Raw genomic sequence first — 128,219 nt, 5'->3', positions numbered from 1 at the left:
TGTGCCAACGTACTCTCTTGAGACGGGGTACCACGTACTATTCTTGCCCACTCTCCTTGTATTTTGAGCCAAAAAGCCGCATGTTTATCCAAGCCTACAGCTTCTAATTCCTTAGTATCTCCTTTGCTCGTGAACAGTCAGGGGACTCCGTATGACCTGTAATTATCAGCTGGAACTGAGAATTTGTCGCATGGAGCCATGCCGAGGTGTTTGGTTGAACTTTATTCTGGTTGTTTCCGTGGAGATGTTTTTTTGGACGTGATTAATGCCTTAATCCGTGAACTGGTCAGTAAAGCAGATTCTCCTCCACGTGTGGGTGGGCCTCACCAAATCAGTCGAAGGCCAGCCTGGAACAAAGACAGACTTCCCCAGGAACAGGAGAGAGTTCTGCCAGCACTCTGCCTTTGGGTTCTGCAGGTCTCCCCAAGTTTCCAGCCTGCAAACCAATCCCCCCCACCCTGCCCCACTGGATTTTTAGATTTGTTAAGCCTTCCAGTCCATGAGCCAATTTCAGACTATCTTTGAAGGTAGAGGAGGAAAACACGGGGATTTCTGTCTATATTTCCTCTCTCATTGGTGGTATTGTCTATTGTACATGTTTCATAGAGCAAACACTGTCATCCCAATGCACGGGTCTGATTTATTCGTAAATACACTTGAGTTCAAGGGCATGCCAGAAGCTTTTTGCTGAACTGAGTGTGTGATCAAAGCACAGAGCACGCTGCTCTGTGAGACCGCTCGGGTTTCTTGGCCCTGCTCTCACCAAACAGGACTTTATTCTTACACGACAGAAATTCAAGTCCATCCCGAAATGCACCCGAATGCTCTCCAGAGTACTTTAAGCTTCCCCAAATGACACAGACACTGTCCATAAGGAAATTCTATTCCAGTTGGGGAAAAAAAGAGGAAATGGGAGAAACCCTGATTGGACAAAAATCTTGAAACTATGTGGACGTTTCTATGTGCCTTTCCTTCTTCTTTTGTTGTCCATGGATTTTCCTTACAGTACAATTTTGGGCACACACTTTTATTGATTTTATGGATTTATAAACCTCTTCCCCTGATCTGAGGAGCCCTAGGGGACACTTTGTAGTGGAAATCTCTTTTTCATAAGGACGTTAAGTGCTTTTGTGATATTCATCGCCTGCCCAGCATAATTACACTGTATTCGGAGTCAGATGAAAACCAATGGATCACGGCCGCCTGGGAGCCCAAGGGAAACATTTCCTCCTCCTTTGCTGAAACATACACAGCCTCTCTTCCCAGAAAGGATGAATCAAGAGGCTCCGGGAACAAAGCGGCACCACCGGAGCGACATCAACATTGACGTCACTGCTCTTGTGCGTCCAGGCGTGTCTTTTGGGTCTCCTGGGAGCCCTGGGACTCATGTGCGGGGGACAAGGGCTGTGTATGTCTGCCGGACGTGGGACACCTGGCCACTTCCCTCTGAGAACACCTTCTGATAATCACTTGACTTTTCCCTGGGACACCGGCCCTGCCGGAATGGCCATCCGAGGTCGAGCGGACCCCCGTTGCTGAGGTATCTCAGGTCCGACACACCCGAGAGAAAATCATCTACAGGCGAGCTTCGCTGGCCGGGGAGCGTTAGCTCTGGGAGCTCGGCTGCAGGCACAGGGCAAGAGGCACTGTCTGTCTGCGATGATCGTTCAACTGGTAAGAGACACACTGTGCGCCGCTGCTGGGAACGCTTCTTCAGAGCTTGCCCACGAAAGGAGAGAAAACTGAACCCAGGGTAGGGAAGGCGAGAGGAGGAGGGCGAGCGAGAGCGAGAACACAGCGCTGCTCCAGCCGAGTGGTTCCTACGCCTCTATCCTGACGCTCTCTTCCAAACTCCCCCGGTCCGTGACTCAGTGAGGTCCTTTAGTAAGGACTTAGTAAGCACCGTGGTCTCCATCCAACAGGGGAAGGGCCCGGAGCCCAGGCAATGATGCCTACGGTCTAAGTTCTCCCTTGCTGGAGAGTGGCGGGGCAGGGGTGATGCGCGTGGCCGTGACCTCGTTCTCCCCGTGACCCTGGCCTACCCACGCGTATCCTCAGTGCGCCTGCCGCGCAGGGAAATGCCGGCCGCCTATTCCAACCGCGTCCCCGGTGCAAGGCGATTTTTTGGTTTGGAATAGAAACGGCGCACGGAAGCTGATGCCCCAGTTACCTACTGGGTCTGACCCGGCGTTCCCAGGGGCGTTGGCTGGAGACAGCGGTTACGAAACTCGCACGGGTCTGTTCTGGGCGGGGCTCGGTGGGAAGGGTCCAGCTCTGCCCCGGGAGGCCTCCGCCGAGATGGCCCGGCCGGGCTGAAGCATTTGTTTCCCAGGCGGCCGCACTAGGCGGGGGAGCGGGAGCTGGGGAGCTTCTCGGCGTGGGCCTCTCTGAGCCGGGAGTCGGCGTTCGCTCCCTCGGCACGACGAGGCCCGTCATTCAGGGAGTCGGACAGCGTCTTCCATAAAGTCCGACGTGCGGAGAGCGGGAGACCCGGCAGTTCCGACGCGGCGCGGAGACCCCGCACACAAACGTTCCCGGCAGCGGCGCTCGCACGACCGGAAAGTGAAATTACCCACGTGTTCACCCTGGGGGAACAGATTAAACGAACAACGGTATCACAACACGCAGTTCCTCGGTCATTAGAAAGGAATGTGGGGACAGTACTTGGGGCCGTGTGGCATCCGCCGAGAGACACCCCGATCCGTCCGTGGGGCCGCGCAGAGCCCAGGAGCAGACGCCGTGATTGCGGCCGACGCTTCAGGGACAGCAGCAGCGGAGTTCCATGAGCGAGACCAGACGCGTCGACAACCGCGGAGCGTCCCCGAACCGGCAGAATGAATCCCGAACGGACCGCACACCCTGACCACATGCCGCCGAGGGAGAGGGGCTCGGCTCGAGGGGCCACATGTTGCGGAATGTCATTTGTACGAAATGTCCGGAACAGGCCAATCTATGACACCGAAGGCAGAGGAGGGGCTGGCGGGGCTGGGGCTGGGGCCGGGGCCGTGACTAAGGGGATGCCCTGCCTTTGGGGAGAATGAGAAGGTTCTGGAAAGAGTTCATGAGTGAGGGTGGCAGAACACGGGGAATGTGCTTGGTGCCGCTGCGTTGTACATTTAAATGGTTCAAGCAGTCAAGTTCACGTGATGTGTACTTAAACACTATACAAAAAAGGAGGGGGTGGGGAAAGCAGTCAAGCAGGTTTGGCCAAGTGTAGACACACCAGCGGGTTATTTCGTGACTTAGGCAAAGGCACAGCACCGGCACCTATGGGCCAGGCAGCCGCGGTGGCCGTTAACGCTTTCTCAGTGGCCCCCAAGTCCCCGGCATAGATGGACACAATCTGCGAAGTACAGTGTACTGTCCCACCTTCCGGATGACACCGAGGGCCCGGAGGTCAGGTTACCCGTCCGGAGCCACACAGAGAAGCGGGAGCAGGAGTGGGATGCACGTCGGGCAGAGCTCAAAAGCATGAGAACGCACAGGTGACTTTCGTGAGGTCTCATGGTCCCATCTCCCAGGGGGCGGGGGGAGAACGGAGGCACAGGACGTTTTGGTGGCTTTCCCAGCTTTCACAGCTGTGCAGCAGCAATGGAACAGAGTCCTCATCTCTCAAAACCTTCTTAAAAAAATATTCATTTTCCATCTTTTTTTTTTTAAAAGATTTTATTTATTTATTTGACAGACATATCGCAAGTAGACAGAGAGGCAGGCAGAGAGAGAGAGGGAAGCAGGCTTCCTGCTGAGCAGAGAGCCCGACGCGGGACTCGATCCCAGGACCCCGAGATCATGACCTGAGCCGAAGGCAGCAGCTTAACCCACTGAGCCACCCAGGCGCCCCATCATTTTCCATCTTTTTTGAGGCATGATGGACGAACCCCAGGACGATTTTATACACGTCTACACCGCGGAAGCTATCACAGGTGCATCAGCAACTCCAGCCGCGGACCCAGTTAGCGTGGTTCTGGTGCCGAGTACCCGAGGTCTTAGAAACTCTCAGACACAATGCAGCTCCATCAGCTGTGGTCCCGTCGCTGGACCTCAGGTCCCCGAATGCACACGCTGTGATCCCCATTCCGCGCCCGCCGGGCCCCGCTAACCACCGCTCTTCTCTCTGCTTCTCCGAGTTTGACTTTTCTGGATTCTACGTATAAGTGAGACCGTGCAGTCCGCCTGGCGTACCTCACTCCGCGTGACGCCCTCCGGTTTGTCCACGGTGTCACACACGGCAGGACGTCCTTCCTTCTGCTGCCTGAATGATATTCCACTTTTTACCTATGCCACAGCTTCTTCATCCATCCGCCGGTCGGGGGACGCTTAGCCCATTTCCATGTCTCCCTGCCGAGAGGGACACCGCAGCGTTCAGACATCTGCTTTCGTCTCGTTTGGACATTTGCCCAGAAGCGGCTGGGAGGTCAGAGCGTCGTTCTTAGTTTCCCGAGGGCCCTCCGGACCGTTTGCCACAGGGACTGTCCTGCCAACGGTGCGTGAGGCTTCTTCTCTCCCACCTTCAATGGCGCTTGTCATCAACTGTGCTTTCCAGGCCAGCCGTTTTAAGAGGCGGGGCATGATAACTTACCGGAGGTTTGATTTGAATTTTCCTGATGACCCAGTGATGGTTCACGTACCCGTATGTCTTCTTTGGAAAAACGTCCACTCGGGTCCTCTGTCCATTTTAAAATCTCTCTCTCTCAGGGACGCCTGGGTGGCTCAGTGGGTTGGACGACGGCCTTCGGCTCAGGTCATGATCCCGGAGGCCTGGGATCGAGTCCCGCATCGGGCTCCCAGCTCCACGGGGAGTCTGCTTCTCCCTCTGACCTTCTCCTCGCTCATGCTCTCTCTCACTGTCTCGCTCTCAAATAAATAAATAAAATATTAAAAAAAATCTCTCTCTCTCTATTCACTATTGAGTTGTACGAACTTCTTATATACACTGAGTATTAACTGATTATCAAGTGTGTGGCAGGTAAACATTTTCTCCCCTTCTTTAGAGCGCCTCTTTGGTGTGCCGTGCAAAAGCTTTTTGGTTGGTTGAGGCTTGTTTTGGATAGTACGGACCATTTAACAATATTCATTCTTTGACCCACAAACGCGGGGTATCTTCCCATTTCTGTGTGTGTCCTCTTCAATTTCTTCCACCGGTGTCCTGTCATTCAGTGTACAGATCTTTCACGTCCTTGGTTAAACCTTCTTAACTACTTTGCCATTTTGATGCTATTGTAAATGGGGCTGTTTTCTTCATTTCTTCTTCAGATTACTTTGTTGGCATAAAGATTCTTGCATGCTGTTTGTAAGAGGACGGGTTTTTGGCGGGGTCTTCGATGTGTAAGGTCATGTTATTTTCAAACAGAGACAATTTAACTTCTTCCTTTCTGATTTGGAGGACTCATACTTCTTTTCCTTCCTAACTTCCCAGGCTAGCACTTCTAGGACTCTGTGGAATGGGCCCCCTGGTCTTTTTGGTCTCAGAGTTCAAGCTTTCAACCTCTCACCACGGGATCTGATGTCAGCTCTGGGCTTGTCAGACATGACCCTCATCGTGTTGAGTTTTTATCAAAAAGGATATTGAATTTTGTCAAAAGGTTTTTCTGCCCCTACTGAGATGATCATATGGTTTTCACTTTATTAACGTAGCATATCACATTATGGGTGGGTGTATTTCCCTCTGGTTCCTGGGTGTGACTGTTTCTGTACCAGTTACAAGTGGCTAGAGCTGGGTCTCGGGGCTGTTTCAGGAGGGCTTCAGCCACTGATGGCTTGTAAATGTTTGCTGCTGATGGGGTGTGATGGGGAACCTCCCATTCTACCACATTGCTGACGGACTTACTGGCCTTAAATCTCCTGGTGGACCGGAATATGTGGCTGTCGGGGGATCCATGCCAGTGGGAGATGAGGCTATGATGGGAGCCGAGTGCTACTTCTTTCCATTTCCCCTAAATTGTCCTATAGGCTCTATTACCTGGAGTCCATTTCATCCCCTAACCTGATCTCTTGCCAGCAGATGCTTTTGTATGAAGCAGAAAAAGGTGTTCTGGAGTAGGACAGGAATTACAGAACGTAAAGAAACACTGTTCAGGGTCGTCACCACAGCCACAGGTGGTAGCCAGTGGCTGGTGGTGCCCAGAGTTCCCCATCTCAGGGAATGGTACTTCCATCATCTGATTTTCCATATTTGCAGGCCCAGGTGGCATCCCAGATGCCCCCCTCCCTTACCGTGTCCCCAGGACTGGGTTTATGGTCAAGTCCTGTTGACGTCATCTCATGAGACCTCTTGGCGCTGTCCACTTCTCCACATCGGTCTCCACTGTGAGCGCCCTAGTGCAGGCCTTCATCATCTCTGGCCAGGACCCCTCCCAGAGCCTCCTCCAAATCCACTTAGCAATCTTCCTCCCCACCCCCAGTTCATTTGTCAACCCTTAGCTAGAGTGACTTTGGAAAATGCGAACTGGACCAGGGCCGCCCTCGTCCCAAACCTTATTAAGGCGTTCCGTTATTTCAGGGTCGAAACAAACCAGACCCGACTCTTGCAGGAAGGGCCCGGCAAGGAGCGTCCCCCGCAGTAGGGAAGCAGCTCCCGCTCCGTGCACGGCTGTCCCCGCCGATGTCCAGCTGCTCCACTCTTCTCAGAACCGCGGTGCATCAGCCAGGGTCGGTCCGGGCAGCAGCGGCCTCTCCCTGACCCTCCTGGGCACCGCGGGGAAGAGTTAAGGCGCCGAGTCATCCACACAGAAGACAGAACCGCGACCGTCTTCCCGGCGCGATCCGGGGGAAACTCGGCGGGAGCCCGCGGGGCGCAGGGGCCGGGCCGGGAGGGAGCGGGGACCGCCGGCCGCCCAGGGCACAGGGCGGCGTCCGGGAATGCGACGGGGTCCGCTGCGCTCCCGGCTCGCGCTCCCACGTCCGCGCCGAGGGCCCTGGGGCCAGCGCCGGACCGGCCGCGCTGGGGGCGAGGCGGAGCGGGATGCAGGCGGCGCGGTGGGTGGCCCGGGCAGCCGCCGGACCGCGTCCCGCACCGCGACCCCGCCTCGTCTTCTTCCGACGGCGCGACCCTGCCGAGCTGCGGCCCTCGCGGGGCGGCGTCGCCTCGGAGCCGCGTGTCCTCCCCCGCCCCGGACTCCCGCCCGGGTCCCCCGCGGACGGAGCGTCTTCGGGGCGCGTTCCCGCACAGCTAACCCGCGGACGACCGGCCCGGCGGCCCCCCGAGGTCACTTCTGAAGGGAAGCGTCCCCGGCAAGGTCGCCCGAGGTCACACGGCCCGTCACCGGCCGGAGTCCGGTCTCACCGCGGCGACGGGGGCCGTGGGCGGGGAAGCCGGAGGAGCAGGACCGCGTGTCCCGCCCGCACGAGGCGGCCGGCAGGTGTCCGCGCGACGGGCCGCGGCAGCTCGGGGACACAGCGGCCCGACCCAGAACACCAGACGGCGGGGCCAGGGCGCGGGGCCAGGGCCTCCGGGGACCGCGCGCCGCTGAGCGCCGTCCGACGGCCACCGCGACCGCAGGGCACGGACGGGCACACACGCCTGCGCGCAGCAGCGCCGGGCCGTGCGGACGGACGCCGGGGACCCCGCGCGCCAGCCATGCACCCCCGACCCGCACCCAGACCCCGACCCCGACCCCGGAAATGCGGCTCTTCCCTCCCAACTACAAGTCCCAGCAGCCGCGCGCGCGGGCGCCGACGGGAGCACGGAGTACGGAGAGACTACAAGTACCGGCAGGCTCGGCGACCGTGCAGGGACTACGATTCCCAGAAAGCCCCGCTCGCAGCTCGCGCAGGGCCCTCCGGGATATGTAGTCGTCGCGGGGAGGTAATTCCGTAGTCATCCAGCCGCGGAAGAATGGTACATTCCTCTCCCGCCGCGCCGACGCGACTTCTCACTGGGTAACGAGAAGACGGAGCTCACGCCAGGGAAGGGACGATCCGGAGAGGCCCCGACCGTGGCGCGGCGGGAGGACGCGTGCGCATGCTCGGCGTTCGCCGGCGCGGGCGAAGGCGCGCGCGGGAGGCCCGCGGCGGCAGGCCCCGCCCCCTCGCCGCGTCCCGGAGCCCGGCGCGCCCTGCTCGGAGAGCCTGCGCAGACGAGGCGGGGCGGGGGGCCGCGGGGAGGGACTCGCGGCGCCTGCGCAGAGCGGCGGCTTCTCTCGCGAGGACGGACGCCATTATCGCATCTCCCCGACAAACACCACGAGAATTCCGCAGCCCACACGGTAATTGCAGCTCCCGCAGCCGGTCGCGTCTCCACCTCCCCCTTCCCGCGGGGCGAGAGCGAGAGCGAGAGCGAGATCTCCCCTCCTCCCTCCTCCCTGCGCCCTCCTCCGGCCGCCGTGCCCGCGCCCGCCGCCCCCGCCCGGACGCCCTGCGCCGCCGGCCAACGGCCCGCCGCCCTCGGCCCGGACGCCCCTCGGCGCCCTCGGCCTCAGTCCCGCCGGCGCGCCCGGCCCCCGCGCCCCCTCCCCGCTCCCCGCCGCTCCCCGCCGGGCCCGCCGCCCCCGCCCGTCCCCCTCCCCGCGGCCCGGCCCTCCCCCCCGCTCCCGCCGGCCCCCGACTCCGCTCCGGGCCGTGGGCCGCGCGCCAGCCTCGCTCCCCGGGGGCCGGGCGGGGGCCGGGCCGGGCGGCTGCGCGCGGCGGCGGGCGCCCCTGTCACCTGTCGGGGCGCGGGGGCAGCGCCCTGCGAGCGAGGCCCGCGCCGGGGGTCCCCGCCGGGCCGCCCTCCGCCGCGCGTGTGCCCGGGGAGCCGGCGGGCAGGAGCGCACCGCGTGGGCCGAGCGCTGCGGGGGAGGCAGGGCCCGGGGCCGGCTGCGGACGAGGTCGGGCGCAGGCTGCGGAAGTGGGGCCTCGGGGCTCGCCGCGGGCGCCGCCCTGGCCCGGTGCAGGCCCGTGTCGCCTGCGCCGTCCGAGCGCTTGCGGGGCTGCCCGCGTGGGGCTCGGCGCTGCCCGGAGACCGGCCGCTCCCGAGGAGCTGCTGGCGCGTGCGGGGCCCGTGCACGTGGGCCGGCTGGGGGCTCGCGGTCCGCCCTGTGCCGCCCCGCCCGGAGCGCACCCCGCGGCCGCCGGAGGTGTCGTGGAGGAGCCCGGGGAGCCCGCCGGTGGGGGGTGCAGTGGTCCTCCCCGAGCGAGGGGCGGGCAGCCCAGCGGACGGCCCCAGCGCTTCAGCCTTCCGCTGTAGGGTCGGGGGGTGCCGGTGCTGGCGGGGAGTGACCGGACAGCCCGCCGGGTTAGCCCTCCTGCCGGCCCCCCGGGCCTGTGCCTGCAGTCGAAGCAAGTGTCCGCTGGGGACGTGGGGTTGTGTCCACGTCACTCGGCTGTGGGATTCTAAACAAGGGTTCAGTGCGTCGGCCTGGACTGCTGGTCACCCCAGTGTTGTCATCCCGGGCACCCCGGGTCACGCAGACTGCCCCGTGTCATAGATGAGGTCACTGGGACCCACACAGGTGAGGATACTCGTCCAGGACACACACGGCCGAGGGCTGGAGCTCCGTCGCTGTGCGGTTTGTTTTCTGAGAAACGCGCAGGCGTGGAGAGCTTCCCCGGAGCAGCCGTGCAGGAAGCCCCAGGGAGAGCCGGGGCAGGGCAGCCGCTCGGCTGCACGGGCCACAAGGACTTAGTCTTTTTGCGTCCAGAGCCCGGACCGGGGCACTGGCACTGTCAGATTGCCGCTGCGGTGACGTTGCTGCTGCAGGATGACTTCCTTCCCGTCCCCGCTCCCCTCTCCGTAACCCACTGTGTTCGGGAATCCCGTTCCAAGACGGCGAGTGCTGCTTGCTTCGCTGCGGGAAGGTCTCTTCTGCCCGGTGCTGGCCTGGGCTGCCTCTCCGTGGTGCTCCGGGACTCTTCCCTGGTTTTACTTCTCAGGGTACTGTCCCCGCTCTCCAGCCTGCGCTCTTCTCGGCTGTCCTCCGCCTAGTCGGCATTGATCGCTCCGTGGCTCAGCCCAGGTTCGCGCGCACCTTCGTTTCCTGTGCGTCCGAGTCCCTTCAGGACTCGTGTTCCAGTCTTGGCTTTGTCCGTCGTTTCCAGTTTCAGTGCTTCAGTCCCTTCCAGGGACCTCGGGACCCGCTTGCTGCGGAGGCGTCCTCAGAGTGCCCTGGGTGTGGGGTCCCACTGCACGTGCTCTGAGGGCTTCCCCCGAAGCCCCGCGACCTTCTCTTGCATCCGCTGAGGAATTTCTTCTGGATTTATTCTTTCTGTCATTCTGATGTTGGACGTCTCGGACTGACCCACGGAATCTCTTGTTTTTACCCTCTTCGGTCACATCATTCTCATTTTGGGGAGAGGGCTTCTTTTATCTCCAGTGCTGTTCTAAGCTTTTCTTTCCACGGTTGAAGACCATCGGGAGCTTATTTGTCTGTTTTGTTGTCCGCGGTAGCTGCTTGTGTCACGAGTGTGCCATCTTCTTGACTTGGAGGATACCGAAAGGATTTTTTCATTTCTTATGTTCCTTGAATTCTTATATCTTGTAGTGTCGTTGTCGCCATCTTCTTAAAAGTGTTGGCTTTGTACTTCGTATGGCAAAGACTCCTTAAATATTGGTAATTACTGTTGTTTAGGGCAAGAGGAAGTGGCAGAGAGTTCCGAGTCTGTGGGGCGGGTTTTGAAAACGTGCGGGTCTCCCCTCCAGTGACCGGGACCTTGTTACTGTGTGGGATTTCAGGGGCCAGGTTGCAGAGCCTCTTCCTCTGGGTCTTAGAGCTGAGCTGAAGAAAGACCCCTCTGATTTGGGGATGGTCTGCCTGGTCTAGGGAGGGTTCTCGTACAGCTCTTCTGAGCCCGCGTCCAGCTTCTGGGAGCAGGCGCAGTCCGCGCTCTGCGGAGTGCCCTGGCCTGGCCTGCCCTGGCCGGTGTCGGCTTCGAGCCCACCTTCAGCTGCACCACTCCTGTGTGCTCCACACTGTGGTTTCCTTGGCCCTCAGGAGCCTCTTCGAGTCGCCCAGAAATTTGCAAAGTATCTTGTGTCTTACTATCTTTCTTGTGGGCTTATTATTATGCAATTACCTTAGTGGAACAAATAGAGGTCAACTTTGTACCATTTGCTCTCGGGAGCAGGAATTCCTGAGCCTATTCTCGTCATTCTGGTTCTTGCCATTTTGCTCTCCTGCCGCCCTGCGGCCTTGGTAATGGATGCCTTCTGCCGTGGAATGGGTGGCCTGACCACTGTCCCCGTGGCCGGCTCTGCGTTGCAGTGTGGGCGGATGTCCCGTGTTCCTGCTGGCGGTTCTGGTTCCGCAGCCTTGGAGCAGGGCCAGCTCAGCCCTGGAAGGCCAGCCGTAGACACAAGTCACAAAGGTAGATTCAGACTCGAGGTCGCCTTGGCACAGCAGCTTCTCGGGCCGTGTCACGTGAGGGTAGCAGTTCAGTGTGCCGGACGTCAGGATCGCTTCTACTTAAGCAGGAATTACACTTGAAGTGAAGTCTTGGTGCATTTTAGTCAATTACCCTTTGAAAATTGTGCGCAGTGAAGGACGTCCCCGCATCTGTCAGGGCTGTCGGGGCCCACACAATGACCTCGCCAGTGCTGGGTGTTGCCATTGCTGGGTGTTTCGAGGAAAAGGCAAACCCTCAGGCACCCACCACACGTGGAATCGGAATCTGCAACTTTGTAAACTTTTCCTTTTGCGGTAATTTTAGATTCACAGAAAAGTTGCAGAAATAGTTAAGAAAACTTTCCTGTTCCCGTCACCCACTTCTGGTAATGCTGAGTTCTTACACATAACCAGATATCCTAAAAATCAGAAGGTTAACATCAGCACAGTACTGTTAGCTAAACTACAGACCTAAGTGAATTTCATAAGTTTTCCATTAATACCCTTTTTCTGTTTCAGGATTTAATCCAGGATACCAGTCCGCACTTAATTGTCCTGTCTCCTGAAGTCTCCTCCAATCTGACACTTACATAGCCCGAGTATCTCTCCCATATATTCCTACATTACAAAGGGAAACATGGTAACTTCACTGTGGAAAAATCACCTCCTTAACATCACCAGTAATAACACCTACGATGTCACGCACCCCCGCTGATAACCCGAGTCACACGTGCGTGTCCATAGTCCAGTCCCGAGAGAGCCCGAATGGAGGGTCATTCACCAAACTGTTAATGGGTGTTCCTTAAAAGTATCTCTGTCTTGAAAGACCCAGAAAGACCCAGAATTTGCATTTAAAAAGATGGCCGGTGTGGTGTATGCACTTGGATGCTGAAGCAGTACTTCCTGTGCGAGACAGTCGCCAAGGAGGTCGGCCAGATAAAGAACCACAGTCTTGTGGACTGGAAAATGGGTGCTTCAGGGACGGGGTCTGGGCGAGCTCGTGATGGCATAGCTGGATAGCCGGCATCTCTCCTTAGCGATCGGGTGCACCGCGCGAGTCCCGACAGCTGAGCTGTTCAGTAAATACGGGACCCACAAGACGAACCTGGAAAGGTGCACTAACTTGACCGGTTCAGCCGTTCAGATCTGGGAAAGGAAACGTTTTTCTTCTCTTTTTTTGGAAGAAGCTCCTGGAGGAAAATACACATGAAGGTTTTCAGTGAGATTGACTCAGATAAAAGCTTTAGAAAGTCCTCCGTATGACAGGTAAATAAGCACCATTGTGTTCTCGGACGTCACGTATATGATGGTCGGAAAAACAAGATCACACGATGGCGTGTTCACTTGAGTACTCTGAACCGCTCCGAAGTGGTCACTGTTCTGGGGTGTGAGGAGGAGGGCCAGGGAACTGGGGAGCAGGCAGCCAGTGGGGTCACGTGAGTGCCGTTTGTTTTTGTAAAAAACGGCACTTGTTTCCTTGTTGGGGTCCAGTGCCCAGAGCTCGTTCAGCCGGTCCCCGAGAATTAGAGCCCGCAGCGACCCCTGCAGCTCAGGGTAGTGATGAAATCCTTCCCCCTTAGGTCACCCAGGTTCGTCTCTTGTGGGCCGCGACACCGGTTAGAAATCAGAGCTTTAGCTAATAGCTCATGCTGTCTTCGCCTTGCTTTCTGGCTCTGGTCGTTCCTTGTCCAGGACTGTGGCAGGACGGTCCCCCCCAACCCCCGCCCAGAGGAAGTTCCTGACTCCTCACCCCCCAGTGCAGTGGTGAGGGAGGCAGCCCCTCGTTCGTCTGTTCAGGGGAAGCGGAGCGCGGATCCGCCCCTGGAGCCTCCCGTGGCTTGAGACGTGTGGCGGTTCTTGATTTAACGTGAGATGGGGGCGTTGGCTCCTCCAGCCACAAGCAGATCGTAGGCCCCAAATTCTGTAACATCACATGAAATGAAATTTTGAATTAATTTTTCTGCACCTTTTTTTTTTCTTTTTTAAAGATTATTTATTTGACAGAGACAGAGATCATAAGCAGGCAAAGAAGCAGGCAGAGACAGAGAGAGGTGGAAGCAGGTTCCCCGCTGAGCAGGGAGCCCAATGTGGGGCTCGATCCCAGGACCCTGGGATCATGACCCGAGCTGAAGGCAGAGGCTTAACCCACTGAGCCACCCAGGTGCCCCTGCCCCTTTTACTTCTGCCCATGGCCAAGAGCTGTCCGATTTGGTTAAATGTTCCTTGACCATCTATCTCTGTGCTGGGCGGCTAGTCAGATTGGCTTGATGACTAAGCGTGACAGTGGAAGGGAGAGGCGGTGGTGGTCGGTAGTGACCTGCGGGGTCGGGTTGCGTACGGCGTGGAAGCGATGGACGAAGGACGTCGGGCAAGCAGAAGGCAGAGCTGAGCGCGCTTTAATTCAGCTGCGTGCAAAGTAGGTAGGTGCAGGGGGTGTTTGTGGGGGAAACGGACGCCGTTGCCTTGCCCAGGGGATTCCGTACAGTGTTTAGGAGAGGAGCATCCGCAGAGCACGGCGAGCGACGGCAGCTTGGACAGGAGGGCCCCGGGGGGACGGCGGCCCGGTGAGCAGCCGGGTGTGCTGTCGGGACCGTGGGCCCGCGGCGAGCCAGTCGGGCTGGGGCCTGAGCACCTGTGGGCAGAACCCTGTACTGACCAACTATTCAGTAATAAAGACTGACTTTCTGTGCTTCAAAACACTGCTTGTGGTCTGTACTGATTTTCCCTCGTTTCACAAGGTAGAGAATCATGAAATAACCGGAAGGGGGTTTGAGGGAAACTGCCCGTGAAAACTTGGTGATGTGCGCTGCCGGCCCTCCCGGGGGTCCGCAGTGCGTCCCTGGGTGTGGCCAGAGTCCTGGGCGTCTTCGCTTCACAGAGCAGGGACAGACCGACTCGGGCTGCTGTCACCTGTGATGCCGCCAGCAGGTGGATGGCCCGGAGGTACCTGTCTGCCGCCGCCCCATGCTGTATGGGGTGAGCTCTCCTTGCAGGAGCCCAGTGCTTGCCAGGCTGCCCTGAAGGTGCCCGCCGTGATGCACTCACCACGGTTTCTCAGACTGAATTGGTCAGAGAAGGCGGAGTGTCGTGTTTCCGGCTTAAAAGTCGTCGCAGCTGTTGGTAGTGACTTGGCCTTCTCCTTTTGCAATTAAAACATTTTATGGATTTTTACGATTTGGGACATTCAACTGATTTTCACACTTTTTTTGCCAAGTGAGGGTTTAATGTGTTATTTTAGATTTGTGTCATTCCAATTGATGTAAAATGCTATCACGCTGTGTTAGGGAGGCGACGGAGACAGAAGGGGCGGCCCGTGTACGATGACCGCAGGCACAGGCTGCCCGTACGGGGTGCCGGGAGGCTGGCTTCTGCAGTCCTCCAGGGGATTGTGCGGGAACTCCGCAAGCGTGCGTTACCTGGTTGGGATTTCCGTGGACCCCCCACGGTAGGAACCCGAAGTCTGTCCATCCAGTGAGCATGGCGGAAGAGGAGCCGGCGGAGACCCGGAGGCACGTCCCGGTCCTGCCACGGCGCAGGCACGTCTTTCGGGAGCCCAGGATGACCCTTCCACAGAAATGGGTTCGAGTTTCTTGATCCCTCGGTCTCGAGGCAGTTTCAAAGTCTGAAGATGCCACAAAGGTCACTCAACGCTTGGGAGCTCGAGGGCAGAAGTGCAGAATCCTTTCCCGTAAAGGGCAGGAGAAGGGAATGTTTTTGGCGTTGGCGTCTCTGTCCCGACTGCCCAGCTCTGCCCTTGGAGGGCGGGAGCCAGGATGCGGGCGTCCGTCCTGTAGTGCGGGGACTCCAGAGGCGCAGGGTTGGGCTCCTGGGCTGCGGTTGGTCCCCACGCCCAGACCCCGAATGCTCGTGTGGGTCGGAGGACTCCGAGATGAGGCTCGGTGACCGGGACATGGCGCGGCCACTGGAGCTGGTGCCAGGGCTGCTCACGGGGCTGTCCTCTGTCCCAGCCGCCATTACCCGCACCATCGCGCTCCTGACCTGCACGGAGACCGGGCTGTCCTGGGGGATGTCCGCGGGGGCCGCCTTGCCAGCGGCAGAAGGCATGTGGGGCGCGTGGGGCAGAAACCTCGAGTCCATTTTCGGGAAATCTGCTCGGAAAGGAAGTGTCCCGTGGCGGCGTCTCCGAAGTGGAAGTGGGCGTGTCGGAGGCCCCTTCGGAGGAGAAAGCTTCCCTCCGTCCCCAGCGCCGTTCTGTGGAGAAAACCCTCTTCTCTCCGTAGGAGTTGGGTGTTTTCAGGCTTCGAATTTGCAGGAACAGTACGAAGAGCTGTGACAGCCCTCTCCGCTCTCCCACGTCTGTCTTACACTTGATTCGCTTCCTCTCCTCTCTGTAACTGTCGATGTGTGTATTTTTTGCCCCTGAACAGCGCAAGATGTGATGCCCCTTTACTCCTAAGTCCTTAAGTAGTTGTTTCCTATAAACAGGGATACTCTTTTGTGTAACCACAACACAATTACTGAAATTGGAAATTGATCCTTCATCTAGCTCTGGTCTCTGAGCAGCGGGGTAACTCGGATTTTACTTCTTGTCCCGACAACGTCCTTGCGGTAAAAGAAAGACAGACTCTTCTACTCTTGGATGAATCTGTTTTTCCCCCAGAATATTTGCCCTGGCCCAAATAATCAGAAATTAGGCCCACACTCGTTATAAATGACACGTTTTAGTAAAATCAAATGTGTGAATTTATTGTTGACAAAAACCACGTTGAATAACCATTTCCTTCTGCGCTTCTGATTAGAAATGGGAAGACGGTCGCGGGGACAATGCTCGCTCTTTCCGGAGTCTCAGACCATCCGTCGCAAGTGTGCGTGCGGTGTGGGGAGAGTGCGCTAGAATTGGGGTCAGAAGTGAATAGGACCTCAGGGAGCGTCATCTGCTAGATTAGTTTTTAAAAGGTATTTTTTTAAACCTTTTTTTAATTTAAAAAAGTTTACTAAGGTTGTCTCAAGTGTGCATAACCCTGTTGGGCTAGGTAAGTTATTTTCCGAGGGTGCCTACTCAGTGCTGGACCTGGACCTGTGTTTGTTGTTGTTTTGTTTATTTTTAATCAGAATCTAAATGTTTTGGGTTTCTGAATTGAAAATTAACACCTTTGAAAGGTTGTTTCACATCTCAGAGATGTGAAAACATCTCTGAGAGCCAAGTAAGTTATGTCCTGTGTTTTTTTGTTTGTTTGTTTGGTTTGGTTTGGTTTTAGATTTTATTTGAGAGAGACTGAGAGAGAGAGCGGGGGTGGGCAGAGGGGGAGGGAGGAGTGGGGGGCTCCTTCCCAGGACCCTGCTATCGTGACCCGAGCCAAAGGCAAACGCTTAAACGACTGAGCCACCCAGGCGCCCCATGTCCTGTGTCTTTAACCAAAGTCAATTTTCTTGGTGAGCAAATAGATTTTCTTAAAATTTAGCAGTACGTTTCATCTGGAGATGATCCTCTCTCCCCAGCAAACCATTTCAGTCCCCTGCGTTGCCTTCCTTGTCTGAATTCGCGCCTGGAGTCCGGTTTGCTGGGCGGAGTGTGTGGCTCTGGGCTCCGGGCTCCCGTTCCGCACTCCGGCCGCGGGTCCTCACACGCTTCTGTGTCAGGCGGGCTCGTCCTCTCAAACGTGTGGCGGCTCTGTCGCTGATAGGACTGTCTAACGTGGCGTGGCATGGGCTGGTTTCGAGGAGGGGGAGTGTTGGGGTCTGAGACCCAGAGCACCTTGTTCTGGCTCTTTGACTCAGAGCAGACCCTTCAGCGTCCCCTCCAGGGTAGGGCAGCCCGAGCCCCACTGGCGGGGCTGGGGGGGGATGCAGATGGGCACATTCGGGAAGCCGGTAGCTCAGCGTTCACCGGGCTTCTCTCCTTCGTGCCCTCTGCAGCCCAGACTCCCGAGTCCCCATCCTAGTTCACACAGGCTTCCCGGTGTTCTGGAGCTAAGAGAAAGGCCAACTAGCTGGATGAGGACATTGGATGACCACGTGGCTGTACAGAATCACACTAGATGCTTTAATGGACGTTTGGGCTGTGTGGACCCTCTTTCAGTCTTAGACCTGATCCAGCTAATTTGGGGTCCCACGTGCAGCTTATTTGTGTTGTTTTCCATGACTCAGTTCTGACTCCATATCGAGAACCATGGCCTTGAGTAAAGCAGTGCCAGGATGCTGTATCTAGTACCGAGACCATCAACTGAGGTCCCCGGGCCCTCCCCACGATAGGGGCATGCCTACCACCAGCGAGCCCGTGTGAGGGCTGTGCCCGGGTCAGCCGGTGTCCCTGACATGACCTTTGCCAGTCTTCCTGGACTTTGTTTTCTGTTCTGGATCATATTAACGAGTTCTCGTTGGTGGTCAGCCCTGCCTCTGAGAGGTTGCACTTGCTTGACACGTGGCGGGGATCAGAAACTTGTAGAATTGTCTCCGCGTCTGCCACCTGTCACCTGTCACTGTCAGTTATTTTAATGACTGCTCAAGTTGGGAGTTAATCTTCTTTTGTTTCTACGTTGCCTGGTTAGGATCCCAAACTGCCTTACCATCTTGGCACCCGTTAGTTGTTTTGTTTGGTTTCTGTGAAATCACGAGGTGGGCAAAGGAGGTTAGTACACTGTGGTGTCCTTATCCTTGGACCGATGACTGTCCTCCTCCCCAGGCTTCACAGTACGCGGCGTGAAGCAGGAGAAGCAGATGGGCGAGGAAAGGATTTCGGTTTCTGGAGGGAGCCAAAAAAGGTGGACGGCTGCGCAGGCGCAGACACCAGGGAGGAAGATGGACACTGTGTCGGCGCAGTTAGCAGGACACGGTCGTGGGGAGCGCGCTCTGCTAGCTCCCCGCCCCCGCCCTGTGTCTTCAGGGCACTCTGGTCGTATTTCCACATCCCAGAATCCTGGGTTTTAGAACTGGCCAGGAACTGGGAGGCATTTTAAATTAGTAATCTCGCTAGGAAGAAGCTTGCCCATACTTGTGAGGGACACGTTTATTTGAAGCGCAAGGACCCACGATGACTTCTGTGTCTCTGCTGGGGGGAGCTGGCCAGCGTGCACTCCACAGGCCACTGTCCCTGCAGCCGTCCTGGACAAGCGTTAGCTCTCAAGACGCTCTTGCTCTCTCCAGGGAAAGGCCCTCTCTCGCATTTCATTGTACCCTGTGAGTGTGCTGTCGCTCTGCGGTGCTGTCACTTGTGTGTGTCACGAAAGGGCGGTGCGCTAGGGCCGTCGGGGGTTGCTGCCGGGCTCTTCTCTGCGCCCCCGGAGAGCAGCTCCAGTGTGACAGTGGGTTTGGAAACCAGACTGTGTGTCTGGGATTCGGAGGGAGAGGGAAGACACGCTGTTTGTGAACGGTTTGGGGAGAGTTCCAGAACGCGCTTGAAGAGTCGGGCGCAGGAGGGATGTGGGGGGGGCAACCCAGTGGACTGGTGGGTTTTATTATTTTTGTTTTTTTCCTAAACGTTTCCTTAGAGCCTTTTACCGGCGATGCTGCAGAGTAGAACGCGTTGTTCTTCTGTACCTGGTTCCCCCACTGTCAGCAGGGCACGTCCCCGCGGTGTGGGGTGCCGGCCACTGGCAGGGAGCCCTCCAGCCGCTGCTTGGCCCCTCGGGACGAGTGGCTGCCGTGGGGTCCAGGGTTCTGTGCCGCCTCTCCTCCCCTAGGTCTAGAGGAGAGCAGCGAGCTCACAGGTGTGGGGCCTCCGTCTCTGCCCGCCGAGGGCCGGTGTTACGGGGCGCTGCTGCCTCGGCGTGTCCGGGCACCCCTCGAGATGCTGCGGTCTGGACGCAGACCTCCGCAGTGAAGGGAGTCCTGCGGGTGCCCGGGTTTCCAGCGTGCCCGGCGCGGGCAGGGGTTTGCACTGCGCTGCCGCTGACGGTGTGCACCGGCCGCCGGAGAGTGCGCGGAGCGAGACCCCGCACGGGCCTGATCTCGGGCTGCGCCGTCGCTCAAGCGAGCTGCTCGTCTCGCTGCCTTCGGTGACTCGCAATCCCTGGTCACGGGTCAGCACAGCAGGTGATCATGAGATACTGTGAGAACCACACCTTTCGCTAGTTGTTGGTCACCTGTAAGCCGCAGAGCTCGCCCTGTTTCGCCCCTCCGTGCTCGAGTGCCCGTGTCCCGAGAGCAGGAGCGTCCTTGCACATAACCGTGCCTGAGAGGGAGCAACAGTGCCACCGAGGACGCTGCCCAGGTCTAAGTGTCCCCCGAAATCATTTATGGCTGATGATCCCGCCCCCTGCTGGGACCTTATGGCATCGGGCGGGGCTCCTTAGGCTTGGATCACTGAGAGCTGACCTGCTAGTTGGTTTTTTTAATCATTACAGAGATTTATTTATTTATTTATTTAAAATTTTTTTATTTATTATAAACATATTTTTATCCCCAGGGGTACAGGTCTGTGAATCGCCAGGTTTACACACTTCACAGCACTCACCATAGCACATACCCTTCCCTGTGTCCATAACCCCCCCCTTCTCCCAACCCCCCCCCCAGCAACCTCAGTTTGTTTTGTGAGATTAAGAGTCACTTACGGTTTGTCTCCCTCCCAATCCCATCTTGTTTCATTAATTCTTCTCCTACCCACTTAACCCCCCATGTTGCATCTCCACTTCCTCATATCAGGGAGATCATATGATAGTTGTCTTTCTCTGCTTGACTTATTTCGCTAAGCATGATACGCTCTAGTTCCATCCATGTTGTCGCAAATGGCAAGATTTCGTTGCTGCTATAAACATTCGGGTGCATGTGCCCCTTTGGATCACTACATTTGTATCTTTAGGGTAAATACCCAGTAGTGCAATTGCTGGGTCATAGGGCAGTTCTATTTTCAACATTTTGAGGAACCTCCATGCTGTTTTTCAGAGTGGTTGCACCAGCTTGCATTCCCATGTTTTTTTTTTTTTTTAAGATTTTATTTATTTATTTGACAAAGAGAGACACAGGGAGAGAGGGAGAGGTAGGCTCCCTGCTGAGCAGGGACCCTGCTGCCGGGCTTGATCCCAGGACCCTGGGATCATGGCCTGAGCCTAAGGCAGACGCCCAACCAACTGAGCCCCCCAGGCACCCCAAGCTTCTGCTGGCTTTATGCCGTGGGCTTTTCAAGGGCCCTGGGAGATCTGAACCTCTGACACCTTCGTTCTTGCCTCTGTCCTCTGCCGACTCCCCCAGATCTCCAGCAGCCTTGGTCAGTGGTCCCTGAGCTAGGCCTGTTCCCCGCTCCGGCCAAGCGGTAGATCCCGCTCGTCCCTCGCACCCGCTGTGCTAGGAAGCACCTTCAGGGCGGGTGACGCTCTCCTCCCTCATGGCAATGGTGGACCGCAGCGCCTAGCGGCTACTTTAGAAGGGCGCAAGAAGGCCACTTAATGTGTGAAAGTTCACAGAGGCTTCTAGAAACTCCCCCCAGAGCTAAGACATCAGGCTGAGGCCTGGAAGCCTGCAGTTGGGTGCACAGTACCGTGCTCCTGCCTCTTGGGGGCAGGTGGTGGTTTCTGTTGTCGGGGGAGATGCCTACCGTGTGAGCGACGACGCACCGCCGACTCGGGGCCTTGCGGTCGGGGCTGTGGCGGTGAGCACCCGCGCTCCTCCCCGCGGGCTTCTCAGGCGCGTTCATGTTTGTCTTTGGCAGTTGGTAAATCAAGTGAAAATTGCTTGTAATTGCTTTGATGGTTTGCATTTCATAGCAGAAGTTACCCGAAATTCACCCAGTTGTGCAGGAGATGGGGTGTAGAGAGCAGCGACTGTCAGTCAGTGGGGTCTGAGGGGCTGGCGGGGTCTTGAGAACTTGCCTGTGGCCTGAGAGGTCGGTTTTCCTAACGATCAGAAGAGGCCACTTGCCTCTTCTGTGTGCCAGTACTTGCACTGATGGTGCAGCCACCGGGCCACACCTGAGGCCAAGGCCCCAGGCTGCAGTTGGGTCCTTATAAAAAAAAGCCATTTTCACCTAAGAATGTCCCTGACACAGCAGTACAAATCTATTTCATTGAGTCTCAACCTGTGAGTACACGTCCCTTTAACACTCAGTGTGACCAGCGGGAAGTTCGTGGAAAGCAGGCGTCTGGCTTTCCGAGTGGCGCGTGGCCTCGAGGACAAGCCCTCCTGCCCGTCCGGTGCTCGCTCAGCGAGCTGTCTCTTTTCAAGGGCCAGCGGGAAAGAATAATCGACAAACTGCAGATGTTTCTTGCTAAGTGAACATTTAGCCGCCAGCGCTCTCGCCGGTGATCAGATTGGGGCTTCCAAGTGGGATTGGAATTTCCGAAAGTGTGTCACTGCCATGGGGACCCCGACAGCTTCTCGGTACTTACAGATGTTTCTGCTACCAGCGTTACTGTAAATGAACGTCATGCTTTGATGAGACCTAATAAACGGCATTTGGAAAACGCTCATCACTCGGTGACCCAGTGTTTTCCGGATGAGCAGTGCACGGCGTTACACACTGGCCTCTGGGAGATCTGTGGCCAGTGCAAGACGGACCGGTGGATTTCAGAGTCAGAAAGTGAAATGGTCAGCGATAAGGTTTCACATTGCTCACCGCAGCGAGACTTTGGGGGAGAAGAAGACACCTGTGGAGTTTTGGTGCGCAGTGACAGGGAACAGCCACGGCCACCTGGAACGGTGCTGAAGCAGTGTCCCTGTCGCGCTTCTGCGGGATGGTGGCTTGTCTTCGTGTGTGTCAGCCGGCACCGTTCTGAGCACAAGACTGAAAGTTGCCACAGATCTGGAAATCCGGTTATTTTCCCTTGAAGCCTGACCTCGAGATTCTGCTGCTGCTCTTGCTTTGGGATCTGTGGTCATTTTTCATAAAAGAGGTTTGGTATGTTAACATGTGATGTGTTTATTTTTTATAATTTGATTTCTCTAATTTTTAAATGAATGAAGAGATGGTCATGCATTTTCTGCTCTAATTTCAGATCTGGTAACTGCTAGGTACACCCCTATGGGCACGAGATCTTTGGGGGTCTCACTGGCTTTAGGGTGGTCTGGGGGGTCCTGAGCTCGGCACATGTGTGACGAGGGCAGCGGGGGCTACGGGACCAGCTTCGGTCCAGCTCTTTCCTCCATCATGGGTCGTGTTTGAGGAGGTGTGTAGTTTTTGGAAAAGATGAAGAAATGTGGCAAATTTAATCAAACATATTAGCCGGCTCTCTGAAGACCTGCTCTCTTGTTTGGCTGTTCTCTGATTTTAAATGTAAGCATGTTTAGGGACTGTCTTAACCAAGGCTAGGTTTTCCTAGGAAGAAGTGGAAACCACAGGAAGACAGATTTCCTGCTTCCCAGTTTTCTGCCCTCCCCCGACCCCCACTGATTTGGGAGGAAAAAATCAAGCAAGCTGAGTTTTTTTCAGATGCCTTAGTTTAAATAATATTGATTTCTTTGCTTACTGCATACTGGCTTTTAATTATGTCATTACTACAGTTGTATCCAAAAGGATTTGACTGAATGGAATGATTTTTTAGTTTCTCGGAGGTTCCCCCACATTCCGAGCATCTGTTCCCGGTAGTAGTGCTCCGAGACTCTTGGACATGTGCCGGGGCACTCCTGACCCGCAGGGTCGTGCCTTTAGTTCGTGTCTTCGTCACGTGTGACGTGAAGTTAGACTAGCACTAGACTTAAGGCCCTTTCGAGGTAGGGCGTGCCCAGGCTTTCTGGCTCTGTCTCGCTGGCTGTCCACACCAGGTCTGTCTGACGGCGGGGAAGTCATTGCAGTAGCGTGGAGTCCAGTCGCTGTCCTCGGGGTGATGCCGAGGTAGCCTCTTCCCGGCCAGGGTCAGTGTCAAGCCTTCGTTCAGGGTTGTTGTAAGAAACAGCTCTGCGAAGAATTTCTGCCCTAAAAAAACTGATGGGAAAGAAAATCCTATATGTGTGACATCCCTAATGAGACAAACCACGTGGTGGTGTTCTTGCAGGGACAGAAAATCCCAGCGTGGGCACAGGGAGGCTTTGTTCGCTTGTTTTTTTCTTGCCGCTCTTTTTGTAACGAGGGCTGACAGTCCAGAGCATTTCCTTTTTTTAAGCCTTTACTGCTAAGGCAAAGTCGTATGCTCAATTACAGTAGCTTTTCTTTATTCCTATTTTAATGGCCTTGTGGTTTTATTTTATGGGTGTTCAAAATATTTACAAATTAGCAAAATTAAAAATAAATGTGCAGTTCTGTATTTCCTCTGATGAGCAGCTGCTGGGGTCTGCCTGACAAGTGAGGAGCCGCTTGTTACATTGTTAACTCCATTCACAGGAGTCCAAGGTCGTAACGGAAACTGACTCGGGACTTAGTTACAGGTCGGTCCTTACTGAAATGGAAACACAGACCCAGTATGTTGCAGACTTTCTGCACGTTCTTAACTCGGAGTGCTGACCGTCCTGGTTCTGCACTGGGGTAGAAGCCCGCAGTGGGTTCTTCCACGAGACATACCGTGCGTGTCGTTCCTGCGTCTCAGCCGGCGCCAGGCCCGGTGCTGGGCAGAGAGAAAAGTGATGGAAGTCCCTGCCGGAGGGAGCTTATCTCCTGGTAGGTGAGACAGGTGCTCTAGGGGTGTATGCAGTGACTGAGGCTGGCAGTGCTTTGTGCTGAAGCAGGACGGGAGCAGGGAGGCAGGCGCGACCGGTGGGTTTCACATGGATGTGATTCAGTGTCTCTGGGAAGATGGCTGGAGTGTCAGGGCGCTGAGCTGACCATGTCCCAGCCGAGTGGGGAGGCCACCTTGGCTGGGTCCAAGGAGCGCAGGGAGAGCCTGAGGGGCACGGGAGGGTGTCGGCCAGTACACAGCTGGCTTCAGAGTGCCAGGAAGCCCATGAGTTGGCAAGAAGCCTTTGGTGGCTTTGAACAGAGGAGTGACACAGCCTGACACGTGTTTTAACATGGTCCAAGTGGCTTTTGAACTCGGTATTGGGCATAATGCAAAGACGGAGCAGGGAGACTGTGGAGGCTAGCCCGCAGATCCAGATGTGAGAGGACGAGGCCCGAGCGTGTCAAGTGAGAGCTTGGCTCACAGATTGGATGTAAGAGGGACAAGAGCCAAGGACCGAAGGTTTTGACATGGCAAGTCTGCGGGGAGCAAGGTGGTGGCAGGGTGGGTGCTGAGTGCGCTTTGGGCATGTGGAGATTGGGACGACCCCGGGAGGTGACCAGGATCCGGCTGCCGCGTGGACCTGCAGTTCACCCGAGAGGTCTGAGTCGTAGCTGGTCGTCCTCGTGACTGAGAAGAGGTCCTGCCCCTAGCCTGGACATTCGGCCAAGTCCGGGAGATGAGGACCCCCACAGAGGGAAGGGAAGGCAAGAGAGGCAGGTGCATGAGGCGGGAGTGAGCCTGCCTGGACCCCACCTAGGCAGTCTGGTGGGTGGAAGGATGTCTGATCGGGCAAGGTCCTAGAGGGAAGCGAGGCGGCAAGTCTGGGCAGTACATTGGGGGGTTTTGCCCTGAAGGGGAGCAGAGCGGCAGAGGTGGAAGGCAGTTGGGGACATACCGTGACTTGCATTGGGAATGACCCCAGAGCCCAGGGGAGCGCCCACAACAGCCACAGGGGCAAGGGGAGTTCTTGGGAAGCACTGGTGGGGGATGGGGAGAACCAGCTGGCCAGCTGTGCCCTGGAGGGAGGGGCTGGCTGCGGAAGGTGGAGGAGAAAGGGTGGGCCCCAGACTTGGGGGCGGGTGCAGGGGTGTCACGGGTGCCGGGCAGCGGCGCTCCCTGAGCACGGCTGTGTGGATTTGTGCACAGGCAGGGCTGAGGCAGTTGTCTGGCGTTCGCTGGGGTTTGACACGGTGCCTTGTCTGAATTCCCGCCGGTCTTAGGGAAGCAGTTTCCCAGGGACGATTACAGGTGCTGCCGGGAGACCCCACACCTGGGAAGGGTACGGGACGAGCGTGGTCTGCGTTCTTCCTCCCTCCCGGGTACCAGGAAGTTCACTGTGGTCACTGCAGACCCTCTTGGGAGCGTTTACACACACACGGACGTGTGAGTGCACATACGTGCCGTTATTAGCCAACAGGACTGGGGTCAAGCACATCTAGTTCTACAGGTTTCCTGATAAACGTCCCTCTCCGCTCGCGTGAGATGCCGGACATCTTCCCATCGCTAAACCCGCCCCACTCACAGCGACGAGGGCGCCGTTTCAGGGCGTGCTGTGCCGTCGCTCGTCCCTCATCCCCCCAAGATCAAGCACTTGGGCCGTTGATGTTGCTTGGTGGGTTCTGGACTTCCGGTACTGGGGAGGGTGCCCCCTTCGCAGGCGTGCTAGGGGCCAGCTCCTCGTCGCTGTCAGAGACGTACTGAGCCTTAATCTCAGCCCAGCTGCTTCATTGTGTTAGGACTGGATTGTCTCCAGGACTTCTGAGAAATGGTCGATCTAATTTGCCAAAATGGCAACCGCATGTTCCGCTCGGCTCCAGTTTTCTTGGGCTGGTTGCCCTAGTTTTTTCTGTTCGGACCTTCACTGTTAGCAGAATTTTAAATGACTCTATCCTGGCAACAGAACCGTCTTGAGTAAACAACCTGGATAGCGTGTGGCGTCCTCATTTGGAAGAGCTCAGAGCTGGGGATTTTATGGCGAGCTTGGAGTATTTTCTCAAGCTGTTTGCAGAATTTGGAAGACCGGGAAGAGGCTTGAACTGGGCGTCTGAAAACTTTTCATTAGCCCTTGGTGAGCGAGCTGTTTAGCCTGGGACCTGTGGCCCCGGGGCTGTCACGAACGGGAGTCCCGGCGCCGCACCTGGGTTAAGCCTGGCAGCGTGCGGCGGCTTCCGGAACTCGCTGTTCTAGAGCAGGTGGCTTGTGAGTTTCCCTTCCGGTGCGGGAAGTCTGAGGCTGCCCGTGCAGGGACATGTGGCAGCTCCTGTCCTGCTCTCTGCGCCAGCCTTCTGGTCCTTTCTGTCCCGTCCTCATGCCTGGAGTCCGGCAGCCGGAGGGCAAGGAGGAGGGCTGTGGCCACATGCCAGCTGCCCTTTCACGAGGCGTCCCGGAAGCTGCCCTGTGCCACGTCCGCGCTTACACCCCGTCGGAGGGACCCGGATCCTGGGCCGAGGTGTGCTGCTGGAGTGGCTGGGGGGGAGGGCAGTCGGCCTGGGCCACGTGTCCCCCTAAACTGTGGCTCTTATACGGAGTGTCCGTGGAACAGCTACTGAGATAGGCCGTCGCCGTTGGTGTTTGTGAGGCTCTGAAACTTGGCAGAATTTTGTCTCTGTGTCTTTTTCCTGGAAAACGGTTCATAGGGGTTTTTTTGTTTTTTTTGTTTTTTTTTTAGATTTTGAAAGCAGTCAGTGACCCGAAAATGTTTTAAACCCACCAGTTCAGAGGTTGGTTGGGTAGTTCTCTCCCTGAGGTCTGCCGCCTTGGTTAACCCGTTCACCGTATCCTTCAACAGTCTTTGCTTGGGTTCTCGATTTGGGCAAAGGAAGACGGAGTTTATGGCCGGACTAGCTCCGACCCTCAGACTGACCACCTGTTAATCTACTTAGAGGTCGTCTTCAGAGGACACCAAGGTGGCACGACACCTGTTTCCAGACCGTCCAGTCTGATTGGCCTCGTGCTTCCACGGGTGTCTGCCTGGACCACTGGGTCTCGGAGGGGTGAGCCCCAGCGCTGGGCGAGCACAGTTCTCCGGCAGGGCCTGGGATGGTGGAGTCCCCCGGCCATTTATGCCTGTGTGTTTAGATGACTGATGTTTCTTCTTCTTCTTCTTTTTCCTAAGTAGGCCTGGTACCCCACGTGGGGCTTGAACTCACGACCCCGAGATCAAGACCTGAGCAGAGATCAAGAGTCGGACACGTAACTGAGCGAGCCATCCAGCTGCCCCTAGTTGACTATTTTTAAAAAGTGCTTTTTCTTTCTGAAAAGATGATAGATGCACAGGATAAAAATGCAAATATTATAAAAGGATGAACAGGGGAAAATAATTTCCTTTCCTTCTTATGTCCCAGAAGTAATCAGTGTATGTCTAGCATATCTCTTGTAGACAAGAACACACGCTATACACTTTGCTCTGTCTACACTCGTGTAATTCAGCATCTTGGGAGCTGGTTCTTAGAGATATCCGGCCTGTGTTTTCACGTGGCTGTTTCGGTGTGTCCCGTTGTGTGGCTGTGGGTGTCCTGCAGGAAATCCTGTCACTGTACGTGTCGGCCGTATTCCTTCCTTTGCTTCCCAAGCAGCACCTTAGTTGTTGTAGGTTTTTGTGGCTGTAGATCTTTGCGCATACATGTGGATCTGGGTGCTGGACGGATTCCCGAAGGGGGTGTGCAGGGTCCGGGCCATGGCCAGCCGAGTTCTGACCGCTCTCGCCTTCTGCTCTTGACGGAGTCCTGCCGGTCTCCGCTGCCACCGACGCCCCACGGAGCCCGCCGCGGCCGCCTGGAGCCCACCGAGTGATGAGGGTTGCCGGTCTGACGGGTGCAAGGCGGTGTCTCATTTGGAATCTGCAAGAATCACGTGCAAGGTTGAAGTCTTCTCATGTTTAAAGGCCTTGTGACTTCTTTTTTTTTTCTGTGAATTCACCCTCATTTTGTATGCTCGCTTTTTATCGGGGTTATTGGTCTTAGGCCTGTCGCTGTGCAAGAAGGAAATTAGCTGTTTGGTGTACGTGTAGCTAATACCGTTTTCAAGTTGGTTTGACTTTTGCCTTTAGAAATCCTTATTAAATATACTACGAATTTAGAAAACTGTAGTTCTGTCCACTCTGTTGTTCTCTCCTTTAATTAATAGGGACTTTCTTTGTTGCCCCCCGACCTGGGGTTCCCTCATATGCCTTTTGGTTTGCTGTGTGTGTTTTGGTGGCGCCCGTGGCGTGTTCCGCGACGTCTCTGTGTGCTGGGCGTCGGGGGCAGTAGGGTTCTGGAGATGGCTTTGCGTGTCCGGCGGCGGGCCTGCCTCTGGGGGGTGGCGTGCTCGTCGTTAAAGCGGGAGAGTCGTGTTTGGTGTTCTTGATGTTGGTGGCTCAAGCGCCACGTTCTTGATTCATCAGGATCGCAAAGTCGCGTCTTCACGGTATCACCTCCCCACTCCCCACTCTTTGTGCCGTGGAACTTCTCTGTGGTCCGTTTCAGGTGGAGCGGCAGGATAAGTGTTTGATTTCTTTTTATCACCATTTTGAAGAAATTAAAGACTTCATTCCCTGGCACCTTCCGAGGGTGACTTTTATTGTTGTTGGTATCGTGATGTCATGAACTTAAAAATACTTTCTTAAGTCCATTGACATAGTCATTCTTGTTGATGGTCGGTCTTTTGTCTTGGCTCGAGGAGGAGCTTATCCACCTGATAGAGCCCTAACGTCCGTCGTACCTTCCTTCCCTCTGGCCTGGCTCGCTGTCCTGTCATCCTTGTTGATGGTCGGTCTTTTGTCTTGGCTCGAGGAGGAGCTTATCCACCTGATAGAGCCCTAACGTCCGTCGTACCTTCCTTCCCTCTGGCCTGGCTCGCTGTCCTGGGCTCATCTGCGCACCCCTTGTCTCGTTCCGGAGTCAGCGGCTCCTCTGGGAGGCCCTGCTCTCCTCGGGTGGGACGTGTCCCTGCAGCATCACAGCGCGGGCTCTAGGGACGCCCGTCGCTACCGGACTGACCGCGGTCTCTCCGCCTTTCTTCGCTGGACACAGTTAGAGTGAGCACACAGACACACGGCACGCTCGAGTTCGCACTTGCCGCCCACTCACAGCCCCAGGTGTCTGCCTGACCTCTGGGTTCCTCGTCCCCGTCCTCAAGGACATGGAGAGTGATGGGGTTGGAAAGTCCCGGAAGTGCTCCTCTGAACACAGAACATTCTCCGAAGGGCGTTCCGACGCTGCCGGTCGACGTGACCGTGGACGATTGGGCCCTTATTCTGCGCACGTTCCTCCAGTTTTCCTCCCGTTGGAAGGCGGGTGTTTGTATCTCAGAGCCCGCGGCCCTCGTGGGGTACCGCGCCGCTCTCCGCCGCTCTCCGCCGCTCTGCGCCGCTCTGGGTTCGCTCGGGAGTGAGCGCGCCCACCGCTCGCCGGTTCCCACCGGTCTCTTCAGCTGCGTTTGCTTTTCCCGTTTGTTTTCCAGCCGTTTTCTTGGGGGCGGCTCCTGGGAACGTCCTCCTCTCGCGCTAGGTGGCGAGAAATGTCTGTCCCCCTCTCGCTCGGAAGTCCTTTTGTCTGCGTGGACAATGCTCGGCCCGTGTTCCTTTCTTTGAGGGTCCCAGACATGCTCACCTGGTTTTCCTGTTGGAGTTGGATCATCTTTTTCCCATTTTACGTCACCTGGTCTGTTTGCCTGGACGTGTAAGGAGTTCCTCTTTCTTTCAGTAATATTTTTATTAGAGTGTGTCTTGGGGTCGGGTGTCCGTTTCCCGCCCCCTCTCTCTGGGTTTGTGGCGTGTCTTTTTGGGAAGTCGTTTTGGACGTGCTCCTTTCCAGAGAGTCGATTTGCCTCCCCCTCTGGGCACTCCATTCCCCCGGTTGGCCGTGGTTTTCCTCTTCGGAGCGCCCCTCCCCGTGCCAGCGGGCCTCGGCCACCGTCCGGGCTCCTCCTTCTGGAACTCTTCGCCATCTCTTTCTCTTTCTTAAAAATTTCCTTCTTTTCTCCTTTTGCGTCTCAGGCGCTGTTTGCCTGTGTTGCCTGCGCCTGGGCGTCCCCTTGCGTTCACGTCCGCGCTCTCCTGACCCCGTCCCTGCCCGTCCGCACCTTCTGATGCCGTCCTGCGCTCCCCGGAAGCGCTGTCCTTGGTGCGCTGCAGGGGCGCCTGGTGCCTCTCTAGGCGCTTGTGTTCGCGTGGGCTGCTGTGGTCTGTGCCGGCGTGGCTTTTTCCTTATTCTCTTAGATCACGTTATCTTTGCATGAGCTTGGACTTTAGTATCTGCTGTTGTTCCTTTTCATGAAGAATTAATTTTCCTGAATATTTAGAAGGGAGGCATGGTTTAGAATAGTTTTTTCTAATTTCGGTGCTCAGGGTCCTATATGCCATTGATGTTAGAAAGTTTTAAAAGATGCAGCAGTTTGTTTTCTGAGCTCTCCTGGCTCTGCTTTTCTCCCCCACATTTTTTTTTTTTTAAAGTACGCTCTGTGCCCTGAGTGGGGCTGGAACTCGCAGCCCCGTGGTGGAGTCCCCTGTTCCGCCAACGGAGCCAGCCAGGCCCCCTCTCTCCCACCTTCAGCCAGACTCCATTTCCCTGTCTCTCTCTCTTCCTGTCCTGACTGGATATTCTATCCCCAGTCATTTCTTTTTAGTGGACGTGGCCTGAGGGGAGCTTTGGGTAGTTAGATAATGAGCTCTGAGCGTTCCTGGGGTCTGGACTGTGCTAGGCCTTCTGGACACTTCCGCAAGCCTGTCGCCATCCTCTGTCCTTGCACGGTGCTTGGTCCTGGTTCCGGCTGCTGCTCTCTGCTTCCTGCTTCCATCTGCTTCTACCACCGTGACCTGTAGCTTCCCCCATGGCGACCTTGTGGCTGTCAGCGCTTTGTCCCTCTGCGCTGGTATTTGGGGGCTCGTCAGGAAAACCCCGTCACACCGTCTCGTTACGGGTGCTGACCTGGGTGTTGGTCTTGCTGGCCTGGCTGCTCACGTGCTTTTGTTGGGGGGACGCGGGGCTTAAAGACCTCTGTCATCACCATCTTTCCACTGCGGGTCCTACCAGTTCGGTGCTGCCGGCGAGGCCTCCCCTGCCCCCCGCCCGGTGTGTCATCGGTCTCCCCGTTGTTGTGGACAGTGGGTGCTTGGGCCTCTCGTTCCATGTCCTGTCAGGGATGTCTGTGGGGAATAAAAATGCCTTTGCGATTTCGAGAACGCGTTTATGTAAAAATGTTGCCCGTACTCTCTAAAGGAAGAGGGAAGACAGGAGCTTGGTTCCTTCTTTGACAAATTCGTCTCTCAGAAGTTCTGTAGAATTAAGATCTGGATGAAGGAGAAGCGGCAGCACGTTTTCTTCGCGGACGTGAGCACATGTGGGATACCTGCAGGTTTGCTCTTACGCCTGCTGGAACCGACTCATTAAAAGGAGATGTCCTTAGACACCTGGGTGAAGCCAGGCGATCTGAGATTTGGACTGGACCCCTCCTGCCCCACAGGAGCAGGGACTCGGGACTGTGAGACGTCCTGGTGACAAGGGCCATGCCGGCGAGTTCGGGGTGTGCTTCCTGTCCCCGGAGAGCATGTACTCTAGTTGGCGGACGGGCAGGAAATAATGTGTATTAAAAACGTGTAGACACAAATAACTGAAGATGAATATGCGAAAACATTATGGCGACATTGACTCCGGAGGTCTGCGGGACATCCCTTCTTAAGTAGTATGGTTCGGTCCGGCTGTCGACAGACCACGTCTGGCATCCTATGACCTCGTTTCTGTTTTGGGAGAGAAGGTCCTTCTTGGCCTAATCAAAATGTTTCAAGAGCAAGAAGAAAGGAACTGACTGTTCTGGAGATGGTTTTTGGCTCAGGGGTGACAGCTCAACCCCTGCTCCTGAGGGCACGTGGGGGACAGGACGCTCCCGGGGCCAGGGTTCTGGGGTGGTTCTGTGGTTTGGGTCTGCCCTGGAAGCCAGAGGGCAGCAGAACAGAGGCGCTTAGTGGGAGGGCGGTCAGGGTAGCAGAAACGGAACGTGGGCACTGCCTCGAGGGTGGCAGGGTCTGCGGAGGCACAGTCCAGCAGGTGGGCGGCGTGTTACTGGAGACCGGCCGTGGGCATGTGGCAGTTCCAGTAATTCTCCAGGTTGTGGTGTGTGTAGCAGGAAGGGCAGAACAGTACTGCGGGGGAGGTAGGAGACCCCGGAGACTCCTGGCTTGGGGACGGCATAGTCCGGCCATCACAGGCAGCTGACTTGGGAGGTGGTGTGAGGAGGAGTGGGCTGGGGAAGGGGGAGGCTGTCAGGTAGGGGCTGATCTAGTGGTGACGGACGGAGGCCCCGAGCCGTGTTTGTGAACTGCTTCTCGCCTCTCAGAGAACACTCCCGTTCGGGGGTCTGAAGCGAGAACCCCGTATCCAGCGGTGCCTAGCACCTGACGTGCTCTGGGATACACACGGTGGGCAGTGGGCCTCACGTCACAGGTCACGCTTGTGATCTCCCTGTCCCTGTCTGTCTCGGTTTCTTAGGTGGCAGAAACCCAGTCCTGCGTGGGTTTGGTTCCTGCCCACTGCCCGGCCACTCTCCACTCCCTCTGGATGATGTCCGAACAGGACCTGGCGGACGTGGTGCAGATCGCCGTGGAAGACCTGAGTCCCGGTCACCCAGGTACGGCGCTGAGGGCCGGTGGGCGGCGCCTCCGTCTCTCCTCTCCAGAAGTCCAGGAGCGCTGGCAGGGCTGGTGTTTCCTTTAAAAACAGAGCAAGAAAGTGACGTGTGTGCGGATGGTGGAAAATGGAGGCTCAGCCCCACATCTGGCCTTCCCCAGGGGTAGCCCCCGGACCCCACAGTTTCTTCCTCCCATCCCTCCCCCGCCTGCAGCCGTCCCCTGACACTTGGGGTTCCACCACGGACCTCCTCGTGACCTCCTCTTAGAACTCGTTAGTGCAGGTGCTTTGTTGGGGTGTACCGGTCGGCCTCAGGCACTGACGGACCGACTGACGGACCTCTTCCCTGTAGACGTCGTTCCCCGTGTTTGCGGTAAAGGGCCTGGCTCCCATCTCTTGGCAAATATTTTTGCTGGGTAAGTTCCCGGAAGCAGAATTTCTGTGTATGTTCAGAATTTCGGTAAGAAACGACAGATTTTCCAGAAATGTTTATTAAGTCATTCTTTCATTGACTGGGAGAACTTTTTGTTCGATACTTTTATTAAGACGGGTAGTTTTTCTTAATGACGCTAAAAGCACGTATCTACTTTGAAATTTTTTAAATACTTGTTTTGAGAAGATTCTTTTTATAAAGAAACCCCAAGTTTCAGGGATTTCACCTATGAAAAAACTTTGTCCGCACATTTATTTTAGAAGATTTCTTTGTAAACTTCTTTTCCTTTCTTCTCTTCTTTATGGTTCGAAGTGAGAAGTGCACATAACAGAATCACTGAGTGTGTTAGTTGCCTGGTTATGGTTTTCGGAATCACAGCATTGAAATGCTGACTTTTTTTTCCCACATAAAAGAGAATTTTCGGAAATCTCCCAAGAGAGTACAGTGATGTCTTTCTTTTATGAGCTATTTGATATTTTAATTGAAAAAAACCTTCACTGGGGGAAAAATTAAAAAAAACCTATTTGGAGCTTAGTTGTGCAGTGGGAGGGAGAGCAGCGTGAATGGTGTTGGGGAGGCAGCCACGAAGTCGAGGCGCTCTTCATGGGCTGCTGTGCTTTGCCTCTGGTTTGTTTGTAAGAACCACTGTCACCTGGTGGCCGGTGAGAGCGGGAGTCTGTCAGGTCACGGACAGGGTCCGCTCGGGGAGTGGAGCCGTGTGAGCGCGGCTTCCCTGCGGCAGCCGGCCGGCGGCGTAGAGCCCGAGCTTGGAGCCGGGCCGTCTCAGCGCCGCGCCTCCGGGGCCATGGAGCGCAAAAGACGAAAAAAGCAAAAAAATAAGAAAGTGGAAACACGATCACTGTCCATAAAAATTTGAAAAATCACTTCATATTTGGGTAGGTGAATGACTGTGTCTTCAGAAAGCACACACTGCGATGTTATGCGAGAAACTTGTTGCAGTTACGTAGATTTTAAACTTTTTTAGAACTCTTAAAAGTCTGTGTAGTTTACTACCCAAGTAAATTCTTTCTTTGTAGATTATGGTTCAAAGAGGGCTTAGAGAAACCGTGTCTGACCTGGGTTTTGTCCAGTCTCCGTTCCCAGAGTAACCGGGATCATAGTTGGCAATTCGGTGAGACCGCCGTGCGCCGGGCTCTCTGAAGCCCGCGTAGACAGACGCCTCCCGATCTCTGGCCCGGAGAACTCGCACGCACCCGGCATGTCCCACGGGGCACACACGCTGGCCTCCAGAGTGGGCTTGAGAGGGAGATGGTTTTTTCTCCTTCATCTCTGTAGTATGAACTCTGTCGAATTTAGAGGTGGTTAAGCAAGTGGAAGAAATAAAAATGTCCCGTGATCCTCACAGTAGAACTGCTCATGGGCGTGGGCGCCTGTCTCCTTCTTTCTGATGCTCTGGTCTGAACCTGCACGTCCTCCCCATGTGGCCCCCCCCCCCCAAGCTCTCTGGCTTGGACACAGACTGCAGCCTCCATCGGGCCTGGCCTTCAGCTGATTGTCACAGCTTTAACATGAGCACTGACTTCTTCTACCTGATTCCAAAAATAACGTGTGCAGAATTATACAGACCAGTGCCGGTCATTTGTGCCAGTGTAGCACAGGACAGCTGCCCCGGCCAGAGCGAGCCGTGCTGGAATGGCCGGCGTGTCCACCTTTGTTGTTGGCCATGGGCCCACGTCCTTTCCTGGGGCTGCTTTGCTGCCCTTTGCTCAAAGCCTCGAGGTGGTCTTGCTGCTGTGGGCCTCTTCTCTCCCGTTACAGGAACGAGCTGTGTGGCCCTGCACAAGTCACTTACCGTCCCTGGACTTGCTTCCTCGGCAGCAGATGAGAAGGATTAGGGTCATGATTGCCAGGATCGCTCTGTCTTCCAGTCCTGGTACAATTCACCAGTTTCCACGGGGAGCAAATAGACTAAGGTTTTGAGAACCTGTACTTTGCTAACCGCAAACACTTGTGATGGCCTGGATTTTCCCTTTTTTTACTTAATTAAATGGGAGTTCATGCCCCCACATTTCCATGGAGGCAGTTGAAGCCGTCCCTGCTGTGCGGGATCCACAGGGTATGGCACACAGCCCTTCGGGCAGCGGGAAGCTTCTTGTTCTTGCTGGCCCTTGGCTGGTTTCTGCAAGGTGAAGCTCAGGATGATTTACTTCTAGGTAAATCCTTGCCTAGAACCCATGAAAGGCTTGTGTTTGAGCCTCGGACTGTTTATCATTACCTTTTGATTTCTTGTATTGACACAAAATTGAGATGTGATTTGGAACCTCGGAGCCTCCTGTCCAAGCGACGTGCTTAGGTGGCGGTGAGGCCCGGCTCCTGGCTTTCCCCCAGCCCTCCCTCAGCACATGAGGACTCACAGGTCCACGTGTGTGGGTGGCTTTGTGCAGAGGGGGCAGGGGAGCTCTCTGGTCCGGGGATGGGCCCTTTGTCCCAGCTGGTAGCAGGTGGGAGCTGGCTGGAGTTCCAGCCTCCGCACGGGGCTGCGGGGACGGCGGCTCCGTTTCCCTGAGTGGAGGTGATTGGGCGGTGGGTGGCCCCGGGGAGAGGAGCGCCGTCGGAACAAGCAGACGAGGGTGCCTGTCGCGGTGAGTCTGTCCTGCTTGACTGGAGTGTGAGGTGCACTCGGAGGGTGGACGGATGCAACCCCAAAGCGTGTGTGCGCTCGTGTGTGCTTACAGGCGTACGCTTACACCCCGTTGTACTGTGTGTTCTGTGCGCACTCCGGTGCGTTCTCACCTACCAGTCGTCATTCTGGACGAGGGTCCCCGGCTGCTTCACCGTGAGAAAGTCGGTTGAAGCTGCGGAGCAGGCGGGCGTCTCTGCGCTGTGTCTGCGGCCATGTGTGGCCACGCAGGAAGGAGGAGGAGAAACACATGGGACGGGCGCGCTGGGGACTGCGGGCGGGGAGAGGGCGGGGAGAAACACTGCGGTGAGACGGAAGGGGCTTCGTGGTGTGACGTGAGGACGGATGACCAACCTGGAGTGCTGTGTGCCGCTGCAAGTCCGTGTGTGTTTTCAGGTTGACCGGGTCTGGGGCCAGAGCTCAGGGATGGAGGGACGTGTGCCTCAGGAGGGGATCTGGTTGTGGCCCTTGTGGGGTTTGATTGTGTGTGGATCTCCAGTGTTGAGTTTGTAGTGACCTTGGGATGGAGGGAGGGCGCTGGCTGTGGGCAGGGCTGCTGGTCCCCCACGCAGGGGCTGGGTGGCCGTGGGTGTGACCGTGTCGTGTCTGCGTAGGAAGGCGCCATATGCACCCAGGGGTTTGATTTCCAGATGAGGTCGCCACTGACAGGCCTTTGACGTGGACGGAAGTCCTTACTGTCCTTGGGTTTCATGAAGCTGGGAGTCAGGTCGGGGAGCCGCACAGAGCCCCGGGAGCGGCGTGTGGCTCTTTGGTCGGTGAGAGCACGGCTGAGGCCGGGCGCCGGCGGTCCCAGCGCTCATCCCTGCACCAGCGGTCCCAGCACTCACCCCTGCCGTGTCTGCCTCGGTTTGCAGTTGTGCTGGAGAACCATGTGGTGGCGGATGACGACGAGCCGGCCCTGAAGCGCCAGCGCCTGGAGATCAACTGCCAGGATCCCTCCATCAAGGTGAGCTCCTCCCTGCGCGTCCTGTCCTGCCGGGGGTGCCCGCACCCCTGCACTGCCCCAGGGGCCCCCCTGCCCGGGAGGGGCTCCCCCCACGGCCTTGCTGGCTGCTCGCTGTGGCTGGAGCTCTGTGGTGGCCCAGGGTGTGCGGCGTCTGCAGGGCCCGCCGGCCTCTCTGCACTTCCCACCGTTGTCGCGATGCCCCGCGTGCTTGCGCCATGCGGTGCCCGCCCCCGGGTCTCCCGGCGGACGTGGAGGCAGCCTTCCCTGCGCCTGCAGCCGCGTGGTGAATACTCGTCTTGGCGAGGGGCTGCTGTGATCACTGTGGGGCCCCACCCAGCGGGCCGGACCGTCACCCACGCCTGTGGATTCTCGAGAAGCCCCGTGTGCTACCTGTGCTCGGCAGCTCTGCTCCCCGCGCCCTGGTCCCCGCAGCCCCGCGCCCTTTCTGCCCCACCCCCATCTCGGGGACCCGAGAGGAGAGCACCAGCGAGTTCCCGGTCCCTGGGCTGCAGGGACCAGCGCGGGTGCTCTGGTGCAGATGCGGGGTACGCGCAGTGTCTCCGCCCCCGGGGGTGGTGGCGGGGAAGCCAGGGGCTCTCCTGGCCCAGCATGCGCTGGCAGCCTGGGGCCTTGCCGGTAGGAGGCAGCCGCAGCGCAGCGGCTGGAGGTGCCAGGCCCGCCACTGGGTGGCAGGCTTGCTGTGCACAAGCCCTTGGCTGTGGCCGCCCCGTGTGCCGCCTCCCCAGCTAGACGGGCTGGCCTGCTGGTGCGCGTGCCGCCTGTCGCCCGGGGCACACCCTGCACACCCCGCACACCGCCGCTGCTCCTGCCAGGGACTGGGCTCACCCGCGGGGGCGGCGCGCGGCCCCTGTTCTGCGCACCTGTTGCCCCTGGAAACAAAGGAGCCCGGGGCAGGGCCCGTTCTGCTGGAGCGGACACTGCTGGGATCCGGGCCCCTAGAGCGGGGTCTGTGCCGCTGTCCCCTGTGGCCCGACCCCCCTTCTGAGCGGGTTCTCCTTTCCTCTTGCAGTCATTCCTGTACTCCATCAACCAGACGATCTGCTTACGGCTGGACAGCATTGAGGCCAAGCTGCAGGCTCTCGAGGCCACGTGCAAGTCGTTAGAAGAGAAGCTGGACCTGGTCACCAACAAGCAGCACAGCCCCATCCAGGTCCCCATGGTGGCGGGCTCCCCTCTCGGCGCGACCCAGACGTGCAACAAAGTGCGATGGTAAGAGCCCAGCAGAGGGCGGGCTGCCTGCTCCCCGGCCCCCCGGTCCCCCAGTCCCCCGGCTCCCTGGTCCCCTGGCTCCCCGGCCCCCCAGCCCCCCAGCCCCCCAGCCCCCCGGCTCCCTGGTCCCCTGGCTCCCTGACTCCCCAGCCCCCCAGCCCCCCGGCCCCCAAGCCCGGCTGTTCATGTTGCCTTGCGCGTGGGTGGACGGCTCCAGTTTCGTCACAGCTGCAAGCCGCACGCGGGACGCCCAGCCCCGTGCCTTGAGGTCCTTCCCCCGGTCTCTGGTCTCTGTCGGACAGAAGCCGCACGGCGCATCCTCTCTCTGGGCCGGGGCCACTGGGTCCTCGCAGATGTGCATTCCTCCCCTTCCTCTCGGCTCTGCCTGGCCCGTGTGCTCCCCGGTTGTGCTTATCCACTCGAGTCCCGGATTTTCCCTTCATATCATATTGTTCCTGTGCCTTTTTCTTCTTTTTAAATATTTGGAATCTAATGTCAGTGATGTGTGTGGTCCTTCAGGCACTGTTTGAGTTGGAATTTGGTAAAGGATTTGCTTAGACGGGAGAGGTGCCTCGCAGTGTTTGGCCTGTTCATGGATGTCCGTCCTCGGCGCCCGTGAGATGCCGGAGCCCCCCCAAGGAGCTGAGGCTCAGTCTGGCCCCTGTGCTTGTCCTGCAGCTGGCTCCAAGGACGTCCAGCGTGTGGCGGTGGCAGAATTAGTCCTTGTAGCTGACGAGTGCTTGAAGCGTGTTTGGGGGGGCCTCGCTGCCAGTGTTTGCTGGGCTCCCCTGTCTGTGTGCCCCGGGGACAGGAGCAGCAGGAGGGCCTTGGTGCACTTTTTCCAGGGAATGTGGGGTTGAGGAGGGGTTCCTGGTGTGGTTTGGGGGTGCCCACGACGAGGGTTAGCGGCCCCTGTCCTGTGTTGTCCAGGACAGCTGTGGATCACCCCTGCCTTGTGGGCTTAATGGGTAGTGTCCTGTGTTGGGAACGCGGTGTGGCCTCACACCCGATCTCTGTCTCTCAGGGGGGATGGTTGTGGTATTCTCTGAGACCGCTGTCCTGCCCGCGTCTGTGTGTCTTCCCCCAGCGGACACTGGCTGAGCGTCTGCTCTGCAGGCAGGGACACTCCGCCCCAGCTTGTTTCGGGATTCCTTCTCTCCGGAGCGGTGTGCGCTGTTGGGAGCACAGGCCTCTGGGTGCCACAGGGTGCCGAGGGCTGAGCTGGGCCAGATCACAGAGTTGTATTAACTCTCCCCATCTTGCAAAGCAGGACAAGATGACAGTGACCTAGGCATGCCTTAGGACCCCCTTGGCACCCCCATAGTTTTAACGATGAAGCTGGCAGGGGGGAGGAGGGTGGCGGTGCCCCCAGACTGGTGCGCCACGTCCCTCCGGGGCTCGGGCGGTCTGATGACGGGGGGGCTGCTTGGCTAAAGAAAGGCATTGCCGGGCTGCAGGAAGCCCCCAGCAGTTCTGACCCTCCTCAGCGTTTTCGTGATTTCAGGCTCGTGGGGAGACCCCATCAGCACTTCCCTGAGCTGGTGCTGTGATGGCTGTGACCCGACCTGCGTGGTTTTCTCCACGTGTGTTGACAAGTGGCAGAGCGAAAGGCAAGTTTTCTGGCTTGGACGCAGATGCTTAACCTCGTCCGTCCACAGCTCTCAGGTTTCCTGGCTTTACAGAGTGGTACAGGTGACGTAGGATGAAATCATTCTAGAATACGCAGGCGCTGGGCTTCAGCACAAGGTGCGTTAACTGTTAGTAAAACCGCTAGATGCAGACACTGACGGAAGAGGAATAGAAGGGACAGTCCTTTCTCTGTTCCCTCCTCGGCGTGGCTTTAAATTCTGCCTTTTTAAAAAAAATTTTATTTATTTGTCAGAGAGAGACACAGGGAGCGAGCGCACGCACAAGCAGAGGGAGGGCAGGCGGACGGAGAAGCAGACTCTCCCCCCACCGAGGGAGGAGCCCTGCGCCCCTGAACAAGTGATTTTTATAGAAGTAGGTCAGTAGTTGAAAACGACTAAGATGAAATTTGGGGAGAAGTAAAGAATAAGAATTTGATCCCAGTACAGCAGTGAAAAAAATACAGTTTAATTTGCAAGGTACAAATATGTAGACACGTAAGTAATTAAAAACTCTTAAGTGTGGGCAGTGAGTGAACGTAGAAGAGGGAGAGTCGCCAGAACAAACCAGAAGTGGGTTAACACCAGGTCACAAAGTCCTTTCGCCAGTTATCTCTTTTGGGCCTCAGGTATTGGAGATAAAAGTTGGATTATTTTGTGTGCAACCCGTATGCTTTTAAGAAGAGCGTAGGATCGCTTGGGCCTGTCTGCGCTTGTTGCGGATGATTCGTGGCGGGGTCTGAGGGTCACCGGGCCCGACGGGTGCCGGCACCGGAAAGGTCTTTTCAGTTAACGAGGATCCCGGGTGGTGCCTGAGGACCCGTCCCTGCAACGCCTCACGCTGGCATTCGGAGAGGCCGCCCGTGGCCCAGAGCCGGCCGCGACCCCCGGAGCAGGGTCCGGTCCCTCTGCACGCGGAGAGTCACTGCCCTGTCGCTTGCTTCTGATGACGGCCGGCCCACGGGAGCGCACTCCGGGCTCGGAGAATCCGTCACCCGTCCGTGTCCCCTGGGCACGCGGAGCGGGCGTGTGGCGTCCGATGGTCAGCGTCTACACCCGAGTGCGATCGTCTGAGCAAATCAAGGAAAGGCAGTGACGGAAGCTGTTTTCCTGTGGGGCCAACGCTTGATCCTTGTAATAAGAATGTCTGTGAGGGTCTTGGGCGCGGTTCCGCCCCGTGGCGGTGCTCTCCTTGGGAACAGGACGGTGGGCTGGGGTCACTGCAGGCATGTGCTTTTCGTCCTTGAAAGTGCACCACAAATTCGGATTTTGCTTAATTGTGATTCTGGGTGTTGCGACTTGAGTCTTCACCTCTGAAGCTGCTTTCCCCGGTGGCGGAAGGGGCAGGCGCCTGGAGCGCTCCGGGATGGGCCGTGCCGGTCCCGGTACCTCGGGCTCTTCCTTCCAGGGGCTGTTGGGGGGACCAGGTGCACAGACAGGGACACTTCCCCAGGTCGGCTCAGAAGTTCCTCCTTGGCCCTTCTTTGAAGCCAGACGCAGAGGCCTTTGAGGAGGGTGCAGGGAGCAGGACGTGGCCGAGTGCGGCGTAACCCCAGGGGACGACCGCCAGGAGGCCGGCAGCACGGCACCTGGGCACAGCGGTGCCAGGATCAGGGGACGGGGGACCTGCTTGTGCAGCAGGGTCTTCCATTTATTTGTTTTTTTAAGATTTTATTTATTTGAGAGAGAGAGAGAGATGGAGAGCACAGAGGGAGAAGCAGACCCCCTGCCGAGTAGGGAGCCCGACGTGGGACTCGGTCCCAGGACCTTGAGATCATGATCTGAGCCGAAGACACCCGTGTCACTGACTGAGCCCCCCAGGCGCCCAGTGTGGCGGGGTCTTATAGGGCTGGAGTGAGTCGGAGGGCAATTCAGATGTGGGTGTTCTGTTTCCATTAATGGGATGTCCTAATTAGAAAAATGCCGTTTCTTACTTTTAAAAGCATATGTTTTTTATTTTTTTAAGGCACAAATGGTTTATTTATATTGAGATATAATTGCCCTACAACAGATTTTTATTTTTTAAGCTTAGATCTTTTTTTTTTTTTTTTTTTAAGGGCTTTAGTGTGTTTCTACAATTATGAAACAGCTGCGGTAACCCAGTGGCCTCGTTATAATACTCAGACATGAAAGTGATTTCTTTTCAAAGTCCTGTCCTTCAGAGAGCTGTGTCACACCAGACACACAGACGCGGGGCGTCGGGTTATTTTCCTGGAAGCTGCTTATTTGCCCACGGAGACCCGAGACACTCGATCAGCAAGTTACCGAAGGCCCCTCTGCTCCTGGTTGCCGAGTCGTTGTTCTGTTTCTCGCAGGCCTCCTGTCGGAAACGCGGTGGGTGTTTGGGAAAGGCTGCTGTGCCCGCCCCGCGGCTCCCGGGCGGAGCGCGGTCCCGTCCGAGCACCTGTGCCGGCCCCGCGGCTCCCGGGGGTGGGGGCGCTGGCCGGCGCGGAGAGCGGCTCCCCTCGGGGCCGTGGGCCTGCTCAGTCAGGCGTGGAGCCCTGCGCGGGCTGCCCCGGCAGCGCGGTTGGAATCGCGGACGGATGGTTTGGTCTCAGCCACGTTGGGCTCGAGTACAAACTTTGAGTTTTTGATGTTTCCACTGACTTGTGGACGTAGGATTTCTCTTCGGGACTGAGGCACACCGCGCCGGACAGCTGCCCCCGCGTAGTGCCCTACTCACGACCCCCGCACGAGGGACGCACGCAGCTCACGCCTGTGCGACCTGGGGAACCGTAGCCCGCTCTCACGACGCGCACATGATCTGACACCGAAGCAGGTGCCGCGTCGGCCAGTGTTTGCGGAGGTCCTGCGCGGTCTCGTGGGTGGGTCGCTCGAAACTCCGCTCGGAGAGAACCGGCGCCGAAACCCCGTTGGTCTTTTCCCTTACGCAGCTCTCTCGTTCCTGGCTTTCTTCTGCTGCTGTGAACGCTCTTGTGTGGTACATTCCAGTTTGCCGTTGTTTACGAGCCGCTGCGACCAGGGTTCTCCTGACCCCGCGGGCTGAGGGTCGCAGGCTGGCGCGCTCTGTGTCTGAGCACGCGGCTCTCTCCTGTTTACGTCCCCCCGGGCACCTGTCCAGGCCGCTCTTTGCTTGCGAGAGGGTCAGGACTGGAGCCTGGCTGCGTCGCGGCTCCCGGGCAGGCCGGCCTATGCGGAGGGCGCGGGGTTCATGGTGGACACGGGCCCGCCCCGCCCCGGACAGGAGGACCTCGGTTGTCGCCCCCCTGCTGCCGCACCCGCCTCGTGTGCGCTGGTTGAGGCGAGCGGTGCTGTACGTCGATGAGCCGCGTTCCTGTGTGCCGGTCCGGGGACAGCCGTGACAGCGGCGGGGGACAGAGGCATTCAGGGCGCGCCTGTCTGTGGAGTTTCAGAAGAATCTGCAAGTGCGTTTCCTTCGAATAGAAAGTGGGATTACTTGAGATTTTTGCTAGCTCTCTTTCATTGACAGATTTTTTCCTTTGGAAGATGTGTATCCTGTCCGATTTACCCAGCTGAACTTTACGAGTGGTTCCTTTGCATTGGGAGGGGATCAGCTGTCCGCGGAAGAGGGTCCACGGGAGGCTTCACCGCAGGGGGAGGGGGCAGAAATGTTCCCAGATATTTTTCGAACGTTCCAGCGGGACTCCTCCTCCCGCAGCCACAGCGCACGGAGCCGTTCCTCCGGCGTGCCCGACGCTGTGCGGGGCTGCTGGCGTCACTCGGGTGGGCCGAGGGAGGCACCGTGAAGGAGCCGGCGCCCTGTGAGGTTGTGGTCTTGCCTCCCCCTTGACGGCAAGGCCCCAGCCTGGCTCGGGTTGGTGCGAACGACAGACGGGAAGCGCCCGGGCAGGAGGGCCGGTGTCTCTCCGGTGCCCAGAGCATGGTCTCGCTGAGCTCGGCTTCTTCCAGGAAGGAGTCGGCAGGGGCCTCTCCTTCGGGCACTTGGACTCATTTAGCCTTGTCTTTGGAAGGTTAGTTTCTCCTAGGATGGTCGTGCCCGCACACCCGCCCACGTAAGGGGAGGTTTCGGCACAGAACGTGGTTGTGGCCTCCCTTCTCCGTCTTGCGGTGGCGTGAGGCCCGGTCCCTGCGTCCCCCAGCCGCGGGTGCCGCTGCCGTGAACACCCACGGGCCTGTGGCCGTTGGGATTAACCCGACTGGCCGGCCGCCGGCTTCTGCTCTTCCAGATGAGCGGGAGTGTGCGGTGAACGCCGGCGGGGCTGCTGGACGGTCGCCTTGCTCACGGGGAGCGACCACCCGCGCGGCTCGTTACAAACCTGACCTTCCGGGCGTGCCCGTGCTGTAAGGGAGCTCCAGGGGTGTTCTGGGGTGACCCCAGCGTACGGAGATTCCCCGCCCCGCCGTTCCCGTGGCGGACGGGCTAGTTGGGGGCCGCTCGTCCCCTCGAGCTCGCTGCAGCTGCAAACCCGGAGTAGCCTGCCGTCCGGTCGGAGCCGGGCCCCGAGCCCCCCCTGCCGTCCTCGCTGAAGGGGTTCTCTCCGTGAGGACGCAGCCTGGCCCTCGTGTGTCTGCGTGTGCAAGTGTCCGTTCGGGATCGGTGATTCGCCCCTGAGGTCTGCCTGAGGTTGGAGCCGGTTCACAGAGCTGCTGTCGCGTTGCTCGGCTGACGCGGGGCTGACATCAGGCTCTTCTAGAGAACCGCTGGAAACTCTGGGTCCCCTGACTTGGCGTGATTTTGGCTTCTCTTTGCCTGAGGTCTGCTTGTGTTTGTCGCTGGGCCGTGTGCATGTCACATGCTGCGCTCCTCTCCGGTGTTGGCCGGCCTGGGTCCCGGCGCCCCTGCCCCTCCTCCCGGTGTCCCCGCCTGCATCGACCATGGCGTGGGTCCGTAAGCCTGTGGCTCAAACAAGCTTCTTTTCTGTTTTCCTTCTGTAGTAAAAAGGGGAAAACACCAACTTGTGAGAAATAGTTTAAATCCCGCATTTTTCAGGAAGATTTTCTTTTTAAGTCTTTTATTTTTGTGGTCTGTTGATTTTTTAGACTTCGGCAGAGCCCCTTGGCATACGTTCAGATGACAGTCCCGTTCTGTGTGAGTGATGAGCAGAGGGGGTGGAAATGTTACCGTCTACATTCTGGTTCCGAGAATTCTAACACACAGCGGTTTCCTGCCACAGAGGAGACGCTGAAGGCCCATTTGTGACTTAGCTTGGAAGATGTTTGCGTGGTCTGGAAGCTGGAGACCTGTTGTTTTCAGTCCATCAAAATAAAACCGTGAAACCCCACACGGAAAGGGTAGCGCGGTGTAGCAGGAAGTGCCATCGGGCCGTTCCTGGGCTGGGCTCACAGGGGCTGAGAGCGTGAGAGGCACTTGGTTTTGAATACGAGCTCTGTCACCCGTAAGTGGGGAGACCGTGGGCACATCCATGCCCTCCGCAAGCAGCAGTCCCTCCTCAGTGCGCGGACGGGGAAGCTGCCCGTGAGGTCCCGCGTACGAGTGTGCGGCGTCCTTCTCTCCAGCCCCCGTGAGGCTGCAAAGACGGATCACACAAGAGTTCTGTGCACCGAGGGTCTAGCGTCAGCCCGGCCTCGTGCCCTGTGCTGGGCCCCGAAGCCCGCAGCGTTCCAGGTCCCCTGCGTGGATGACCGCGCCCTCGGCGGTCCTTTGGGTGTCTCCTCGTGAGGTTTCTGTTCTGGCCCTGATTCGTGGTCTCTTTCGGCACGTGGACCAGCAGCTTGAGACCAGGGAATCTGGAGTCAAGAGCCAGAGGCCTGCGCTCAGTCACCGGGCTTGTGTGGAAGTCATTCCCCTGTGACACGCAGGCTGGAGTTCTGGGCACTCGCCGGGCGGCAGGTGGACAGAGAGAGCCCGTGTGCGGTGCGGGGCTGGGGAGTGCCGCATGACAAGCCCAGTGCGGCACGTGGGAAACAGCGAGCGGGGCACACCTGTGCCTCTGACCCGGGGGACATGTGTGGGATTTTCTTGTTGGTGTTGGGAGCTAGTGGCACCGGCAGAATCCCGGAAGAAGTGGTTGGAAAAAACACAAAACCGCGGGGCTCGCTGGGGCTGGTTTCTAGACCCCCAGGGAATTCTAATGTTGAAACAGTAGTGGCTTATGAACTTGTCTCCTGTCCCGGGAGAAGTCTGGGACAGTGTCACGGGCCGCGTGGGCTTCATACCTGGTCTGCACGGGGAAGGCAGTGCGCTGCCTTTGTTTCGAGAGTGTGTCCTTCCACGTGGGGTCCCCGGGGCGGTGCTGCCCACCGTGAGTGCTCCTGGGGGCGTCGCTGTGGGCCCTGGACTCAGTCACTGTCCACAAGGGGGAGTGGTCCTTGTGCCCCTGGTCACAGGTCACTGTGTATGTTTTACTTCTGAACAATACCATCTGGAGGTAAGCGTGTCCAGCTTGGGTAATTAGCATAGCCTTAGTTAGGCACATTCGCTTGTAATCAGCGGAATCGTAGAATTACAACAGGCGGCACAGTCTGTGTTATTTTCCTTCATTTTATTTTTAAGATTTTATCTATTAGGGTCACGTGGGTGGCACAGTGGGTCAAGGGTCTGGTGTCAGTTCGGGTCCTGGGATGGGGCTCCCTGCGTGGTGGGGCATCTGCTTCTCCCTTTCCCCCGGCTCGTGCTCTCTCCCGCTCTCTCTCAAGTAAGTAAAATCTTTTATTTGATAGAGAGAGAGAGAGAGTGCACAGGCAGGGGGAGCAGCAGAGGGAGAGGGAGAAGCAGGTCCCCACTGAGCAGGGAGCCACATGTGGGGCTCGGTCCCAGGACCCCGAGACCATGACCTGAGCGGAAGGCAGACACTTCGCTGACGGAGTTCCCCAGGTGCCCCAGTATTTTGGTTTTTATTTAATAGAAACTTAAGAACCAAAATGACAACCATATAGGTAAGGATATAGAAGATGATTTAAGGTTGTCAACGAGTGAATTGGGCACATAGTTTTTAGAAAACAAAATGAGGGAGGGAGAGAGAAATCGGCGGTTGGAACGTAGCAGAGAGCCTAGAAATAGGCTGCCAGGAGGTGCGAAGACCCCCCCCGCGGGGGAGGGGCAGCCTTTTAACTCGTGGAGTCAGGACACCGGGACACCTGCAGGCAGAACAGAGGAAGGAGCCTGGGGTCACATCACCCCGGAACAAAAGTTAATTTCCAGTGGAGCACAGATTTCAGCGCAGAGCCCAGACCTGCAGAGGAAGCTGTAGGGGAAACTTCGAGACCCAGGACCTGGCTCGGACCTCTTAGACGTGGTCGTGAAAGCAGCGTCCGTGAGGTCAGGGAGGAGTTGGACGCGGTGAAATGACGCGCTTAGGCTCCTCGAGGAGGGGAGATGCGGGCCCTGCCGTGCGGCCCGGCAGTCCCGTTCCTGGGTACCAGCCTGGAGAAGTGAGCGCGTGTGTCCACAAGCGCCTCGCGCATGTCTGTGGCCGCCTCGTCTGTAACGACCCAAACCAGCCGGTCTCCCGCTGCCCGGGTGGGGTTACAGGGGAGAGGGCAGGCTGCCCACAAGTGACGCCCTGTGCCGCGGGAATGTCCTCAGCCGCCCCGAGGGAACCGACCTCGGGGGGTTCCGCCCGGCCCAGAAAGCCGGTCTCAAAGGCTAGCGTGTGTCTTGCGTCGCCAAGTGTGAGAGGAGCACAGGTGGAGAGCAGGCTAGCGGTCGCTGGGGGCAGGGGTGAGGCTGGGAGGGCACACATGTGTCAAGGGGCAGCGTCGGCCCAGGAGCACGGGCCCAGACACGCGCACGCGTAGCCGGGAAGTCTGAGGAAGGACTGGAGGCTCGTTCCCAGAAGCGTTCCAGGGTGAGTTTCGGTCTTCCCCTACTGTACTGAGCTACGCGCTTTATAGGGTGTCACCACAGGGGCACGGGACTGTGGGTACTTTTACCACCTCCGGTTATTTCAGAGCAGAAGCCGTAGGCGGTACTATCGTGTGTGTGGCTGAGAGGCGTGGCAGAGCCAGAGAGGGACCGGACAGCTGTGCGGGTCTGTGCCGCCGTTGGCCAGCACAGCTGGGGGGGCAGCCACGCTCATTGGACATCTAGAGCAGGTCGGCAGGAGCGGGAGGTCAGGATCACCTGGCAGGGGCCGCTGGGCGTCTCCAAGACCAAAGAAGGCCTCGACCCCTCCCCTGATCTGGCCAGGCCCACCTGGGATCATCTCCCTGTGGTTAATTTGGGGTCATCCAGTGCGGACTTTTCATCACATCGGCAGAACTGCTTCATCGCACATGCAGGTCCGTGTGATGGAGTAACTGGGGAGTGTCCTTCCGCCCGGGCAGGACACGCACATTATGGTGGCGGTTTTCCCGTGTCATCCCTTCAACGGCAGTTTCATTCTTACGAGTGGATATAGATGTTCCTTAATTTTTGAAAGATGAGATTTTCTTCTGTACACCTGAGGCTGATAAGCTGCGTTAGTTGAAAGTGTAAAGTTTCTGGTGTGTTGCAGCACTGACTGATTTGCTTTCTCAGATGTTTGCATTGTCATCTGAATACCATCATTTGCTTAAAACACTCCACGAATGCGCTTTCCCCAGTTGAATTTCACTGTATTCCTTTGCTTTTTTCTTTTTTTTTTTCAAAGATTATTTTTTGACAGAGATCACAAGCAGGCAGAGAGGCAGGGGGAGAGAGAGGGGGAAGCAGGCTCCCGGCTGAGCGAGGGCCCAATGAGGGGAGGCTCAGTCCCAGGACCCTGAGATCATGACCTGAGCCGAAGGCTTTAATCCACTGAGCCCCCCAGGCGCCCCATTCCTTTGCTTATTTGGAAGTTCGTTCCCATCTCCTCCTCTTCCTGGAGTTTGCTGGGTCCATCGGCCGACGTACTTCTATGCAGCAGGGGCAGAGAGAGAGGCAGAAGATGAAGAAAGCGTTTCTTGTAGCTGTGAGGCCGCAGGTGTTAAAAGCTGTTTCGGACGGATCTCCTGACCGTTCGTACCCGGTCGGACAAAACCGCATCCGTGTGTCAGCCTAGAACGAACGCGTAATAGTCCAGGATTCCGACTGCGTCCTGAGATGGATGGGGCTTCCATGTTGACTAATCCTTGAATCCGGGGATGACTTACCGCTTAAAGGGAGACGAGGGTCCGCCCTGGTCCTACTTCCAGGGCTAGTTTTCAGTTTCCAGTGCTGAGAAGCTTCGTTCCGGGAGGGCAGACGCCTCTCAGCTCCTGGGGCCGCGTTTGAGGGCCATGTACGCTGTCATCGGGGATGACGTTTGATCATCTCCGGGCTCAAGAGGGAACTAGGTCGTCTGTCAGTTTTGCCGGAAGCTGAGAGCGGATCGGCTTTCTCACACCCAGCCTGGTGCCTCCCCGGGGCCCCGCGTTCCGCTGGGGGCTGACCCCCCGGACGGACGGCGCGCGTCTGTGTCGCTGCAGGGACAGCTCCTTCCCCTTTAAGGCGGGAAGGGGGCTTTGTGAGAGTGATCGGACACGTCGCCCGTGGTGCGCTCTCGAAGCAAAGCGGGTTTAGTTAGAGTTCGCTCTGCAAGGCGAGGAAGTGGGCGTGCGTTGCTGAGAGCGGCCCCCGTCCAGGAGCCCCGGGACGTCGTGGGCGCCCCTTCGGGCTGCTCGTTCGCCTTGACGCTGGCTGCTTCCGGACATTGCTTCCTTGCCCTCGACAAGAGCTGTGAGGGAGGACAGGTCTGTTTGTCCAACGACGTTGCCAGTCGGTGCCACGAGTACATTTTAATCTGTTCCTCCCAGACGTCGAGAGCTTTCGGTCCTGCCGCCGTGGTGAGCTCCCATTAGCGCACTGGTAGCCCGCAGGCTCGTGGGAGGGGAGGCTGGGGAGGCCTGTGTGGGACCCCGCACAGAGTGGGGCTCCGCCGACTTTGCTGGAGGGAAATAGCAAATGCCCGAGAACCAGGAATCTCCTGTCTCCACGTAGGAGACTCGGAAATCTGGAAAGCCCGCTGTACCCGTGGTACCGAGTCGAGGGTCGCGGCCCGGGTTACTGTGATGCCTGCCCTGTGGCCAGGCTGTAAGGATTGGCTTCCTTTAGGTCCTTGTCCGAGGACAAGTAGAATCGCCGAAAAATAATAATTGTGAATGAAATGCCGTTGATTCAGTTTTTATTTTAGAAAAGCACCTCATGGTCCTGTGGTTTCCACGGGTGAAACGGCGCTGTCTGTGCCCCTGATCTGGGGAGAGGGGGTTTAACAGCCGTGAGGCCGTGACGCATCCACACTTTGGGTTACATGAAACTTCTCATGTGAAAGCATCGTTTCCCCCCGAGTGGTAAAATTTCAGAATAACCTCTTCGCACGTGCTGCTGCTGCGCATTTCCAGTGCGGCCCTGCCCCCTCCCCGCAAAGCACGCCCCGACTTCCCGGGACCACAGCTCCAGTGCCGGACGCTCCATGACCCAGTGGTCCGGGAGTCCGTGAGATGTGCTGTCGGCTGCCGCTTGTTGACACTCACAGGCCGCCTCCCAGAGGGTGTCCGGGCAGGGTCCCGCCTCTCGGAGGGGACTAGGGACTCTGTTCTGTTGTCTAATCCTTTTCCTTTGGAGGGAAGAGCCCAGGCTCTGTGTTGCGGTTCCCACACTCCCCTGGTAGCAGCCGGAGGGGTTTGCCCCTTTCCTGGCAGACCTAACCCTGGGGTGATGCTGGCAAGCGTCGTGCTGAGGAAAGCCTCGGTTTGTCGTGGAGGACGTCTCTGGGACGCCCTGAGTACGGATAGCAAGCTGTGTTTGTGCCGACACAGTCCTTCAGAGACCCTAAGTGCCCGACACCCCGGGAGCTCTCGCTCCTTCTGTGTCGATATTCCTCCTCATCTCCACTGAGAACACCGGCCGCGAGGGACGTAAACTCTCTCCTCAAAAGAAAAAAAGTAAAAAAAAGAAAAAGGGAAACACCTCCGGTTTATTCTTCGCCCGGTGTGGAGCGTCCCTTACCTTGACCCGTGACTTCCGCTCGGGGCCACCTCCCCGCCCTGAGTGCAGGTCAGGGGGAGCCGACTGTATTGAATGACTCTTATGTACGCTGAAAATGAATGTTGTTGTTTTAAGGTCTTCTTTTTCTTTGTGATTCTTTTGTTCCCTAGCGTCGTCCCCCAGACTACAGTAATACTCAACAATGATCGGCAGAACGCCATTGTAGCCAAGATGGACGACCCCTTGAGCGGCAGGGCGCCGGAGTCCCTGGAAAATGTCATTAGCAAGTCAGTAGCCACAACACCAGCCCCATCTTTCACTGCCACTGCCACCGAGATGAGTCCCCTGGAGAACCAGCCAGCGTTCCGAGCCGGGCACAGCCGGCCGCAGTTGTCCGTGGTAGGGGAGGGCCGAGCCGTGCTGCGGGTCCGCGTCCTGACGTGCTGGCTGGAGGAGCGGACGCGTCCAGGGAGAGGCACTTGGGGCTGCCGCGTCCAGTGCTCTCGTGCTTTAGGGGAGCTGGCTGGATGTTTCCACGGCAGCCGCTGGAGCTTGTGTCCCCCTCCCTGACTGCCCCGCACTCACGTCTGTCTGTCTGTCTGTCTCTGTAGCAGCATGTCAGGTCAACAGACAGCCTTTTTTCAAGTTTGCTGAGTGAGGAAGGCATGTCCAGGTGATGTTTCTCTTTGGAGACCCGGTGGAGGTAACCTTGGTCAGAAATAGGAGAGCTTGACGGCAGCGTGGACGGTGAGGTCACTGCGGGCGGCCCTGCCTGGCCGTCTGGGCTCGGCTTTTCCTGGGAACGTGCCTGAGAGGCCTCTTTGGCCTGTGGTTTCCATCAGTGTGTCCACAGAGTTCTGTTTGGCCTTTGCTCTCCATCCTCCCCCAGCTGTGTCCTGCTTCCTTTATTGTCCCAGCCCGGTCTTGGGGGCCCCGCCGGGCCGCGGCCTGCTGTGCCGGGTGGGAAAGGCCATCCAAGGAGACCCGGCCCGTGGAGGCGAGGCAGGGTCAGGCGGGCCTCCAGCGGGGCTTGGCTGGAGGTCAGCTGTCAGACTCGGAGCATTCAAGAGCGAGGTCAGCTTGGGCAGGCTGCGGTGGAGTCAGGTTCCGAAGGTATAGCTCCCTCCCCGCGGCTTAGCCAGGGTCGGAAGCGTGTTTTGTCTCTGTAAACAGGGAAAGTGCGTTTCCTCCCCTTTCTCCCTGCTTGCCAGGCCCGGTGAAAGGATGTTGAGAAGGTCCTGGAGGTCCCAGGGAGCATGTCCTCAGGCAGTAGTACATAGCGATGTTTCGAGCCCTTCTCGGAGCTGGTGGCTTGTGTCTTGTTTTTCGGGCAGTAGCTCATTGCTCCTTGTCAGGATCCCTAAGTGTGGTGAGACGATCCCCCAGGACGTTCTTGGCTGGCTTTTTAGACCCACGTGAGTGGTTTTTGTCGGTGGGAAGAGGCGGGAGTGGTCGCTGCCCTTAGCAAAGCCCAGTTGCTTCCAGAAGGTGTAACAGTGTGGAGTGCATGGTCAGTGGGAGTCTCCAGGCACACCTCCTCCTAATCCGGTCTTTCTTTGACATTGTCTCCAGAGTTACGCACGTGTCTGATTTGCGGGGTCACCTCTGTGATCAGAGAGCTGCAGTCTGGGCCTGGAGTGACAGTGGGTTGTGATTTTCCTTCTTTTGCGATATAAACATGTTTGCACGCTTTTAAATTTCATACGGTTTCTTCCAACCCCAGACTATTTTGTGCTGTGGAGGTGCTGTCCGTCTCGGTGGGGAGAGCCGGTGGGAGGCCCCGTGCGCGCTGCCCCGTGCGCGGTTAGAGGCTGATAAGCGGAGGACAGAAGGACATGGCGGTGCCCGGGCGCTCGTGGCTGCCTGTGCGTCGTGGCGCTCTCACAACATTGGCTGGTGTTTTTGTCTCCCGCTCAGCGCGGTGCCGGGGCGACGGCAGAACACCATTGTGGTGAAGGTGCCGGGTCAAGAGGACAGCCACAACGAGGACGGGGAGAGCGGGTCGGAGGCCAGCGACTCCATTTCCAACTGTGGACAGTCAGGAAGTCAGAACATCGGCAACAACGTCACTCTCATCACCCTGAACTCGGAAGGTGCGCCTGCAAAGCTGCTTTCTTTTGCCTGAACGGCAGTAGGTACCATTTTGTGTTTTGTCTTGTTTTCTGCCTCTTAGGAAAGCGAGACGGGCCTCCGTCCCCGATGGCTCAGCTTCACGGTTTGTCAACGTCGTCAACACGGTTTGGCGGTGCCAAAATGACCCACGCTCGGTCGAGACGTAATTTGCGTTTTGCATCTGGGTCTCTTCCCCGGGCTGCTGGTGCGGGGCAGGGCTCCCCGTCCCCCGATGATCCTGCGGTCAGCAGCCACCCCGCCCCCGCATGGAGCACCCAGACACGGCCGACCTTGTGGTCGCTTTTAGCGCAGGATTCGGACGTTCCCTGAGCTGTCGCCCGCAGTATCGTGTGTGTGACATGACTTTGTCCCCCTGGAGGCTAACGTGGATGTTCTGAGCACGTCTAGGCTGGGCCGGGCTCGAGTGTGAGGCTCGGTGGGTTGGGGCATGACGTGCGTTTTTGACCGCGCATTTCTCAAGCTCTGGTAGGTTTCTCGGGACGTAGCCCCTGCTCAGCGGGGAGGATGTGCAGACGGTCGCTGTTTTCCCGGAGAGAAGAGTGACAGCCGCGTGGATTTCGTGTCTGGAGACCGCTGTCCGTCCTGCTCGCTCCTCTTGTGGGGACATGCGCGCTGTGTGATTTTGGGGCTCTCCTCCCCGGCAGCACGGGAGCCTTCCACGGCGTGCAGACCGTCGGGCTCTGGAGACTCTCTGATGACAGGCTCTTGTGCTTTTGTAGCCGGCAGCTGGTCACTGTCTTTGACCAGGGCTCTGTCGGCGTCTCTGCCAAGAGCCAGACATAGGTGCTTGGGGAGGTCGTGTTCTTCCTCCCGTCCCGCCCGTGCCTGGACGTGAGCCCGTTTCGCCCACACCTGGCTTCCCGTCCCCCTGCATCTCCTGCCGCGGTCCGATGTCTGCCCGCGGCTGGCCTGCTCGGTGCAGCGGACCCTGCTGCCGGGCACGTTTGTCCTGCCTTTTTGGGCCAACTTAGGCTTCCCACACAGCTTTTTACAGCAGGGGCGGGCGGGGGACAGATGTGTTTGGTGCTGTGCTGCTCACTTTGAAAGCCTGGGTTTCATTTCTAGTGTCCTTGGGAGGTTTTCTGGTTTAGGTCCGAGTTGCTGATTTTTACTTTAGGAGCTGTGTAAATTCCTTAGGACAAGGATGTAGATTTTTTGAGCAAAGGTTTTCCTGTTACACTGGTTACCATAGCTGAAACAGTGAAAACAGTATTTTCTCCAAGTTTTGCTCACGTCGGACGTAAACTGCTAGGATGGGGACGGCAGCGCAGGAGCGGGGAGAGAATGAGGGCTGAGGGACAGCCTTTCTGTACATCTGAGATCTGATTCAAGTTCTGTAAGGTCGACCATCGTAACGCATGCCGTTCAGTGGTGTTTTGTATGTTTGCATAGCGTGCAGCCATCATCTAGTCTGATTCTAGAACATTGTGTCACGCTAGAAAGGAGCCCCGCCATAGTCCCTGCCCATTGTCCCTGGGAGCCACCGGCCCACTTTCCGTCTCTGGAATGACCTGTTGTAGGCACTTCCCACGTGGGGTGCGGGTGGGGGCGGGGGCGGTGGAGGCGGTCGGGGGCAGAGAGAGCACCAGCCCTTCACCCCGTCCGTGGTCGGGTCCTGCTCCGCCGTGTGGATGGACCATGGTCATCTGTTGGCGGACACTCTCGGACGCTTCCAGTTTCTGTCCGTGGTGACCATGCCTGCCCAGGGGTTGGCGGGAGCGTTTGTTTTCGTTTCTCTTGGTAGGCACCCGGGAGTGGATCCACCTCGCTGTTTTGCACGTTAGATTTGAGGACGAGAGGGATGCCCCGATCTCCGCTAGTGGTAGTAACCTCCGTGGTGGGGACGGTGTTGGCAGCAGTGCGGCTCTGTCTGTCCACGGGGACTCCGGGTCACTACCCACGCTGGTCTGGCCCGCCACTCGAGGCCCGATGTCCGCTTGGTTTCAGCTGCATCTGCTCGGCACTCGGTAACTCGGGGAGTTTCTCGGGTTATCTTAAAAATAGAATATTTTACCTTTTTAAGTATCTTACTTTGCTGTGGTTAATGTGAAAAATACTTGATTTGGGCAAACTACAGCATGCTGCTAAACGAACACAGAGAAATGTTCAAAGTCTGAGCTTAGTGACATCTCGGAGAAAAAATACAGATCTTCTTTCTATCTGAGTCTGAGTTCTTGATGCGCTGACGCGTTTGCGGGAACCATGACCCGCAGTCCAGGGGATTGTGTCCACGGGACACGTCTGAGGGACGGTACCTGTTGTTAGGGTTGGGGCAAACGAGGGGAGCCTGGGTGGCTCCGGTCCCCGTCTGCGGATGCTGGGATTGAGCCCCGTGCTGGAGTTCCTGTCCCGCGCGGAGCCTGCTTCTCCCTCTGCCCCTGCTCATGTGTGTGTGTGCTCTCTCTCTTTTTCTCAAATAAATAAAATCTTAAAAAACGAACAAAAAATGAATTGAGGCAAACTAGAGGAATTTTTCTGATGTTCGAAGAAGCGATCGTAATTCAGGACCGTTGCTTGACCACGGCATCGGGAGCAAGCTCGCTGGGATGTGTGCCTTCTGTGGCCTCTGCCCTGGGAACGTCTCCCCCGGCAGTCGGATGTCTGGGAGGAGGCCCCGCTGCGCTGCCCTGGCTAGAACCGTGGTCGGTGCCCGAGGGCCTGGAGGCTGCCACGCACGCACATGCTGTGGAGCAGGCCCTCTGTTAGTGCCTGTCAGAGTCACCATCGGCCTGTAGTGGCTTCGCGTGTGAAAACCTTCTCTGAGATGCACAAGCACCATCCCTCCCACGTCCTCCTGAAGACCAGCTCAGCTGGCCCAGCCGGAGAGGGTCGGGTCAGCTAGTTTCTATTAAGCTCCGGTAACATGCAGAGCTCTGCAGGGCCTTGGGCTCGGCGTTGTGTGGCGTCCCCGAGTTCCTGACTAACAGCCCAGAGCTGCACAGGGACACGCCGCTCTTAGAAAATTATTTAATTGTCTGCAGTGTTAAAAACCACAGGTTCCAAAATGGTTATTTGTTAAGAATTCCAAATGGTTTGCATGAACTGAAGTGCTGTGTTATATCCGTGTGGAGCCCATTACTTACTGTGAGGCGCGGCATCTGTGTTTTGTATTTATTGTATTTCATTTTTTAGAGAGCAAGTGAGCTAGCGTGTGGGTGGGGAGGGAGGGCAGAGAGAGGGTGGGGAGGGGAGGGCAGAGGGAGGGGGTCTCAGGTGACCTCCCTGCTGAGCTTGGAGCCCAGCGCGGGGCTCGATCCCGACATCGTGACCTGAGCTGAAATCAAGAATCAGGTGCTTCACGGACTGTACCCCCAGGTGCGTCCTGAAAACATTTCTTGAGAATTTATTTTCATAAACTTCTTTTTTCTGAAGCAGGCGTCATGCGCAGTGCAGAGCCCCGCATGCGGCTTGAACGCATGAGATTGTGACGGGGGCGGAGATGAAGTGCCACAGGCTGAACCTGCCGGCCACCCAGACGCCCCGACGTAAACTTATTTTTTTTTAACATAAATTCTTTATTTTTATTTCCTTTTAAGATTTCTCATTTATTTGAGAGAGAGACGGAGAGTGCGCGTGCGCACACACACAAGCAGAGACACAGAGGGAGAAGCAGGCTTCTGCGGAGCAGGGAGCCTCACGGGGGACTCGACCCCAGGACCCTGGGGTCATGACCTGAGCGAAGGCAGATGCTTTACCGTCGGAGCCCCCCAGGCGCCCCGACATTGAGCACGTTGATGGGCAGTCCTGAGTGGGCTCCTGAGAACCGTGGGACGGCGGACAGGCGGGTGCCTGGCGAAGGTGGCGTTGGCGCGTGAAGCCGGAATGGCGGAAGGACCCGACAGGCCAGGGGAGGGGGCTGCGGGGGATGCCGGTTCCGGAGTTAGGGGTTCTGGCTCCTCCCGTGGGGTTCCAGAAGGGACGGCGCGTGACGCTGACGGGGGTGCACTGTCCGTGTCCCGTGATTCCCGCTCGTTCCTGCCAAGGAGGACGTCCTTGGCCTCTTGCTGTAGTCCTGGCTGAGGTCGTGATGACTCGCGCTCAGTAGGGCAGCCTGGCCTGAGTCGGTGGCCTTGCGCCTCGGTCGCTGGTGCACGTGTGGTTTCTGGGGAATGTGCTTAGAGTTGGGGGAAAGGGCTTGGCTGCAGTACCAAAGACCATTTTTTTTTTTTTTCCCTTTTTCTTATGATCCTGTGTGTGACTCAGCCGTCTTGAACTGCCCATTTAAAAACCCCAAATTATCAATCTGTTTCTAGCGCACAGATGTCCCGTCACTCCCAGAGAAGCCTGGGGGTGTGGGCTGCGGGTACATAGTGCGCTGTGGCTAATCCCAGAGAGGTGTCTGGTTCCTCAGGTGGGTCTGAGGGTCGAGCGTTGTCCGCACTCACTTCAGGTGACACGCGGGACTCAGGGGAGCGGTCAGGAATGTGCCGGCTTGTGAGAGTCCTGTGTGATCCGGGGCTTGGGGGCCACCCCAGCAGGGCCTGTCTTGGAAAGCCGTGTTCGGCTTGTTCCCAGGGCTGTCCTCCATGAGCGTGGCCAGAGCCTCTGGTCCCCGCAGCCCGTGGGTCCCTGTGTCCTCGCCGCCCCCACTCAGCAGGCCATAGAAAAGGCCACACCTTCGTACTGGCCTTAGCCTTTGACTCCAGAAGCTAATGATGTTTGCTCCGGGAATGGTCTGGTTCAGGAGGGCGACGCGGGGAGCTGGATGCTGCAGGGCGCGAGGCCAAGAGGACGGTTGTGAATGCTGGGCTCTCGGAGCTACTGGAGGGGCCTCGCACTCCGTTATGAAAGCCTCCAGGTGATGTCGGAGCGGGGCAGCGTGGTCCAGCAGTGGCCCTGGACATGGGTCGAACGGAAGACACCGCAGATTCCCGCCGATCCCACTCCTTTCCTCAAGTGGCTCCCGTGACTCTGAGCCCACAGCCTCTGAGCAAGAGCGCACAGCACGGCCCTGGGACTTGGGAGCCCGGGGTGTGATCGCGTGGGGGTCTCAGGCACATCGGTGTCTGTGTGTGAGTGGCGGGCGCAGGACGCCGGTGGCCCTGCTCTCTGTCCCGCGGGTGCGCGTGACGGCGTGGCTGGCTGGTGCTGCTCTCCGCTGCTCCGTCATCTTCCCACGGCTGGAACAGACCCTCAGGACAGAGTGTTAGTTGTGCGGAAGTGTTTTCAGGGGAGGAAAATTCGAGTTAGTCCTGAAGGGCTTTTGTTAGGTCTTTCAGAAGTGCTAGTTCATTCCGTCGACAGTTAAAATAATCGGAATAGAAGGTTAGTTTATTTTTCTTACAATCTGGTAGTTTTTCAGTAAGGCCGGTAGATCCTGCTTCAGATGCCCAACGTGAACAGGCTATTTTAGTAAAATAAATACATGCTTTCTGAAGGGTCAAAAGGGGAATTTCTCACATATTTATGTGGGAAGGTGTTTCATCTTGTTTCTCATTTAAAAGACATGATTCATCATCACTGCTGAGAAGCTGGAGTCCGGCCTGTGTTCTAGCCTCCGAGTCGGAAGTGAGTTGGGGCTGAGTCTTCCCCAGGGGAGCAGGCCTGAGCCACTGGGTCAGCCGGCGCGACCCCGGGAAGGACGGGCTCCTGCATGTCCCTGGCGGTCCTGTCCTCTTGCCGCAGGGCTCACAGGGATGCAGCACGTCTCCCACAGGACTGGGACGGCAGTGGTGGTGTCCTGGTCCCTCTCCCACTGGTCCCTGGCTCGCATGACAGTGACCTTTCATCTCGTCGTTGGTCAGGGTCACTGAGGCCGCCGTCCTTGTCCTGGCTTGGCTTCCTGCTCTGGCACGGAGCACACACCCATCATTTGCTGGGCATCTGGTGACATTCGGGACGAATCGGTTTTAAAGAGGTCAGAAAATGCCTTGTAAAATGTTGAGACGTTGGATCGGAATAAAATTTCTGGGTAATTTTCCATGTTACCAGAAAAATGTAAACCATTCTATTTGGGAGTGGTAAGGGGGTGGGAGATGAGGAAAGTTAATCGTTAATGTCCTTTTTGGAGGGGAGCAGCATCTCCTGAAACAGTACTTACCATAGGAGTTTGATCCGGCACCTTTCATCCTCAGAATATTCTGCAGTCAAATGCTCTACCCCTGAGCTATACCCCCAGGCCTTCATCCTCAGAATATTCCGGTAACATTTCCAGAGCCATGTGCTCGGCACGAAGGACGGGCTCTTTTTGTCTGCAGACAGGCGGCGCGGAGCGGGACCCCCGCCGGATGTGGAAGCCAGCTTCCTCTGTTGGCTTGGTGCGGGGCTGGCCCTCGCGCGTCCCGGGCGGTTTCCCTGCTTCTGTTGGAGCGCCGTCGGCGGAGGAGGGGGCGCCAGGCTTGGCTCCTGTAGGGCCTGCTGCAGTCGGCACCCCAGCGGAGACCAGTCGGGGAATACGGACCCATCTTACTGATGTTTATTTTTGATATGAAGGAAATGGATTTTAATGGTTATTTGTCAATTTTTTCCACTTACTTTGCATCATATTTTGCTCTTACATAGGTGACATCACTTTTTCTTTTCTTTCCTGTGAATTACTTTGGAAAATACTTGCATTTACACCTTTGGCTACTGGGGCCACGGAAGTGGACTGTCCTGGTGTCGGTGTGCTGGTGTTTTTCTTTCTTGTTTCTGGAACTGAGGCTCTCCGGTGGGGGACATTTGGAAGAGTGGCCTTTTTCCTTGTACATCATTGTATCAGCTCCAGGGGCCAAGTACGGGGTTTGGACGAGGTGACGTGCTCTCGGCACAGGCCCGTGGCTGTCGGGAGCGTCCGTGCTGAAGAGTGTTTGGTTTATGGACAGCAGAGCCAGCAGGAGACTGCACAGCATGGACAGCGTGGCTTTGGTGAAGGGAGACGCGTCCCCGAGGGGGCCGTGGGGAAGTTTGGGTGGCCAGCTGGTTTGTTGGGCGGCATCGGTGGGCCTAGGCTGTGGCCCATCCCTGGCCAAGTCACGCCCTGGCTGCCGGCACCTCTTCTCAGTGCTGGTTTGAGAAGACATTGACTCTGACTCTCCGTTTGAACTCCTGTCCGCTGTGCCTGCTGCTTTAGAAACACTGTGTCACTGGGGGGCTCGCCAGCACAATCCCATCACTTCTTCCTCCTGAGATAGACTGCCGCAGTCTTCGGCAGTTAAGCCCTTGCGCTGGCCATGGGTCGTGCCGGTGGTGGTCGGGGAGGCAGGTGCCGTGGCGGCCCGCGCCCCTCCTGGCTCAGCGTGCTGCCGCCCTTCCCCATGGGCTCGCAGGATCCTCCTGTTCAAATACTTCGGTCTGGAGAAGGTCTGGAGACTGCGCCTTTGGTCTGACTGCGTATGTTCACAGGGGAAACAGCAGCGCGTGGGAAGGGAATGTGGGAAGGTTTCAGCGCCGTAGGTCCTGCTGCTTCTTGGACTGCCGGGTAGCCCATCAGCGGCTGCGTGTGTCCACTGTCACCCCCGACACACGTTCCCTGCCCTCCGTTGTCAACACAGATGGGGTCCCTCCCCATCCTTCTTTCCTCTCCCCTGCTCGCTCTGTGGCCCGACTGCGGCAGGTAGGGACATCTTCCCGCTCTGCGTGCTGTCCTGAAGCCTGGGTTCCCCGAGGGCTTCGGCCGGAGCATGAGACCCAGTGCTGGGCGCAGAGTTGCCCAGTAAGTATCTGTAGATGAAGCCGTAAATACCCTGGAAGTGGGAACTTCTCTGACATTTCAGATACGACCTGGGGACAGCCCCGCCAGGCCCCCGCCTGCGCAGATCGCGTGTAGGCCGACGTAGCAGGAGCTGGTTGGCGTTCAGAATCACGCGTCTGCTGAGCGTGTGCCCAGAGCCCCGGTGTTCTCAGAAACGAGCCTGCCTCCCGGTGGCTCATTCACAGTTGCGATAATCGGGTTTGTGATTGGTTTTCTGTCCTCAGCTAAAGCCAGGTGCCTGGCCTCAAACCCACTAAGCAGTTCTTCCAGCCACTGGCTGGTCCCCGTGGGCGACGTGCTCACCTAGATGGGGTTGCCGAGCCTCACCGGATGCTCTGGCAGATCTTGTGATGCGGGAGCTTAGCCGGCTCTCTGCAAGGGGGTGGGGCGTGTGAGTCAAGGCTGGGCGGCTACGTGCTCTGCTCCAGCCTTTGGCTGCTCCTGGTGGGACCTCTTCCTGCCCAGGGCAGTGGGGATGCCGGCATCACGACATTTCGGAATCAAGCTCGAGAGAGATCTGAAGCTGGGCCGGCCTGGCCGTGGCGTGACCTAGCAGCTCACTTGATAGAAAGTGGGTGTCCCTCTCACACCCCAGCCACCCAGGAGGAGGCCTCCCCCTGCTTAGCACCCCTGCTCTCCCACGGGGGCTGCTTCACGCAGGTGTGCTCTCCCCCCTGCCCCGGCTTCGGAGTCCGGCTCAGAAGAGATTGCTGGGGAAGCCGCCAGTTTCTTAGCGGAACTGATCCTGGGTTTGGGATCTTAAGTGGAGCTTTCTCCTGCCAAAGGTTGAGGCTCCCTTGAGTTGGTGTTACGCTTGACGAACACGGAGCCCTTTTGCACTCACACTGGGCCACTCTGACGGCTGGCGGCTGTTTACGGTGACGGAATCCATGGTCCTCGGTGGTCAGGCAAAGCCAGACCCCTTGCTGGGGGCCTTGCTCAGGATCCAGGGGATGGCTGTGAGGCTGGTCTCCGTCTCGCAGTGTCCCCCGCTTCTCCCACAGTGAGCTGGCGAGGTGCCCGTGGGCCTGGGGGGGGGCACCCCAGGTAGAGAGGTTTCTCCCGTCCCACTGCCTGCCTCTCTTTCCGCATCAGCGCCGTGTCTGTGTCATGATCATCTCTGTGGCCTTGTCGAAGGCAGAGGGGATCCCTCCCCGACCTGAACGCGGAGCTCTGGGTGTGTGCGTTTGACTCCCCGGCCGCAGACCGGCCCGCACGCAGGGCGCGCTGCCTCCTGTTTGCTCGTATGTGGGTTAGTGGGGCAGGGCTCGGCCCGCGGAAGCCAGTCGGGAAGGCAGAAGAGGGTTTCCGTGTGGCTGGCCCGTCCATCTCTCTGCGATGGGTCGGTGGACACCAAGGTGGCCCTTGTGGGAATGATGTGTGGTTTCCGTTCATCACGTGTCCTCGGTGACCTCAGGGGTCGCCCCCTTGCTCCCGGGGAGCGCTTCTCCAGCGGCCTCCCCGGAGCGTGTCTGTGCCGAGCCCGGTCCCGAGCTGACGGGAACCCGCCTCTTCTCTCTCTCGCAGAGGACTACCCCAACGGCACGTGGCTGGGCGACGAGAACAACCCCGAGATGCGCGTACGCTGCGCCATCATCCCCTCGGACATGCTGCACATCAGCACCAACTGCCGCACGGCCGAGAAGATGGCCCTGACGCTGCTGGACTACCTGTTCCACCGGGAGGTGCAGGCCGTGTCCAACCTGTCGGGCCAGGGCAAGCACGGCAAGAAGCAGCTCGACCCCCTCACCATCTACGGCATCCGCTGTAAGTGCGGCGTCCTCGTTCCCACCTTCGGGAACCTTCGTTCCCACCCCGGAGTGCGGGGTCGGGGGTCCTACGAGGGAGAGTTCTGGGCGAGTCAGGACCGTGCCCTGGGGCCGGGGAGGGTGCTGGGCTTGCCCCTCATCTGAGTCTGTCCGAGTGTGGGTGGAGCGTGTTCAGTAGACTTTGCGGCCGCCCGCTGTGGGAGAGACTTGGGAGACGCAGGCCTCTCAGACCCGCTTCCCTGGTCCCCGGCTGGCTCTGGGGCTCGGGGAGGAGCCGGGCCGGAGCCAACCTCTGCCCCCCGCTGAGCGCGGCCTTTCCTGGGCTTCCCATGGCAAGAGCAGGGTGCCGCCCGCCTCCTGCCCTTCAGGGGCGTCTGTGTCATTGCAGGCCCACCTCCCTGACCGTGGCCGGCAGATCTCCTGACACTGGTCCTGATGTCCCGACAGTTTTTGTGGTTTTCTTCCTCTTCGAAGAGCACCCCACATTCACATCCGTCGTCCCTGTATCCTGTTGGTGACATCTCAGGGGTGCAGGAGGCCTGTGGCCTCGGCAGCACTCCCGTGCCTCTCACCGCCCTGGGCTTGTCCCCTCCACGGAGCCTGCTGGACCCCGGGAGTGAAATGGCGCAGACTGTCCAGCCGAGGCACCCTGTGCACGTGTGCTAGCTGGGCTGGACCCCCGGCAGGGGACCCCCACAGGTGCTGCAGCCCCCTTAGGAGGTCTCTGGTCGCGAGCTGCTGTGGGATGCAGGTGCACCCGTGTCTGCGCCCACAGTGACTGGACCCCCACCCCCACCCCCGTGGGTAGTGCTGGTTTTGATACTGAGCTCCTGGGAGGGAGGGTCTTGGGCAGCTGAGCTCCAGGGGGACTGAAGAAGGACAGGCAGTGTCTTAGCAGGGCTGTGTTGGGAGACTGATGGGGCGTCCAGCCCGGGTCTGCTGCGTGCAGAAGGGGGCACAGATAGAGCCCAGGGTTCTGGAAACAGGCGCACGACTTGACTGAACAGAACTCCGGAGGTCAGCATTAGCGCTGTGTGCTGTGGGGGAGCGCCCACTTTCTCTGTAGCAGAGGATGCCTTTACCGTCATCGGCTTCTGAGTTCTAAGCAGAATGGTTGTGTTTGCGTCGGAGCCAAGTGCCGGGGCCCCGAGCGTGTGTTGGCAGGAGCCTGGGCCGCCTGCATGTTCTCATGGGGGCCCAGGGAGGGCAGGAGGGTTCTGGGGTGGCAGGCTGTCCGGGGGCTGGCTTTCCAGACAGCTGCTTTGCATAAGCACCGAACTTGGCCCCGTCTCTTTCCCACGCAAGGGAAGCCCTGTGGGGCCTCAGGCTGGAGGAGTTCCTGACCTAGAATGCGCACATTGGCTTTCTTGTGTGCAGTTTGCAATGAATGAAGACGTATCTTTTAAAAAGGAAATCCCTGGAATTGAGATGGACTGTCCACAGCGAGTGTTGCCCCAGGAAGTGGGGCCTACCCTCACGGAGCTTCGTCCCTCCAGGAAGGCCCCTGCTGAGAGAGCAGGCCAGGCGTGGTAGCGGCCGGTGTCCTGGAAGGAGCCGTCTGACCGCCGCTCCGGGCTTGCGCCCTGTGTGTGCGGCCCGGCAGGAGGAGCGCAGGCTGCGGGGCGGGGGCCCGCCACGCTCGTGAGGGGGTGCCTGCAGGTTGTGCTCCACAGCTCTGCCAGGGACCGGTTGCCCGTCCGCGACCACAGGGGCTGTCAGGACGCGGTCTTCAGAGGAGGTGGTGTGTGGCATCTTGGCTGGGAAGCAAGGAACGGCCGTCGGTGACCCCGGTGGGAGAGCCCCTATCTGGTGGTCCATGCCTATGCCTACGCAGCTCGGTCCTGGGGTGCAGAAGGGCAAGCAGGAGCGGGTTTGAGCCACGACTTGGGACCCTAGGCCGGTCCCCCTGCCCCCCTCCCAGAGCGGAGAGTGGCCTTGCAGGGCCGCGGGGTAGCACTGGGGGCCTGTGCCACCCGCACAGAGTGGCCCCCGCAGATGTTGTCTCTCCTGCTCTGTCCCGGCCTTACTGGGGGAAAACAGGAGCATTTTCGAGGCGTACGTTAGGCTGTTTCCACGAACTGCCTTTGTCGTGCGGGAGTGAGGGTCTTCTGAGAGGTAGAGGCAGGGCAGAAGCTGCTCCCCGAAGAGCACACGTGCTTCCCAGCGTGTGCGCGTCTCGGGGCTCCTGGGAGCTGCCGGGCTCCCTCAGGTTCGGGCAACCCGACCTTACAGAGTGTGCCCGAAGCATCAGTAGCGCATGCCAGTGACTTCCCCAGCGGGGCCAGCATCTGAGCAATGGCCCCGAGAACGCCAGGGCCGGTGCGCTCCCATCGAGCCGAGCACAGAGCCTTTGCTCTCGGGCTCGCGCTGGCGGGGCCGGCACCTCTGCGCAGGCCGTGAGCTGCCGTGAGCTGCCGTGAGCTGCCGTGAGCCCGCCCCCCGGGGGGCTGCTGGAAAGACCAGGAAAGCGCGTGTTGCTCGGATGGCCCTGTCTCGGAAGGCGTCTGGGAAGCCTGCAGACGTGGAGGAGAGCTCCCCAGGAGGCCACAGAGCACTTGACCGGGACTCGGGTCCTGCTCTCACAGGGGACTGCGGTCGGCCCGTTCTGCCCCGGCAGCCGCCCCGACCGGAGGTTGTGCTCCGTGAGGGCACCCAGAGGCTGGGCGGCTCATGCCTGTGTGTGTCCTGGTGCCGCTGTGGGTACTGGGGTGCAGGAACGTCTTGGGCGCCTGCCACCGGGCGCAGCCCCCTGCAGTGTTAACTGCGGCAGCATTTGGCTCTCCGTCCGCCCCAGAGGCTGGAAGTCTGACCTCATGGTGTCTGAAGGGCCGGGGCGAGTCCTGGCGCCCTCCAGCTTCTGCTGGTGCCTGGGGTTTTGTGCCCACACAGCTCCCATCCCCGCCGGTGTTGACACTCGCCCGTCTCCTCCCTGTGGGGATGGCTCTCCTCTCTCCTTAGAAGGACACTCGTCGTGGTGGATTGAGAACCTCGTGTACTCCTTGTCTGACCCCATCTTAATTAACCCCGTCTGCAGAGACCCGGCTTCCGAGGGAGGTCACGTTCTGAGGTCCTGGGAAGGACATGCATTTTCGGGGACACTTCCTGGGGCCTGGGGCCTGGGTTCTTTGGAACTTGGTAATCAGCCATAGTGCGTCACACAGTTGTCCCCGGGGTGCCCAGCAGGTGGGTTTGGGGACCCTGAGGGGCCACCGTGAACCTGGGGCTGGGAGGCAGGTGTGGTCAGCACGCATGAGAGACTGTTGGGGCCCTTGCTGGGGCGCCTGGACGCAAGGCCATGGGGGGGGCCTCGGGCCCCTCCCATTGTGCTTCTCTGCTGTTGGGGAGCTTCTTACTGCTCGGGGAGCGGGGGCTCCCTCGGCTCTGAGCCCAGGACACCAGACACACACAGTCCGTGGAGACACACTGGCTGCTCCCCTCACTCGGGCTAAAGATTTCTCTTGTTTTTCTGGGTCAGTCCTTATCGAGGCTCCTTTTGGGACATAAATTTCTGGCACTCTGTTTTCTGCTTCTCTTTGTCCTTGAACTCGAGATTCCACGAGCAGTGATAGTGTTTCTCATTCCTCTTTCTGATAAGCCCCGTGCCACCCACCACGGATGGGAGATGGCCAGCTCTGTTCCTTTTTCCCTCAGCCCTTGTGGGGCTCTCTGTTACACAGCTGGGCGTCTGGTCTTACAGTTCCCAGCCCCAGCGTGAGGATGGGCGCTCCGGGAAGTGGGAAGGCGGTCAACGCTGACGGAGCTTTGGATCCTTGGGGGGTAGCCAGAGAGCTTGCCCGGGAAGCTGCGGAGCAGGCTGGGGAGGCGGTGTTTTGGGGGCAGCTGAGCGTTCTCCTCCAAGACGGTGAGGTGACAAGTGGCTCGCCTTGAGGGTGACCCAGACCCCGCAGCTTCCTGGGGACCCCGAGTGCTGGGGCACAGCCCTGGGAGCAGCCTCTGGTTGCCGTGTCTCCTGCCCGGGCGCCGTGGTGGCGGCCTCGTGGACGGAGGTCGGGAGAACCGGCGCATCAGGCGGGCGGTGCCGTGCGAGGCAGAGGGGGCCGGAGCTGGGGTTTCTGGGGCCACTGCTGCTCTGCTTGGGTGGGTGCCTGGAGGCCTGGATTTCAGGATCGTGTCTCACTCCTGACTGATACTTGGACAGGAACTGAAGCCGGGGGCCTGGCATTCTTAGCTCATGAGGTTTTCTTGGAAGCATCAGATAACGCAAGAGAGAAGATGCTTCAACAGTGTGAAAAGGCAGTTAAAGTGAGTTTTCTGACCCTCATTACCGAGGTTTCTGCTCCAGCGCTTGTGAAGTGGGGCTGCTCGGTGCCAGCAGAGAAGACGTGGCGGAGAACGCAGCTGTCTCGGGGGCGTGCAGGGTCTCAGGCCCCCGGCCGCTGCCGTGACAAGCTCAGGAAGGCGGAGCTGAAGCCCGGGTGGCGTGCACCGTGGGGGGCGCCTTCCTCCCGCTGGGCTGTCCCTGCCGCACGTGCAGTGGGGGTGGCAGGTGGCACTGCTGATGGAAGGAGAGGGTCACGTGAGGCCGAGGGAGGACGGACAGACGGACGGCTTGTGACGCAGCGCGTGGAAGCCCGGTCTTGAACGGCTGGTTGGTTTCTACAGAGTTGAGTTTAGATAGTAACGTTCTTGCTCGTTGCTCGTGTGCCTGTGTGTGTTGTAGGTAGTTTCTGTTCCTAACACGTTTTTTAAAATTTCACAGCGTGTCATTAACCCCGAGAGGCCTCGGGAAGGTTTCTCCCTGAGTGTGGGGGTCTGAGGGCAGGAGGACGGGCTAGAGTGTTCTTCCTCATTGTGGCGCATGCCTGGAGGCCGTGATTGCGTTTTCTTCTTTGGTCTTGGAGAGCACCGCCGCCCTCAGCCCCTGGCGGACTGCAGCCGGGAGCTGGGCTTCTGTCACCAGTGCTGGCCACTCGCCCGGACTTTCTCAGTCCGCCCCTGCACGCGAGGCCACATGGGGCACGTGGCGGCCACTCGGTAAATATTGATTACTGGTCTGTGGCTCTTTGAGAGGCGACCCGAACACCAGAAAGCTAAGAAGGGGCCACTCCGTGTGTGTATTTCCTCTTGTGCACGAGGGTCACAAGAGCTGCCAGAGCGACTGGGTCACTTTTCTTTCCATCAGTGCTTCTCATCCGGGTCCCTGCCGATGTAGGTCACGGGACTTTGGGTTGTGTGTTTAGATCTGGTCTTAGCACATGCTCGTAAAGCCAAGAAGTGTCTTTCCAAGGCAGAAGAAACTCGATACTTCGTGGGGTGGGAAAACCAGCTCTCCTGGTGGTTCTCCGGGCGGCCGGCTCACGGGAGGAGGTTGTAGGGGGCGGGCGTCAGTTAAGCTCTCAGTGGATGGCGTAAACACGGCCCTCCCAGCAGTCAAATCGGTGTTGTTCAGCCCCGTTTTTGTTTAGTCTTCAACTTTTGGATTCTGTCCATTTATTTTCCTGTTAACCAGTGAAGTTTCACGAGCCGGCTTGAGAGGAGGTCACCGTGTAGACGAGGGTGTCTTCCTGCTCCCATGCTCGTGACTGTGACTTGGCCCAGGGAAGGGGTGAAGTGTCCAGGGAGGGTCTCTGTCTGCCACCCGTTCCTCGGTGGTCTCCCTCATGCCCGGTTTCCTTGTGGATGATGGCGGGGGTCTCTGGCGCTGGGTGGCGCCAGTAAGATGCTCCACGGTGAGGAGTGGGCCCTCCGGGGTCGTGGGCAGCAGAGTGGAGGAGATGCTCTCCACCAGGGTGTGCAGGGCCCTCGGGCGTGAAGAGTAACGTGCCCTTTGAGTTTTCCTCCGGACCAAGTCCTAGAGGCCAGCGTCAGACCCGGGCAGTGACAGAAGAGTGTCTTTGGATGAATTGTGACCACAGTCTGCTGGCGCGGGAGCGTGTGCCGCGTGCCCAGGGTCTGGGCTCTTGGCACAGCGAACCGTAAATACGTCAGTTCTCGGAGACGCCCGAGAGCCGGCTGGCGGTGCAGGTGGGAGGGACTCGGGGTCCCTCGGGCTGGTTAGGGGCAGGGTCACTGAGGTCGTGTCTGAGCAGAGACTTGCGGGAGTGGGGGAGAGCTGCAGGCACGGAGGCCCAGGAGAAGGCGAGCTGGTTCTTGGGAGTGGGGCTCCGATGGGGTCGCGGGCCCCAGTTCCATTCTCGGCGTTGAGGGGGTAATGTCCCCGTGTTACTCTGCGGGAGCGGACAGAGTCGAGCGTGGGTATCTCGGAGGCTCCGGGTACCCAGCACCCGCTCGTCGCGGCGCGGACCCGTCGGCCGCCTGCAGCGTCAGCGAGTGGGATGCGTCGAGAGCCCCGCGGGGGTGTCCGCAGGGGCTCGGGCCGCTCCCGCGCCGGGTGCTCGGGGGCCGCCCCTCCCGGTGCCGCAGTCCGGCTGTGTTTACAGGTCACCTGTTCTACAAGTTCGGAATCACGGAGTCCGACTGGTACCGGATCAAGCAGAGCATCGACTCCAAGTGTCGGACGGCCTGGCGGCGGAAGCAGCGAGGCCAGAGCCTGGCCGTCAAGAGCTTCTCCCGGAGAACGCCGTCCTCATCTTCGTACAGCGCCTCAGGTATGCTCTGTCCCGTCCCGGGGGCCCGGGGGCGGGTCGTGGTGTCCACGTGGAGCTCTGTGACCAGAGGCCCCATCTGTGTGCGCTGCGGGCGGGTGCCTGTGGGCCGCTGCGGGGGGCCCTCCTGGAAGGTTCTGGACGGAGGCCTGGAGAGCAGGGCCTGGCCGTCGTCCTCATCCTGCTTGCGTTCGAAGCGGCAGGAGGAGCTCCGTCAGGATGGTGGCAGCCGCGGCGGTGAGCCGCTGTGTCGCGTCCTGCAGCCGAGGTCCCGAGTAGAGCCCTGGGGTCCGTATGGGGCAGCAGGTGAGGGGGAGGGGAGCACGCGGGGCTGTGTGTTCGTTACTATTGTTCTCAGTGTTGCGCCTCAGTTCCGCTTGTGCACAAGAAAGCGGACCTTCCAGACTCTTCTTTCAGGCGTCGGCGGAGGACTGGCTTTCCCCTAGGAACGTCTCCCTGGGAACCGGTGTGGTTTCAGTATTGCTTTTCACCCAGCCCGTCTCCGAGCAGCTTAATGGGAACATTGGAAACAAAGTCTCCCCAGAAGCTCTCTTGGCCACGGCTCTTAGAACCTGAGGCGGTGGCTGGGGCAGGCCTCAGGTTCTAAGAGCCATCAGGTTCATGGTCAGGTTCAAGAGCCTCAGGTTCATGGTCAGGGCCGGCTGGAACCTGTCTGAAGCACTGTGGGGACCGGGTCGCCGGACATTCTTGCAGGGTTTTGTCCTGCTGAGGCGACCTCAGGAAGCGGCTTTTCTCCTGGCGTTCTGGGAGTCACTTGCCAGCAGTTCCCAGAGATGGGATGTGGCCTCACACGTTGTGCCCCAAAGCCCTGCCTTTGTGAGCGGCCGCCCTGAAGAACCTCCTAGTGGGGAGTCCAGACCTTTCTGTTGGCGCTGAGCCGGTCTGTCCTGGCGACTCGGAGGCAGCCACTGGGGAACGTGCGGAAGCCGTCTCTCCTTGAGGAAGTCGACTGCCTCTACGGGTCTGGAGAGTTCAGGGAGGTGGGCTTTGTCCTCCTCGCCCTGGGGTCCAGGTGGCGGAACAGAGCTGGACGTGCAGTTGGCCGTCCGTGCGTGTCCCGAATGCCAGAGGAGGAATGGCAGACGGCGCTTTCTCTGTGGACGCGGTGTGCGCCCGTCTCTGGAGGTGCTGGCGAGGCAGTGTGGCCCCGGGAATCACGTTCCGTTCCCTTTCTGGTTCAGTCCGCCCAAACCTGCAAGTCCGTGTTTCTAGCAAGTAGCAGTGATGCCCGCAGGCCAGCCCACACCGGGCTGTGTGAGTGTCGCGTCCCATCGGTGGTGGGGTTGTGGGGCCGGCCAGCCCTCACCCTGCTTCTCACCCCGACTGGAGACCCGGGTGGCTTTACCTCGCACACAGGTTTGAGTTCTGTTGTGCGGTCGGTGATTTTATGACATTTTGTGGTTGTGTATTTGGAATCGTTCCTTCTCTTCCGGTTACTAGTGTTTCTTTTAACTGACGGTAGTTCATTGATCAGGAGTTGAGTTACTTTGGTGGTTTATTTACACGTATTTCGGTATTTCTTCTAAGGGGCTTTGGGTTTGAGTAACTCTCTGGTGCTGTTGGCCCCTCGGGGGTGGTGAGCAGCCGTCCTGTGAGCGCGTGTCCAGTGCCCGCTCTCCGGGGCAGACTCGACACGTGGGGACGTGAGTCGGGGGTCCTAGGACGTGTTGTTTGGAATAGACCATGTCCACTGATGAACAACAGGACACGGCAGTGCTTTTCGTGGCCCGCCCGTGTCCTCAGGAAGGGATCACGCCTGTGCCCAGGTGCCCTGGTCCCACAGGAGAACCTGGCCGCCTCGGCCCAGGCCTCCGTGCCCGGTGTCTGGGTAGCTCTCCAGTCCCAACAAGGGCTGCTTTCTGTGTGGTCCGCTCGCGGCTGTAGGCTTCCTGCTGAGCGCTGCAATCGAGTTTGCAAGGGAAACACAAAACACGTATTTTTCTTTTGTCAAACTTGAAAAAAAAATACATGGCTTTTTTTTGTTTGTTTTAAACGATTTATTTATTTATTTGAGGGAGTGAGCACGCGAGAGCTGGGGTGAGGGGACAGGGAGACGGAGAGAGAAACGCAAGCAGACCCCATGCCGAGTGCAGAGCCTGCCGCAGGGCTGGACCCCTTGACCCTGACATGGGGACCCTGAGATCATAACCTAAGCCAAAGACAGAGTTGGCCGCTGAGCCAGCTGTGCCCCCCAGACACCCCTAAACAGTCCATGGCTTCGTAAATCTCTGTGGGTGTCACCGTTTCTGATTTTGTGCTGCACTCCTGACTAACGTCACATAAAGTGAAGTAGCTGGTGGGCCGCGGGGCTCTGGCGGCCTGTCCTTGCCCTGTTTGCTCCCTCCCAGCCTCCTAAGGCAAGTATGAGACGGTGACAGAAATAATCCAGGAAAATTCCCGGATTCCTGGCTCACTTTGGAATTGCTAGTGACTCCAGCTGCGTCTGCCTTGCTTACTCCTGAATTAGCAGCAGTCAAAAAAAAGAGCTTCCAAATACGTGTTACAAAGGAAATTCTGAGCCCAGGCTCCTCTGTTTAAAGCTGATTTCGTGCTGTCCTGTGAGCACAGACTAAAATTACTAGTGTCCATGGATGTTTACAAAACCAGTTTATTAAAACATTGGCAGTGCGCTCTCCTGGCTGGCCGCAGCCTGTGACCTGTTCACGTGCTCGAGGGAAAGACGGCTGTGCTTCACTGTCGGCGGTGCCGCTCTGTGCCCGCCCTGCAGGCCTCATCGGGGAGTTGAAGGCCTCACGGTGTCTGTGCGGTGCCCAGTAGTTTAGGCTTGCAGAGAATGAGCCCATCTGTGCGTGCAGCTGCCTTTCCTCTGGATGTGGAGAAGAGCCCGGCTGGCAGGGAGGTGGGGGAGGCCCTCCGAGTGGCCTTCCCGGTGCGCGCTCTGACGGCGGGCGCTGCGGTCCGAAACCTGCGCGGGGTCAGCGCTGTCGGCTCGGTCACAGACAAGGGTCCAGCACCGCTTCTTGCCTGGACTTTGATGTCAGCACAGATTGTGAGACGTGGACTGAAACTGTTCTTTATGTAGAATGACTGTGGGGAGCTCTTGATTCGCTGGTAGACTCAGTAATTTGAATCTTAGGCTTGGAAACCGTTGACCTCATACCCGCATGGCCTGTCTTCTGCAGTGTCTTTACAGCCTCGGGGACTCATTCTTCCTTTATTGGAGCCAACAGAGAACTGGCAAGATCAGTGATTTTTTAAAAAATATTTTATTTATTTATTTGACAAGACAGAGATCACAAGTAGGCAGAGAGGCAGGCAGAGAGAGGGGGAAGCAGGCTCCCTGCTGAGCAGAGAGCCCGATGTGGGACTCGATCCCAGGACCCTGGGATCATGACCTGAGCCAAAGGCAGAGGCTTTAACCCACTGAGCCACCCGGGCTCCCCTAGATCGGTGAATTTTTATTAATGCTAGAGCAGAATGATTTGGGAATCTATTCAGTTATATAATTCTTATTAATTAGCAGAGCGAACTTTAAATGTTTTGGTCAAATACCCTCTTTAAGAGGTTAGAAAATGTGTATTCTTCCTTGCGTATTTTTAACTTGACATTTTAAAATGTTGACAGCTAGAAGTTTTCATTATACTTTGAAATCATTGAAAAGGATGTCATTTCTGACATAATGCAAGGGTTAACATTTCGCATGCAGACGTATTCAGTGGATTATATGTTTCATGTCCACGTAATGCCCACCATTAAGCTGTTAAAGAATGAAAAGCTTTCGTTGGGTAAGCAGACATTTTACATCTTTTTTCTCCTTCCATTCACTTCTCACTGAGTCTCGCCCTGCCGTGATGCGTGTTTACATTTTTACTATCCGTCTGCCATAATTCTCTGCAGAAAATTGTACACACAAAATCAGAATGTTTTTCCGAGGCTTTAATGTTCTAAGTGTTTAAGAAAGTTCTGTTAAGATAAGGTCGCAGCTGAAATGAACACACAGCACGCCGACACAATGTATTGATTTGGATTAAACAAAGGGAGTGAGGTTTTACTGGAAATGTATCTTGAAAGAAGTGGTTGGGGATTTACACCCCCCCCCCCCCCGTGAGTTTAATTGTCCGTGAATAAGTAGTATTTACTGCTGGCGTAAAGCAGACTATTACCAACTTTATTCCTTTTCATTTTTGCTGATGAGTCCGGAGCCACTTCATTTAAGAAACAGATGAGAATCGTCTGTCCGAGCAGTCAGTCCTTCAGCCCCTTGTGTCCACAGGTCGGAAGCCCCCGCTCCCCGGCACTTAGAACTGCGGTCTCCAGACGATGCCGCGGGCCCTCCCTTGGGACCTGTTGACCGGACTCGGGAGGAGCAGTTCCCTTTCCTCTCCGTGGGGATGTGGGGCTGGGGAGGGAAGGAAGCCCAGAGGCTTGCACGGGGCTGGGGCCGCCCGTCTCGGGCTGGTGCCTGAGGCCTTCTGTCCTTCTCCGCAGAGACCGTGATGAGCACCCCGCCCCCCACCGGTGAGCTGCCGCAGCCCCCGCCACAGGCCCTGCACTACGCCCTGGCTGGCGCCCAGCAGGTCCAGATCCACCAGATCGGAGAGGACGGACAGGTCCAAGTAGTATGTGCCCTTCTCATCAGTCTGCCTCCGGAAGGGATGCGGGGAGGGGGCTGGGGCTGGGGCAGGGGCACGGCCAGTGGGGAGGGCCATGCCCCATGGCCCCTTCGTCTCCTTTGCATGTGCTACCCCGGAGGCCGCCGTCTGCTCCGAGGGTCTGGGTCTTCAACTGTCCCTATTTTGGCCTGTCCTGCTGTCCGCTGCAGGTGCCCTGTTGATATTTTCTCAGTTCAGAAACACGGCACCCTTTCCCTGAGGGAAGAACAAGTCATCTCCTTCTGGTGTCCGGAGAGAAAGGGAGTGGCCTTTAGTCCTGCGTAGCCCTTCCTCTGCGTGGTGTGACGTGCGCTAAGCTTGTGGAGGCTGTGAGCGCCGCATTCTGCTTTGCATGGCCCGGCCCGGGTAGAAAGGCCTCCTGATCACTGGGCCCTGTGGCCGAGGAGAGTAGGGGTGTCGTGAGGGAGCTGCCCCTGTTCAGCCCCTGGGCTCCTGCGGACGTCCGCGTCCCACCGAGCTACGTTCTCCTGCAAGTCGCAGGGCCCCGGTCTGACCTTGCACTTGGCGTGCTGCCTCGGAAAGGTGGGCTCCCGGAAAGCTGCTAACCAGTGCTTTTCGAGGGGTTTTCTTCACCTTCCAGAGGAGGATGCTGAGTCCTCTGTGTGACTGACTGTCACCAAGGCCATTACTCCTGTCTTAGCGGCAGAGTCTTTGAGGGAGGTCTGGGGCGGATCACTTGGATCCAGTTTGCACAGTTGGAGTAGAACCAGCGCAGCAGCAAGTTCCCAGCGGCGCTGAGTTTTGCCGGCATTTATGCCGGGTGGGGTCCTGCCTGCCCCCACAGCCCTAAGGGCATATTAGCGGGGTTTTTGGTGTTGACTGACCTGTTTAAGTAGTTTTGTTTCTTGACTTAAACACCTTGCCTAACCCACGTTCAGCGTAGACACCCAGTGCGGCTCCTCCCACCGACCCCGTACTGCACTGTGGCCTTCTTACCCCAGACCTTGAGGACACCACCTGCTGCTTCCGGGAGCTTTCTGGTCCCTCCACATTGACAGGATGGCGGAAAAAAAAAAGTTCTTCTCATTTTCTGGGAAATAACTGTTTCCCGTCTTCTCCTAATGCTCTTTCCATTGTTAAATTTGCCTGTTTGGTACCATTTGAAGATGGAACAGATTGTTCCTGGGCCCCATTGCCTCTTTAAGAACATTGCGGTGCTCTGTGTGTGTTACAGACCAGAACTTTCAGGAGGCTGTTTGATAATGCACTCCCCGCCTCGTCCGCATGTTCTCTTACGCTGTTCAGGGTTTAATGGTCTGGAATTGCCAGCAGCCAATCCGGAGCAAGAGCTTCAGAAAGCGTTGCTCGTTTCCTGTGGCTGTGGGTTTCTTCTGATGCTTCTTGGTGTCTTCTCTTGCTGCGGATCCCACAGGGCCATCTCCACATCGCGCAGGTGCCGCAGGGCGAGCAGGTGCAGATCACGCAGGACAGCGAGGTAAGTCCAGGCCCCTGGCGCTGCCCTGGGCCTGCTCCGGGGTCGTGGTCCAGCAGGGGGGACGGCTGGGGGTCCCCAGCTGACACAGCCTCCCGCAGTGACCACCTGACTCCCGTTTCCTCAGGAGGTCGCTGTGGTCGGGGAAGGGGCTGCGGGGAGAGGGACCTAGGACATGTTGTTAGGACGGAGGTGCCTGGCAGCAGGCAGCGTCCAGAGGGAAGTGGCCCAGAGGTGCTTGGGGCAGGGGTGGGGGGGGGGTAAGGACCTGCTGCTGAGCGAGCGCTGGCCAGGTCCTGTGAGGGGGTACCCCGGCAGGAGGGCAGCCCCTCGTGGAGTGGCCACAGCGCTGGGCGGGAAAGGAGGGCCGACGGTGCGTCCGGAGGAGGTTGCAGGCGCCGGGTTCCCTTGAGGGCGGGGGGAGCTCCCTTGTAGGGGCGCAGAGAGGTTCGAGGCCCAGGTAGTGGCCGCCGACGCCTGCCAGGAGAGGGGATCCTTCACTACACCCTGGAACTTACGGTAGCCTCCTGAAGGGAAATCATTATACATTTGTGTTCATACTGTTTCTGCCCAAAAAGTCATTAGAATATTTCTTGGATTTCATGAATTCGCCCCTTTTTCCACATCTTATAAGCGCGTCCCTCCTGTCCATGTAATCCAGCATTTGTTTCCATTAGGAATCGAGTGCACTGAATCAGAAGAAATCGTTGATGCCATCAATAATTACTTTGTCCTAAGTTACAGCCGCGGTTGGTCCCCACACGCAGAACACTTGTTCGTTGAACGAATACTTTGTCAAAGCGAAGCTGCCTGTACAGACAGTTTTAGCAGAGCCTCTTAGTGCTGTAACAGTCATTTGTTCCTAAACAAATGAAAATGCATTTCCACCTGGTCAGACCCCACTGGGCCTGTGATCTGGTCAGTTGTGTTGTGTCCTGTCTGCTCCCGGGTTGGGGCCCTGCCCCTGGGTGCCTCAGGTGTCCCCATCAGGGCCCTGGGTGACGAGTACACGGGACAGCGCTGTGTAACAACTTCTTGTTCTCCTCGGTCTAAAGTTGTTTCAAAATTGAATTTGGGGGAAAACGTGACAGTTCCATTTGGGGTCAGTACTGGGGGGTGGTACAATGGTTTTTTTTCAGCTTGTTTTTATAAGAGAAAATAGTCTGTAAACTCGGTTTTTGTTTTGTTTTGGGTGTTTCATTGTTACAGGGGTTGACGTTTTGTAGAGCTCGTACACATAGTTTTGCTGTTTATCCAGAGACGGAACGGTTGCCCCTGCCTCTGTCTCATTGGGTCTGGAAGTTTTTCTGGTCCTTGATCTCTGCCTTTTTCACCCATTCTGCAGGGCAATCTCCAGATCCACCATGTGGGCCAGGATGGGCAGGTAAGTGCTCACGTGCGCTCCCGTAATGCCAGCTTGCCGTGGGTGTCGCCACATCTGGCATTGCTACGGGGTGGGGTGGGCAGCCGGACGCTGGTGCGGCATCAGCCTCGGGGACAGGCCAGCGCTAGCCCTGCAGCCACGGACGTCTTGGAGCACGTGGACACGTGCACAGGTGGGGCTCTGGGCTACATGTGTGGCTTTGTGGGGTGTGATGTCGTTTTTTGTTTTGTAGCGGAACATCCGTCCCTGTGGCGTTGTCGTCTGTGAGCTTACACGCGTGCCGTCGGCGGCCGCGTCCGTGCACTGGTTATATACTAGAGTGCGGAGGGGTTTTCGTGGAGGCTACTGCAAAATGCCAGTCACCAGCCTTTAAAAGAAATCTCTGACAAAAAGCATAACGGATTAGTCGTTGGACGCTCGGGATGCGTACCGTGTTCACGAGGTGGAGTGCTCCGGCGGGAGGCTCTAGCTTGCTCACATCCAGTGAGATTGTCGGTGACTTGGAGCATTGATATTTCCATGCCCTTTTGGAGAGTTTCCGTTACAGAGATGTTTGTGGTATTTGAAAAATGGTGAAACAGAGTCTGGAGAATCTTCCTGATACCACGGGACCCGGAGCCACGAGAGCTCATTTGCTGTCCCAACAATGATACTTCTGGTTCTCGAGACCAGCTGCGCTGCCGGCTTCGAAACAGCCGTGTGCGGCCCTGTTGCTGTTGGGGGGGCCTGCAGCATCGGGATCCCTGGACTCAGAAACGAGAGCACAATGGCACCCCGTGTGTTGTATTTGGAACCTCCGAATGCCTTGGGAGAAGCACAGTGGACCCTAAGTCACTTGTTTAGATTGGAGTTTCTCTGTTTCCAGTCTCACCTTGAATGTACACATGAGGTGTTTTTTTTTTAATTGTTATTAATATACAGTGTATTGGTTTGCCCCAGGGGTACAGGTCTGTGAATTGTCAGGCTTATACATTTCACAGCACTCACCATAGGCCATACCCTCCCCAATGTCCATAACCCAACCACTCTCCCTCCCCACTCCCTCCAGCAACCCCCAGTTTGCTTCGTAAGATTGAGAGTCTCTTACGGTTTGTCTCCTTCCTGACCCCATCATTCATTTTTTACGTCCCTTCCCCCCATGGCCCCCCACTTTGTCTCTCAACTTCCTCTTATCAGGGAGACCATATGATAATTGTTTTTCTCTGATGGACTTATTTTGCTCAGCATAATATCCTCTAATTCCATCCACGTCGTCGCAAATGGCAAGATTTCATTTCTTTTGATGGCTGCATAGTATTCCATTGTATATACATACCACATCTTCATTATCCAGTCATCTCTTGATGGACATCTAAGTTTTTTCCATAGTTTGGCTATTGTGGACATTGCTACTATAAACATTCGGGTGCACGTTCCCCTTCGGATCACTACGTTTGTATCTTGGGGGTAAATACCCAGCAGTGCAATTGCTGGGTCACAGGGTAGCTCTATTTTCCACTTTTTGAGGAACCTCCATGCTGTTTTCCAGAGTGGCTGCACCAGCTTGCATTCCCACCAACAGTGTAGGAGGGTTCCCCTTTCTCTGCATCCTTGCCACCATCTGTCATTTCCTGACCTGTTGATTTTAGCCATTCTGACCGGTGTGAGGTGGGATCTCATTGTGGTTTTGATTTGTATTTCCCTGGTGCCCAGTGATGTGGAGCACTTTTTCATGTGTCTTTTGGCCATTTGGATGTCTTCTTTGCAGAAACGTCTGTTCATGTCCTCTGCCCATTTCTTGATTGGATTATTTGTTCTTTGGGTGTTGAAATTGTTAAGTTCTTTATAGATTTTGGACACTAGCCCTTTATCTGATAGGTCGTTTGCAAATATCTTCTCCCATTCTGTCTTTTGATTTTGTTAACTGTTTCCTTTGCTGTGCAAAAGCTTTGATCTCGATGAAGTCCCAATAGTTCATTTTTGCCCTTGTTTTCCCCGCCTTTGGTGATGCTCCTAGGAAGAAGTTGCTGTGGCTGAGGTTGAAGAGGTTGCTGCCTGTGTTCTCCTCAAGGATTTTGATGGATTCCTGCCTCACGTTGAGGTTCTTCATCCATTTTGAGTCTATTTTTGTGTGTGGTATAAGGAAATGGTTCAATTTCATTCTTCTGCATGTGGCTGTCCAATTTTCCCAACACCATTTGTGAGACTCTTTTTTTCCATTGGACATTTTTTCTTGCTTTGTTGAAGATTAGTTGACCATAGAGTTGAGGGTCTATTTCTGGGCTCTCTATTCTGTCCCATTGATCTATGTGTCTGTTTTTGTGCCAGTACCATGCTGTCTTGATGATGACAGCTTTGTAATAGAGCTTGAAGTTTGGAATTGTGATGCCACCAACTTTGGCTTTCTTTTTCAACATTCCTCTGACTATTCGGGTCTTTTCTGGTTCCATGTAAATTTTAGGATTATTTGTTCCATTTCTTTGAAAAAAATTGATGGTATATTGATAGGGATTGCTTTAAATGTATAGATTGCTTTAGGTAGCATAGACATTTTCACAATATTTGTTTTTCCAGTCCATGAGCATGGAACGTTTTTCCATTTCTTTTTGTCTTCCTCAATTTCTTTCATGAGTATAGATTTCTGAGTACAGATTCTTGGCCTCTTTGGTTAGGTTTATTCCTAGGTATCTTATGGTTTTTGGTGCAGTTGTAAATGGGATTGACTCCTTAATCTCTCTTTCTCCTGTCTTGTTGTTGGTGTATAGAAACACAACTGATTTCTGTGTATTGATTTTATATCCTGACACTTTACTGAATTCCTGTATGAGTTCTAGCAGTTCTGGAGTAGAGTCATTTGGGCTTTCCACATAAAGTATCATATTATCTGCATAGAGTGAGAGTTTGACGACTTCTTTTCTGATTCGGATGCCTTTAATTTCTTTTTGTTGTCTGATTGCTGAGGCTAGGACTTCTAGTACTATGTTGAATAGCAGTGGTGATAGTGGACAGCCCTGCCATGTTCCTGACTTTAGGGGGAAAACTCTCAGTTTTTCCCCATTGAGAATGATTTTCACTGTGGGTTTTTCATAGATGGCTTTGGTGATATTGAGGTATGTGCCCTCTATCCCTACACTTGAAAGAGTTTTGATCAAGAAAGGATGCTGTACTTTGTCAGATGCTTTTTCAGCATCTGTTGAGAGTATGATATGGTTCTTATTCTTTCTTTTTTTAATGTATTATATCACATTGATTGATTTGTGGATGTTGAATCAACATTGCAGCCCAGGAATAAATTGCTACTGGGTCGTGGTGAATAATACTTTTAATGGACTGTTGGATCCTGTTAGCTAGTATTTTGGTGAGAATTTTCGCATCTGTGTTCATTAAGGATATTGGTCTGTAATTCTCTTTTTTGATGGGGTCTTTGGGATCAAGGTAATGTTGGCCTCATAAAATGAATTTAGAAGTTTTCCTTCCATTTCTATTTTTTGGAACAGTTTCAGGACAATAGGTATTAATTCTTCTTTAAATGTTTGGTAGAATTCCCCTGGGAAGCTGTCTGGCCCTGGGCTTTTGTTTGTTGGGAGATTTTTGATGACTGCTCCAGTCTCCTTACCGGTCATGGGTCTGTTCAGGTTTTTTATTTCTTCCTGGTTCGGTTTTGGTAGTTGATACTCTATGAATGCATCCATTTCTTCCAGATTGTCAAATTTGCTGGTGTATAGTTGCTCATAATATGTTCGTATTTATTTGGTATTGTTTATGATCTCTCTTCTTTCACTCATGATTTTATTAATTTGAGTCCTTTCTCTTTTCATTTTGTTAAGTCTGGCCAGGGGTTTATCAATCTTATTAATTCTTTCAAAGAACCAGCTCCTAGTTTCATTATCTTTTCTCCTGTTTTTTTGGGTTTCTATTTCATTCATTTCTGCTCTGATCTTTATGATTTCTCTTCTCCTGCTGGGTTTAGGGTATCTTTGCTGTTCTTTCTCCAGCTCCTTTAGGTGTAGGGCTAGGTTGTGTACTTGAGACCTTTCTTGTTTCTTGAGAAAGGCTTGTATTGCTCTAGACTTTCCTCCCAGGACCGCCTTTGTTGCATCCCAAAGATTTTGAACAGTTGTGTTTTCATTTTCATTTGTTTCCATGAATTTTTTCAGTTCTTCTTTAATTTCCTGTTTGAACCATTCATTCTTTAGTAGGATGTTCTTTAGCCTCATTGTATTTGGGTTCTTTCCAGCTTTCCTCTTGGGACTGAGTTCTAGTTTCAGAGCATAGTGGTCTGGAAATATGCAGGGAATGATCCTCATCTTTTAGGACTTGGAGACCTGCTTTGAGACACAGGATGTGATCTGTTCTGAAGGATGTTCCATGTGCACTAGAGAAGAATGTGTATTCTGTTGCTTTGGGATGGAATGTTCTGAATATATCTGTGATGTCCATCTGGTCCAGTGTGTCATTTAAGGCCTTTATTTCCTTGTTGGTCTTTTGCTTAGATGATCTGTCCCTTTCAGTAAGGGGGGTGGTGTTAAAGTCCCCTACTATTATTATATTATTGTTGATGTGTTTCTTTGATTTTGTCATTAATTGGTTTATATAATTGGCTGCTCCCATGTTAGGGGCATAGATATTTAAAAATGTTAGATCTTCTTATTGGACAGACCCTTTAAATATGATATAGCGTCCTTTCTCATCTCTTATTATAGTCCGCGGCTTAAAATCTAGTGTATCTCATATAAGTATTGCCACCCCAGCTTTCTTTTGATGTCCGTTAGCATGGTAAATTATTTTCCACCTCCTCACTTTAACTCTGGAGGTATCTTTGGGTCTAAAATGAGTTTCTTGGGGAGAGCGTATTGATGGGTCTTTTTTATTTTATTTATTTATTTATTTATTTATTTATTTATTTATTTTTATCCATTCTGATACCCTCTGTCTTTTGATTGGGGCATTTTGCCCTATTTACATAGGGCAGCTTTTGAAAAATATGAATTTAGTGCCATTATATTGCCTGTAAGGTGACTGTTAGTGTATATTGTCTCTGTTCCTTTCTGGTCTGTTACTTTTAGGCTCTCTCTTTGCTTATAGGACCCTTTCAATATTTCTTGTAGGACTGGCTTGATGTTTGCAAATTCTTTAATTTTTGTTTGTCTTGGAAGCTTTTTATCTCTCTATTTTCAATGATAGCCTATAGCATTCTTAGCAGCATATTTTTCTCATTTAGTGCTCTGAATATATCATGCCAGTCCTTTTAGGCCTGCCAGGTCTCTGTGGATAGGTCTGCTGCCAATCTAATATTTCTGCTGTTGTATGTTATAGACCTCTTGTCCCGAGCTGCTTCCAGGATTTTCTCTTTGTCACTAAGACTTGTAAGTATTACTATTAGATGACGTGTTGTGGACTTTTTTTTATTGATTTTGAGGTGGGTTCTCTTTGCTCCCTGGATTTTCATGCTTGTTCCCTTTGCCATATTGGGTAAATTACCTATTATAGTTTGCTCCAATACGCTTTCTGCCTGTCTCTCTTGTTCTTCTTCTGGGGTCCCAATTATTCTAATATTGTTTTGTCTTATGGTATCACTTATCTCTCGAATTCTCCCCTCGTGGTCCAGGAGTTGTCTCTCTTTTGCTCATCTTTTTTATTCTCCATCATTTCGTCTTCTATATAACTAATTCTCTCTTCTGCCTCATTTACCCTAGCAGTAAGAGCCTCCATTCTTGATTGCACCTCATTAATAGCTTTTTTGATTTCAACTTGGTTAGATTTTAGTTCTTTTGTTTCTCCAGAAAGGGATTCTCTAGTACCTTTTATGCTTTTGGGGGAAGCACAGCCAGCACTTTGAGAATCGTCATTCTGAACTCTAGATCTGACATATTACCGATGTCCATATTGATTAGTTCCCTAGCTGTAGGTACTGCCTCTTGTTCTTTTTTTCGTGGTGACTTTTTCCGCCTTGTCATTTTATCCAGATGAGAATAGATGAATGAGAGAACAAAATACTAAAAAAGTAGCAACGACCCCAGAAAAATACACACTAGCCAAATCAGAAGAGACCTGAAACCAGGGGGAGAAGATTGGGGGGGAAAAGAAAGAAAGAAAGAAAAAGAAGAAGAAGAAAAAATATCTATCTATCTATCTATCTATCTATCTTAGACTGGTGAATAGAACAGAGCCACACACTTGATTTTGAGTGTTTTGGGTGTATTTTGGTCTGTTAGAAGAAACTACCTTCCAAAATTTTAAAGAAAGAAAAACATATATATACACAAAAATAAGGGTAAACACAATGAAGGGATGGTATATAACTGTAAAGATGAATATTAAAAAAGATTCTAAAAAAGGAATTGATAAGAAGTTGGTGGGGAAAAAAAAAGGAAGGAATGTGATCAGGCTGGAGACTAGGACAAAGCCATGTGCTCCATTTAGGGTGTATTTTGATCTGTTAGAGAAATTGTATCCCAAAATTTTAAAGGAAAAAAACCCTATATATAAAAATTAAGGTTAAATGCAATGGAGGGATAAAATAGGACTAATGATGAAAATTAAAAAAGATTTAAAAAAATTTATTATAAGTTAGTTTAAAATGTTAAAATAGGAAAGAGGAAAAATAAAAATAGAAAAAAAATTTTTTTAAAATTTAACTTTGCTTAGTCAGAGGATCCTTAGTCAAAGGATCATGGGAAAAAAGCTGGGACATCTATGGGTCGCTTTCCCCTAGCTTGAAGTTCCGCAGGTGTCGTTAGTGGGTGAACTTGGTCTTGGCCGGACGTTCTTGCTGATCTTCTGGGGGAGGGGCCTGTTGCCGCGATTCTCAAACGTCTTTGTCGGAGGCGGGATTGCGCCGCCCTCGCCAGGGCGGAGTCATCTGCTGCGGCCGCTCTCGGAGCTTTTGGTCCCCGCGCGCTTTCCGTAGAGCCCCGGAGGCCAACGAAGATGGCGGCCGCCCAGTCCCCGCGGCGGAGCCCAGAGCCCGGGCGGCTCCTCAGTGCGCCGCGGAGAAAAGCCGTCAGTCCCTCCCGTCTCTGGGGTCTGCGGCCGCGCTCCGAGCTCTCCGGCCGGTGACCGAGCGTCTCTGTGTCTGCGGCCCCGTCTGGCGTCTCCAGAGCCAGCAGATTCCTGCCGCGCACTCCCGGGCCTAACCCCCAACCCAAGGGGAAGGAGGGCGTCCCCCGGCGCTGCCCTTGCGGGGTCCTGCGGAAGAGCGGTGGCCCGGCGCTGCCTCGGGGCCTGGCGTAAGGTGACCCCGGGCTGAGCGCCCGTCCTGGGCTCCGGCTCTGCGGCCGCGCTGGAACCTGCGAGCTCTGCCGCCCTCCGTCCCTCTGTGGCCCCGCGGGAGCGAGACCGCGCTGTCCCCGCGAGGGCTGCACCCGCGCTGGCCTCTGGAGCGCCGTCCTCCGTGGAGCCGAGCTGTGACAGTTCGGGTTCGGGCCCCTCCCGCCGCGGTCTCGTCTCCGCGCGTCCCGCCTTCCCCGACGGACGGTTCTCTGGCCCTGCAGCTGCCGCTGTCCTCCTCCGTCTCCTGCGGGTGCGTAGCTGTTCGCAGTGGTTCCCAGACTCCCCGCCGAACCCGGGCCTGACGAAGTCTCGTCTCCTGCCCCGCGGCCATGTGCCCCTCCCGGGGTTTCCATCGGAGCCCGGCGCTCCCAGAAGCCAGGGCCGTGCCACCATCGCCAGCAGCCCCGGTCGCGTCCCCCGGCCCTGTCTGAAGAGAAGGTCGCTGGGCCAGGCAGGGGAGGGCGGCGCTCGGCTGGCTTTCGCCGCCTGTTCTCTGGGTGGGCAGAGAGCTGTCCCGTCTAGGACAGGAGAGGACGGTCATTGCCCATCATCCATCTCCGGTTTGGACGACTCGTGTTTGTAGTGTCCTCATCAGAGTATCACACGTGACGTTGGATCCTTCCCGTTTTCGTCTCTGTTCCTGAGCGGAAGGCCACTCGGGAGCTTTGAAAGGTAAAACGACGTGGACTTTATGTGATGGCGGTACCGTGTGTGGCTGGACAGCACATCCGGAGTCGGCCCGGAAGGCCGAGGTCCCGGCCCCTGTGGCCGAGATGGCAGGCCCGGCGTTTAGCCCCTGAGGGGCTCCGGGCGTGTTGGAGGAGCCCCGCTCTCCGCATGGTACACCCGAGGGTCCTGTGCGTGCTTTGCGGGTGCTGTGGGGCTCGCTGTGGCCGCAGGCCTGGGCTTGTCTGTGTGGGCGGCGGCCTTCCCCAGACGCTGGACCGCCAGCACCCGCGCCTCGCCGCTGCCTGAGAGGACAGTGGGCCGCCGCCCTGCCTGCCGTCTCTGCCGTGCCGGTGGGGCTTTACTCATCGTCTGCGCACGGTCGCCTGTCCGAGCGCGTGCTGCCGTCCAGCTCTGCCCGGCGCTCACCGTCCCAGTCGGAGCTCAAGGACAGGCAGGACAGCGCCGAGGGCGGCCGGAGGATTTTTCCCAGCTGTCGCCTTCTGCTTTCCTGACGGCAGCCTGGTTTTCTGACTTAAGCAGACCCTGCGTGTTGCTCTGAAGCGGCCTTTTTCTGGCCGGTCGGTGCAGCTCGTCCTTTCCGTCTCCCTTGTTGGTGTCTCACTTGGCTGACTCTTGGTCCTGTGAAGTTACTCTGCTTGAGACAGCTTCATTTTTAACGATAACCAAAAATTTGCAGAACAGAATGATGTTTTGCCAGACAGAACACGCCGTCCCACGAGGCGTCCGTGGTGGGACCAGGGAGAAGTGCGGCCGTGCTGGAAGCTGGGGCGCCGTGAGGCCTTCCCCTGCCCTCACCCCCGCCCCTTCTCACCCCCGGCGCCCCAGCCTCCCTCCCCTGGCCTCGCACACCCGCAGGAGGACGGTGCCAGGCGCTGCGGCTCTTTCCGTGTCACTCACACGGGGCCCCACGGTCTTAGAGCGGCTCCCCAGTTCCCACGCGGTGGGGCCCGTGCCGGTCCCGGTGTCATTGTGGGTGTGTGGTTTCCTGAAGAGCACCGCATGAGGCTTGTTCTGGTTTTAGGGAGCAGAAGGGGTGCATGGGGAGGCCGATATCCTCCCGAGTTGCAGAAGCCCGTGAGGAAATTCTCGTCCTGCTGGTCCTGTAGAGTGCACAGACTGGCCGGCTGCTGGCTTCGCGTTACGTCTCCCTGCGGCCCGATGACGTGGCCGCCCTCCACATCCTTCCCGCGCAGCTCAGAGTCACGCGGGGGCCGTGGCCACACACAGCCCTTGGCCTCTTCTCCTCCTTGCTTCCTGATCCTGGAGCCACCGCGGCTCTTCCCGCTTCTCTTGGGCTCTGGTCCCGTGCGTCATGGGCTGTTCACGGGGATGACTTTCTGTGTCAGCGCCTGGTGTCTGGGAAAGCTCCGCGCTTCGTGCCGGGGTGGGGAGGGGGTAAGAGCCGCGTGCATGGTCACTGTTTTCGGGAGAGGGAGAGCTGCCGTCTGCCGGTGCGCCCTACACGGATGCAGTTCTGCCTTGCGTCTCCGGAGCCCCCACGAGCTTCTCCTCCCTGGGCCGTGGCCCCTACCCGTGGCGGGTCTGTTGCAGGGGCACGTGAGCCTGGGCCTGGTGCATTAGAGACACAGCAGTGTCCCGTGCTCCCCAGATGTGGGAAGGAACGTTACGGAGCGACAGCCGACATGCACGGTGGGAGAGAGCCGGGGGTTTAGTTGGAACCCTCCTCTCAGGGGAGTCACGGCGCCCGCCTGTGGCCCAGGTACATGTTTCTTGTTCTCTTCCCTCTGTTTCTGGCCACCTGTGTCTTCTCGCAGTGACCACTTCCTCATCCTTCCTGATCTGTGTTTGGGGGAGTCTAGACAGTCAGATTTACTGTGGTGAAGTTCACGTGCAGTCATGAATCCTGGGCTCTGGGCTCTGGGCGAGGACAGCTCCGGGTGAGATGTGTGGGCTGCTGATCTGCGGTCCTGCTCCCGATGGTTCTCGTTCCGAGGCACGTTACTGGGCCCGTTCGTGCCGTGCTGATTTCTTTTGTCGGCAGCCTGAGCATGGGTACCGGGTGATTTCTTCTACGGCCTCGCGCTGCCGTCTTCTCTGTCAGCCACGACTATTTCAGGATCCATTGTTCACTGTCGCGTGAACGGAGAGCACAGAGGCTTGTAAAGAACGTGGGGACTTAAAAGGGTTTGGGTGTGTTTTTGCCCACGTGGTGACTTAAGGAATTGTAGAATCCGTTTGGGCACATGGACTTTGTGTAGTAAATGAGATCAGGGACAGGGAAATCTGGGGTTCTCAGGAGGAGCCTAAAGCTCACCCTGGCTGGTAGTGACGCCCAGAACACGAATTGAGTGTGTAGACGTGTATTGAAGGTGCTGGGCATGGGAAGTGATCGCTTGTGGAAGGGAGTTCAGCTTTCCGAGTTAGCGGTCGGTGTAATAGGATTTTTTCAGCGTGAGAGCTCCTGGGTGCTGGCCGGTGGCGGGCTGGGTGGGAAGAGAGATCTCACGCCGGCTCCTCGTCCAGCCCGAGCCCGACACGGGGCTCCATCTCCCAGCGCCGAGATCATGACCTGAGCTGAAATCAAGACTCAGACGCTCACCGATGGGAACCCTGGGCGCCCCAGTATAATAGCATTTTGAAATTCGGTGTGGATCTTCAGAAGATTCTGAAAAAGTGAAAACAGAAGGTTTTCAAATGTTAAGAGCCATAGGTTGCAAATTGCAGTGAGGTGGGTGAAGTGATTTTGAGACGCATTTTCAGTGAGAAATGAGGAGGTCATGGGAACTTTTACATGGAGTCCTCTGGCCCTTATGCGGGCCGGGGGCCTCCTCAGGGCGGGGGCGGCCTGGCAGCCTCTGCAGAGACTCCCCTCGCCGCAGTCGCTCTGCCTGCCACCTGGGCCTCGGCTCCAAGTCCTCCTCGCTTCTCGAGCCCGTCCTCGCTCACTGCGGCCGCTGGGCCACCCTGCAGGTCTGGTACAGCGCCGGTCGAAGGATGGCTTTGTGCTGGGGGCCTGGACTGCGTCCGGGTGCACAGCGTGAAGACAGGCGTGCGCTCCGGGCTCGAGCACCGTCCCTGCTCAGGGGCACGCGCAGCTGGAACGGGTTCCCCAAAGGGTTTCCACTTAACCTCACTGCACGCTGGTTGCTCTAATACTTTTCACTCTCTTCTCTTTTTCTTCTTTTTAAAAATCTCTTTTGAGTACTGGTTGTGACACAGTAAATCTGTTTCGTGGCTTGTGGTTTGAAAAGGTCTAGAACAGGTGACCACTGATGTCTCTTTTTTTTCTTAGGAGCCTATAGCTCTGTGATGTTGTCCTTAAGTAATTTTTAAAATTTATTATTTGTTTTTTAAAAAAAGATTTTATGTGTTTATTTGACAGAGACGCAGCAAGAGAGAGAACACAGGTATGGGGAGAGGGAGAAGCAGGCTTCCCGCGGAGCAGGGAGCCTGATGTGGGGCTTGATCCCAGGACCCTGGGGTCATGACCTGAGCCACCCAGGCACCCGTTAAAGCAGTAGTTAATTAGGATATATTCCATTTCTCATTAAAATTAGCACCACGAATGAGCCTTTTAAGGAAAGGTCTTCTGAGGGGCGCCTGGGTGGCTCAGTGGGTTAAAGCCTCTGCCTTCAGCTCAGGTCATGATCTCAGGGTCCTGGGATCGAGTCCCGTATCGGGCTCTCTGCTCGGCAGGGGGCCTGCTTCCCTCTCTCTCTCTCTCTCTGCCTACTTGTGATCTCTCTGTCAAATAAATACATAAAATCTTAAAAAAAAAAAAAGAAAGAAAGAAAGAAAAGAAAGGTCCTTTGAGCCTAATCAGTGTAAAGCAACGTGGTTTAGAAATTCAGCTTATAAAAAATGGCTTCACGTGTTTTGTTAAAGAAGGGCCAGGCATGCATGTGTTGGTCATCTTGGGGAGCTGCTAACACACGGTGCTGGAAGGCCAGAGGGGTTGTGTGTATTCTAGAGAACCCCGAGTGGGGCGCACGTGCTTCCGAGGGCTGGCCACTCAACGGGCCTGTGACGTCACACAGGAGCTGGGATGCCCTTGGCCGGGAAGACGCCCAGGCCCGGCTCTTACCAGTTTTGCCTTGTAGAGCGAACATGTCCGTCAAGACAGCCTCTCCGTCATTCCCGCGAGTCTTGCTTCTGTCCCTGCATCTCAGAGGAAACGCCCCCAGGTCAGTGTTCTGTCCACGGAGGAGTCGTGCTTTGTTCAGGCCCCGTGTCCCGATGATGGAGTGCTCGGTCATCGTCATGCTCTGACGTGGTGGGTGTCGGTCACGTCTGGTCTTTACGTGGCTGCAGCTCAGGACTATCCAGCCAGGACTTCAAAGCCGCCGTCTGGATTTGACCCCAGGCACAGTGTCCCCAGGTGCTAGCAGAAGCAAACACTGGACTCATAGGGTGACCCTTAGGACGGCGGGGACAGCTGACAGGCGGCAGCGCGGGCGAGCCCCGATGAGTCACGGCTCCAGCCTTTCTGAAGTCACGTGCAGCGGCAGGGTCGAGTGTGCATTTGTTACAGCGGTTTTCGGTTGGGTGAATTTCGGATAAAAACGTTGCCACGTCCTTGTAGGGAACATGTGGTCGCTCGGGGTTTAGACAGTGGGAGGGACAGTGCGTGCTTTGGTTCTGATTAATTTTACGTGATCGAAGGCTTGCCAGCTCACGATAATTTTTCAGGTTTATCTAATCAGTTGGAAGAACAGCTGCATAATTAGCCTCAGTTTACGAGAGCCGGCGAGGCTGTTGTAGAATTAAACGTGGAAGTACAGGCCTCCCCCCGAGCGGTTCGGTGTGAGTCGTCGGGGGAGGAGGTGTCCAGAGAGGAAGGACGTTTGCTCTGAACGTCGTCTGTCGCATCGGCTTCCATGGAGCAAGCGGCGCCACGGACGTGTGAGGTTTCGGAGTCCGCGTCCTCGCGACACGCGGGGAGACAGCGTGAACGCATGCGGTGTGCCCTGCTGTGCGGCAGGGGCTGCGGGGCTCTCTGGGGAGACGAGCCTGGCCTTGGCACGACTGTGGAAGCCAGACTTCTCTGAGTTCACGCGCTCAAGACGCAGACCTCTAGCCACGGGCCTGCACGTCAGAACCCGACGCCTCCTGTAACTCATTACGTTGCTAGAACAGAAATGTTTTATTTGTTTCCTCTTCCCTTCTCTACAGATCTTGTCTTCTGGGGGTTTAGATCGCATGAGCCCCGGGAACGGTGCCGTAGTAACTAGAGCTGCATCGCCGCTCTGCCCGAGCGCGCCACGGAGGGTCTGCGTGGCCCCGCGGTCCCGTCAGGGCAGCCAGGACGCGGCCCTCGTCTGTGGCTTTGTGCGGTACTTAGGCAAGACCAGCGGGGAAGTGGCGGCTGCAGCTCGTGTCTCGTGCGGCTGGGCTCGTGAGCCGTCCGCTCCCTGACGACTGCTGGGGCACTCGAGTGGCGGGTGGAGCCGGTCCTGGAAGCGCGAGGGGTGGTTCTGGACCCTCGGAGCTGCCGACGCGAACCGGCGCTGGCAGTGCAGGAGGGCCTGGCTCTCGCTCTGCCTGGGTTAGAGCCGGTCGCTAGAGAGTCGGGATTCGGTGTGTGAAAGTACAGATAAGCAGAAATGCACGCGCCTGGTAACAGTGTGTGTGGATCCGCTGTGTTCTGAACTATTTGACAGCGAGTTGCATGCGCCAGAAACCTCAGAGTAGAGCTGTAGGCGCCAGGACGGGGACGCTCGTCGAGCCGTGGGGGGGGGCGGGGACGCTGATAGAGCCGTGGGGGAGAGACGGGGATGCCGGTCTAGCTGTGGGCGCGGGGACCTGGGTGCGGGGACACTTGTCTGTGCAAGGAGTTGGACCATCCCGCTTGCTTTAGTTCCCTCTTGCTGTGCCACATGCCGCCCCAAAACAGGGCTCATACCCACCTGTGGTCATTATGCCTCACGATCTGGTTTTCCTGGGTGCAGCGGGTGGGGCTTCGGTGTGGAAGGGCGTCACTGGGGTCATCTGGAGTCCAAGCAGGCTGCCGTCCGGCCGTAGCTGGGCTGGCCCGTGGCCCGGGGCTCTGAGGCCGTCCTCCCAGGCCCTTCGGTCCTCCCCTGTGCAGGCTCCCCTTGTGGCCCGGGGCCTCACAGCATGGTGGCTGGCTTCCAAGAGGGGACGTAGCCAGCGTTTGAGAACCGAGGCTGTGGGCCCGCCAAGTCTTGTGGTGACCCGGCTGTCTTTGCCGGGAGGGCGCTGGGAGGGGTGAGGTCAAGGGTACCTGCACGGAGGGTCCCGGGGTCTCGTGGCCTCCGCTCTGCTCCCAGCGTGGCCTGACTGTGAGCTCCTGCAGGGCAGGGCCCGGGCTGTGCCCAGGGAGGGGCTCTGCCCACATGGACGGTGGCGTGCAGGGACCGGGGCTGCGGGGCCCCTGGTCGTTCTAGGGCGGGGCACAGGGCCCTGGAGAGCGCCTGAGTGTGTGTCGGGAGACATGGACTGCGTGACTCAGGCAACACGTGCAGGCCCCAGGGGGCTCTCCCGGATGCGGCGGCCGGGCTGGGGGTGGGCTGTCAGCCAGGGTCGTGACCTCAGGCAGGCAGCAGCCCACCCGTAGCCCACCCGTGTGGCCCAGATCCACACTGAGGAACTCCGTGTGCGTCACGGTGAGCTTTGTCGGGGTGGCCTCGCTGACGGAGCACGTCGGGTGCGTCTCCGTAGTCCTCCGCGGGGGCCGCCGCCGAACCGCGCGACGTGCTCAGTCTTTCTGCTCTGCCTGTAGTGAGCTCAGGTTTTCACCGTCTGTGTTTACACGGGTTCCGAAATAGCTTTTCGTTCCGCTCATGTCATTTTCTTGGGAGTTTACAAAAGCAAAGCAAAGACCTAAACATGTATTCATGTGACTGGAAATACTGGTCCAAAGCAGTCTGTGTTTGGAGAGTGGCCGCCGCGGCTGGCTGACCTCTGGTCCCCGTGGCGCACGATGGCCTGGCCCCCTCTGCTTACGGGCTCCTCGGCACCAAGGGCAGGCACCTGCTTCCTCACAGTCAGTACTAACTCGTTAGAGATCAAGACACAGCCAGGAGCGACAGCTTCGGGGCCGCTTGAACCTTGTGCCTCGTGCAGGAAGGTGCCCGTCCTGCGAAAATGCCCTCCAGAGAGCTGATGGCGCCTCGCATCCTCGCTGCCCTGTGAGGAGCAGGCATTGGGCCTGCAGGCCCTCAGGCCCCCGTCCCCGGAGCTGGACCCGATCGTAGCCGTAGCCTCTCCTGTAGCTTTGCTGGGGAGGGGATGAGCTCCGGGAGTGAGTGTGTGTTGGAGTCTGTGCACGTGGGCTTGGTTGGGAAGGGAAAGCCCGGAAGGGGTCTGCGCCTCGGGAAGCCATGCGCGGGCTCCGGTGTTCTAGACCACCGTCTCCACTGCTGTTGCCACCACCGCCGGGATCGAATGGGCTTGTTCACAGTCTTGTGCTGTGTTCGCGCCTGTCCCCTCTGCTTGCTGCCTTCTCTGTCCTTTCTGGGGCCCCTGGAACGGCAGTGCTTCCTCTGCGAGGCTCCTCTGCGTTTCTGCCGGGGGTTCACGGAGACTCTAAGGGACTGAAGGGGTGCTTGTGAGGGCCGTTTCTGGTCACGTGGTATGAGCGGTGGGCCCAGGCGCGCAGGGCTGCTTACTGACACGGCCAGTGCGCAGCGGGGACCCAGATTCAGATTTTGGAGGATCGATCACGCGCTCTGTTCCAGACTCTCTCGCTGGGCAACATCCTGTCTCCGGAAAGAGTCCTGCTGGGGTCCGTGACTTCTCTCCACGTGGGAGATTTGTAGCCTCGCAGGCCGTCTGTAAAGACCTGGGCTTTGCTTGTGCTTCGAGCGTGAATCACGGGATGGTTCAGGGTGGTTTCACCTCGACGTGCGTGGGGATGGAATCCCGTTTCATAGTGGGAGCTGATGCTCTGAGATGTGCGGGAGGGGAGCCCGAATGGCTCTGTCCCGGACGGTACCCGTTCACACCAGCGCCTGGGGGCCGTGTGCGTTTGGGTTAGCCCGTCCCTGTCGTGGCGGGCGCAGCCGGCACACCCGATGCACTTGTACGGAGCAGAGTTCGGTGGCACAGCTCTGAGTCCGGGCTGTGCTCATGGTGAATTTCCGGGGTAGCTTCGCCAACATCCCGCTAACAACAGCTTGGCGGTCTTTAAACTCTTAAACCTCTCTTGAATTCTTTGGCATTTGCGTTCCTCTTCATACTTGAAAGGAAAGTTCAGTAGCTTTCAGAACTTTTCCCGTGAAATGGGGCCCTCTGAACAAGCTGGGGAGAAGATTAGAAGAGGCAGGAAGTATCCAGCGTCTTATGTGCACAACTTCTTTTGGAGTGGGTGAGAAGAAGGGGGTGTGTGTGCAGAAGAAGGTGTGTGTGTGCACGTAGGGGCCCTTCTCTGTGGCAGTGAGAGGGTTGTGTTTCTGGGAGGGTGGCTGTCGGCTTTGGATGGCGGTTCACAGTAGACGATAGCCTTGACCTCGCACACAGCATGCACTGGGTCCCTTCGCTTCTAATAAGAAGGTGCTGTTCACGAAAATACAGCTGTTAAGTGCTAGACAGAGACAGGAAACTTGGAGACCTACAGGTAGTTCAGGGCATCAGTCGCTTACGGAAAAGCCTTCCCTGACGAGAGATGGTAGAAAGTGGAATTTAAGTCATAAAGGCCAGAACAGAATGAGTTTGGTGTTAATGAGTTCCAAAAACATCCTAGAGGAGTCACAAAAATGAGTTTGCATCTCCTGTTGCCGGATGGAGGAGGCCGGGCCGCCTCTCCAGGGCTGGCTTAGTGCGGCGCTGTGGGTGTGTCAGCCTGCCGGGGCGCCTGGCCCGGATGGGTCCGCGGGCCCCTGTGTCCCGCCGCCGGCTCCGGTTACTCTGGAACCGTTTTGGTCTCCAGCGGAGGCTTGTTACACGAAGCCACACGGACTGGCGTCCAGTCGGGGGAACACATAGGGACGTGTTCTGGAGCGTCCCGTCTCTGAGCCCTCCGACAGTGAGTTGGGGCTGTTTCCGCAGGCCGGCCATGTTTCCCTGCGGGGTCACGGCCGGGCTGCTCTGTCCAGGCTGTGGTTCGACGGGAAGGATATTCTGCCGTGTTCTCGAGAGGAGTTGCCTGAGCTGATCGCGTACGTGTCTCTTCTAGAATTTGGGTAGCTGAGATGACGCCGGCTTTGAGGGGCTCCCGTGTGGTTGAGGCTGGAGGAGCCTTGCGGTACCCTGGGTCCTCCCCGTCTGGACACACTCTGTGCTGGTCGCGTGCCCACGGCCCAGCCTGAGCCCCCTGGGGTGGATCTCCCATCCAGGGCCTGTGACTGCAGATGGTCGGCGGGGGTGGAGGGGGCCGGGGGGGTGTCTTCCAATCAAGGGCAGACCTTAAAATCATTGTCAAGTGTGTTTAAAAGGTAAACTAAATCGTTTCAGTACCCTTAGGTCCACAGATTTTATTATTTCTGTTCCTTGCAGAAGGCAGTGTCGGAGCACAGCCTCCGTTCCTGGTGGTGACGTGTTGATGAGCGAGAGAGCAGAGAACCGTTCCGTTCGCTCTTAGTTGTAGGACGCGCGAGCACGAGGCGTTGTGAAACTCTCCTGTTTCCGAGCAGTTCCGCAGCGGAGCTGCACTTTCCCTGACGGCTGTCCTCGTGGGTGACAGCCCGCACACGACAGAAGGGCGCTCCCTTAGAGCGCACAGCTCAGTAAGCTGGAAAACTGACTTCCGAGGAATTCCAGAGTTTCTTTTTGGTGAGATCCAGGTTCAGGTTTTTCTGTGTAAGGGAGGTGTGCCGAGCTCCCCGGGCTTTTCTGTCGCGTCTCCCTGATGCGTCTGTGTGTGTGGTGACCGGGCCTGCTGTGTCGCGGGTGGGGACGTCCCCGTGACGGGCTGGCGGCCGTGCCCGTGGGTCTGGTCGCTTGGCTGGGACGCAGAGCAGCCGAGGAGCCTGTGAAGGTTCTGGACAACGGAGGGTTCGCTTCCGGGAGCTGTCCCAGCAGGTGGCATCAGCGGAGAGGAAGCCGTCCCCTCCACAGTCCCAAGAATGGGATTTCTGAATCTCTCGGTTGTGCAGGGAGGGGGCACTCCCTGGCACTGCGTGAAGGTTTCACTTCTTACTGGTCACAGAGGTGGGGAGTGAAAGAGGGCCAAGTGTTAGGACGTCTCATCCCTACTCTGATCACACGCAGCACTGCCTTACGCAGACTCGGGCCCTCTGATGGGGCCCCCTTGCCTGCAGCTCCAGCCTATTCCCTGCCCTCCCTGTGCACTCTGGGCTTTCACGGTGGGAGGGGAGAGCAGCCAGGTGGCTCAGGGCCTGGAGGCCTCACACACAGGGTTGACCCTCGGGATGCTGAGCAGGGAGGAGGCAGGGCCATCGAGGACCCGCCTGCTGGCCAGCATGGTGGCAAGAGGCGCACTGTGGGCCGAATCCTGATGGATAAGAGCCGGGAGCCCAAGGGACGTCACACGGGGCCCTTGGGCTGTCAAAGGACAGAACTGCTGCAGAAGAACACAGTCTTAAGCCCATTTTCGCATTTTCCACCTGCTTCGGGAGTGAACCGCTGAGTATTCAGTTCATCGTGTGTCCGTGAGGAAGCCGCGTCTGGAGATCCGAGGTCTGCTCTGAGCAGGGCGCCTGGTTAGCAAAGTCGGCTGCTGTTTGGTGGCTAGCCGAGTGACTTAAGATCAGCAGCTGACCTTGGGAACCCAAAGGACAGCATGCAGGTCCCCCGCCCTCGCTGGGAGTCTTTGCTGGTGCGGTTTTCCCACCGGCAGCGGGCGCGGCCGACGGGGCCCACCGCGTCCAGGAGGGAAGCTCTGTAAGGGTCGAGGTTTAGAACTTCGTGCCGGTTCGTCACAGAACCGCGCAAGTGACAGCCGAGGCGAGGGCAAGAGCAGAGGTCTGTTCCTGACCCAGCAGCGGGTCACAGAACGGGGTGGTTTCCGCCGCGTTCTGAGCAGCCGGAAAGGGTCCTGGTTTCCGCTCTCACGGGTGGCGAGGGGGCTGTGAGGAGACAGTGGTGAAGACGCTGCGGCCGCGCCCGCAGATGCAGAGTGCGGGACTGCCCGGGCTCGGGCTGGAGGGGGCGTGTCTGACCCTGCGGGCGCGGCCCGGGCGGCGGGAGCGCGCTGGACGGAGAGCTGCTGCGCACAACACACGGGACGGGTGGAAAGTGACGTAGCGATTACTAAGACGTGTGAACAGTCGCGTATGTTAAAAATTCAGGTCGTGTTTCATGTTGCCCCAAAGCGAAGCAAACCAACAGCTTGTGAGGTGACCCAGACTGATTTTTAATCTCAGCTGCTGCCTTCGCCTCCAGCCTCGGTTCTCACGTCAGGTTGTGTCATCGAGGTCCGTGCAGCACTCGATGCCGTGTGCGTGGAGTCAGGGCCAGGCCCGTGCCCAGCGCGGCCGCTTGGCCCGAGCTCCGGGTTCAGCCTCGTTGCCGGAGAAGCGGCAAGTGCCGCACACGCGGTTTGACGCCGGAGGCCTTGAGCAGAGTAACAACGTGGCCAGCAGGCCGCGAGAACCCCCCGGCTGTCCGTGCACGGGTGCGCTGCCCGTGCACGGGTGCGCTCCCCAAGAGTGGGGCCGGCCGAGGCACGTGTGCACCCCCTGGGCCGTCCGCCCAGATGCAGGCCGCCGGCTGCCAGCCACTGGTGGGCCTGTCGCACGCAGGTGTCCTGATGGGGTTCTGTGAGGGGCGCAGTGAGCGGGAGGTTTGCTCAAGTAGGAGGGGCAGCCTGGCCTCCTCAGAAATAGGCCTTCGTGGCGTAACCAGTGGATGAGTTGTTTCGAGAGAATTATTTCCATCTGCGATGACGCTTCGTTGGCACCCAAGGGAGGAGAGATCGGCCATCAGCGGGGGTTCTGCCGGGAGACGATCGGCCCAAGGGAAACCGAAGGCCTGTGGCTGTGTTCTCCTCACTGCGAAGGCCGAGGTGGCGAGGGCTCTGCCTACACAGTGTCCCTCGGTGTTGGGAGCCCCGTGGCTGGTGTGTGGTTGTCCTTGCTGGTCCCCGACCACTCACTCACACGGGATCAGCTCTGACCCCGAGCTGGGAGGCAGCCGGGCCCGCAGTTGGCACAGCCGTGCTCAAAGCTGCTGCTGTTTGCTTGTCCTTTTACTAGCCTGTGGTGCCCACACACCAGTTAGCCCCCGAGGCCCCCTTCCTCCCTGGCAGCGTGGAGCTGATGGTAACTAACAAGATGCCATCTCTGCCAGATGCCCAGGGCTATGCGCTTTGGCTGAGGCCCCGGGATCCCAGCCTGTCCTGCCGCCCCCCGCAAGCTCCCTGCTCTGATGGTCCTGCTCCTGCGTTGGTGGAATGGCAGGCGATGAGCTCTGGGGACATCGACATTGCATGTGGTCCTGATCTTGTAGCCACTGGCAGCACTCTAGGGCGGACCCACTGTGGCTGAGCGCCACAAGGACCGTCCCCCCCCGAGGCTCTCCCCTGTGAGCTCGCTGGCGGCCCATGTTTGTAGGACAGGAGGGCCGGTGGGGAGGGCTTCCTGTTGCCAGTCGGGCTGTGCTTCGAGACCGGGCCATGGGGATGGTCACCTCTGGAACGGATGCCTGGAGAGGCACATGCCGTTCTGGCCCCGGGGGGAGATGCTGTCCCTCATGAGGCCTTCTCCGGCCTGTGATTAGTCTTGCCCAGCAGAGAACCGCATTTCTGAACCTTCCCAGAGTAGAAGAAAGACGCTGCGGCCCCGCCGTGTGCGGAAGGGGCGGACGCCGTTAGCCAGCAGCTCACACGGATATGTGGCTGTGTGCCCCGCGGGCCCCTGTGTGTTTACAGCCTGGCAAAGTGTCACGGTTACACACAGACTCAGGCGTTGACCTCGGGGTGCGCCCTGTGGCAAGAGGCACCTCTCCTGGTCTTTCCCTCCAGGCCTGGGGGCTGCGTGTCATTCTCACCAGCGCACGGTGCCGTCTGTAGGGGAGACCCTGAAGCCCACAGCCGCTCAGTGTGGCCTCCGCACCCCCCGGCTGGCATCCGTGACTCCTACAGCAGGGCCCTCGTGAGCGCTTTCTACTGGAGTGACCTGAAGGGAGAGGGCCTTGCCCCTTTCTCAAGCTCTTTCTTCGCCCACACGGCGAACAGCATGAGAAGCAGTGAGTTTCCCACGTTGAAGCAGTGAGCAGGGCCGTGGGAGCACAGTCACGGGACGGGGAGCCCAGGCCGTGTGCCCGCCCGTGGCTGGCCCTTCAGCGGCTTCCCGTTGCCCAGTGTGCGGCTGGCCGGCTGGGTGCCCCGGGCCGCCGGTCCCGGGTAGCGGAGACCCACTCCCGCGGAACCCATACAGACCTTTCATGCCCTTCCTGTTCTGTCTCACCCGCTCCCCGCCCGCCCCACGCGGCCCTTCTGGAAGCCAGAGGCCTGGCACCCGTGGGAGAAGCTGAAGGTCTTCAGATCTGACCTTGGCTGGATTATTAACGCCCCCTCAACCTGCCGGAATGTTTTAAAACACATGGTGGAGCTTTGTTCCCAGGAGTGCCGGCGTTTCTGGGGGACGGGGAAGGAATACCCGCCACCCCACACTTCATTCCTGCTTGACTGCATTTTTTAGGTTTTGCATTGCTTTTCCCCAGATTGTGTTTGAGCCACGCTGCGCTCCATGTTGGAGCGGGCTCCGGAGGCCACGGCAGGAACCACGCTCGTCGCTGCGGGCCGCTCCGCGCGTTTGCGGGGGCGGGATCTGGCGGTGGCTCGCGGGCGTTGTCCCCGCGCCGCTGACGAGCGGCCCTGGAGCGGAGGCTTCTGCGTCTGCCCGGATGCCTTCTCTGCTGGTTTGGGACCGGGTTCTCACGGCACTTGGGCTCCGGAAGGCTCTCACAGTGGCACCGAGCGAGCCCAGGAGCGTTCCCGTCGGAGGGTTTTGCGGCTTGAGGACGAGGGTCCGTGTTTGGCGGTTGCTGTGCAGCTGTAGGAGCAGGGTTTGGGGCCGGGGGCCTCCGGCCGGGGGTGATTTGGGGTGTCCCTAGGATGGGCTTCCCTCTCTCAGGTCCTCCTGTTACGGTCACGAGATTGGAGGAGGAGGACTTCATCGAGCGCGTTCCCTCAGCGAGCTGGTTGCAGGCGGGGCCACGGCGAGTGCCCTTCTGTCCCAGGGCGGCGGAGGTCACGGTCTCGCCTCTGTTCCTGGCCGCGCACGTGACTACACCGTGTGGAGCGCGGTCCTCCGGCCGCAGGAGGGGCCGGGCCGGCTGTCGTGTGTGTGGTTCTCAGCTGGGGAGACTCTGGGCTGGAGTCTGGGTTCTGAACCCAAACCCTGCTGAGAAGCCCTTGGCCTGCCCGTGCTTATTTGGGGTTATACCAGTTTTGCGTTATCTCACGAGGGTATTAGATCGTTTCAAAATGGGGGGTGTGTCGGGGAAAACCCGACGCGTGCAGGATCCCCCTGGGTAGGCTTCAGGCGCACACCCTCCGGCCTTCTCCTCGTCTGGCTGGCGCGGCTCCGCTTCCGCGGCGCCAAGCCCTCTGAGCGGGGGTGGGGACCCGGCAGGTGCCTCTCGTGCCGCTTCTGAGTCTGGAGGGGGGAGGGCGGCGCACGCCCAGGTCAGCGCAGGCCGGCGGCTTCGGAGGCCGTGCTGCTGGCTGCTGGCCTGGAGCCCGCCGCGTCCCTGTGTCCCTGTGAGGTCTTCTGCGTTCCAGAGCCTTGGGAAGAGGCTGCAGACCTGCGGTGAGGGGGAGGGAGCTGGAAGCTCCTCACCGACGCCTCTGCGGCCTCTAGAGCAGGGGCAGGCAGACGTGCCGGCCTCCGCCCTCCCAGCAGAGCGGGGACGGGTCCTGTTCTTCCTGCGGGTTGCTCCGGGTGCCACCCTGACACGTGGGCCACAGCCGCTGGGTGCTCGCCTCTCAGCCCGCACGTCTGTGCCTCCCTGTCCACGCTGGTCACTCACAGCGTCCGTGCACTGGCCACTCGTCCTTTCTCGGCCGTGATTGTGGCCCTCCATGGCCTCCCGTCCCAAGCCCTGCCCTGGGGCTGTGGTTCGTTCTCTCGTCCGAGGGTGATGGGGAGATGGAAGCTGCCCCACAGGCTTGACGGTGGGGGGTTTCCTGCTCGCCCCGCGGGGGTGCCTCGCCGCATCAGCTCACGTCGGAGTTTCTCCCACACACAGCGGCGCAGGGTCCTCACCACCGGCTCTTAGCAGGAGCGCAGCGATCGCAGAGAAACCCGTGATCCGCAGCGCGGCTGCCGTCCTGTCTCGCCTCCTAGAGCACCTCCTTCGCCGGTCGTCCCTTCCGTGGGGTGAGCACGGACTGGGTGGGTCCGGCACGGAGACAGCTGGGCCACGCGACCCAGAGTCCGCCTCTGCTGCGTGTTTGGTGTCCTTGTGGTTTCCTGGACGGGGGAGAGGCGGTGTCCCTGCCCACGTCCCCCTGGGCTGTGCTGTGATGGGTAAGGCCTGTGTCCCGACGAGCATCCCGCCTCCCTCGTGAAGAGGCCCCTGCTGGCAGAGCCGTCCGTCCATCCGTCCGGCCCCTCCTGCCTGTGTTCCCTTCCTCCACAGCTGTCGCCTAGCAGAATGCGAATGTCCCCTTTGGAGAGCTTCTCCTGGATTTGGAGGACAGCCCGAAAAGCGTCCCAACTGCTTTGTGTGCAGGCGCTGGGGCCCGGGCGTGCCGCCTCTGCTGTGGGTGCTCGGGGTCCGCCTGCGGCGCGGGAAGTGCCCCTTGCGGGACTGAGGGCAGCCGTGGGCTGAAGCCTGCAGGTCAGGCCAGGCCGGGACAGAGTTGGTGGCGGTGCCTTCCCCGGGGTGAGGCGTGCCTGGGAGGTGCCCTGAGACCCGTGTGTCCGCTGCTGAGCTTTCCCGTCAGCCGGCTGGGCTCCCGAGGCTGCCGCTGCCCTCGGCTTGGCTCCACTTGGGACGAGCTTTCTGTCCACTGTAGGGGAAGCCATCCTTCCCATCGAGAAGCTTGTCTCCCTGCGGGGCCCTCGCTGTCCCCACTGGAGGACCCGGGCCCCGATCTGGTCGCACTCCCAGTCCTCCTGTGGAGGCCGCCGTGGGAGGGTTTTCTCCGCAGGGTCGGGGGTGTGAGGAAGGGCAGGGCCGCTGACCGAGGCCTGGAAGGCCTTTCCTACCAGCCCCGCGCCCATGTTGACTTTCTGACTCGTTCTCGAGTCAGTTGCCAAAAGCAAAAGTGCGGACGCACTGAGGAAGTGTGGTGTTCGGGGTGAGATCTCAGGGAAAGAGTTTTCCGGTTTCTGTTTTCCCGGCAGCCGGGCGGGAGAAGTGCCGGGCTTCGTTGTCACCGCCCGGCTCGTTTAGATTCCGAACTCTGACGTTCTCGTTCTCGACGCCGTCAGCGGTGCGGGCCGCGTCCCCTTCCGGGGGTGCCGACAGGAAGCAGCTCACCCTCGGGAAGCCCTAACAGGCCCGGGTCCCGGGTGGTCGTGGCTCACCGCCAGCAGCAGACGAAGGCAGAGGCTTCTGGGGAAAAGGTTCCGCAATGGTGTGGCTTTCGTTAACAGCAGTTGATGGCGTGACCGTCAGTGCGTTGGGGGCCTTCTGCGGCCCACGGTGGTGACAGAACCGTGACCACGTTACCCAATGCCGTTGTACCCGTGTTCGCAGACGGTGCACGGTTTCTACGCTCAGTGCAGGACCGAGCTACGGCGCGCTAAGTGAGCACAGCCACGGGCACCGCTGGGCTGTTCCAGGCCCCGTCCCTCGCTTCCCCATCCGGAGCTTTCCTCGCTGCCTGGGCCGAGCTGCTCCTGCAGGGCACGTCTGCCCTGGCACCATGAACCTGTGTCCAGTGGGAGTGCCGTGTGCTTGATTCTGCCAGGTTGACGGCAGGCTCTCCTGCTGGGGGAGTGGCCCCTGCCCAGGGCTGCCATCCCACGGGACACGTGGGGGCCGGGGGCTTTCCCGTGAGCAGCGCTGGGGGTTATCGTGTGACCGTGAGAGGTCTGGGGGGTCCGGGGACTAATGCAGGAGCCTTGGGGTGTCGGCAGTTCTTCCAAAGCTCTGTGTCGAGCGCCCAGTGACGCAAGGAGCTGATGATGGAAAAGGAGCCAGGGTTGGGTCAGCCCTCGGGGAGCAAGAAGCCGGCTCCGTGGAGGGATGCAGCCCAGGAAGGCCGGCGTGCTGTGTGCCGATCCTGTGGCCACGGCGGCGGGCATCACACACTCAGGCTCTGAAGTCTGAAGGTCCGCGTCCAGCGTGGGCGTCATAGGGCTAACGCCGCTCCTCCGGCGCACTCCAGGGCAGGGTCTCCTCCCGGCTTCCCCAGCCTCCAGACCTGCCCCAGCTGTGGCTCCTGGCCCGTCTCCCCTCCCCCAAGCCACAGCTGACCAGAGGGCGTTGTGTCTCTGCTTCTCAAGGTGCCGTGGCACGCTGGGCCCCACACCCGAGGTCACTCCCTGTCGTGATAGCCTCACCTCAGTCCCAACTGCAAGGTGCCTGCTGGGGACACACCCACAGGCCTGGGGTGACCTTGTGCCTGTCTGGGGCCTTCGCCTTCCCAGCGCAGCTAGCTGCTGTCAGAACACGAGACCGCGTGAGTGGTTTTTGAAGACACAAAAGAGAAAGTAATTAAGAACTTTCTAGCTTCTATTTTAATAATTGAATTTACCGTTTGTTTTTCTCTACTGATGGGTGGTTGTCAAAGAAATAGAACTTTCGATCCTCAGATGCTCCAAAGCTGTTTCAGAACCACAGGCTGCATTTTTGTGCAGACGGTCGGTGATCCCTACCCGAGCCCGCCTTGCCCGGAGTGGACAGCCCCCGCTCCGAGTCCCCGCACCTCGTCCTCGGCTCTGACCATTGCTGTGGGCGGCAGTGGGCCGGTCAGGGAGCGTGGGCGTTGCTGCTGTGCGCTGCTCCCAGGGACCTAGAGGGCGGCCCATGATCGTGGAATTTGAAAGGGGAGGGACACAGCCCCAGGTATAAACCCGCACGGTTCGTGGCAACTCCTGACGAATACAGAGCCTTGGAGGCCCTCACCCCCACTGTCCGTCTGGCCCGCGGGGCTGCAGGTGCCCCCTCCGTGCCCAGCTGTTGGAGCACCAGGAGGGCTGGGTGCGAAGGGAGCCCGGGTGTCAGGTGCTCAGGAGTCGGGAGGTCATCCAGAGCCTGTCCCCGGGGTCCTCATCTGCCCCCTCCTCTCGGTGTGTCCTATGCCCTGGGGGCTCCCCCTTGCTGCCTTCCCGCTGAGCTGTGACCTGTGGCACCTGGAGCCGCGGGTCCCTGACCTGACTCGTGCCTGTTGCTGCTTTGCTCTGTGACCGCGTGTGTCCGCGCTCAGAGGGCTTCGTCTCCGGGCTCTCGAGCGCTCCGGGGGCGGCCTCCCGCGGACTTCAGATGACGGTGATTTCTGGAAGGTCTTCGGTGCTTCGGTCTCCCCATGGAGACACCCGCCGTCTCCTTGCCAGCCTTCTCAGGCTCCCCTCGGCCGCGTCCCCCGGCTTGACTCTTTAAAACTGGAGCCGGTTGGTCTTTCTCTAATCGGCTGGCAGGCCCAGCGTTCTGCGCGGCTCGTGGCTGTGTGAGGGCCGTCACCTGGGAGCGAAGCAGAGCAGTTCAGTCATGCTGTGTGCGTTTGCCCGGTGGGCCCCGCGGTGTGGACGGGGGCCGTGGGCCACCTCCCTGGGTTCGTGTGGCCGTGGGAGTGGCGGTCGCCCCTGGCCGGGCGCGGCGGTCTGTGCTGACCGTGCTGTCGTGCTGACCGCGTCTGCTGTGTCTCCGCAGGTGCTGCAGGGCGCCCAGCTGATCGCCGTGGCCTCTTCCGACCCCGCTGCTGCAGGCGTGGACGGCTCGCCCCTCCAGGGCAGTGACATCCAGGTCCAGTACGTGCAGCTGGCTCCGGTGACTGAGCACGCCGCTGCGGCCCAGGTGGGTGCGCCTGCTGGAAGCCCACGCCTGTCTGCGGACAGGTCCCGGGGCTCCTGCCGGCGGGAGCGCAGCTCGGGGCTTCTGCTGCCACTGTCCCGTGAGGACGGTGACGGGTCGTTGAAGGGCACATGCTGTGCGTGGAGGCCCTGGTTTCTTGGGATGCCTGACGATGCGGAGCTGAGGAGCCCCGTCCTCACCCGGGTGCCAGTGGGAAGCCAGTTCTGTCACATCCCGTGTCGTGTCTTCTCTGTAAACTCGGAGGCAGGAATTGAGTTGTGTCTGGGGGCTGCGGAGCGAGAGGGTCCGTTGACCTGAGACCCCACTGCCCCTCTGACAGCCGCAGGGCCCAGCCCGGGGGTCAGCACGTCCACAGACAGCGTAGCTCCAGCCGTTGGCCTGGACCCTTTCTCCAGGGGTGGGGTGTGGGTCCTTGCCCCAGCGCGCTCCTCTCTGCTGGGCATGCACGATGGCCTGGGGCAACTGTGGCACGTCCCTGGAGCCCCATTGGCCCTGGGTCGCAACCTCCTGCAGCGCACCGCCCGTGAGGCAGCCTGAGGGCCTTGCTGGGCACAGCTCGTGCGCAGGGCAGTGGGGGGGGGAGCCCCAGCTGCACCCCAACCCCACAGCGCATGTCGTCTGGTTGGCTGGGTGGTGGGGCCCGTCCCTGCTGCCTGTCGTCCGTGCTTTCCCCCGAGCGTGGGAGAACATGTGCTGGCGGTCCGGACTCCTCCTCAGGTGCCCGATGTGGCGGCTGCTGCTTCGGGTCGACGATGCATTTGTGGAGCGGCCCCTCGCCAAGTGCCCAGGCCCAGCGAGCCGTGTGACCTCCCCTCTGGGTCCTTGGGGTCCCCTGCTAGTGCAGGGAGCCAGGTGGAAGCTCCCATTAGGGGACAGGGTGGTTTTGGGGACGTGGGCTGATTGGAGAACAGCGGGGCCTGTGTGTCTGACAGTAACAACGGGGGTCCCGAGAGCGTGGGGGTCCGTGCTGGCACAGTGCGGGCAGTGGGTGGCGGGAGCGACAGGGGTGCTCTTTCCCCGTGTTCTCGGAGCTCCGGGGGTGCTCGAGTCGCCGGCCTTCCTGCTCAGGCCGGGCCGAGGGACGCGCTGACGCTGGGGCTCCCGCTCCGACCGCAGCTGGCCGGCTCCTGCTGCTTCCTCGCATGCCCCGCCGTCCTCCGTCCCCCTGCCTCCGCTACCAAGGAGCCCGTGGGTCGCGATGCCCCAGTTCCTGCTGCTCGGCACGGAAGCCCCAGATCTCCGTGCTCCCTCGGTCTCTGCTCGGGACCGGGCTGGGTGTCGTGTGTGCTCCTAGCCCTCGGGAGGAGAGGGCCTTCTCCTTCGCTTCGCTTGCCGCTGAGGGGGCTGCTGAGGACGGGAGCTCGGTGCAGCCTCCGGGGACCCGGGACCCAACAGCCAGCTGGCTGAGCCCAGTGCTCCCCTGCGGGCTTGACTTCTTCATCTCCTAATTCGTGGCGATGCCCCAGTGGGCAAGCGTGTTTCCTGGAGAAGGTGCCGCTTCTCTCTTCCCCTTAGACTTTAGCCCCTCCCACGTGAGTGGCTGCGGTAGCCTTGGACCTTCTCTGTGGCTTTTGTGTGGTGGTGACCACAGAGGCCCACTCGACCGTGGCCTGAGCCGAGAGGGTTTGAGTAAGACCCGGAGCCAGCGGTGTTGGGGGACGAGTTGGACCTCTCTCTGGTCTAAGCACGAGTCTGTCCTGGAAGCCAGAGCCCCCGCAGGCCTCCTTCTGCCCACACCAGGTGGCTTGCGTCTGGTGCCCCGCAGGGTTCTAGGTGGGCCCTGCACTCGGGCAGTTTCCTTCCCCGCCGCCCAGCAGGCATGGAAGGGTCCCCAGTGTGCTTCAGACCTGGGGTGCGGTGCGGCCGGCCGCCTTCCTGGACCGTGCGTTCGTGGTCCTGCTGCAGATTGCAGGATTGAGGAAGGCCGTGTCCGTTCAGCTCTTGGTCTCCTCGGCTTCCTGTCTGTGTTCTTCGTCTCGATTCCTGCCTGGCGCGTTCTTGGGACCGACTTAGTGAGTCTGTGTAGGAACAGGCCAGGGAGTGAGCTGTGCGCCCACGGGGGTGTTTTCCCTGTCACAGACCCCGTTCGGCTTGGACTTGGTCCGTCAGCAGGTGACACAGGAACGGGGTGGCCCTGAGCGTGGCCCACCATGCGTGGCCCTGGGCTGTGTTCTTCCCATCCATCCTGGGGGGCTCGCCCTCCTGTGGCCCCCCGGCGCCTCCCTTGGACAGGCCTGTGTCTGCAGAGGGAAGGGGTCCCTGCCTGTCAGCACGAAGGCTTTGCTCTTGGTGGATGTTCGTCGAGTCTGCCGGTCAGGACAGGGTCAGGGACGTGATCTTCTTCCTGGAGAAGGTGGCGTGCAGCTGAGGAGAATAACCCAGGAGCCGCCATAGGGCTGGAGGAAGGGTCTGGCTTTCCCTGGGCAGGACACCAGGGAGCTGGCCCATGTGATAGGCCCTGCCCCTGGGACCCCCTGCGCAGGCAGATGCCCGAGTTGAACTCCAGGGCTTCCCGGGGCTGCCGGCTGTCTTTGGTTCCCTCCAATGTTTGGAGCTTTCTGTGTCATCTGGCTGGAGTCCTTTCTCTCCATTTCCTGCCCGAGACACAGGTCTGGCTGCTGCATTTTGAGGATTAAAGAGAAGGGAGGGGGTCCTCATCAGGGCTGGGGTCCCCCCAAGTCTCTCAAGTAGGTGTCCCCTCATCTGTGATCCACCTCCTGTGGGCCCGAGTCTGAAGCTGCCTTTCCAGGTGATGAAGGGGAGTCACTCTGCATCCCGGGGGCGCCTCTGTACCCCTCCTGCAGCCCCCTGCTCCCTCCGCCTGCGGCTGCCACCTGCCTGGATCTGCTTTCCCTCGCCCGGATATGTGCGGGGGCCTCCCGTGTCGTCCCAGCTCCGTCCTCCCTCCTTACCCCTGCCTGGGCTGCTGTCCCGGGCTCGGCGGGCGTTGCGGGCGATGCCCGTGCGCAGGGTGTAACCCACAGGGCCTCTCCCTCTGCTCAGGAAGCCCTGCGTGCGGTGTCCTCTGCCGCCCGAGTCCCAGCAGCACGGCCTCTAGAGTAGTGGGAGCCGCAGCCCCAGCCCCAGCCGCACGCCTCGGGGCTCCTGCCTGCCCGTGTCCCCGGCTCTCGGCCTCTGCCGCCTTCACTGCCTCATGCCTGCCCTCTCTTACCACGGCTGCTTTGGGGCAGCCGGACGCCCCCCTCTGAGGGTCCCATCTTTGTGACCTTGTCTTTGATGGACAGCTTGGGGAGCTGAGGGAAAACCGCCTGCTGATCTCTGGGGGCTCGTTCTGGTCAGTGAGCTGATGTTGCCGCTTGTAGTCCTGGCCGTTTGCCCTTTCTCTCCAGCCTCTGAGGACGCATTGGAATCAACACCTGGAGCTCCTTGGCTAGAACTTCTTTCATTAGGGAAGACAGGATAACTGCCCCTAAAATGGTTTTTGGGGGGACAGTGGGACAGTTTTTGTCAGATTGGTGACCGAAGTTCTAGGGACAGGACGGTTGAAGCACCCGGAAGACGTTCCCCAGTGATGGGCGGGGTGGGACTGGGAAACAGGCCCCAGGGAGCCACAGAGCGCGTGCGGCAGGGTCGGTGGGTGGCGTGGGCAAACAGAAGGCTCTGAAAAGAGGGACGTTGGCTCCTTCCGGCTCTGCGGTGTGTGTTTCTTCCAAGCCCGAAAGCCCCTGGTGCTCTGTGACCGGCGAGGAGCCTGGCCTCGCGTGGTGGGTACTTGCACAGAAAGCCTCCTCTCTCCCCTCTTGCAGGCGGCCGAGACCCTGCAGCCCGGCCTGCAGCCCGAAATGCAGCTCGAGCACGGAGCCATCCAGATCCAGTAGGCGGGACAGGCGCCCCCCACCCCAGGACCTAAGACGGAGCCGCGGCCGTGCTCTGTGCCGGCTCCAGCCTCCCGCCCCGTCCTGCGGCCCCGGCCCCACGGCTTTGCACGGAGGGGACTGCACGTGTTCCGTTCGAGTGCGTCGGAAAGCCTCACCCGCGCGGACGGGGGGGGGTCCCGGTCAACACGGGGTGCCGGTAACAGCCACCGCCCCTGCCGGAAGACCCTTCCTTTTGCGTCCCACTGTTGGTGTCCAGAGAGAGAGTGGGGAGGCACAGCGTGGATTGCGTTAAGTACGTGCGGAAAATCAAGAACTACGATATTTTTCTCTGTTCAAACAGCTTTTTTTAATTTGCTATGGTGTTTATAACAAAAGAGAAAATTGAAAAAAAAAAAGTGGAGTAGCAGAAGCCTTTTGCTGTGTGCTCTGTTCCGTGTAATGAGAATAGGTATTTGCAAAAGACAACTAACGATTTTGATGGAAATATTGCTTACCTACTTTTCTAGGGGGAAATGCTCTCAACACTGTTAATTATGCATTTCTAATGAAATAAAATGTATTTATGACCACAGCGGCTTTGTGTCTTTTCGCGTGAAGAGCTGCTTCGCCCGGAGCCCGGCCTCCTTCCTGGTGGCTGTGGGAGTCCCGCCGTGGGCCCTCAGCTAGACGGGAGTTGTGGGGTCCAAAGGAAGGCTGGGGCTCTTTCTCCCGGTCCCACGGAACAGGCCCTGGGAGTGGCTCCCCGGGTGGCCGAGTGCCGTGCCACGGCGTGCCCCCTCGGACTCAGGCCGGTCACGGTGTTGCAGGAGCCCCGCAGGCAGACCCCGAGTCACACGGGCCTTTCCCAGCACTACAGTGGGCAAGTCACATCCAAAGAAGTACGGCGTCTCCTATAAAATTGTAAACCGAGAGGGGGTTCCGCACCGACGTCCTGGAGGTGGTTGGCGAGACGCGCCCAGCCGTGCCTGGTCTCCCTGTCCGCTCCGTCCGGCACTTGCCTTGTGGGGTCTGGGCCTCCCCACCACAAAACCGCATTCACGGACTCCGACCGTGACCGCTCAGTGCTTTTTCTGGAAAGGGTTCGAAGCTGCCGTCCCAAATCACTGCAGCTCTCCCAGGCTGTGCCGTAGGGGTCAGCGGGCTGCGTGGTTGACACGGGCGGGCACGCTGAGGGGGCGCGGCGGGCGGGGGCAGCAGCTCCCCAGAGTGGGACGGCACCTCTGCGTCCCCTGCCTCCCACTACCGGCAAGGGGTAGGGTCCGTTCTCCCGTAGACGGAAATGTCTGGAATCCCGGAGGGAGAGAAGAAAAGGAAGATCACGTTCGGGGGACGCCAGGAACAGAACAGATCCCAGGCAGAAGGAAAAATAAAATCGCCTGAGCCCCCACGCAGCGTTCAAGGCTAATTCTGAAAGCGGGTGGAGGGAAAGGACAAGCCCCCGTGCGGGGGAGGGACCGGGGCAGAGCACAGCCAACTTCTCCGCGACCTCCGAAGTCGGGAACGTCGGCCTGGGCCATCGAGGCTCCAAGACCAGCACCGGGCAGCTCCTGCTTGAGGAAAACTGGGTGTTGTTGGGGACATTTGGGACACTCACAGTCCGACCCAGCCTTTCCATTCTGGGTGTGAGCTCTACACGCGAGGACACAAAGCACGTGTCCACACATAAACTTGTACACAAGCGGGCACTGTGGCGTTATTTGTATTAGCCCCGAAGTGGAAACAACCAGGTCTGTGCACAGACAAGTGGTAAGCCAGATGGGATCTCGCCATCTACACGTGGAATATGACTCAGCCACGCAAAGGCATGAAGTTCCAACACGGGCATCATGCCGACCCAGAGGGGCTGTGTATCCTACAGTCCCGTTTCTAGGAAGTGCTCGGAACAGGCCCGTCCCCAGAGGAAGCGAGGAGAAGTGGGGAGCGACAGCTCGTGGGGCGGGCTTTTGTGTGAGGAGGCCAGAATGTTCTGGAATTAAATGGTGTCATTGGCCCAGCTCCGTAAACACACTGAAAGTCGCTGAAGTAGACACTTCTTACAAGGGTGAGTTTTCCAGCATGTGACTTGACGTTACTATAAATAAAGGATGACACTTCAACAATATTTCACGGACAAAACGGGGGAGTTACCTGCAGATGATTCCTCCTGCAAAGGAAGGTGCAAGGAATTTCCTTCAAGAACAGGAGTTCGGACCCAGGAAGAGGTTTTAAAGGAAGAAGGATGGGCGAACAAATGAAATAAAACAAGTATGTCTAAGGGCTGGGTTTAAAACTGTCCATGTTGAAATTTTCAAGTATAATATTTTCAAATATGATAATACACTAGGAAGATGCTGGAAAAAATGACTTTGTTCAGACCGGCAGGAAGGAGCTAAATTGTTTCAAAGCCCCTTTTGATTGCCCTGGAGAAGAGAGATTGAGATACTGTCCCATGTCCAGACCTGGGGTTTACTATCCTTGACAAGCGTTTAAGAAATGCAGTATGTGGAAACGGTTAAGGTGGCGGATGTGTGACCAAGGAGCGGGGTCTCGCTGGCGTGCAGAAGGCCACGTCCAGCAGCCACGGAGTGAAGTCTTCCGGAACATTTCCAAGGTCGGCCTCATGCCTGATTGTAACACATCAGAGGACCGAGATCCTGCAGTCCGCGCTCTTTTACCAAGTGGGACAAAGTTAAAAGCTAGTGAGCAAAAATGAGTACGTTTGCAAATGTTGCCCGATTAAGTGGTGTCCTTTGAAAATAACCCATGGGCCAAGTAAAATATCAGAATGGAAAGGTGGCTTTAATTACCAGTTAAATGTGACTGATTACCGTATCAAAACTCGTGGAATACATCGGACGTTGTGCTTGGAAAATACCTGTTTCCTTCGGATGTAGTCCCAGAAGTGGGACTTGTGGGTCTTTTGATGGTTTAATTTTTAATTTTTTGAGGCTCCTCCGTATTGTTTTCCTTGGTGGCTGCACCAGTTTGGAATCCCGCCAGCAGCGCACAACTTTTTTTCCACATCCTCAAACCAAGAGTCAGACGCTTAACCGGCTGAGCCACCCAGGGGGCCTTTGATTGTGGTTTCGATGTAATTTCTGCCGTATGATACCCGGGATAGGAAACAGCGTAAATCCCAAGAGTTCTCATCCCAAGAAGAAATTCTGCCCCTTTTCCCTTCTTCCCTTTCATTTTCTTACATTTACATAAGAAGGTGGGTGTTTGCTGAACCCGCTGTGGTAATTCTTCCACAATATATGTAAACCAAGCCCTCATGCTCTCTGCCTTATACAGGATGTATATTGGTTATTTTTCAGTAAAACTGGAAAAAGGAAGAGTGGGCATCTTTGTTCCTGATTTTAGAGAATAAGCTTTTACCCTTTCACTGTTGAGGTGATACTAGCTATGGGCTTCTCCCACACAGCCTTTAGTAAGCTGAAGTAGGTCCCTTCTGTACCCTATTTGTTGAGACTTTCTATCATGAGAGGACGTTGTGTTTTGCCAGATGCTTTTTTGGCGCCTATAGAGATGATCCTATGGTTTTTATTCTACATTTTATAAACATGGTAGATCGTGCTTATTGATCTGTGTGTGTTGGATCATCTTCACGTCCTTCGTGTCCTCACACTTGATCACGGTGTATGGTTTGCTGGTCTTTCGTCGAGAATTTTCACATCTACAGTCATCTGGGATATCAGCTTGCAGTATTCCTCTCTGGTGGTGTCTTCATCTGGCTTTGATATCAGGGTAATACTGGCCTTGTAAAATGAGTTTGGGAGTGTCCTCTCAAGTTTTTTGGAAGAGCTTGAGAAGGATTGGCATTAATTCTTCTTCAAGTGTTTGGAAGAATTCATCAGTGAAGCCATCTGGCTTGGGCTTCTCTGTGTTGGAGGTTCTGATAACTGTTTAATGTCCTTGTTACTCGTCTGTTTACATTTTAGTTCTTCATGATTTCATGGGGTAGGTTGTATTTTCTAGGAACTTGTTCCTTCTAGGTTGTCTAGTTGGTTGGCACATAAATGCTTGCAGTAACCGCATAGGATCCTTCTGCGTCTCTGTGGTGTCAGTAGTAATGTCTCCTCTTTCATTTCCCATTATATTTGAGTCTCTCCTCAGTCTGGCTAAAGATTTCTCAATTTTGCTTATCTTCCCAAAAAAACAGCACCCCCCACAGTATATATACATTTGTTGTTGCAGTGTATTGGTGAATTAACCCCTTTATCTTTATACACTGACCTTGTTTGTCTCCTTACAGTTTTTAACTTAAGATCTATTTTTTTTTTTTAATGTAAGTGTAGCAGCCCCTGTTGGGTTTTGTTTTCCATTGGCCTGGAATATCTTTCCTGCCCATTCACTTGGAGTCTCTATGTGTCCTTAAAACTGAAAGGGGGTCTTTTTCTAGACAGCTTGTGGTTGAGTCTTGGTTTTGATCCATTCAACTCCTCTGTGCCTTTTGATTGGATAATTTAATCCATTTATATTTAAAGTAATTAGGAGAATTACTAATGCTTTTCTTAATTGTTTCCTTCCTGTTTTGTAGTTCTCTTGTCCCTCCGTTCTTCCCTCTATCCAGTGATGGTTGTCTGAGGTGATGCTCTTTGATGCCATTTCCTTTGTAAGGTTTTGCTTCGCTGTTACCATGAAGCTAACTTAACATCTTTTTAAAGTTGGTAACAACTTCAGCCACTTGAAAAACTACTCTTTACCCTTGCCCCATTTTATGCTTTTGATGTGACAATTTATATCTTTTTACATTGTGTATTTATTGACGAATTATTATTATTATTATTATTTTAAAGTTTTTTCTTTTTCAAGTAAACTACACCCAGCATGAGGCTTGAACTCATCCACCCTGAGAGCAGGAGTCCCGTGCTCTTCAAACTGAGCCAGCTGGGTGGCACCCCCCGACAGTTATTTTTAATGTTTCTCTCCTTTACCTTTTGTGCTAGAGTCAGTGATGAGCACGTCAGCACATGTGGCGGGGTGTTCTGAGTTCGTGCCCTCACCTGCCTCGGTATGTCCTGTACTTCTGTCTGTCTTGTGTTACTCATTAGTGTCTGCCCGTCTCCTCCTGCAGAAGTCCTTTCAACACCTGTCCTAAGGTAGGCTCGTGGTAGTGACCTCCCTCTGCTTGAGTTCGTCCTGGAATGACTTTCTGTCCTTTGTTTCTGGAGGACACCTCTGCTGGCCGTTCCGGTTGGCAGCTTTTCCTTTCAGCGCTCTGCACGTATCCCCCCCTCTAGCCTCTGGCCCACATCGCTTCTGCGGAGAACTTCACCGAGAGCCTATGTGGATTCCCTGTACATGAGTTGTTGGCTCATGGCTGCTTGCAAAGCTTATCTTCCCTGTGGTTTTAGAGTTTTATTATAATGTGTCCTGGAGAAGGTAATTGGGGTTGGGGTCTGGGGGGCCGTTGTGGAGCTTTGTGAACTGGTATTCCTTGAACTCAGGTCCTGGCGCCCGTCTGCCTCTCTTCTCTTGGGAGTCCAGCCATGAGCTCCTGGCTTCTCTGGAAGTTCTCCTGGAGCTCCTGCTGGGGTCTCTTCCTCTTTCCTTGTTCTCTGTGGTGGGTGAGGCTGGGGACGGGTCTCCTGGCGCCGTCACTGCCCTTCTGCCGGACCCGTCCATCCGTGAAGCTCTCTGCCGAGAGAGTCTTACTGTATTCTTCAAGGTCAGGGTTTATGATTTTAGAAAAATGTTCTCTCTCTTTGCGAACTTCTTCATTCTGTTGTTTGTGTATTGTTTCCTGAATTTCATTTAATTGTGTTTGTTCTCTTATTGTCCACTGAATTTCTTTGAGAAGGTCATTCTGCCTTCTCTCCAGACTCTTTATGGCCCTTCCTTTTTTAGGGTCAGTTGTTCTGTCGGTTTTCTTTCGAGATGTCATGTCTCCATGATTTGCCGTGACCCTTATGTCCTTGTGTTGGTGTCTGGACTCTAGTCTGCACGGACGGGCGCTGGCAGGGATGCCTTTCACAGTCTGCCCATCCAGAAACCTGGGTGAGCCGTCTGGCTGTGTGCTGGAGTCCTTGGGCAGGTGGCCTGGTGCCCGGGTCTGCAGGGTTGACTCTGGACCCTGCGTTCCCTGCGGGCCAGCGCTGGAGTCTCTGGGCCACTCAAGGCGCGTACCGGAGCCCCCCGCTCCTGCCCATGGGGATCGTGTCCGTCTCGGTGCAAAACTGTCTTTCCTTGGCTCTCTGCCACCAGGGCGCTGGGATCCCCACCTGCACTCCTCAGCCGTTGGAGGGCATCCTTCTGTGGCATAGGCGTTCAGACTGACTTTCCAGGAGGGGACGAGTGCCAGAGGCCACTGTGCCTCCGTCTTGCTGACGCGGCTCTCACTCGCTCGCATCTTCACGAAGCCTCCTGAGCTTGCAGCGCTCTCGCGAGGAGAGCTCCAGGCACAGACGACTTCACTGCTCAGTGCTCAGGCGCATTCGGGGAAGAGCAGCGCGTTGTAGACCCTCCCCGGAGAAGCCGCGGCAGCGAGGAAGCCTCCTGTCCTGTCTTGTTTCATGAGGCAGCATGACCTTGACGCCCAGACCCGACAAGGGTGTTTCAGAGAAAGCAGGAGGGAGAGAGGGAGAGAAAGAGCGTTACCGAGCGGGCTCCCTTGGAAATCCCGAACAATCCGAAACAAAGCACGAGCTGGGCTTCGTGTGATGGCTGGTGAGAGGACGAGCAGGTCGGGTCGGGCTCAGGAGTGCCGGCGTGTGTGTCCGAAAAGCCAGTACAATTCACAGCCATGAAGAGATCAACTGTGTGGTCTTGGCAAACAGAAAAATCATTTGTACAGTTCAGCACCCTTTCGTGAGTGAGGGAGCTCTTTTAGCAAACTAGGGGCAGAAAGGAACATGCTTAGTCAGCCGAGAGCTCGGACAAGCACCCTGCCTCGCGGGGCGGCATCGGCCGCTCTGTCCCCAAGGTGAGGTGGGGACAGGCCTGTGGCCGTCTCGGCGTGTCTGCTGTCCTCACGCCAGAGCCTGGCCAGAAAAGGAGATGTAAAGATGTACACCTTGAAAATCCAGAAAGGAAACTGTCGTTATTTGCAGAGAAACGGTTACACAGGAAGAAAATCAAGAGAAATCCACAAGAAGCTCTCAGGAGCAGTGAGTAGAGTTTGCAAGGTTGCTGGTCACATGCTCACCGTGCAAGACCTGATTCTAGTTACCAGGAAAAATCAGTAAGGATTAGCACAGCCTTTCAGACACTGGAGTTACGCAGCGATTAACAGACGGTTCCTGGGACAGAGAGCTACGGCGCGCTGTCGACAAGCACCCAAGGAATGGAGCGTCCGGCACATGCGCGGGTCGGAAGCTTCGGAGGGTCCGTCCTTTGCTGGATGGGGGATCCCGTGCGCCGCGGCTGAAATCCGTGCAGGGAGTTTTGGTGGAAATCGACAAGCTTGTTCCGGAGCGTATTCGGAAATGCAGAGGGCCAAGAAGAGCAGAGACCGTGTTGAAGACCTTGAACAACTTTGGAGGACACTGTGGACGCAGGGCCTCGAGGGATGGGACGCCCGCAGGCGGACCCGCTTGTGTGGGGTGTCTCGTCGAGCCGTGGACGGTGCGGCGCAGCGAGGAAGGCGCCGTGGTCTGTGTGGTCCTGGGTCAGTTAGATACGCCCAGGGGGGCAGCTGTGAACCCCGTCCACGACATGTCCCAAACTCAGTGGGGCAGCACGTGCCGGAGACACCACGAAAGTCCCAGGAGGAGTTCTCGCTGTGAGCTCGGCGTTCCAGAGGCTTCTCGGCTGGATACGGAAGGACGAGTGGAAGGAGACGCCCGGCAGTGGAGACTCTGGCTCACGAAGGGGCAGGAGGGCAGAGCGGGGTAGGCGTTCGCCATCCTTTTGGCTGCGGACAGGTCCCCTGGATCAGTGAGGTGGTGAGGCTCCCTAGTTCCCGTAAGGTAAACACCCAGCATCATGTTTAAATGGACCAGACGGGTGGGGGAGGGAAGCTGTTCTGATCATTTCTAGAAACGAGGGATGTAAATGTCATCCTTGCTGCCGAATTATGTAACGAGTAACAAGTACTGGTCCTGGGAGCCCACGGACAGGCACGTACCCAGCGAAGACCTACCGATGGCCCATGAACATCTGGACAAGCGCTTCTCTCACGGGGCAGATCCACGCCGCCACGAGATGCTGCGGCCGGGAAGTCTTACAGCTCGCTCGGTGCGCAGGGTGGGGGCTGCCGTGTGTGCGGGTGGAGTCCGTGCGCGGCCTCACGCCCAAGCCAGCGCAGCCCCCCAGCGGCCCGTGTGGTGCCCTCCCCGGCAGGACGGTGACTTCACAGACTAGGCTGCCTTGTGCCACGGGAACAAAGGAGTGGCCGCCTCCGCAGTGAGGCCAGCAGTCCACGCGTGTGGTGTGGGAAGGAGGAGGACACCGTGCGACCCCACTGATGCTGTTCCGAGACCGGGCAGGACGGCCACCGGTGTTAGCGGCCCCCAGGGGGGCAGAGGCCCTAGTGACGCTGGAGCCTGGCATCACGGGTGCGGCGCTGCATGCTTTTCTCTGTCACCCTCCAATTTAAAAGGTTGTGCTTTTTTTATTTTTAAGATTTCATTCATTTGTTAATGAGCGAGAGAGAGAGACCCCAGGTGGAGGGGAACGGGGGAGGAAGCCGCAGGCTCCTCGCCGAGCAGGGAGGCCAATGCGGGACTCGGTCCCAGGACGCCAGGATCATGACCTAAGTCGAAGGCAGACACTTCACCGACCAAGCCACCCAGGCGTCCCTAAAGGGTTGTCTTTACACAAAAGGCGGAATTTTGCGACCAGTAGACCCACACCGAAAGGAGTTTCAAAGACTGTCCTCTGGGCAAAGGAGAGAGATCCCGGCCAGAGGACCGTGAGTGCGAGGGCCGCGCGCATAGATGGGTGGTCCCGAAACTGGGCTGGGACAGCCGCGTGGTGAGCGTGTCGTGGAGGAGGGGTCACGGCGCGTGGGAGACTCTGCCGTGTGTGGGCTGGGGTCTCGCAAGCTGTGCTTCCTTATCCACGGCAGGCCTGGAAACTGGGTAGAGCGTCCAAATGAGCAGTGGGGTGGGGGGTCGCGACCCGAAGAGCCCCGGTCAGTGCAGAAGAGGGGAGGGGAGGGGGGCGGACAGCGGGGGCGGGCCGACGTGAGCGCGGCAAGTGTGCGGGGCTCCCGGGGGAGAGGCCTCCCTGCCCGCGGTCCAGGCACACGTGCTGTTGGGGCCGCGGGGCCCCTGGGACGGCCGTGATCCAGCACCTGCAGCTGAGCCGCTACCCTGTGTTCAGGAGGGAGGGCCCCGCGGACCCCTCGCTGGGGCGGGGACCCCGAGGGCTGTTTCGATCATGAGTGCAGCCTCGTGTGACCTCAGAATAAGAGAAAATAGCAGCGTCTCAGCAGAGGCAGAAGCAGCCCTTGATAAACGTCATCCCTCTGGAATGTTGGGAAAGGAGAAGACATTCCGGAAACAAGGAACCTCGTGACTTGGTCAGGGGCTTCCACAGACACCAGACAGCTCAGGGCCTGCTGCACACGTCCCCAGGACGGCCTGGGCTCCCGTCACCACCTGGGGACAGGTGGTGGGAAGGGAGAGACACATCGCAATGACGCAACTGTGCTCTAGAACGTTCCAAATAATTTCCGAAGGTAAGATCTAAAATAATTGCCAAGGATAAGTTGTTGGAGCCGTTAAGAGACCTCAGCAGTGTTTGGGGTATCAAAGTCGACGCACGGAACACTGCATTTCTGTAGACCGGCAGCAAGCACTTACCGAAACGCTGGCCAGCCGTGATCTGTCTAGGCTCACGGTGTCTTCCGGGGTCTGAAATACCGGCTTCTGAATCCAATTCAAGACGCACGCGGTGTTCTCAGGGGAGGCCTGTCCCGTGTTGGCGGGGTAGTGTGCCATTGGTCCCCGGCCTGTCCTCCTGTGCCGCTGGCCCCCCCACTTAAATCCTGACCCCGGGGCGCGGGGGGACCTGTGCACCCCACGTCGGGACCGCCTCCCCCAGCCCGGACTGCGAGCCGGCCTTACCTTGGCTCCCCTGGGCACCCTGTCCTGCTGCCTGCATCCGCTTCCTATCACTCACCTTGGCAAAACCCCGAACTTGGAAAACTTGAGTTTTTGCCTGCACCCACAGCTGCGCCTGGTGAGCTGGGCGACAGGCCCCCGCTTGGGTGGTGGCACGTTCCCTGGGAGACCCCGCCCTCCCCGGTGGACGCTTCATTCTGCCTGGTGCTTTCATCCTTCCTTCCGCCGGTGGGCACTGGCCTGCTGCGTCTCCCTGTCTTCACCCCCCTCAGGGTGCTCCCTCACGTCATCTGCAAAGCCGTCAGGAGGGAGGTTCTGCCTGGCCGCCCCCTGACTCTGCCTCCCGCTGTTGCCGTGAAGGAACCACCATGCACCCTCGTAAGCCTGGCCCACCCGGCCCGCTCCCATTCCCCGTGCACCGACAGGCCCTGGGAAGGTGGACGGGGGTGAGCTCTGGGTGCTCATGGGCTGCGGCAGTGTACACAGGAATGCATGGGATCTGTGGGCCTCGGGTGGGCGAGGGGGGCGGCTGCCAGCAAGCTGGGGAGGGCAGCCTGGCCTGGGGCTGCGGCCGATTTCCTGCTCTGGTCCCTGGGATGGAGCCAGGCCTTCCTGCGTCTCACCCCCACAGTGGTCAGACGGACGGTGGGTTTTATCTGAGGTGATTGGAGTCCAGCCGCAAAGCCACTGTGGACGCTCACAGCTTGGCCACCAGTGCCGACTGAGGCCAGTGTTACCCGAGGAGGAGGAGGACCTTCAGAGAAGGCCAAGCTTGCCTGTGCAGTGGGGACAGCCCCGTCCTGGTGTTGTGCCATGGCACCCTGGAAGGGGGAGGGCGACAAGCCCTGCGTAAGGAGTGGCCTCCCCCTTGTCAGTGGCCCTGGAGAACCGGAGCTCAGGGCGCATTGTCCTTCGGTCAGAGTGCGTGGTGCTGTCTGCTCCCTGGTGATGGCCCCCAGGGCACGGCTTCCTGCTTAACGTGGCGCGAGAGGCACAGGCTGGAGGCGGCAGCAGGAGAGGACAGAGGCCAGGTGCATATTTCCTGTCCCCACACCCCATCCCAGCACTGGTCCTGTTGGGGGCCCTGGGTTCTGCTCCCCGTTCCCTGCCCTCACTGGCCCTGGGTTTGGGGACCATCCGCCCCTCCTGGTTGAGGAGACGTGCATTTGACCTTGAATTCAGGTCCCGACCCCGAGGCTCCCTTGTGCTCGTCTCCCACGATCCTTGCGTGGACCTTCGGTGACCCCGCTCTGTCTCTTCTGCCCGGGGCAAATGGCTTTTCCTGAGCTCCAGACCCAGTGGCTGAAGCACGGGGCAGAGGTCCCAGCCAGGTACAGATCGGAGCAGAGCCAGAAACCCACGGGTGTTCGGGGACCGCGTGGGCGTGGGCTTTGCCCCGAGTTGTCGTCTGCGCTGTTGACGAAGCCGCGGAGCAGAGGGCTCTGCCTGCGTGGTCTCCCGGAAGCCCGTCTGCGGCCCCGGGAGCCAGGTCCGAGTTAGTCTCCCCGTGCGCCCGGAACTGTGGGCCGCTCAGGCAGACCTCAGCATCTCGGCCTCCCGCCGACTCTGCGCGCCCTCCCAGTGGGAGCCCGCCGGTGGGTCCCTGCTCTCCCAGCCCCCCGGAGTGGTCTGCGCGCGGTCTGGTCTCAGTGTGCCCGGAGGGCGTGGAGCTCGGTGGGAGCGCTGCCGGCTTGGTCCTCCCTGAGGACGTTTTCCCTCTCCCACCCCCTCCACGATGATGCCGGGAACTTCTGAGGCTGGTGCCCACCCTGGGCGGGGCGGGCTCGGCTCAGACACCCCTACCCCCCACGTTCTCACTTTCAGAAGGGCCTGTCCCCACGTCCCCAAGGCACATCCATTTGAAGTCCCTGGTGAGTGACCCTGGTCTGGATTCCGTTTTCCAGACTGTGCTGGGCAGAGGGTCGAAACGCCCAGCACAAGGAGTTGGAGGGAACTTTCTTCCACTGTGTCCTTGGTGGCCACCCCATGGGCTTGCTTCCGCCAGGACTGTGCTCCCATGGCCGTGCTCCCCTGGTGGCCGTGCTCCTGCGGCTGTAAGCGTCCATGAGGTCGGCCTCGTGAGGTTTCCTAAGTGCACGGCTGTGGCCGCCGTCCGTGCACGCCCCCCCCCTGCCACTACTGGTGCTGGTGCTGTGGCGAAGCCCACGGGTCCAGCCGACGGTCAGCGTTTGGGTCAGGAAGGCCGTGTGTGGCTGGCTGTCTCTTCTAGTGGCTGGAAGGGGCGTGTGTGGCTGGCTGTCTCTTCTAGTGGCATCACGCTGCTGCTTGCTGTCCTGGGTGTGGACGCAGGGCCCAGGGAGGTTCTGGCTGCCCCAGGGCCCAGGTCCCCAGGGACAGACGGTGACCTCGCCGGCACCGAGCTGCCAGGCAGAGCGGGAGCGATGAGCACTCACCACCGTGGCCGGTCTAGGATCCCGGACCTGGTGATCGCTCCTCTTGAAGAGGCCCCACAAACTGGGTTTGCCCGTCACCTCGTCCGCAGCTCCCAGATTTCTTGGCCCAAGTGGAAAGGGTTCCAGTCGCAGGCCCAGAAGGTGGGCGGTGGGTCTGATTTTCAGCTCGTTTCCTGTGCCCTGTCCCTTGAACCCTCGCAGTTACCACATGTCCCTAATAAGCCACCCCAAGGTCTGCGCACAGCCTGGGCTGAGCTGAAACCCCCAGAGCTGGGGGTGTTTCCTCGTGGGGACAGACACTGGCCTCTCTCCTGGGCAGGAGCCTGCTTCCCTCTGGGCCCTGCCTGTCACGGGAAGGGGACCCAGGAGACCCTCTCCAGACCCCTGCCCACAGGCCTAATCTGGTTTAAACGTCCTTCCAGGTCACTCTGTTCGACCGTGTCCCGCCTAGCCCTCCTCAGGGCAGTCGGCTGTCAGGACGAGGGGAGCTGTGGGCCCCGGGCCCTCACCCCGGCTGCCGGCTCTGTTCCCTGCAGGGACCTCTGGGTGTGACCACGCAGGGGCCCCTGGCCGGCGGCTAGGCTGAGTGGGTGTGGGGCAGGCCTCCCCATGGATCCCAGGCCCAGGCATACTCAGTGAGGACCTCATGCTGGCTGGCGGGCCTGGGGCGGCTCCAAGAACCCCCGGAGCCAGACCTGGCTTATCACGGCGAAGCAGCTCCCTCCTCCGCCGCGTCTCTGACCGCCAGCTTCTCGAGAATGATCTCAGGGCCGAGGGTGTTGCCGACTCGGGCCCGTGGCTGCAGATGACAGGGACAGCCTACGTGTGCTCTTTGTGGCCGCCGGCCCCGACCTCGCAGACGGATCCGTGTGTCCTCGGCAGGATTTGCTTCTTCGTGCTTCTCTGTAGCCAGGACCGGGCCTCCAGAGGCCCCAGGGGCGGCCCGAGCGCTCCTGTGCCGGCCGCAGCCCTTCCTCCTCCCGCTCAGTGGTGAGACCAGGGGCCTCGGGTCACCAGTAAGCTGGAAGTACCAGGGCGTGGCAGCTCAAGTGGGTACAGAGGTGGGTCATAGAGGACCCCGTGGTTCTCAGCCCGTGGAAATTCTGACCCTGCGGGATGTTGGGCAACATCTGAAGATGTTGTTGGTTGTTAGAACCGGGGAAGGGGGTGCTCTTGGCTTCTGGTGGGTGGAGGCAGGACCCAGGACACGGCGTGAGGAGGGAGGGGAAGGGAGTGGGAGAAGCCGGGGGAGGGAGAAGTTACCTCTAGTGAGGCCGGGGGTCTCAGAGCGGCCGCCTTCCCATCTGCACGGCATCCGTTCCTCGTCTTGGCCAGGACTGGGCGGGGGCAGTGGGAGAAGGGATGCCCTGGCCCAAGGGGTCTCCCACCCCGATGTCTGCAGCGGTGGCCACTGGAAGAGTGGGCCTGCATGCACTTCCCATGGAGGCTCAGGGTGCCAGGGGCATGCCTGTCCCTCGGGGCCTTGCTTGAGCCCATGCCCTGGGCTCCTCCTTACCAACCACCCCTCCGGGCCGAGGCCCCGGGCAGCAGAGTACATGGTGGACGGTGGGGGTTCATCTTGGATCAGGAGAAGCTGAGGGGCAGTCCGGCAAGAGCTGCAGAGGTGGACAGGTCTGCCCCTCACGCAGGGGTTGCCGCTGGTCAGGGAGACAGAGGAAGCCATGTGGGCCTGACACGGATGACACAGCAGGGCCGCACCAAGGCGAGGGGGTGCCTGCAGCGCCAGATAGAGCTGCGGCGTCGGACTGGCCCTGCCCCGCCCTGCCCAGCACCTGGGTGTGTGGGCTCCGCTCCTGCAGATTCCAACCTTGTGCTATCCGAGTGCAAAGCAACACTCTGATAGTCTGTGGGAGCCCCGTCCCCGCTGGGCCAGAGAGCAGACAGGGTCTGTCCGTCTGTGCTCTGCTTCGGGCTGTCTGTCCCACTCCGCCCACTTTAGTCCACACAAGTTCCTCGTCTCCTCTTGGCCTCGGCGCTCGTCTGCCCTGTGAGACGTCTGTGTCTCCCGCGGATGAGACTCCCGTGGGGCAGGACAGCGGGAACTGGGGCCCGGCCTCTGGGCTGGCCGCTGGGGGAGGGGGCTGGACTTTGGTTCGTCCCATTCCTGCTCCTGGGAGTAGTGACTGTTCAGGGTGGTGTTTGCCAGGTCCCCTCTGCTGCAAATTATTCTTTTTTTCTCTATCATAAGAAGGATTTTGTGGAAAAACACTTTTAAACTATATGAACACTTCACGCTTCCTCAGACTTCCCTGTATTTATCCGTTTGTCTGAGTTTGGACTCGGGAACTAGTTTTTTTTTTTTTTTTTTTAAACACTGTGACCTGTCATGCTCAGTGAGCCCCATGAACTGGCTCCCGAGTGTTTTGACAGCCCCTGGGCTCCTGGTTGGCTTCCTGACCACCAGTGTGTCGGAACCTTCTAGAAGCACCTGATGCTTCCTGGCTGGATGGAAATCTTCCGTCTCTGCAGGGGTCCTGCTCACTGTTCGTGGAAGATGGTGTTTAGAAACCAAGATCTGGAGGCTAGGGGTGCTCGGGACCCTTGCCCTGGGGTGTCCCTGCTCCCAGGGTGTGTGTGTGCGCGCGTGTGTGTGTGTGCGTGTGTGTGTGCGCACATGTGCGTGCGTGTGTGTGTGCACGCATGTGTCCGCACAGACAGACCCGCTTGCTCACACGCCTGTATGTACGTTATTTGCTGCTGAGTTTCCCTGGCGTGAGTTCCCCCTCCCCTCGTCGAGTGGGCCACGTTTTCAGTTCTTCGATGCACAGAACCCCTCTCTTGATCCTGGCTAGGATTCCGTGGCCCTTTGGGAGTCTGGGCTGATGGCAGAACTGGTCGGGGAGGCTCTCTGACCAGGTCTCTGGAAGGGTGCCAGGAGTCACTGTGGTAACAAGCAAAAGGCTGAAAAGCCTTTTCTGTGTCCATGAACCCTGGCTTGGGCGTCTGCTGCACACTTCTAGATCCCTGGCTGGAGGTCAGGGGCCGAGGGGAATGGGCGAGGTTCTCCAGTGCGTGGAGATGAGAGGAGGGAGTGTTTTTAACAAACCAGCTGGGATCCGGCTCCGGGGCCGTGGAGCAGAGGAAACAGCGCTCCAGACTGCGTCCGGGGCTGGCTGGGACGTCTGGCTTTCTGGAGTTGTGAGGAGTCCCCAGCTCTCCACTGCACAAGACAGCACCGTCCATTCCCTTGCTCCTGGGCCAGCAGGGCTTTCTGCAGCCCGTTTCCTTTGTCAGGGCACTGCCCCCCACTTCCACCCCCAGCCAGGCCAAGCCTGCCCCTGCCTCCCAGAGGTGTGGCCACAGTTTGGGTATCTGACTGCTGGTGCCCTGACCTGGAACTGGAGAACATGGTGGGGGCACGTTGGGCAGTGAAGCAGGGGGCTTGGGGTTCAGGAAGGGGCTTCTCCCTGTGGTGCTGAGGCCGTCAGCCGTCATTCATTCCAGGCTCCCTGCACGGGTGGTTCAACCCTCACGTGTGCAGACGTCTCTTCCCATCGCAGTCCTTCCTCAACCCGAACTCCGTGGTTCCTCGTGCCTCCTGGGCTAATAGCTTCTGCCGCATCGACTGGCATTTCCTTTTGTGGCCTGAAAATACACTCTCAAGGGCCCAGAGGTCCCCGTGTCCTCTGGCAGGTGTGGTGGACTGAAATCCAGTGAAACGCACAGTGTGTGAGTTCAGTCACCGGCAAAGCTGTCTTCTCCACACCAGTGCGGGCTTGAACTCACGGCCCTGAGATCCAGATCTGAGCTCGGCTCAAGAGTCCGACGCCCAACCGACTGAGCCCCCTGGGCGCCCCGAGCTGTGGGTTTTTTTTAAAGGGGCCTCGTCATGTTTGATCACAATTACAAGTTAATGACAACTGCGTCACCCCTGGGCACTTCAGTGCTCTTTCTCTTGCGGCTTCGGTCTTCAGATGCGTGAGTGTAGGGGGCGGTCGGCGCCGTCCGTCGTCCCAGCTGATGAGGAGGTTGTGCGACGGTCCCCGCCTCGGGCAGGGCGGTGTGCTCATCTCTGCTGACCTCGGACGTCGTCCCGCAGCTCACCAGCCTGGTCTGACCTGGTCACTTCCAGGTCCCTCGGGCTGCATCCCTTGACCTTCTCGTTGCTCTTTTCTGCACCTCTTCCCTGGGCCGCTCTTGAGGACGGTGCTGTGGCGGGCAGCCTCTCCGATGACCTCACTGACCCATGCATCTCGGTTTTGTCACCTTCCCACCTTGCATCAGGTCCAGTTCCAGTGGCCAGTGGAATATGGCGGTGCTGGCGGCGCTGACTGCTGAGGTCGAGCACGCTTCGTGCTGGTCCCTTGGGTCGTGCGCCGTGGAGGACGCCCGTCGCCGCCGGGACGCGCGGGCAGCCCCGTGGAGAGGCCGCTCGGAGAGGCGCTGAGCTCCGTGGCCGAGAGCCCCCCGATCCTGCCGGACCTCCAGACGAGACTGCAGAGCCCACGGCCGCACTCGCGGTCGCAAGCGAGGCTGCCCCCCATCAAGCCCTTTCTGGAGAAAAGGGGTCCGGGTCCCCCTTACAGTTGAGCAGCGCTGTCGCCTGCCACAATATGGAAAATAAACCTGCACTATTGGGCTGAGTGACGGAGCGAGATTTGTGGGGGGAGCTCGGAGGGCAGCTTCTCCCAGTGGCTCGTGAGGGGAGGTCGGGGGGGGAGAAGCTCCCGCAGAGGGTGTTAGAGACCAGGGAGACACGCTTCCGTGTCCGAAAACATCTTTCTCATTCACGGGGCAGCGGGAGGGACGTGGGCGCTTTGGGGAATCGGGATACACGGCGGGGCCGGTCTCCAGGTGCTGTCGGTGCTGGTGCTGTGCCTGCCCCTCGCACCCCGAAGCCGGCTGGGCCTGCTCGCAAGTCCCGCGGCAGCCGCGATGGCGTGGGGCTCCTCCTCGTGGCAGATTCCAGAGGCCCTGCAGCTCATCTCCGCTCCGACTGTCAGAGAAGCCAGCCGCCAGGCTGTGGGGACCCTCAGGCAGGCACGTGGGGAGGAACTGAGGTCCCCAGCCAAAGCCAACCAGCCTGCCAGCCGGCGAGGGCCCCAGCCCGGCCTTCAGATGAGACCACCGGGCATAGCCCCAGAGGAAACCGCCAACAGAAAGCGCGAGCGACCGTGAGTGCTGTTTCCTGTTCTAAGCCGGGAGCCGCTGGGTGACTCGTCGCGCAGCCGGGGATCACCGAAGCCAGCCCCTCCGTGCAGACCGTAGATGCGGGATGCACATAGCTGGGTGCCGGGGACACTCAGGAGCACCCCGTCCTCCCGAAGACACGTCTTAAGATCCCGGAGTGACTGCTCGCTGCGCAGCCTCCGCTACCTGCCCCGAGGTATCCGCTTCCCCCGGTTCTGGAGTGGCCCTCCCCCACCCGCAGCGCCGTGAGGAGGGCGGTCCGATGCCCCCGGCCACCTTCACCTGATGGCAGCCTGTCCAGCGAGTTCAGCCCGCAGGAGGCGGGTATTCGCTCCTCTCCCCCCACCCCAGGCGTCGGGCTGCGCCGTCCATAGGACGTGTTTGCCCCACGGAGGACGATGCCTCGTCCGAAATGCCGGATCGGGGTTCTTGGGGGTAAGCCGGATGCGCTCACGCTCGGCCAAGCGTCGGGACGGCTGCGGAGCTGGAAGCCTGCGGTGCTGCGGCTCCCGGGACTGTGGTTGGGACGTCCGGAGCACACCAGGCCCGGGGGGTCCGAGCCCTGCCCGCAGGTGAAACCACCAGTTCGGACCCGACAGGTTCCTGCTAATAAGCCTTCTTGGTCTCGTTTACACCCCAGACCTCTCGGTTAGCGTGTCAAACCCCAGTCCTGGGGATCGTTGTTCAGGAAGCGGTGGTCGGGCCCGAGAGGTTTACGCGTAATCGCATTTGCTGCGGGAAAATCCTTCACGGGGGCTACGGCGGGCAGCGTGGCCATACGGGCTTCCGAGCTGGAGCTGGCCGCAGAGCCTGCGGGCGACCGGCGACGGGAGGCACCCACGCGGGGGTGGTCGGCTCAGGGGCTCCTTAGACGGCGCCTCCAGGAGGGCCTAGACAGTCCAGGCCAGAGCCAGCAGGACGGGTTTCGCACCCGAGACCCGCCTTCAAGGATTGGGCTCCCCCCAGTCCATGAGGCCACCAGGAACAGCCCGCGCTGACCCACGTCCGCAGGCACATTTCTTCCTCGAGGAAACTCTGCTTTCCTCTCGGCGTCCTTCAGCGGAGAGGGGGCGGCCCAGCCGCGGCTCGGAGGGTGAGCTCCTGCGCCCGGACATCCGCCCCGGCCACCAGGCCCCTTCCCAGCAGCCCCTGTGTGATCGAACAGCGGGCTGGGGGGACTGCCCTGACCCCCGCTCCCAGACCCGGCCAGGCTCTTACCCCTCTTGTCCCGGCTGCCCCGGAAGGAGCCACCTGCTGGGATTCTGGCCCCAAACCCTTGGAGGCGGTTCCTGCCTGGGCTCTGTGCCCCACTGAAGAGCGTGCTGGATTTGCCTGCCGGCTGCCGCTGACGGAGATGCCGAGGTGGCCGCGACGGGGACTGGAGGCCCTTGTACCGAGGGGCGACATCCAGACAAGGCCCAGAGGGAAGCACCAGTGAAGAGGCTTCTTCCCTGCGGACCCCATGGGGAGGGACTTCTCACTTCAATGGGTTCGGGCCCCAGCTGCGTGACTTGGGCAAGGTGCTCAGCCCTCTGAGCCTCACTGTTCCCATCTGGGAGATGGGCACAGCGGCACCAGCACCCCCGGGTCTGCTGCAGGCTGGCGGCACGGGGCACCCGGCCACTCTGGGAGGTGGGAGGTAGCTGGTGGCCAGACCGGGAGAGAAGCAGAAGCAGAAAGGAAGCCACGAGACCTGCGGAGGAGGACGTGGGGGCTGGAGAGGAGCCCGCAGTTGGGACCGGCTATCCTACTTGCAGATGTCTGTTTCCTGTTTGTAAGACTCCACACGCTCCTTGTAGGAAACCACAAACATCCGGAAAAGCAGGAGGCAGGAGGTGGGGACCCCCTCGAACTCTCCTGTCCGGACACACCCAACTCGGACTGGTGGGGTGTCTCCGTTTTGGGGTCTTCCTGTCATTTCTCCACGCCTCAGACATCAGGGGACCCGACATGGTGGCCCTACTCCTGGGTCTCCTACTGCCTGTTCCGGACAGAATTACTTACGTCTAAGTTCGGGTTTGGAGGGAAACCCTGCAAAGGGGACGGGCCTTTGCCATCACCCTGGAGCCACTGGAGGACCCATCGCATGACCTTTCCCAGCTTACCCCCACCCCCCGAATCTGGGAGTGTTGAACTGCCAGTGAGCGTCCTTGGAACCTGCTTTCCAGATCCTGGCTCCCGGGAGAGGCGGCGCTACAGGGCGACTTCAGAAGTTACGGCCTTTTCCAGGCTGCAGACCTGCGTGCACAAGCCCCCAGCCGCGGGACCAGGCACTGGGGGCGACGTCGGCCTGGGTTTCTGGTGATGGTGCCCCAAAGACGCGGCACCAGCTCGCACTCATGTAACCCTGAGCCTTGTCCCCACCCGAGCGGCGCACTCAGGTTCCGAACTTGGCTGAGCTCAGGTTAAGCAACTTGCTTTGACCGGCCCAGCCAGGACGTGGTCAAGTCAGGGTCCGACCCCTACACGCTGCTGCCTCCCGGGGCCACGTGGTGTGGATGCTGGGGGGCCATGGGCTACAACTCCAGGTTGTCCGCTGAGTTCTGGAATCAGAAACCAGAAGCAAGGTTGGGGTCGTGTCTTTTCAGTCTCCCCACCCAGTGGCTCCTGAGGGTCCTTCCTGAGGGCGTCGTAGCCTGGAAGGACACCAGAGACCCCAGGGACGCTTCCGCGGGTCGCGTGGCAGCCTCGCTTGGTCCCTGTGGCTGGACGGAAATACAGATGTGAGCCCATGTGTGGACATGCGTGTCGTGTGTGAGCACGCGTGTGTGAGTGTGCCTGGGGCCCCTCAGGAGCTGGGGGTCCTCTGCAGGGCTACTGTCCCCAAGAGGGGTCCCTCCTGCCCTTCGTCACATCCACTGTGGGATCCCCATCTGGCACATAGCAGCTCACAGCTACCTAAGGAAGGGGTCGATTATGGCCGGGTCAAGTTCTCATGACTCGGTTTCCCTGCTAGCTCACGAGAGCCAAGGATGCCTTGGTAAACGGACAGATGAGGCGGGTCTGGGGCCGTGGGGTGTGTGGGCTCAGAGCAGAGACAGGCTTTCACGTTTGGTGACCTTGCCGCCACCGGGCATGTCAATAGCTTCCCCCAAGTTTGGTGGTCGGGGGGTGCTCCTTACCTGCCGCAGACGTCGACTCGGGGCTCACAAAGGAACGTGACGGCCGAGTGTCCACAGAGAATTAGGAGAGGCTGGAATGCATCCCGTCACGCTTCTCCCCCAGCGCCCACCGCCCTCCCTGAGCTTGGGGGTGAGTCTGAGCTGCTCAAGTCTGCCAAGGTGGCTGCAGAAAGGACCCCAACAAGGGGCATCCCCAACATCTGTGGGCTGGCAGGGGAGGTCTCCTGACCCCCACCAGCAGGTGCACCCCACCGCGGCCTGAGGATGCAGCCCTGAGGGTTAAGAAAGCCGGCAGAGCCGCCCGGAGGACCATCTTCTGGCATCTTCCCCACGGGCTTGCGTTTAGGAAGGAGAAAGCAGGAGCAGAGCCTGCTGGAGACCGGGAGCCGCTCCTTCGCCCCTGCGGGCAGCCCGTCCACCTCCCCGAATGGGCAAGACTGACTTTCTTCGGATCCCTCCTAACCAGGCAACAGCAGGGTTAAGTGCGTGAACGGGGAGAGGGAGTCCCAGGCTGCGTGGGACTTGAAACTCCGCAGCTGAGAGCCGAGCCGCCGGAGGAGAGGCAGAGGCGGCCGCCCGGCGGGGCTGCAGCCACCTGGTCCGGGGCCGTCCCGGAGCGCTTGGAAAGCTGCCGGGACACACCGCACATGCCAGGACGTGCTGCAGACCGGCCACCGCTGCCCCCGGGGTAAGTGCTAAGAGCAGGCTCCCGCGACCACGCTGGCCCTGGCGGCCCGGGAGGGAGGTCGGAAATGTGGTGTTTCCTGGGGCGTTTGGAAGGGACGCTACCCGGGCAGGCTGCCTCGTTACCGCTGCTGTGAGCACACGCTGACCTGCAGCCAAACTGCGGGAACCGATGCCATCTGGGGACGTCTCTGAGGCCGAGCGGGGCCTTCCCCTTACCCCGCAGAAATTCCACGTCTGGACCAGATGTGAGCTGGGAGGCGGATCCGTGTGCCGGGCACGGAGACCCGTCGGCAGCCTGTGATCGGCCGCCTTCGGGGCGCCCCTTCCTGAAGGCTTTCTCTGGGTGTCTGCGTGGGTTCCTTCCCGGGCTCCGTCCCCGGGGACAGCCTTATCTCTCCAGGCGCCTGCTTCACATGGGCCGTGAGCGAGTCTGACGAGTGTGCTTGCTCAATGTGCATCTCGTTACGGCCTTTCTGACTCAGCGAG

General features: G+C 58.1%; 1 protein-coding gene across 9 annotated transcripts; it reads left to right on the top strand.

Annotated features, from left to right (window-relative positions):
- The first annotated feature begins 8,110 nt into the window (after positions 1-8,110).
- Positions 8,111-123,349, top strand: LOC122911148 (BTG3 associated nuclear protein). 9 transcript variants are annotated; one of them, XM_044255580.1, is made up of 14 exons: positions 8,117-8,204; positions 11,817-12,563; positions 32,305-32,443; positions 36,392-36,483; positions 37,514-37,713; positions 50,337-50,453; positions 52,084-52,259; positions 61,499-61,738; positions 68,142-68,309; positions 72,777-72,907; positions 74,325-74,396; positions 75,739-75,777; positions 102,370-102,513; positions 106,299-106,941. In XM_044255580.1, exons 3-14 carry the CDS (start codon positions 32,374-32,376, stop codon positions 106,368-106,370), a joined length of 1,521 nt encoding a protein of 506 aa, XP_044111515.1. In that variant the 5' UTR covers positions 8,117-8,204; positions 11,817-12,563; positions 32,305-32,373; the 3' UTR covers positions 106,371-106,941. The 9 variants fall into 9 exon arrangements, with proteins under 9 accessions (XP_044111512.1, XP_044111515.1, XP_044111511.1 ...); XM_044255577.1 differs by lacking the exon at positions 11,817-12,563 and having other exon boundaries at positions 8,111-8,204; XM_044255576.1 differs by lacking the exons at positions 8,117-8,204; positions 11,817-12,563; positions 106,299-106,941 and adding exons at positions 8,800-9,428; positions 123,019-123,349.
- Positions 123,350-128,219: the final 4,870 nt, after the last annotated feature.

Source organism: Neovison vison, chromosome 7 (genome assembly GCF_020171115.1).
Source record: "Neovison vison isolate M4711 chromosome 7, ASM_NN_V1, whole genome shotgun sequence".
NCBI lineage: Eukaryota > Metazoa > Chordata > Mammalia > Carnivora > Mustelidae > Neogale > Neogale vison.
Note: the sequence above shows the minus strand (reverse complement) of the source record. Positions and strands in the feature narration are given on the sequence as shown.

Bases quoted from the DNA above. Each gene is read 5' to 3' on its own strand.
- LOC122911148 (XM_044255574.1), top strand. From the start codon at position 9,405: ATGAGGTCACTGGGACCCACACAG. The intron at 32,444-36,391 runs GTACGGCGCTGA...CTCGGTTTGCAG, and splicing joins CCTGAGTCCCGGTCACCCAG to TTGTGCTGGAGAACCATGTG. The intron at 68,310-72,776 runs GTATGCTCTGTC...CCTTCTCCGCAG, and splicing joins ATCTTCGTACAGCGCCTCAG to AGACCGTGATGAGCACCCCG.